General features: G+C 44.7%; 4 protein-coding genes and 2 pseudogenes across 4 annotated transcripts in view; 2 read left to right on the top strand and 4 right to left on the bottom strand.

The window, feature by feature from the left end:
• LOC115196591 (growth arrest-specific protein 2) overlaps window positions 1–40,617 on the top strand; it is a 74,393-nt gene extending 33,776 nt beyond the window's left edge. Inside the window, exons 3-8 of the mRNA XM_029757449.1 lie at window positions 8,470–8,609; window positions 27,499–27,640; window positions 32,019–32,082; window positions 33,252–33,471; window positions 33,676–33,783; window positions 39,758–40,617. Of these exons, the coding sequence (XP_029613309.1) occupies window positions 8,470–8,609; window positions 27,499–27,640; window positions 32,019–32,082; window positions 33,252–33,471; window positions 33,676–33,783; window positions 39,758–39,967 (884 nt within the window). The 3' untranslated portion in view covers window positions 39,968–40,617. The remainder of the gene's footprint in view (window positions 1–8,469; window positions 8,610–27,498; window positions 27,641–32,018; window positions 32,083–33,251; window positions 33,472–33,675; window positions 33,784–39,757) is intronic.
• An 11,643-nt stretch (window positions 40,618–52,260) lies between these two features.
• On the top strand, window positions 52,261–54,171 carry LOC115196649 (leucine-rich repeat extensin-like protein 5). The gene has a single exon (XM_029757493.1). The coding sequence runs from the start codon at window positions 52,261–52,263 to the stop codon at window positions 54,169–54,171; it is 1,911 nt and encodes a 636-aa protein (XP_029613353.1).
• A 7,273-nt stretch (window positions 54,172–61,444) lies between these two features.
• On the bottom strand, window positions 61,445–61,564 carry LOC115197816 (uncharacterized; annotated as a pseudogene).
• A 4,233-nt stretch (window positions 61,565–65,797) lies between these two features.
• LOC115197808 (uncharacterized) lies at window positions 65,798–65,977 on the bottom strand (annotated as a pseudogene).
• Window positions 65,978–67,103: 1,126 nt separating this feature from the next.
• Window positions 67,104–107,660, bottom strand: LOC115196647 (cingulin-like protein 1). The gene is made up of 20 exons (XM_029757492.1): window positions 107,187–107,660; window positions 102,570–104,545; window positions 100,403–100,518; window positions 95,862–95,964; window positions 95,562–95,657; window positions 95,021–95,169; window positions 94,627–94,771; window positions 84,725–84,937; window positions 84,504–84,611; window positions 81,325–81,423; window positions 81,050–81,154; window positions 80,727–80,879; window positions 79,179–79,349; window positions 78,462–78,614; window positions 74,342–74,431; window positions 72,454–72,537; window positions 72,200–72,324; window positions 71,085–71,193; window positions 68,659–68,822; window positions 67,104–68,537 (listed from the first exon to the last, which is right to left on the bottom strand). Exons 2-20 carry the CDS (start codon window positions 104,391–104,393, stop codon window positions 68,456–68,458), a joined length of 4,089 nt encoding a protein of 1,362 aa, XP_029613352.1. The 5' UTR covers window positions 104,394–104,545; window positions 107,187–107,660; the 3' UTR covers window positions 67,104–68,455.
• Window positions 107,661–108,990: 1,330 nt separating this feature from the next.
• On the bottom strand, window positions 108,991–136,636 carry LOC115196583 (transcription factor 12). Its single transcript, XM_029757427.1, has 9 exons — window positions 136,304–136,636; window positions 126,322–126,564; window positions 124,922–125,107; window positions 121,238–121,477; window positions 120,597–120,788; window positions 117,984–118,228; window positions 115,220–115,455; window positions 112,033–112,192; window positions 108,991–110,016 (listed from the first exon to the last, which is right to left on the bottom strand). Exons 1-8 carry the CDS (start codon window positions 136,376–136,378, stop codon window positions 112,044–112,046), a joined length of 1,566 nt encoding a protein of 521 aa, XP_029613287.1. The 5' UTR covers window positions 136,379–136,636; the 3' UTR covers window positions 108,991–110,016; window positions 112,033–112,043.
• Window positions 136,637–144,179: the final 7,543 nt, after the last annotated feature.

The following is a 144,179-nucleotide window of genomic DNA, read 5'->3' as shown; positions in this document are numbered from 1 at the left end:
ATCCAGGCTGGGTTACTGAGGAATGTTCTCTTTGGGATCCAGGCTGGGTTACTGAGGAATGTTCTCTTTGGGATCCAGGCTGGGTTACTGAGGCATGGTCTCTTTGGGATCCAGGCTGGGTTACTGAGGCATGGTCTCTTTGGGGTCCAGGCTGGGTTATTGAGGAATGTTCTCTTTGGGATCCAGGCTGGGTTACTGAGGCATGGCCTCTTTGGAATCCAGGCTGGGTTACTGAGGCATGGTCTCTTTGGGATCCAGGCTGGGTTACTGAGGAATGTTCTCTTTGGGATCCAGGCTGGGTTACTGAGGTATGGTCTCTTTGGGATCCAGGCTGGGTTACTGAGGCATATTCTCTTTGGGATCCAGGCTGGGTTACTGAGGAATGTTCTCTTTGGGATCCAGGCTGGGTTACTGAGACATGGCCTCTTTGGGATCCAGGCTGGGTTACTGAGGCATGGCCTCTTTGGGATCCAGGCTGGATTACTGAGGAATGTTCTCTTTGGGATTCAGGCTGGGTTACTGAGGAATGTTCTCTTTGGGATCCAGGCTGGGTTACTGAGGAATGTTCTCTTTGGGATCCAGGCTGGGTTACTGAGGCATGGCCTCTTTGGGATCCAGGCTGGGTTACTGAGGCATGTTCTCTTTGGGATCCAGGCTGGGTTACTGAGGAATGTTCTCTTTGGGATCCAGGCTGGGTTACTGAGGAATGTTCTCTTTGGGATCCAGGCTGGGTTACTAAGGCATGGCCTCTTTGGGATCCAGGCTGGGTTACTGAGACATGTTCTCTTTGGGATCCAGGCTGGGCTACTGAGGAATGTTCTCTTTGGGATCCAGGCTGGGTTACTAAGGCATGGCCTCTTTGGGATCCAGGCTGGGTTACTGAGACATGTTCTCTTTGGGATCCAGGCTGGGCTACTGAGGAATGTTCTCTTTGGGATCCAGGCTGGGCTACTGAGGAATGTTCTCTTTGGGATCCAGGCTGGGCTACTGAAGCATGATATCTAATAAGCGTGTGTGTTGTGTTGAGTAAAGGTAAACATGTTTGTAAAAATACAACAGCCAAACCAGTCTCTGCATGCTGTTTCAGTCATGGGGTTGTAACTTTGACTGATCATAGTTTAGGAAGCAATTTGATGTTGCTGTGTCTGATTTGCAAAGCTGTCCAAAGCATATCCTGTTCAACAAACAGTCATCTAACTGTGTTACACCACGTTGTGTACACCTTAAACACAGGTGATGGCCTGTTGTTTGCTGTTAGTCAGTTAGTGAGTGAGTGAGTGAGTGAGTTATTGTGCAGATACTTTTGTAGCCTAATCAGCTTCAGCCATTGTTCACTATTTCCTTTAATTTGAATGGATTCTCAATGGATTTGCATTATCCTGTTGATCTGAAGGTCATTAGACAATCAATCGTTAATGAGTCTGGAATGGAGATTGTGTCCAGGGGCTGACTGGGACCAGAAATCGGCCCTGGCATTTCTAACACATCAGCCCATTTTTTTTTATTCCCTTGAGGTCCTCATTATTAGCCAGATAATAATAATTAGACAGGCCCACTGGGCTTAAAATGGACCAGCCCATATGGCATTTCGGCCAGTACGCCCCTGAGTGTGTCACACACACATTGTAACCTTCTCCTAATTGAATAATGACTATTATTAGCATCTTTAATTGCCTACTGTACAATGTACGATAGAAAGAAGTTCAGCTGTAGACTACTGTATCATCCATCAGTAGCCTCTTGATTTTTCAACACTTCCTATTCCAGGAAGTGCTTCAAATCAGCATATAACGTTTGATCCTATCTGACCCTATATTGACACTGTCTTCCTATCTGTGTCAGTCCCTATCTGTTAGCATTAGGAAGTGTGTGTGCGTGTTGCTTTTTCAGTCGTCCCTATCTGTTAGCATTGGGTAGCCAGCTGAGCTGAGATATGAGGTATGGCCTCTGATGTGGTCTGGTTAGCCCCGGGGGGGAGGGTGAGAGGAGAGGAGACTACAGGAAACAGATACATCACAAGGTTTATCTGGCCTCGCGCTCCTTACCAGTTTGCAAATAATCAGCTACTGATGATGATATCTTCCTTGATGATCTTCCGGAATGTTCATCTCTGGTCTAGATTTGACAATTACATGAAAAATATTGTCCCCCCCCCCCCCCCACAATAGTATGACATTGGTTAAAGCATCATATCTATAGTCAATGTCAATGAAAATTCACAAATCAACCTGGTTGGAGATACACAATACACTCCCTGCCTAACGTCATGAGCCGTGCGGCCTTTACCGAAGAAAAACGTACCGGATTTTTAACAGGGTCGTTAGCAATTTAGGAGAGGGTGAAGAGTTTTATGTTCCTCGGCGTACACATCACAGACAAACTGAAATGGTCCACCCACACAGACAGCATGGTGAAGAAGGCGCAGCAGTGCCTCTTCAACCTCAGGAGGCTGAAGAAATTTGGCTTGTCACCAAAAACACTCACAAACTTTTACAGATGCACAATCGAGAGCATCCTGTCGGGCTGTATCACAGCCTGGTACTGCAACTGCTCCGCCCATAACCGGAAGGCTCTCCAGAGGGTAGTGAGGTCTGCACAACGCATCAGTTTGTAGGTGCAGCAGTTTTTATTTCATTTAAAAATTATCACTCTCAGGTGATAATTTCTGTCCATTATTAAGAACCAATGATGTGCTACCTTTTTGTAGCATTTCTGACCATGCTAACAACATCTTTTCAGCCGAATCTCAGCTGTTCTAAAACGCTGAGATATAAAGGTCTCTTACCGTATACATTGATTCAGTACGCTCCTTCCTCTTTCAATTACATTTTCTTCTTGCCATTATAATCCAAATTTGATTAACACAGTGTCCAGGTGCTTTCAATGTATTCCCGAAAACCTGAAGTCGCCATCCAGGTAAAAAGTTGTCAGGAAGTGCAGGTGTACCCAGGTTAACATCAACATCTTTGCTTGCTTGTGCGATCTTTTCACAGTCAAAAGAAAACGGCAATGCTTACAAACTTGGTTAGCTATGGGACTGTTTTCAACACATCAACTGTTTTAGACAATTACATTTTAACAAGCAAGATAAAAAAAACATTCTATTAGTAGAGTGAATGAAGAACAACAAAAGCTTACTGTCATCACCAGACTGTCCATTTAAACAGACTGTCAAGATAATGAGTTCATGATCCTCAACACGGGGACCCCTCAGGGGTGCGTGTTTAGTCCCCTCCTGTACTCCATGTTCACCCACGACTGTGTGGCCAAGCAGAACTCTGACGACACAACGGTGGTAGGCCTGATCACCGACAACGATGAGACTAAAGGGAGGAGGTCAGAGACCTGGCAGTGTGGTGCCAGAACAACAGCCTCTCCCTCGACGTGAGCAAGGCAAAAGTGATGATTGTGAAGTACAGGAAAAGGAGGGCCGAATAGGCACCCATTAACATCGACAGGGCTGTAGTGGAGCGGGTCAAGAGTGTCAAGTTCCTTGGTGTCCACATCACCAACGAACTATCATGGTCCAAACACAACAACAAAGTCGTGTAGAGGGCACGACAATGCCTTTTGCCCCTCAGGAGACTGAAAAGATTTGGCATAGGTCCCTAGATCCTCAAACATTTCTAAAAACCTGTTTTCGTTTTCTCATTATGGGGTATTGTGATGTCATTATGGGATATTGTGATGTCATTATGGGGTATTGTGATGTCATTATGGAGTATTGTGATGTCATTATGGAGTATTGTGTGTAGATTGATGAGGATTTGTATTTATTTAATCCATTTTAGAATAAGGCTTTAACGTAACAAAATGTGGAAAAAGACATAAATACCTTATTTTCGTAAGTATTCAGACCCTTTGCAATGAGCCTCGAAATTGAGCTCAGGTGCATCCAGTTTCCATTGATCATCCTTGAGATGTTTCTACAACTTCATCGGAGTCCACCTGTGGAAAAATTATTTAAATATTCTTATTTACAATGACTGCATACCCTGGCCAAACCCGGACGACGCCCTATGGGACTCCCTATCACGGATTCGAACCAGGGACTGTAGTGAAGCCTCTTGCACTGAGATGCAGTGCCTTAGACCGCACTTTAGTTTTCTTTCGAAAACCCCAAAGACACTTGTAAGTGCACTAGTCCAATGTCACTATGATTATACCTGCACATCATGGTTCATCAGCAACCCTAAACATCGAAACAATGAGCTACAGACTCGAGTTGAATATTTTCCTGGTATTTTACAAACGTTCCATCCCGCGAATAATCACTTTCCAGCCCAAACCAGAAGTATTGTTCTAAAGCATATTAATATGTCTGGATTTGATTAGAGCTTTTATCTCTATTGAAATTCAAGTCTGATACAGTACAAATCAAAAAAAATTTGTGGATCACTTCCTCTAAGAGTATGAATTCGGCTGTTTTGAGAAGGTTTGAATACTACAGATTGATTGAAATACAATAGAGCAACTTAGGTCAACGTAAGCTAAAGTTGTGTGCTGAAAAACCTTGGTAGAGCATGGGTGGTAGGCATTGTGGTGCTCATGTGAATTTCCTTTCTTTTTCGGCTTCAGACCAATGCCTACAGACCAATGCCTACTTCTCACTTTAAAAAAAAATGTTTTTTGTTCTTAATCCTGTACATATGTTTGAAAAGGCCTCAATAAACAAGACATATAATATATGTACTTTGGCTAGAGTGGTTAGAACGTTGGGCCAGTAAACCGAAAGGTTGCTGGATTGAATCCCAGAACTGACAAGGTAAAAATCTGTCGTTCTGCCCCCTGAACAAGGCAGTTAACCCACTGTTCCCCGGTAGGCCGTCATTGTAAATAAGAATTTGTTCTTATCTGACTCGCCTTGTTAAATAAAGGTTAAATTAAAAATGTAAATCTCAGATTTGCTTTGAAAGCAGCAGTTCTCTGATGAGGGCCCAGGGGATGGTAACACTTTAGATTAAGTATGCTTTATAAGCCAGGTCATTAGTAAATAATTAACTAAATATTAACAAATTATTTATAATTATTTATAAATGTTTGTAAAACTAGTACATTATTAGTAAATATATTGATTTGTGAATTTTTAACTAATATAGTTGCTAATAATGTACTAATCTTTTACAACATTTATAAATCATTTGTTAATAGTTTATTTATTTACTAATGATGTACGGTTTATAAATGATAGTTAATAGAAAGTGTTACTGCATGAGAATAAGGCAGGAATAAAGGGTATTTCCCAAGTTCTCTCTCTCTCATTCTCTCTCTCTGTCTCTCTCTGTCTCTCCCTGTCTCTCCCTGTCTCTCCCTGTCTCTCTCTGTCTCTCTCTGTCTCTCTCTGTCTCTCCCTGTCTCTCTCTGTCTCTCCCTGTCTCTCTCTGTCTCTCTCTGTCTCTCCCTGTCTCTCCCTCCATCCTCTTGGATCAATTACAACATTTGGAACTCATTAAAACCCCTGAACCCACCCCCCCTCCTTCTCCTCTAGCCCCCTCCTCCCTCTACCAAACCCTAACCCCTCCTTCTCCTCCAGCCCCCTCCTCTCTCTACCAAACCCTAACCCCCCCCCTCCTTCTCCTCTAGCCCCCCCTCCCTCTACCAAACCCTAACCCCTCCTTCTCCTCCAGCCCCCTCCTCTCTCTACCAAACCCTAACCCCCCCTTCTCCAGCCCCCTCCTCTCTCTACCAAACCCTAACCCCCCCTTCTCCTCTAGCCCCCTCCTCTCTCTACCAAACCCTAACCCCCCCTCCTTCTCCTCTAGCCCCCTCCTCCCTCTACCAAACCCTAACCCCTCCTTCTCCTCCAGCCCCCTCCTCTCTCTACCAAACCCTAACCCCCCCCCCTCCTTCTCCTCTAGCCCCCCCTCCCTCTACCAAACCCTAACCCCTCCTTCTCCTCCAGCCCCCTCCTCTCTCTACCAAACCCTAACCCCCCCTTCTCCAGCCCCCTCCTCTCTCTACCAAACCCTAACCCCCCCTTCTCCTCTAGCCCCCTCCTCCCTCTACCAAACCCTAACCCCCCTCCTTCCTCTCCAGCCCCCTCCTCTCCTCTACCAAACCCTAACCCCTCCTTCTCCTCCAGCCCCCTCCTCCCTCTACCAAACCCTAACCCCTCCTTCTCCTCTAGCCCCCTCCTCCCTCTACCAAACCCTAACCCCCCCTCCTTCACCTCCAGCCCCCTCCTCCCTCTACCAAACCCTAACCCCTCCTTCTCCCCCAGCCCCCTCCTCCCTCTACCAAACCCTAACCCCCCTCCTTCTCCTCCAGCCCCCTCCTCTCTCTACCAAACCCTAACCCCCCCTTCTCCAGCCCTCTCCTCTCTCTACCAAACCCTAACCCCCCCTTCTCCTCCAGCCCCCTCCTCTCTCTACCAAACCCTAACCCCCCCTCCTTCTCCTCCAGCCCCCTCCTCTCTCTACCAAACCCTAACCCCCCCTCCTTCTCCTCTAGCCCCCCCTCCCTCTACCAAACCCTAACCCCTCCTTCTCCTCCAGCCCCCTCCTCTCTCTACCAAACCCTAACCCCCCTCCTTCTCCTCTAGCCCCCCCTCCCTCTACCAAACCCTAACCCACCCCCTCCTCCTCCAGCCCCCTCCTCTCTCTACCAAACCCTAACCCCCCCTTCTCCAGCCCTCTCCTCTCTCTACCAAACCCTAACCCTCCTTCTTCTCCAGCCCCCTCCTCTCTCTACCAAACCCTAACCCTCCTTCTCCTCCAGCCCCCTCCTCTCTCTACCAAACCCTAACCCCCCCTTCTCCAGCCCTCTCCTCTCTCTACCAAACCCTAACCCTCCTTCTTCTCCAGCCCCCTCCTCTCTCTACCAAAAGAAAAATAGATGAAGACAGAAATCCCCCTGGTTTCTTTTCCACAGTGAGACGCCCCCCCCCCCCCCCCCCCCCTGCCACCTCCTATTGCAGTCAGAATGATCTAACTGAGAAGGAATGGTTGTCTGGATGCCAGTCAACTAGGAATAACACATGTTGATCTGTGTGTGTGTGTGTGTGAGTGAGTGTGAGTGAGTGTGAGTGTGTGAGTGTGTGAGTGTGTGTGAGTGTGTGATCTCTGGAGAGTGTATCATTACTGTGCAGAATCAGATGGCTCCTGGCCTGTATTAGTCTGACTGTGTCATGTTATGCAGCATGCGAGGTCTAAGAGCTGTTCACATGGCCTCACTATCAGTCAGACTGTGTCTTTGTTGCTCTCTCTTATGACATACAGTGTTTTCAGTCACACATGCTTTAGGAACTGTAGGCTACTGTCCAAAAAAAGAAGATGTATGAAATGAAATGTATGCATTCACTACTGTAAGTCGCTCTGGATAAGAGCGTCTGGTAAATGACTAAAATGTAAATGTAAATCTTACATTTCTTCACCATTATCTTATAGGCAGAACCTTTACCAACACGGCACACTTGGACTCTTAATTATCTTCGGCTTAAAGATCCAGTCTCGACGTCAACAGTGAAGAGGCGACTCCGGGAGGCTGGCCTTCTAGGCAGAGTTCTTCTGTCCTGCGTCTGTGTTCTTTTGCCCATCTTAATCTTTTTATTTGTATTGGCCAGTCTGAGATATGGCTTTTTCTTTGTAACTCTGCCTAGAAGGCCAGCATCTCGGAGTCGCCTCTTCACTGTTGACGTTGAGACTAGTGTTTTGCGGGTACTTTTTAATGAAGTTGCCAGTTGAGGACTTGTGAGGTGTCTGTTTCTCAAACTAGACACTCTAATGTACTTGTCCTCTTGCTCAGTTGTGCACCGGGGCCTCCCACTCCTCTTTCTATTCTGGTTAGAGCCAGTTTGCGCTGTTCTGTGAAGAGAGTAGTACACAACGTTGTACGAGATCTCGCATGGAATAGCCTCCATTTCTCAGAACAAGAATAGACTGACGAGTTTCAGAAGAAAGGTCTTTGTTTCTGGCCATTTTGAGCCTGTAATCGAACCCACAAATGCTGATGCTCCAGATACTCAACTAGTCTAAAGAAGGACAGTTTTATTGCTTCTTTAAGCAGAACAACAGTTTTCAGCTGTGCTAACATAATTGCAAAAGGGTTTTCTAATGATCAATTAGCCTTTTAAAATGATAAACTTGGATTAGCTAACACAACGTGCCATTGGAACACAGGAGTGATGGTTGCTGATAATGGTCCTCTGTACGCCTATGTAGATATTCCATTTTAAAAAATCACCCGTTTCCAGCTACAATAGTCATTTACAACATTAACAATGTCTACACTGTATTTCTGATCAATTTGATGTTATTTTAATGGACAACAAAATGTGCTTTTCTTTCAAAAGCAAGGACATTTTTAAGTAACCCCAAACTTTTGAATGGTAATATATATATATATATATATATATATATAGATAGATAGATAGATAGATAGATAGATAATATGCTCGTAATCAAAAAGCATCTCAGAGTATTAACATATATTTAATGGCTCTCCTTCCCTCCACATCCCTCTCCACCTCAGGTCTGGAGATTACAGCAGAGAGCTTCATGGAGCGTTTGGACAATGGCTTCCTGCTGTGCCAGCTGGCTGAGACGCTACAGGAGAAGTTCAGGCAGAACCAGACTCAGAACCATGGAGAACTGCCTCTTGGCAATGGAAAGGTACTGAGAAACCTATGCCCTTTTCACACTATCATGCTGACCTCGAATAGTAAATCAGAACCAATGGCGAGGTGGCTGGTCATTTGCCTGGTCCAGGAAACGGCAAAGCTTTGGGAAACCTATCTAGTCTGATCTAGGGCCTGTGTGTCAAAAAGTGTCTTAAAGTTAAAGTGCTGACATAGGATTATCAGTTTTACCTTTTAAATCATAATGAATAGCATTATATGGCCAGAGGGGGGGGAAATCTGATCCTAGATCAGCACTTAATCCTCTGAGATGCTTTTTGATTACGAGCCCTGATCTGTTTGTGCCTTATAGCCAAGTCCTGTGGTTTGTTTGTTTGGTTGCTTGGTTTGTTTGATATGCCAATGACCATGAAAGTGGCAAGACGGCACTAACAGATCTGGGACCAGGCTAAGAATCATAGTGGTGAAAACCAGACCGATTTAGTTGAGGCTAGGTTGTCCCATGCAGTGCTAATCTTTATAAAAAATAGTATAGATTGCCAGCCAATACCTTTGTTGTTGTTTTTTGTTGTCCTCGAATTGAATGTTACAATACTACTGCAATAACTCATGGACTAACCGCCACCTTGGAATATAATTCTTCAAAATAAAATACTTCTGACTCAGAGTATTAAGAATGCCAAAAGAATGCAACCTAGACCATGTCATTTCATTGTGGAATAACCTCAGAGATCTTCAGATTAAAAATCTGGATATTGTTTTGGACGTGAAGCTTCTAGAATACCCCAGGATAGTGTTGATATTTAGCCTAGCTATGATTACACAGGATAGTGTTCATATTTAGCCTAGCTATGATAACACAGGATAGTGTTGATATTTAGCCTAGCTATGATTACACAGGATAGTGTTCATATTTAGCCTATCTATGATAACACAGGATAGTGTTGATATTTAGCTTAGCTATGATTACACAGGATAGTGTTCATATTTAGCCTAGCTATGATAACACAGGATAGTGTTGATATTTAGCCTAGCTATGATTACACAGGATAGTGTTCATATTTAGCCTAGCTATGATAACACAGGATAGTGTTCATATTTAGCCTATCTATGATAACACAGGATAGTGTTGATATTTAGCTTAGCTATGATAACACAGGATAGTGTTGATATTTAGCCTAGCTATGATAACACAGGATAGTGTTCATATTTAGCCTATCTATCTGAAACCTAGACATAATATTAGTATGTGGTTAGAGAGGTTATTTTACAATTTTTTTAATACTTTTTTGTTAAACATGTAAAACAGTATCAGTATCCAACCCACTTCATTGATAGCTGAACTGCAATCAATTCTTATTCCAGCTGAACTGCAATCAGTTCTTATTCCAGTTGAACTGCAATCAGTTCTTATTCCAGCTGAACTGCAATCAGTTCTTATTCCAGCTGAACTGCAATCAGTTCTTATTCCAGCTGAACTGCAATCAGTTCTTATTCCAGCTGAACTGAAATCAGTTCTTATTCCAGCTGAACTGAAATCAGTTCTTATGCCAGCTGAACTGAAATCAGTTCTTATTCCAGCTGAACTGCAATCAGTTCTTATTCCAGATGAACTGCAATCAGTTCTTATTCCAGCTGAACTGCAATCAGTTCTTATTCCAGCTGAACTGCAATCAGTTCTTATGCCAGCTGAACTGCAATCAGTTCTTATGCCAGCTGAACTGCAATCAGTTCTTATTCCAGCTGAACTGCAATCAGTTCTTATTCCAGCTGAACTGCAATCAGTTCTTATGCCAGCTGAACTGCAATCTGTTCTTATGCCAGCTGAACTGCAATCTGTTCTTATGTCAGCTGAACTGCAATCAGTTCTTATGCCAGCTGAACTGAAATCAGTTCTTATTCCAGCTGAACTGAAATCAGTTCTTATTCCAGCTGAACTGAAATCAGTTCTTATTCCAGCTGAACTGAAATCAGTTCTTATGCCAGATTAACTGCAATCAGTTCTTATGCCAGCTGAACTGCAATCAGTTCTTGTTCCAGATGAACTGCAATCAGTTCTTATTCCAGATGAACTGCAATCAGTTCTTATTCCAGATGAACTGCAATCAGTTCTTATTCCAGCTGAACTGCAATCAGTTCTTATTCCAGCTGAACTGCAATCAGTTCTTATGCCAACTGAACTGCAATCAGTTCTTATTCCAGATTAACTGCAATATGTTCTTATTCCAGCTGAACTGAAATCAGTTCTTATGCCAGCTGAACTGAAATCAGTTCTTATGCCAGCTGAACTGCAATCTGTTCTTATTCCAGATTAACTGCAATCTGTTCTTATGTCAGCTGAACTGAAATCAGTTCTTATGCCAGATGAAAGCCAATAACCTTCACATAAGAGACTAGTAGTCCTGCAGCAACTGATATTTCATGACCCGATAGGCCAGTTTTATGGTTAGTGAGTCTTTGCAAAATGTCTCTTTTAAAGGTATTTAAGTAAGTCTGTTTCTGCAAGGTCTGTGGTATGTCATACCATGGCTGTATATAGCTATTGGTACAAGCTGTCCCCATTCTGGGGCCCCATATTTGAGTAGAGGCCACATGCTGGAAGTTAGAGTGAGAATAACTGTATGGGAAGGTAGTGTATAGCTTGTTAAACTGTATAGGAAGGTACTGTATAGCTTGTTAAACTGTATGGGAAGGTAGTGTATAGCTTGTTAAACTGTATAGGAAGGTAGTGTATAGCTTGTAAACTCTGACCATGCTGTTTCATACGACTAGTCTAATGACAGAAACGGGTTAACTTTGTTAGAATCCTTGATGGGAAATACACCAAGCATTAAGTTTACGTTGTACATTTTTAATAGTGCTCAAATAGTATTTGAAATAATTTGGAGTCATTTAGCTGGGCTTGATTGAGCTTGCCTGGTGTAATGGAACCAATAGAATCTAGAAATAGAATACAGGTTTTGAATCAATAGAATCTAGAAATAGAATACAGGTTTTGAATCAATAGAATCTGGAAATAGAATACTGGTTGGAACCAATAGAATCTAGAAATAGAATACAGGTTGGAACCAATAGAATCTGGAAATAGAATACAGGTTGGAACCAATATAATCTAGAAATAGAATACAGGTTGGAACCAATAGAATCTAGAAATAGAATACAGGTTGCAAAAGTGCAAACCCCGCCCATCTGGCGCTCCAGGCAGACTAAAGCAAACGCTTTAAAGTATTTGAATGATTTCAAATAGTATTTGAACAGAGGTCTGAGCCATTACAGGGCAGCTGGTTGTGGGTCTCCTGATGCTGGTGGTAGTCTGTTACAGAGCTACTGGTTGTGGGTCTCCTGATGCTGGTGGTAGTCTGTTACAGAGCTACTGGTGGTGGGTCTCCTGATGCTGGTGGTAGTCTGTTACAGAGCTGCTGGTGGTGGGTCTCCTGATGCTGGTGGTAGTCTGTTACAGAGCTGCTGGTGGTGGGTCTCCTGATGCTGGTGGTAGTCTGTTACAGGGCAGCTGGTTGTGGGTCTCCTGATGCTGGTGGTAGTCTGTTACAGAGCTACTGGTGGTGGGTCTCCTGATGCTGGTGGTAGTCTGTTACAGAGCTACTGGTGGTGGGTCTCCTGATGCTGGTGGTAGTCTGTTACAGAGCTGCTGGTGGTGGGTCTCCTGATGCTGGTGGTAGTCTGTTACAGAGCTGCTGGTGGTGGGTCTCCTGATGCTGGTGGTAGTCTGTTACAGAGCTACTGGTGGTGGGTCTCCTGATGCTGGTGTGAGTAGATCAGCTAGCAGCACAGATGTGTGGAAATACTTGAGGTCAATGGCCATAGGGAGGCCCCTTATGAATATAGAGCAGTCTATTGATCTAGGAGAGCGAGAGAAAGGGAGGGAGGGAGGGAGGGAGGGAGGGAGAGAGAGAGAGAGAGACAGGAACTCTGGTGAAAATGGTTTGGGATTATTTGGGCTTGTCTGACCTAGAAATTCTGTTCACTCCCCCTAAAAGAAAATAGGGGGGAAAATATTTGTATCTCTGAGGTCAATAGATCATGTTTGGATAGAGACTGGACTTGAAAGGTAGTCAGTCAGCCGGCCAGTCAGTCAGCCGGCCAGTCAGCCGGTCAGTCATCCAGTCAGCCAGCTAGCCAGTCAGCCAGCTAGCCAGTCAGCCAGTCATCCAGTAAGCTGGTCAGTCAGCCAGCTAGCCAGTCAGCCAGCTAGCCAGTCAGCCGGCCAGTCAGTCAGCCAGCTAGCCAGTCAGTCAGCCAATCAGCCAGCTAGCCAGTCAGTCAACCAGTCAGCCAGCCAGTCAGCTAGCCAGTCAGCCAGCTAGCCAGTCAGTCAGCCAGTCAGCTAGCCAGACAGCCAGTGATCCAGTAAGCTGGTCAGTCAGCCAGCTAGCCAGTCATCCAGTAAGCTGGTCAGTCAGCCAGCTAGCCAGTCAGCCAGCTAGCCAGTCAGCCGGCCAGTCAGCCAGCCAATCAGCCAGCTAGCCAGTCAGTCAGCCAATCAGCCAGCTAGCCAGTCAGTCAACCAGTCAGTCAGTCAGCCAGTCAGCTAGCCAGTCAGCCAGTCAGTCAGTCAGTCAGTTCAGGCTTATTACTTATACCTGAGTTACACAGGATACGTGGGGCCAATTTCTCTCCAAGACTTGTCAATTCATTATTTCACAGGGCTTTTTATTTTATTGCATTTAAACAATCTGAAGTTACACAGTGTCTCCTGCAGTTAGTTTTTAATTATTACTTTTAAAAGTCATCTCTGCTCAGATTCAGAACAGTTTGGTTTTAAAAGGCCCAGTCATCTCTGCTCAGATTCAGAACAGTTTGGTTTTAAAAGGCCCAGTCATCTCTGCTCAGACTCAGAACCGTTTGGTTTAAAAGGCCCAGTCATCTCTGCTCAGATTCAGAACCGTTTGGTTTAAAAGGCCCAGTCATCTCTGCTCAGATTCAGAACAGTTTGGTTTTAAAAGGCCCAGTCATCTCTGCTCAGATTCAGAACAGTTTGGTTTTAAAAGGCCCAGTAATCTCTGCTCAGACTCAGAACCGTTTGGTTTTAAAAGGCCAAGTCATCTCTGCTCAGACTCAGAACCGTTTGGTTTTAAAAGGCCCAGTCATCTCTGCTCAGATTCAGAACAGTTTGGTTTTAAAAGGCCCAGTCATCTCTGCTCAGATTCAGAACAGTTTGGTTTTAAAAGGCCCAGTAATCTCTGCTCAGACTCAGAACCGTTTGGTTTTAAAAGGCCCAGTCATCTCTGCTCAGACTCAGAACCGTTTGGTTTTAAAAGGCCCAGTAATCTCTGCTCAAATACAGAGAAGACTTCAAAGCTGTAGCTCCAAACCGCTTGGAGTAGTTTGGAGCAGTTTGGAGTTATAGCTTCGAGGTCCTCTCTGTATTTGGAACGATGTAATAAACTACTGGGATATAAAAGCTGTTGTTATAGAGCTGTTGATATAGAGCTGTTGATATAGAGCTGTTGTTATAGAGCTGTTGATATAGACCTGTTGATATAGAGCTGTAGATATAGAGCTGTTGATGTAGAGCTGTTGATGTAGAGCTGTTGATGTAGAGCTGTTGATATAGAGCTGTAGATATAGAGCTGTAGATATAGAGCTGTTGATGTAGAGCTGTTGATATAGAGCTGTTGATATAGAGCTGTAGATATAGAGCTGTTGATATAGAGCTGTTGTTATAGAGCTGTTGTTATAGAGCTGTTGATATAGAGCTGTAGATATAGAGCTGTTGATGTAGAGCTGTTGATGTAGAGCTGTCGATATAGAGCTGTTGATTTAGAGCTGTTGATATAGACCTGTTGTTATACAGCTGTTGATATGGAGCTGTTGACATAGAGCTGTTGTTATAGAGCTGTTGTTATAGAGCTGTTGTTATAGAGCTGTTGATGTAGAGCTGTTGATGTAGAGCTGTTGATATAAAGCTATTGATGTAGAGCTGTTGATATAGAGCTGTTGATATAGAGCTGTTGATATAAAGGTGTTGATATAGAGCTGTGGATATAAAGCTGTTGATATAGAGCTGTTGATATAGAGCTGTTGATATAGAGCTGTTGATATAAAGCTGTTGATATAGAGCTGTTGATATAGAGCTGTTGATATAAAGGAGTTGATATAGAGCTGTTGATCTAGAGCTGTTGATATAAAGCTGTTGATATAAAGCTGTCGATATAAAGCTGTTGATATAGAGCTGTTGATAAAGAGCTGTCGATGAAGAGCTGTTGATATAGAGCTGCCGATATAGAGCTGTCGATGTAGAGCTGTCGATGTAGAGCTGTTGATGTAGAGCTGTTGATGTAGAGCTGTTGTTATAGAGCTGTTGATATAGAGCTGTTGATATGAAGGTGTTGATATAGAGCTGTTGATGTAAAGCTGTTGTTATAGAACTGTTGATGTAGAGCTGTCAATATAGAGCTGTTGATGAAGAGCTGTTGATATAGAGCTGTTGATATAGAGCTGTTGATATAGAGCTGTTGATGTAGAGCTGTTGATATAGAGCTGTTGATGTAGAGCTGTTGATATAGAGCTGTCGATATAGAGCTGTCGATATAGAGCTGTCGATATAGAGCTGTTGATGTAAAGCTGTTGTTATAGAACTGTTGATGTAGAGCTGTCAATATAGAGCTGTTGATATAGAGCTGTTGATATAGAGCTGTTGATATAGAGCTGTTGATGTAGAGCTGTTGATGTAGAGCTGTTGATGTAGAGCTGTTGATATAGAGCTGTCGATATAGAGCTGTCGATATAGAGCTGTCTATATGAAGGGTTTGATGTAGAGCTGTCAATATGGAGCTGTTGATATAGAGCTGTTGATATAGAGCTGTTGATATAGAGCTGTCGATATAGAGCTGTTGATGTAGAGCTGTTGATATAGAGCTGTTGATATAGAGCTGTTGATATAGAGCTGTTGATGTAGAGCTGTTGCTGTAGAGCTGTCGATATAGAGCTGTCGATGTAGAGCTGTCGATATAGAGCTGTCGATGTAGAGCTGTCGATATGGAGCTGTCGATATAGAGCTGTTGATATGAAGGTTTTGATGTAGAGCTGTCAATATGGAGCTGTCAATATGGAGCTGTTGATATAGAGCTGTCGATATAGAGCTGTTGATATAGAGCTGTCGATATAGAGCTGTCGATATAGAGCTGTCGATATAGAGCTGTCGATATAGCGCTGTCGATATAGAGCTGTCGATATAGAGCTGTCGATATAGAGCTGTTGATATGAAGGTTTTGATGTAGAGCTGTCAATATGTAGAGCTTTTGATGTAGAGCTGTCGATATAGAGCTGTCGATATAGAGCTGTCGATATAGAGCTGTTGATGTAGAGCGGTTCAGAGTCTCTGCTCAGACTCAGAACCGTTTGGTTTTAAAAGGCCAGGTCATCTCTGCTCAGACTCAGAACCGTTTGGTTTTAAAAGGCCCAGTCATCTCTACTCAAACTCAGAACCGTTTGGTTTTAAAAGGCCCAGTAATCTCTGCTCAAATACAGAGAAGACTTCAAAGCTGTAGCTCCAAACCGCTTGGAGTAGTTTGGAGCAGTTTGGAGTTATAGCTTCGAGGTCCTCTCTGTATTTGGAACGATGTAATAAAACTACTGGGATATAAAAGCTGTTGTTATAGAGCTGTTGATATAGAGCTGTTGTTATAGAGCTGTTGTTATAGAGCTGTTGATATAGACCTGTTGATATAGAGCTGTAGATATAGAGCTGTAGATATAGAGCTGTTGATGTAGAGCTGTTGATGTAGAGCTGTTGATATAGAGCTGTAGATATAGAGCTGTAGATATAGAGCTGTTGATATAGAGCTGTTGTTATAGAGCTGTTGATATAGAGCTGTAGATATAGAGCTGTCGATATAGAGCTGTCGATATAGAGCTGTTGATATAGAGCTGTCGATATAGAGTTGTCGATATAGAGTTGTCGATGTAGAGCTGTCGATGTAGAGCTGTCGATGTAGAGCTGTTGATTTAGAGCTGTCGATATAGAGCTGTCGATATAGAGCTGTCGATATGAAGGTTTTGATGTAGAGCTGTCAATATGTAGAGCTTTTGATGTAGAGCTGTTGATATAGAGCTGTCGATATAGAGCTGTCGATATAAAGCTGTTGATGTAGAGCTGTTGATGTAGAGCTGTTGATATAGAGCTGTTGATGTAGAGCTGTTGATGTAGAGCTGTTGATGTAGAGCTGTTGATGTAGAGCTGTTGATGTAGAGCTGTTGATATAGAGCTGTCGATATAGAGCTGTCGATATAAAGCTGTTGATGTAGAGCTGTTGATATAGAGCTGTTGATGTAGAGCTGTTGATATAGAGCTGTTGATATAGAGCTGTCGATATAGAGATGTAGATTTAGAGCTGTAGATTTAGAGCTGTCGATATAGAGCTGTCGATATAAAGCTGTTGATATAGAGCTGTTGATATAAAGGTGTTGATATAGAGCTGTGGATATAAAGCTGTCGATATAGAGCTGTTGATATAAAGCTGTTGATATAGAGCTGTTGATATAGAGCTGTTGATATAAAGGTGTTGATATAGAGCTGTTGATATAAAGGAGTTGATATAGAGCTGTTGATCTAGAGCTGTTGATCTAGAGCTGTTGATATAAAGCTGTTGATATAGAGCTGTTGATAAAGAGCTGTCGATGAAGAGCTGTTGATATAGAGCTGCCGATATAGAGCTGTCGATATAGAGCTGTTGATGTAGAGCTGTTGATGTAGAGCTGTTGATATAGAGCTGTTGTTATAGAGCTGTTGATCTAGAGCTGTTGATATGAAGGTGTTGATATAGAGCTGTTGATGTAAAGCTGTTGTTATAGAACTGTTGATGTAGAGCTGTCAATATAGAGCTGTTGATGAAGAGCTGTTGATATAGAGCTGTTGATATAGAGCTGTTGATATAGAGCTGTTGATGTAGAGCTGTTGATATAGAGCTGTTGATGTAGAGCTGTTGATGTAGAGCTGTCGATATAGAGCTGTCGATATAGAGCTGTCGATATAGAGCTGTCTATATGAAGGGTTTGATGTAGAGCTGTCAATATGGAGCTGTTGATATAGAGCTGTTGATATAGAGCTGTTGATATAGAGCTGTTGATATAGAGCTGTCGATATAGAGCTGTTGATGTAGAGCTGTTGATGTAGAGCTGTTGCTGTAGAGCTGTCGATATAGAGCTGTTGATGTAGAGCTGTCGATATAGAGCTGTCGATGTAGAGCTGTCGATATAGAGCTGTCGATGTAGAGCTGTCGATATAGAGCTGTCGATATGGAGCTGTCGATATAGAGCTGTTGATATGAAGGTTTTGATGTAGAGCTGTCAATATGGAGCTGTCAATATGGAGCTGTTGATATAGAGCTGTCGATATAGAGCTGTCGATATAGAGCTGTCGATATAGAGCTGTTGATATAGAGTTGTCGATATAGAGCTGTCGATATAGAGCTGTCGATATAGAGCTGTCGATATAGAGCTGTTGATATGAAGGTTTTGATGTAGAGCTGTCAATATGTAGAGCTTTTGATGTAGAGCTGTCGATATAGAGCTGTTGATGTAGAGCGGTTCAGAGTCTCTGCTCAGACTCAGAACCGTTTGGTTTTAAAAGGCCAGGTCATCTCTGCTCAGACTCAGAACCGTTTGGTTTTAAAAGGCCCAGTAATCTCTGCTCAAATACAGAGAAGACTTCAAAGCTGTAGCTCCAAACCGCTTGGAGTAGTTTGGAGCAGTTTGGAGTTATAGCTTCGAGGTCCTCTCTGTATTTGGAACGATGTAATAAAACTACTGGGATATAAAAGCTGTTGTTATAGAGCTGTTGATATAGAGCTGTTGATATAGAGCTGTTGATATAGAGCTGTAGATATAGAGCTGTTGATGTAGAGCTGTTGATGTAGAGCTGTTGATATAGAGCTGTAGATATAGAGCTGTAGATATAGAGCTGTTGATATAGAGCTGTTGATATAGAGCTGTTGTTATAGAGCTGTTGTTATAGAGCTGTTGATATAGAGCTGTAGATATAGAGCTGTTGATATAGAGCTGTTGATGTAGAGCTGTCGAAATAGAGCTGTCGATATAGAGCTGTCGATATAGAGCTGTTGATTTAGAGCTGTCGATATAGAGTTGTCGATATAGAGCTGTCGATATAGAGCTGTCGATATAGAGCTGTCGATGTAGAGCTGTCGATGTAGAGCTGTTGATATAGAGCTGTCGATATGAAGGTTTTGATGTAGAGCTGTCAATATGTAGAGCTTTTGATGTAGAGCTGTTGATATAGAGCTGTCGATATAGAGCTGTCGATATAAAGCTGTTGATGTAGAGCTGTTGATATAGAGCTGTTGATATAGAGCTGTTGATATAGAGCTGTCGATATAGAGCTGTCGATATAAAGCTGTCGATGTAGAGCTGTTGATATAGAGCTGTCGATATGAAGGTTTTGATGTAGAGCTGTCAATATGGAGCTGTTGATATAAAGCTGTTGATATAGAGCTGTTGATATAGAGCTGTTGATATAGAGCTGTCGATATAGAGCTGTTGATGTAGAGCTGTTGATATAGAGCTGTCGATATAGAGCTGTTGATGTAGAGCTGTCGATATAGAGCTGTCGATATAGAGCTGTCGATATAGAGCTGTCTATATGAAGGGTTTGATGTAGAGCTGTCAATATGGAGCTGTTGATATAGAGCTGTTGATATAGAGCTGTTGATATAGAGCTGTTGATATAGAGCTGTCGATATAGAGCTGTTGATGTAGAGCTGTTGATGTAGAGCTGTTGCTGTAGAGCTGTCGATATAGAGCTGTCGATATAGAGCTGTTGATGTAGAGCTGTCGATATAGAGCTGTCGATGTAGAGCTGTCGATATAGAGCTGTCGATGTAGAGCTGTCGATATAGAGCTGTCGATATGGAGCTGTCGATATAGAGCTGTTGATATGAAGGTTTTGATGTAGAGCTGTCAATATGGAGCTGTCAATATGGAGCTGTTGATATAGAGCTGTCGATATAGAGCTGTCGATATAGAGCTGTCGATATAGAGCTGTTGATATAGAGTTGTCGATATAGAGCTGTCGATATAGAGCTGTCGATATAGAGCTGTCGATATAGAGCTGTTGATATGAAGGTTTTGATGTAGAGCTGTCAATATGTAGAGCTTTTGATGTAGAGCTGTCGATATAGAGCTGTTGATGTAGAGCGGTTCAGAGTCTCTGCTCAGACTCAGAACCGTTTGGTTTTAAAAGGCCAGGTCATCTCTGCTCAGACTCAGAACCGTTTGGTTTTAAAAGGCCCAGTAATCTCTGCTCAAATACAGAGAAGACTTCAAAGCTGTAGCTCCAAACCGCTTGGAGTAGTTTGGAGCAGTTTGGAGTTATAGCTTCGAGGTCCTCTCTGTATTTGGAACGATGTAATAAAACTACTGGGATATAAAAGCTGTTGTTATAGAGCTGTTGATATAGAGCTGTTGATATAGAGCTGTTGATATAGAGCTGTAGATATAGAGCTGTTGATGTAGAGCTGTTGATGTAGAGCTGTTGATATAGAGCTGTAGATATAGAGCTGTAGATATAGAGCTGTTGATATAGAGCTGTTGATATAGAGCTGTTGATATAGAGCTGTTGTTATAGAGCTGTTGTTATAGAGCTGTTGATATAGAGCTGTAGATATAGAGCTGTTGATATAGAGCTGTTGATGTAGAGCTGTCGAAATAGAGCTGTCGATATAGAGCTGTCGATATAGAGCTGTTGATTTAGAGCTGTCGATATAGAGTTGTCGATATAGAGCTGTCGATATAGAGCTGTCGATATAGAGCTGTCGATGTAGAGCTGTCGATGTAGAGCTGTTGATATAGAGCTGTCGATATGAAGGTTTTGATGTAGAGCTGTCAATATGTAGAGCTTTTGATGTAGAGCTGTTGATATAGAGCTGTCGATATAGAGCTGTCGATATAAAGCTGTTGATGTAGAGCTGTTGATATAGAGCTGTTGATATAGAGCTGTTGATATAGAGCTGTCGATATAGAGCTGTCGATATAAAGCTGTCGATGTAGAGCTGTTGATATAGAGCTGTCGATATGAAGGTTTTGATGTAGAGCTGTCAATATGGAGCTGTTGATATAAAGCTGTTGATATAGAGCTGTTGATATAGAGCTGTTGATATAGAGCTGTCGATATAGAGCTGTTGATGTAGAGCTGTTGATATAGAGCTGTCGATATAGAGCTGTTGATGTAGAGCTGTCGATATAGAGCTGTCGATATAGAGCTGTCGATGTAGAGCTGTCGATGTAGAGCTGTCGATATAGAGCTGTCGATATAGAGCTGTTGATATGAAGGTTTTGATGTAGAGCTGTCAATATGGAGCTGTTGATATAAAGCTGTTGATATAGAGCTGTTGATATAGAGCTGTCGATATAGAGCTGTCGATATAGAGCTGTTGATATAGAGTTGTCGATATAGAGCTGTCGATATAGCGCTGTCGATATAGAGCTGTCGATATAGAGCTGTCGATATAGAGCTGTTGATATGAAGGTTATGATGTAGAGCTGTCAATATGTAGAGCTTTTGATGTAGAGCTGTTGATATAGAGCTGTTGATATAGAGCTGTTGATGTAGAGCTGTTGATGTTGAGCTGTCGATATAGAGCTGTCGATATATAGCTGTTGATTTAGAGCTGTTGATTTAGAGCTGTCGATATAGAGCTGTCGATATAGAGCTGTCGATGTAGAGCTGTCGATATAGAGCTGTTGATATGAAGGTTTTGATGTAGAGCTGTCAATATGGAGCTGTTGATATAAAGCTGTCGATATAGAGCTGTTGATATAGAGCTGTTGATATAGAGCTGTCGATATAGAGCTGTCGATATAGAGCTGTTGATGTAGAGCTGTTGATGTCGAGCTGTCGATATAGAGCTGTCGATATAGAGCTGTCAATATAGAGCTGTTGATATGAAGGTTTTGATGTAGAACTGTCAATATGGAGCTGTTGATATAAAGCTGCCGATGAAGAGCTGTCGATATAGAGCTGTTGATGTAGAGCTGTTGATATAGAGCTGTTGATATAGAGCTGTCGATATAGAGCTGTCGATGTAGAGCTGTTGATATAGAGCTGTCGATATAGAGCTGTCGATGTAGAGCTGTCGATATAGAGCTGTCGATATAGAGCTGTTGATATGAAGGTTTTGATGTAGAGCTGTCAATATGGAGCTGTCGATATAAAGCTGTTGATATAGAGCTGTCGATATAGAGCTGTCGATATAGAGCTGTCGATATAGAGTTGCCGATATAGAGCTGTCGATATAGAGCTGTTGATATGAAGGTTTTGATGTAGAGCTGTCAATATGGAGCTGTTGATATAAAGCTGTCGATATAGAGCTGTCGATATAGAGCTGTCGATATAGAGCTGTCGATATAGAGCTGTCGATATAGAGCTGTTGATGTAGAGCTGTTGATGTAGAGCTGTTGATATAGAGCTGTCGATATAGAGCTGTCAATATAGAGCTGTTGATATGAAGGTTTTGATGTAGAACTGTCAATATGGAGCTGTTGATATAAAGCTGCCGATGAAGAGCTGTCGATATAGAGCTGTTGATATAGAGCTGTCGATGTAGAGCTGTTGATATAGAGCTGTCGATATAGAGCTGTCGATATAGAGCTGTCGATATAGAGCTGTCGATATAGAGCTGTCGATATAGAGCTGTCGATATAGAGCTGTCGATATAGAGCTGTCGATGTAGAGCTGTCAATATAGAGCTGTCGATATGAAGCTGTTGATGTAGAGCTGTTGATATAGAGCTGTCGATATAGAGCTGTAGATTTATAGCTGTAGATTTAGAGCTGTTGATATAGAGCTGTTGATATAGAGCTGTTGATATAGAGCTTTTGATATAGAGCTGTCGATATAAAGCTGTTGATATAAAGCTGTTTATATAGAGCTGTTGTTATACAGCTGTTGTTATAGAGCTGTTGATATAAAGCTTTTGATGTAGAGCTGATGTTATAGAGCTGTTGATATGAAGGCGTTGATGAAGAGCTGTTGATATAGAGCTGTTGATATAGAGCTGTTGATGTAGAGCTGTTGATGTAAAGCTGTTGATATAGAGCTGTTGATATAGAGCTGTTGATATGAAGGTGTTGATATAGAGCTGTTGATGTAGAGCTGTCTATCTTTTTCCAGCCCGAAAAACTTCAAGATGTTTGCTTTTTAGATTTGCAATAATTGGGTCCCATCTCCATCCATACTTAATATTAACTATACAGGTTCCCATCTCCATCCATACTTAATATTAACTATACAGGTTCCCATCTCCATCCATACTTAATATTAACTATACAGGTTCCCATCTCCATCCATACTTAATTTTAACTATACAGGTTCCCATCTCCATCCATACTATTAACTATACAGGTTCCCATCTCCATCCATACTTAATATTAACTATACAGGTTCCCATCTCCATCCATACTTAATATTAACTATACAGGTTCCCATCTCCATCCATACTATTAACTATACAGGTTCCCATCTCCATCCATACTATTAACTATACAGGTTCCCATCTCTATCCATACTATTAACTATACAGGTTCCCATCTCCATCCATACTATTAACTATACAGATTCCCATCTCCATCCATACTATTAACTATACAGGTTCCCATCTCCATCCATACTATTAACTATACAGGTTCCCATCTCCATCCATACTATTAACTATACAGGTTCCCATCTCCATCCATACTATTAACTATACAGGTTCCCATCTCCATCCATACTATTAACTATACAGATTCCCATCTCCATCCATACTATTAACTATACAGGTTCCCATCTCCATCCATACTATTAACTATACAGGTTCCCATCTCCATCCATACTTAATATTAACTATACAGGTTCCCATCTCCATCCATACTTAATATTAACTATACAGGTTCCCATCTCCATCCATACTATTAACTATACAGGTTCCCATCTCTATCCATACTATTAACTATACAGGTTCCCATCTCCATCCATACTATTAACTATACAGGTTCCCATCTCCATCCATACTATTAACTATACAGGTTCCCATCTCCATCCATCCATACTATTAACTATACAGGTTCCCATCTCCATCCATACTATTAACTATACAGGTTCCCATCTCCATCCATACTTAATATACAGGTTCCCATCTCCATCCATACTTAATATTAACTATACAGGCGAGGAGGGTCCTGCAGGTAGCTACAGTATCCATGGTAGTATGTAACCAGGCATCCTTTGGACATGACGTTAGTCTAACACAGGACCTTAACCCCATTCTATATCTTTTAACGCTGAGTGCCAAGCAGAGACTTGGTGGTTAAGTCTTCGACCCGTCCGGGAATTGATCTCCCAACCTTTACCAACTCAGGGCGGACGCTCTAACCACAACACCACTGAGTTGGTAGTATACATAGTAGCTCATACTAATACGGTGGTCCACTAAAACATTGATGCGGGTATAACCTTCAACCAAAGAATGTGAGCTAATATAGCAGAGAGGAGCCAGCTAAGAGAGCCTGGAATGAAAGGAGAAAGGCAGAGAGTCCCTCCCAGAGAGGAGCCAGCTAAGAGAGCCTGGAATGAAAGGAGAAAGGCAGAGAGTCCCTCCCAGAGAGGAGCCAGCTAAGAGAGCCTGGAATGAAAGGAGAAAGGCAGAGAGTCCCTCCCAGAGAGGAGCCAGCTAAGAGAGCCTGGAATGAAAGGAGAAAGGCAGAGAGTCCCTCCCAGAGAGGAGCCAGCTAAGAGAGCCTGGAATGAAAGGAGAAAGGCAGAGAGTCCCTCCCAGAGAGGAGCCAGCTAAGAGAGCCTGGAATGAAAGGAGAAAGGCAGAGAGTCCCTCCCAGAGAGGAGCCAACTAGAAAAGCCTGGAATGAAAGGAGAAAGGCAGAGAGTCCCTCCCAGAGAGGGGCCAGCTAAGAGAGCCTGGAATGAAAGGAGAAAGGCAGAGAGTCCCTCCCAGAGAGGAGCCAGCTAAGAGAGCCTGGAATGAAAGGAGAAAGGCAGAGAGTCCCTCCCAGAGAGGAGCCAGCTAAGAGAGCCTGGAATGAAAGGAGAAAGGCAGAGAGTCCCTCCCAGAGAGGAGCCAGCTAAGAGAGCCTGGAATGAAAGGAGAAAGGCAGAGAGTCCCTCCCAGAGAGGAGCCAGCTAAGAGAGCCTGGAATGAAAGGAGAAAGGCAGAGAGTCCCTCCCAGAGAGGAGCCAGCTAAGAGAGCCTGGAATGAAAGGAGAAAGGCAGAGTCCCTCCCAGAGAGGAGCCAGCTAAGAGAGCCTGGAATGAAAGGAGAAAGGCAGAGAGTCCCTCCCAGAGAGGAGCCAGCTAAGAGAGCCTGGAATGAAAGGAGAAAGGCAGAGAGTCCCTCCCAGAGAGGAGCCAACTAGAAAAGCCTGGAATGAAAGAAAACACTGCATTTTTCCACCATGACCTCATTGTACCTTTCTTTTGTTTTGCATTCCAAATGGCACCCTATTCCCTATATAGGTAACCACTTTTGACCAGAGCCAGTCAAAGGTAGTGCACTATATAGGGAATAGGGTGCCATTGGGGACGCAATCCTTTTCTCTCGGCTCGGAGACGCACACATCCTGTATTAAACCATAGCAAGGAGCATAAATCTACCTCATCGTAGCCCAGGGGGGGGGGGGGGTCAGACCTGAAACCTGGGTTATTTCAAATTGTTAAAATACTTAACGTATTTGCTTAAGCCTGCCTGGAGTCCCTATTGCGGTTTTGGAACTATTCAATTGGTTCCATCAAGCCAGGCAAACTCAATCTAGCACAAATACATCATTTGAATAGATTTTCAAATAGTATTTGAACCCAGGTTTGGTGGGGGGCTGCTGCCTGTGTGTAGCCTCAAGTGTCATTTGATCCTCAAGTCAGACCAGACCTGGTGGTAGTCCTCCACTCCTCCCCTCCTCCCCTCCACCCCTCCACCCCTCCATCCCTCCTCCCCTCCATCCTTCCTCCCCTCCACCCCTACATCCCTCCTCCCCTCCACCCCTCCACCCCTCCTCCCCTCCTCCCCTCCACCCCTCCATCCCTCCTCCCCTCCACCCCTCCTCCCCTCCACCCCTCCATCCCTCCTCCCCTCCATCCCTCCTCCCCTCCACCCCTCCATCCCTCCACCCCTCCACCCCTCCATCCCTCCACCCCTCCATCCCTCCACCCCTCCACCCTCCATCCCTCCTCCCCTCCATCCCTCCTCCCCTCCATCCCTCCACCCCTCCATCCCTCCTCCCCTCCACCCCTCCACCCCTCCACCCCTCCATCCCTCCACCCCTCCACCCCTCCACCCCTCCACCCCTCCACCCCTCCACCCCTCCATCCCTCCACCCCTCCATCCCTCCATCCCTCCTCCCCTCCACCCCTCCACCCCTCCACCCCTCCATCCCTCCTCCCCTCCACCCCTCCATCCCTCCTCCCCTCCATCCCTCCACCCCTCCATCCCTCCACCCCTCCACCCCTCCATCCCTCCACCCCTCCTCCCCTCCACCCCTCCATCCCTCCTCCCCTCCATCCCTCCACCCCTCCATCCCTCCTCCCCTCTCTCCCAGACCAGACCAGGCCTGGTGGTAGTCTAGCCCTCCATCCCTCCACCCCTCCTCCCCTCCTCTCCTCCTCCCCTCCATCCCTCCACCCCTCCTCCCCTCCTCTCCTCCTCCCCTCCATCCCTCCACCCCTCCTCCCCTCTCTCCCATACCAGACCAGGCCTGCTGCAGTAGTAGTCTAGCCCTCTTCCTCTCCATCTCTCACTCGCTCTCTCGGTCCCCGTCCCCCCCCAAGCCGTCATCTACAATATTGATCTGCGAAAGGAAAAGTTCCTCGATCCAGAGCTGAAACCAGAGCCCCCTCAACACATGGAGAAGAAATCTGAAAACGGTGCAGGCGGCATATATATACTAGGGATAGACATAAGTCTATGGGGGTAGATGGTTATAGTGTGTTACTGATGGGAACCCAGCTGACTGGGGGATGAGGAATGGGAAGCTCAGATTCTGGTCTGAAACTGAGAGTGAATTAACAAGGACTGTCTTTTCTCTGAAAAGAAACAATGAAGTCCGACCAACTTCTGTTGGGCCTGAAGGACTACAGTCGGTCATGTAGCTACAGTTTGTGGTCACTGTCTGAAAATCTCCCCCCCCCTTGTCTTTAGGGATAAATCATTACAGAATATCACTATCACAGCCTTGCTGTTCTGTTGAGAATACAATATATATTTTATTGTCCATTTGATGAAAACAGAAACAGCTTTTTTCCTTCCACCCTCAGACACACACACACACACACACATGTTGGTCAGTCATGGTACAGCATCCCTGGATGGAGGGCTGCTGGTCCACCTCGCAGGCCTCTAGGATACCCGCCGAGACAATTGTCTGTGACGTTGCTTTGTATTAATAAGTTGCTATTTACAAAAAGCACCAACTGATCTTGTGGTCATTGTTCAGGGGGTCTCGTTTTTTACATTTACATTTTTAGTCATTTAGCAGACACTCTTATCCAGAGTGACTTACAGTAGTGAATGCATACATTTCGTTTAATTTCATAATTATATATTTTTTTTTTCTGTGCTGGCCCCCCTTGGGAATCAAACCCACAACCCTGGCGTTGCAAACACCATGCTCTACCAACTGAGCTACAGGGAAGTCTTGTGTGGCTCAGTTGGCAGAGGATGGTGCTTGCAACGCCAGGGTTGTGGGTTTGATTCCCATGGGGGACCAGTACGGGGCAAAGTATGAAAATGTATGAACTCACTACGGTAAGTTTCTCTGGATAATGACAAAAATGTAAATGTTTTTCTCTTCCTAATGTGTCTCCACTGCCATTGTAACCTTGAGCAAGCTCTCCTTCCACCCAGTGGCACTTCCGTTTCTCACAATATAAAGGAATCTATTTTCTTCTAATGTCTCCCTCCACCAGGCCATCCCATGCCGGAGGATCCCGTGTCGTGCCAGTGCGCCCTCCGGGTCCTTCTTCGCCAGGGACAACACAGCTAACTTCCTGACCTGGTGTCGTCAGGTAGGGGTGGGAGAGACCTGCCTGTTTGAGTCTGAGGGATTGGGTGAGTACGGATTCATGTCAGTTTGCATTACTGCTCTGTTTTGATTCTTTTCAAGCTAGAACACAACAGAACAATTTGCAGAGATCTCAATGTGACCACTCATTAGTTTCTACAACAATGCCTCTGAAAGTTTCATGAATTCACTAAATTGAAATGGAATTAACCCCAAACCCTGGTGAGAACAGTACACCGCTCTGGTCACACATAGTCAGGGTTCAGTTTCCTTTAATAAATATGGCCAAATAATAATAACAACTATAATACGTCTGAAATAAGTTGAAAATTGGGAATGTGACTTCTGAAGCAAGTCACACTAAATATGGCCCTTGTCCGGATCTGCCTCAGGCTGTCAGCAGCACTTCCAGTGAGGAGGATAGACCCATTGACCCTGATAGACCCAGACCGCCATCTATGGGTGGGGGACTGACTGCTGGGATGCAGAGAGAGAGAGAGAGACACAAAGGCATCTTTTAGATCTCCTCTCCTCTCCTCTCCTCTGCTCTGCTCTGCTCTCCTCTCCTCTCCTCTCCTCTCCTCTCCTCTCCTCTCCCCTCCATTCCCCTACCCTCCCCTCCTCTCCTCTCCCCTCTTCTCCTCTCCTCTCCTCTCCTCTGCTCTGCTCTCCTCTCCTCTCCCCTCCTCTCCTCTCCCCTCTATTCCCCTACCCTACCCCCCCTCCTCTCCTCTCCTCTCCCCTCTTCTCCTCTCCCCTCCTCTCCCCTCTTCTCCTCTCCTCTCCCCTCCTCTCCCCTCCCCTCCCCTCCCCTCCCCTCCCCTCCTCTCCTCTCCTCTCCCCTCTTCTCCTCTCCCCTCCTCTCCTCTCCCCTCTTCTCCTCTCCCCTCCCCTCCCCTCCCCTCCCCTCCTCTCCTCTCCTCTCCCCTCCTCTCTCTGTACACAAGCTCCTCTTCTGTTGTTCACAGACTCCACCCACGATACCCTGACTTAACACAATACCCTGTATGGACAGCAGGCTATGTCCTGAGAACGCTGTGACTGTCTTGTCTTACCAGATGAATGATATGGTCAGTTATGTGCATTTTAAAACTGTTGTTCGTGGTACAGAACGTCCCAGGAAACAGAGTGAAAGTGAGAGAAGACAGACAGTGGGGCGTTAGCTGGCTGGAGAGAGAGAAAGTAGGGCAATGTTATGTATTGGTATTTATTACGGATCCCCATTAGTTCCTGTCAAGGCAGCAGCTACTCTTCCTGGGGTTTATTATGGATCCCCATTAGTTCCTGCCAAGGCAGCAGCTACTCTTCCTGGGGTTTATTATGGATCCCCATTAGTTCCTGCCAAGGCAGCAGCTACTCTTCCTGGGGTGTATTATGGATCCCCATTAGTTCCTGCCAAGGCAGCAGCTACTCTTCCTGGGGTTTATTATGGATCCCCATTAGTTCCTGCCAAGGCAGCAGCTACTCTTCCTGGGGTTTATTATGGATCCCCATTAGTTCCTGCCAAGGCAGCAGCTACTCTTCCTGGGGTTTATTATGGATCCCCATTAGTTCCTGTTGCCAAGGCAGCAGCTACTCTTCCTGGGGTTTATTATGGATCCCCATTAGTTCCTGCCAAGGCAGCAGCTACTCTTCCTGGGGTTTATTATGGATCCCCATTAGTTCCTGCCAAGGCAGCAGCTACTCTTCCTGGGGTTTATTATGGATCCCCATTAGTTCCTGTTGCCAAGGCAGCAGCTACTCTTCCTGGGGTTTATTATGGATCCCCATTAGTTCCTGCCAAGGCAGCAGCTACTCTTCCTGGGGTTTATTATGGATCCCCATTAGTTCCTGCCAAGACAGCAGCTACTCTTCCTGGGGTGTATTATGGATCCCTATTAGTTCCTGCCAAGACAGCAGCTACTCTTCCTGGGGTGTATTATGGATCCCTATTAGTTCCTGCCAAGGCAGCAGCTACTCTTCCTGGGGTTTATTATGGATCCCTATTAGTTCCTGCCAAGGCAGCAGCTACTCTTCCTGGGGTTTATTATGGATCCCCATTAGTTCCTGCCAAGGCAGCAGCTACTCTTCCTGGGGTTTATTATGGATCCCCATTAGTTCCTGCCAAAGCAGCAGCTACTCTTCCTGGAGTTTATTATGGATCCCCATTAGTTCCTGCCAAGGCAGCAGCTACTCTTCCTGGGGTTTATTATGGATCCCCGTTAGTTCCTGCCAAGGCAGCAGCTACTCTTCCTGGGGTTTATTATGGATCCCCATTAGTTCCTGCCAAGGCAGCTACTCTTTCTAGGGTACAGCAAAATTCAGGCAGTTTATACAATAAAAAAAATAAAAAAAATACAATACATTCACTGATTTCACAACACACTGTGTGCTCTCAGGCCCCCTACTCCACCACTAACACATATCTACAGTACTAAATCATGTGTATGTGTGTGTATAGTGCGTATGTTATCGTGTGTGTGTGTATGCATGTGTCTGTGCCTATGTTTGTGTTGCTTCACAGTCCCCGTTTGTCAAGGTGTGACAAAACTAGGGCCTGTAGGATCTGCCTTGTTGATAGTGCTGTTAAGAAGGTAGAAACTAGGGCCTGTAGGACCTGCCTTGTTGATAGTGCTGTTAAGAAGGTAGAGCAGCGCTTTATTATAGACAGACTTCTCCACATCTTAACTACTGTGGAATCAATCTGTTTTGACCGTGACACCTCAACTTGTTCAATTTCCACATTATTTATTACAAGATTTAGTTGATGTTTAGTGAATGATTTGTCCCAAATACAATGCTTTTAGTTTTAGAAATATTTAGGACTAATTTATTCCTTGCCACCCTCTCTGAACTAACTGCAGCTCTTTGTTAAGTGTTGCAGTCTTTTCAGTCGCTGTGGTAGCTGATGTGTATAGTGTTGAGTCATCCGCATTCATAGACACTCAGGCTTTACTCAGTCAGGGGCATGTCGTTAGTAAAGATTGAAAAAAGTAATGGGCCTAGACAGCTGCCCTGGGGAATTCCCGATTCTACCTGGATTATGTTGGAGAGGCTTCCATTAAAGCTGTTAGACAGGTAACTCTTTATCCACATTATAGCAGGGGGTGTAAAGCCATAACACATATGTTTTTCCAGCAGCAGACTATGATCGATAATGTCCAAAGCTGCTCTGAAGTCTAACAAAACAGCTCCCACAATCTTTTTTTCATCAATTTCTCTCATCCAATCATCAGTCATTTGTGTAAGGGCTGTGCTTGTTGAATGTCCTTCCCTATAATCATGCTGAAAGTTTGTTGTCAATTTGTTTACTGTAAAAAAAATAACATTGTATCTGGTCAAACATCGTTTTTCCCCAAAAAGTTTACTATGGGTTGGTAACAGGCTGATTGGTCGGCTATTTGAGCCAGTAAAAGGGGGCTTTACTATTCTTAGGTAGTATTTGCTTCAATCCAAGCCTGGGGGCACACACTTTCTAGTAAATGTTTCACTCAGTATGCAGTGATACAGTGGGGGGAGTTTTGTGTTGTTCTCTTTTACACTGTTGTAGCCTACGTCAGGCTGTTATAGTCTGACGTAGTACGAAGAGGATCTCGGATGCATTAGAATACCTCAGCGGGTATGTACCTATTAAACCAGAGTGATAAGGCCGTGTCAGCGGTAAGAGGTACAGACGATTCTCGTGTTTTTCTCTCCTTGTCCGTTTTCCGGCTGACGATTGATTTATTCTTGTCTACTTTCAACCCCAACCAGCTGGCCCCCTTTTAGACATTTTACTTCGGTGAAATGATAGATAATTTACTAATTAGACTAGAATTTATTAGAACGTAATTGAATAGAATGGAACTCGATTGTCCATCCATGGCACGTTAGTGTGATCACACAAGCACAGTGTGTTACAACAGGGTAGCTAGCTAACTATCCTGTTCCCTCTCTTTCCCCTTCTTCTCCTTCTTCTGTGATGGATTGAAAAGTGCATCGTCATGGTGTAGCGTACGACAACAGGTTTGGAGAACTATTGCTGTCACGGTGCATGGTGTGCTGTGTCACGGTCACATGCCCATCAATCATCTTACTGCCTGGCTCTGTGTTTGTGGAACATTCTATTTCATGTAGTTTAGTCTTTTTGTGTGAAATTGCTGCTTGTTGATCTTCAAAAAAATATAAATATATATTTTCTGTAGCTGTTTTGAGCTCACACATATGTTCACCTCACGCCTAACACACCAATATCAATAACTCAATCACCACTTATCACAAAGAAACACTTCTCATTTTCTCTATACCCACTGGCATGTGCGTAAGAGTTTTTAAACCACTTTCCCGACATCACTTTAACGCAGTGTCAATGTGACAGGGATAATATTACCACCCTGTAATGGAGGCGTGTTGCAAGGGACACAGTGAAGATCATGTGCTCTTTTCCATTGTATTTCTCCCCTTTAGTTCTTCACAAACAGCCACGGGAAGTATGCCTCTGTCTCCTACAACTGGGAAGGATAGCGTCTCGGTAAGGCATTTTCCCTCTTCCCCGTAAGGCATTTTCCCTATTTCCCGTAAGGCATTTTCCCTATTTCCCGTAAGGCATTTTCCCTATTCCCCGTAAGGCATTTTCCCTCTTTCCCGTAAGGCATTTTCCCTCTTTCCCGTGGGATTTTCCCTCTTTTCCATTGATTTAAAATATTCACTTATAAAGCCTTCATTTTTAATTGAATGTTTGTATGTGCGTTATATATTGCAAGTAGAAGTTTGGTTATCCTTTGATTATATCCTCTCAGAAACGATTTTATAAAGAAAACATTCAAAAGGAGTGGGGCAGTCCCTCTCCTAACATATTTGTAGCTTATTGTATAGAAGAAGGCACAAGGATACAGAAACGTTGGATGATTTACCCAGTACATTACTGGGAGTTTATATATATATAGAGAGAGAGTGTGCGACTCTCTTTATTTTCATAGCTTATAGTTTATTCTCCGTTAGTCAGCACATCTAAATAAATAAAACATTTCTCTGGGTGTGCACCAGCTCATATTTTTTATTAGTTTATTGTATAGAACAGAGATAGAGGAGAGACTGTGCTGAAATAGCAGTGGGCCAGATTCAACCCCACGCTGCAGAGGTACATATGATTAGTGTGCTGAAATTCAACCCCATGATGCACAGATACATATGATTTGACCCCAGACCACTCTAGGCCACTGTAATATATTTGACCCCAGGCCATTATAATGTATTTGACCCCAGGCCACTGTAAAGTATTTGAACCCAGGCCACTATAATGTATTTGACCCCAGATCACCCTAGGCCACTATAATGTATTTGACCCCAAACCACCCTAGGCCACTTTAATGTATTTGACCCCAGACCACCCTAGGCTACTATAATGTATTTGACCCCAGACCACTATAATGTATTTGACCCCAGGCCATTATAAAGTATTTGACCCCAGGCCACTGTAATGTATTTGACCCCAGACCACTATAATGTATTTGACCCCAGGCCACTATAATGTATTTGACCCCAGGCCACTATAATGTATTTGACCCCAGGCCACTGTAATGTATTTGACCCCAGGCCACTATAATGTATTTGACCCCAGGCCACTATAATGTATTTGACCCCAGGCCACTATAATGTATACCTTAATGTAAACTGTTATCCTATTATCTTCTTCTTTAGGTACAACGTGGAGCCTCCGGGACTTATCAAGCTGGAGAAGGAGATAGAACAGGAGGAGAAAGCACCTCTACCTCCACCCTTACCTGTCTCTCCCTCCCCATCCCTCTCTCCATCCCCTTCTCCAAACCCCCCAACCCCCTCTCTAACCTCTCCATCCCCCTCTCCAACCAAGTGCTTGTCATCTAGCAAGAAGAGCACAGGGAAGCTGCTGGATGAGGCTGTGAGTAGGGTACACAAGGTCAACACAATTACATGAAATTACGTTGAACTTTTCAATTTATGAAGATTACCAGGAATTTATGAAGATTACCAGGCATTTTGGGAGGGTTGTTGGATTGACCTCCCTACTAATCTAATTATTGTTTGTTTGTGCATGTGTGTGTGTGTGTGTGTGTGTGTGTGTGTGTGTGTGCGTGCGTCTCAGGTGAAGCATATCTTTGAGGACCCTCCCTGCAAGTGTCCCAATAAGTTCTGTGTGGAGAGACAGGCTCAGGGCCGCTACCGCGTCGGAGAGAAGATGCTCTTCATCCGGGTGTGTGCAAAACTCCTCATCTTCATTACGCACTTTCCTCTGGCACAAAACGCCTTGTTTTTTTTGGGGGGGAAATGATTTTCTAGTTTGCGCACGGCTCAGCCACATAGTTAACAGCAGCTGGATTTTAAATTGGACTTGGATTGTGCCTGCCAAAATATCTTTGTGACCAAATGTTTTGGGTTCGGTGGGGTCAAATCTAAAATGTTGAAATCTGGTGTAAATATTTGTGCACATGGCTGGCTTGTACTGTAAGTGATTTACACTTGGGGTTGTGGTGTTTCATATTGTTGTGAATATTATATTTGATACGGTAGATATAGAATACGGCCCTCTACAGAAATACTTTCTTACTTATTTAGGTCCATTGCTCCTCACTGTCCTCAGGGACCATAGACCATTGATGACTATTGAATGATACCCAATTCTGTCCTCATAGCAAATATACTCTTTCCTCCTTGTTCTGAGATTTGATGAGTCTGAATTTTATGAGTCTGGATTTTGGCTGACCCACTTTTTCCAGGAATTTGTTGTTTATTGACCTTTCACTTTTGGCAGGATTTTTTTTTTTTAAATCCAGGTTGGAGTTATATGAGGGTTTTCAGTTCAACAACAATATTGTTTCTCATCTCAATGTGAACTGAGTCACACACACACACACACACACGATATTTGGACTGCGTGGATGACAGACATCCATTGTCTCTGCTGGTAGCAACTCCTCTGAAGCTTCATTTACTGGTAATGGTATTCCAAATATGTCTGTGTCTGTCTCCTGGCCCATAGAGATAGGAAGAGAACTCCTCCTTGTATTATCCATGCTTTATATCCATCTAGAGTCCTCTTTCTACCAGCCAGAGTTGATGGGGTCCTCAGGATCAACAGGCTTACATTTTACATTTTAGTAATTTAGCAGACGCTCTTATCCAGAGCAACTTACTTAATGCATCCATTTCATTTCATACTGGCCCCCCGTGGGAATCAAACCCACAACCCTGGCATTGCACACACCATGCTCTACCAACTGAGCCACAGGGAAGGATTGATGAATAATACATAGGATTGGAATAGCCCTTTTCTAAAACACAAAGAAACATTTACAATAATGCATATGCAGTTATTGTTGCCAATGATCTATTGCCATAATTTGTATTTATTCTTAATTGTTTCCTCGTTTACATAAAATATAAATGTTCTTATGTAAATACATACTGTAACTTTCTATTTATTTATTTTATTTAACTAGGCAAGTCAGTTAAGAACAAATTCTTATTTACAATAACAGCCTAGGAACAGTGGGTTAACTGCCTTGTTCAGGGGGCAGAACGACAGATCTTTACCTTGTCAGCTCGGGGATTCGATCCAGCAAACTTTTGGTTACTGGCCCAACCCAACCACTAAGCTACCTGCTGCCCCAAACTCAAACCTTGCAACAACAAAAAAATAGCCTTGCAAGAATGAAGTCTATTGACAAGTACAGATTGGTGAAGTATCATTAGTGCTCTTGGGATCTTGGATTCACAACCAGGATTCACATGTCTAAAAATTCTGTTGAAGGAGGATCTGGACTGTAGGTCAACAAGGGCTGACAATACGCTCTATGGCCTTCCCCGTGGCTCAGTTGTTAGAGCATGGTGTGTGCAACACCAGGGTTGTGGGTTTGATTCCCACGGGGGGCCAGTACAAAAAAAACAAAAAAAATGCATGAAATGAAAATGAAATGTATGTATTCACTACTGTAAGTCACTCTGGATAAGAGTGTCGGCTAAATGACTAAAATGTAAATGTAAAACTGTCCATTTGTTCTCTATAGGCAGTGATGCGGTGCTAGAAGGACCCCTGCTGGTAGCACAAAGTATTACAGTTTCTGGATGGATAGCTCTCAGAGGATCACAAATACAGTATAAGAGAAAGGTTGTATGTTAGCCTGGTTTTAACTGATATGGACCGATGTTCAGGGTCTGAAAATAAATATTTTGTTCCGATAGTGCCCTCTGCTGTCAAGTAGATATCCTTAAGAAAAGCGTATCTACCAAACAGAGGGGGAACCCAGAATTATTTTGTACAGATAGACGTTTCTTTCAACCATCCATGAGGGTTGCTGAGCAACCAAGGACAAGTCACAACTAAGACGAGTCTTGATTCTGTTCAATTCCAAGAATGAGCTTCTTAGACTCTAGAGTGTTGGATGAAATGAAACGTCTACTGCTGTGTGCTCTCTGTACGGGCCGCCTGGTAAAGTCACAGAAGGTGTGAACCTCCATCTCACTCTGGTTCTCCGCTAGCAATGATGGTGGTAAAAGTACCCAACTGTCATACTTGAGTAAAAGTAAAGATACCTTGATAGAAAATGACTCAAGTCAAGGTGTCACCAGGTAAAATACTACTTGAGTAAAAGTCTATAAAGTATTCGGTTTTAAATATAAATGAAAGCTATAATATTACTTATATTATTAAGTATCAAAAGTAAATGTAATTGCTAAAATATATTTAAAGCTACAATATGTAACTTTTTTTGGGCGACCCACCAAATTCAAATAGAAATGTGAGTTATTGATCTGTCATTCACAATTGAAAGGAAGTCTAAGAAGCGGTAGATATGTTCTATGTGTGCTATTTCTATGCTTCTCATTCTTAAGTTTCGTTTCTGTGTATTTTACTTTCGGTTTTGTACTTCAAACAGTTGAAAATACAATATTAATATTTTTTGTTTATGGAAAAAAAATATTTCAAAGCGATTTAGATGGTACAATGATTCTCTCCACTAGACTTGCTTGTTTTGTCACATAAATTGAAATTAGGCGAACTATTAGACTTTTAGCAACCAGGAAATGGTGGAGCAGTTTCTGCATAGTGCCTCTTTAATTAATTACAAAGCCTACTGTATACAACTCCAACGTTGAATAAACAACCCATATTAGAAACAGTTTCTGCATAGTACACCTTTAAGTATCAAAAGTAAAAGTATAAATAATTTCAAATTACTTATATTAAGCAATCCGGACAGCACAATTATTATATAAAAAATAATAATAATGGATTGCCAGGGGCACACTCCAACACTCAGACATCATTTACATACGAATCATTTTTCTTTAGTGAGTCTGCCAGATCGAGGCAGAATAGATGATCAGGGATGTTCTCTTGATAAATGTGTGAATTAAAAAAAATATTCTGCCCTGCTAACACATTTAAAATGTAATGACTACTATTGGTTGTCAGGGGAAATGTATGGAGTAAAAAAGTACAGTGCCTTCGGAAAGTATTCAGACCCCTTGACTTTTTCCACATTTTGGTACGTTACAGCCTTATTCTAAAACGTATTACATCGTTTTTTCCCCTCATCAATCTACACAAAATACATTTACATTTACATTTAATACCCCATAATGACATCACAATACCCCATAATGACATCACAATACCCCATAATGACATCACAATACCCCATAATGACATCACAATACCCCATAATGACATCACAATACCCCATAATGACATCACAATACCCCATAATGACAACGCAAAAGCAGGTTTAGACATTTTTGCTAATTTATCCCCACGAAAACAACTGAAATATCACATTTACATAAGTATTCAGACCCTTTACTCAGTACTTTGTTGAAGCACCTTTGGCAGCGACTACAGCCTCTAGTCTTCTTGGGTATGACGCTACAAGCTTAGCACACCTGTATTTGGGGAGTTTCTCCCATTCTCTGCAGATCCTCTCAAGCTCTGTCAGGTTGCATGGGGAGTGTTGCTGCACAGTTATTTTCAGGTCTCTCCAGAGAACCTTGTTTCTCATGGTCTGAGAGTCTTTAGGTGCCTTTTGGCAAACTCCAAGCGGGCTGTCATGCCTTTTACTGAGGAGTGGCTTCCGTCTGGCCACTCTACCATAAGAGCCTGATTGGTGGAGTGCTGCAGAGACTGTTGTCCTTCTGGAAGGTTCTCCCATTTCCACAGAGGAACTAGAGCTCTGTCAGAGTGACCATCGGGTTTTTGGTCACCTCCCTGACCAAGGCCCTTCTCCCCTGATTGTTCAGTTTGGCCGGGTGGCCAGCTCTAGGAAGAGTCTTGGTGGTTCCAAACTTCTTCCATTTAAGAATGAGGGAGGCCACTGTGTCCTTGGGGACCTTCAATGCTGCAGACATTTTTGGGTACCCTTCCCTAGATCTGTGCCTTCGACACAATCCTGCCTTTGACTTCGCGGCCTCATGGTTTTTGCTGTGACATACACTGTTAGCTGTGGGACCTTATATAGACAGGTGTGTGCCTTTCCAAATCATGTCCAATTGACCACAGGTGGACTCCAATCAAGATGTAGAGAAACATCTCAAGGATGATCAATGGAAACAGGATGTACCTGAGCTTAATTTCGAGTCTCATAGCAAAGGGTCTGAATACTAATGTAAATAACGTATTTCAGTTTTTTTTTTTTTTTTATACATTTGCGAAAATTTCAAACAACTTCTTTTTGCTTTGTCATTATGGGGTATTGTGACGTCATTATGGGGTATTGTGACGTCATTATGGGGTATTGTGACGTCATTATGGGGTATTGTGATGTCATTGTGGGGTATTGTGACATCATTATGGGGTATTGTGACGTCATTATGGGGTATTGTGTGTAGATTGCTGAGGACATTTTTTGTATTTAATCCATTTTAGAATAAGGCTGTAACGTAACAACATTTGGGAAAAGTCAATGGGTCTGAATACTTTCCCAAGGCACTATACATTATTATATTTAGGAATGTAGTTAAGTTAAAGTAAAAGTTGTCAAAAATATAAATAGTAAAGTAAAATACAGATACCCTAAAAAACAGATCTCTACCTTTTTCCACTGTCTCTCTTCTCCAATAAAATGCTTTGCTAACAGGCCACCAGGACACCTGTTTACCCCCAGGCTCCTCGCTCTCTCCTGGATACAGGCCTAGCCGGGGGCCCCCTGTCTCCCAGCACCATAGAGACATGATTGAAAAGGCCTCTGTGCCAAAAGCCCATTATATCCCTAGTCACAATTCTACAGGCACTCATTACTGCTTGGATTGAAAGCTTGTACTCTAAAGACCTTCTACTGTAAATGTTATCTCCTCGTTTATCGTGCAATTAGTAGGATTCATAATGGCAGGATAGCTACGTAGTTTAATGGAATCACAACGTATTGTGGATATGGCAATAGCGCCTTTTTATTTCTCTGTCCCGCTATTTATTTGTGTGGTGTAGATGTTGCCATGGTAACCAACCCAGGAAATGTACAGGAGTACCATGTTACAGACAGTAGCAGGTAGCAGCAGGAGTAGTGTTTACAGTAGTACCATGTTAGATGGTAGCAGGCAGCAGCAGGAGTTGTGTTTACAGTAGTACCATGTTACAGAAGGTAGCAGGTAGCAGCAGGAGTAGTGTTTACAGTAGTACCATGTTACAGAAGGTAGCAGGTAGCAGCAGGAGTAGTGTTTACAGTAGTACCATGTTACAGAAGGTAGCAGCAGGAGTAGTGTTGTTAGTTAAAAGGTGTGAATGAAATTAACAGAATTATTGATCTATAAAATGCAACCCACATCATTACAATTCCTTGGTTAAACCACAGCACATTCATTTTTTAGTTTTGGAGTCATTTATTAGTGAAAAGGAATCAAACAAAGCCATTTTACTAACTGTGAATTACTAGAGATGTCCGTCTACTACACGAGGCAAATTTAAATCTGGACATCGAAGACATTTCCATTGTGATTTTCAAATCTTCCCCCTTCTAATCAAGGTGTGACTTAGTCCTGGGACATCAGGTCAGTGCTATGAATTAACAGGAACATGAGCAGTACTCTGGACCTCCAGGCTGGGATTTAAACACCCCTGTACTATACCATGAAATAATATCGTTGTCAGCTAAAGATTTTCCCAGAGTTTTTTGTTGTTGTTGAACATTTGTGAACACTGACTGGACAATAAAGTGATCTTCTTCTTCTTCTCCTAGATGTTACATAACAAGCATGTGATGGTACGTGTGGGAGGAGGCTGGGAGACCTTTGAAAGCTACCTGTTGAAACACGATCCATGTCGGATGCTCCAGATCTCCAGAGTGGAGGGGAAGACCTTTCCCATGTCCCCCAAGTCCCCCAACACCAAGGACCTCACCCCAGACAGCTACTTGGTGGTGGCCGCACACTACCGCAGCAAGAAGTAAAGATGGCCGTACACTACCGCAGCAAGAAGTCAACTGGCGCTTCAACCAAGGGGATCAGTTTGAGCAAGGCGAGGATGGTGGTGGTGGCCTACTACCACAACAAGAAGTAAAGATGGCTGCCTACTACCGCAACAAGAAGTAAAGATGGCCGCCTACTACCACAACTAGAAGTAAAGATGGCCGCCTACTACCACAACAAGAAGTAAAGATGGCCGCCTACTACCACAACAAGAAGTAAAGATGGCTGCCTACTACCGCAACAAGAAGTAAAGATGGCTGCCTACTGCCGCAACAAGAAGTAAAGATGGCCGCCTACTACCGCAACAAGAAGTAAAGATGGCCGACTACTACCGCAACAAGAAGTAAAGATGGCCGCCTACTACCACAACAAGAAGTAAAGATGGCTGCCTACTACCGCAACAAGAAGTAAAGATGGCCGCCTACTACCACAACAAGAAGTAAAGATGGCTGCCTACTACCGCAACAAGAAGTAAAGATGGCTGCCTACTGCCGCAACAAGAAGTAAAGATGGCCGCCTACTACCGCAACAAGAAGTAAAGATGGCCGACTACTACCGCAACAAGAAGTAAAGATGGCCGCCTACTACCACAACAAGAAGTAAAGATGGCCGCCTACTACCGCAACAAGAAGTAAAGATGGCCACCTACGCCGACCTACTACCGCAACAAGAAGTAAAGACATTCACGAGGACCTGAGGAAAAGACCTCTTGCCTTTCCCAACTAGCAAAACTGATTGAAATGACAGTGACACAGAGGGCAAAGCCAACTGACACTGTCATTCCAACCAGTTGCTTGTACAGTATGTCTTCTAGTTGATGATGTAAGCCACAGCCGGCCCACCTGAGCTACAGAACAGACAGTGGCCAGCAGGAATATATCTCCTGTCCTAGCGGTCACGGCAAACTAGCATCACGGTGACAGTTTGATTTGGATTTCCAGCCTTTGAGAATAATCTATGCAATCTTTTTGGCAATAATTTTTATCCGTGGATTAAGGCTGGTATATTTGATTCTAAAAGCATGTTTTTGTGTGTATTTTGTTTTACTTTTGTCATTCATTCATTTAATAGTGTGAAAGTATAGTATGACTTCTGTAATAATGGATATATTCGGGAATAATGATTGGATACTGGTAAAGCTGAATCTGGACATGTTCCACCAATCATGTTCCTCCTACGGTTCCACCAATCATGTTCCTCCTACGGTTCCACCAATCATGGGGTTTCTCCTTTCCTTGTTTTCTAAATATGCAGCTACAAGGGAAGATAATCATGGCTAAAACAATATGTTTTAAATGTATTCATGTACAGGCTTACTAGTTACCAAGCCCATGTACAGGCTTACTAGTTACCAAGCCCATGTACAGGCTTACTAGTTACCAAGCCCATGTACAGGCTTACTAGTTACCAAGCCCAGGGACAGGCTTACTAGTTACCAAGCCCATGTACAGGCTTACTAGTTACCAAGCCCATGTACAGGCTTACTAGTTACCAAGCCCAGGGACAGGCTTACTAGTTACCAAGCCCATGTACAGGCTTACTAGTTACCAAGCCCATGTACAGGCTTACTAGTTACCAAGCCCAGGGACAGGCTTACTAGTTACCAAGCCCATGTACAGGCTTACTAGTTACCAAGCCCATGTACAGGCTTACTAGTTACCAAGCCCATGTACAGGCTTACTAGTTACCAAGCCCATGTACAGGCTTACTAGTTACCAAGCCCAGGGACAGGCTTACTAGTTACCAAGCCCATGTACAGGCTTACTAGTTACCAAGCCCATGTACAGGCTTACTAGTTACCAAGCCCAGGGACAGGCTTACTAGTTACCAAGCCCATGTACAGGCTTACTAGTTACCAAGCCCATGTACAGGCTTACTAGTTACCAAGCCCATGTACAGGCTTACTAGTTACCAAGCCCATGTACAGGCTTACTAGTTACCAAGCCCAGGGACAGGCTTACTAGTTACCAAGCCCAGGGACAGGCTTACTAGTTACCAAGCCCATGTACAGGCTTACTAGTTACCAAGCCCATGTACAGGCTTACTAGTTACCAAGCCCATGTACAGGCTTACTAGTTACCAAGCCCATGTACAGGCTTACTAGTTACCAAGCCCATGTACAGGCTTACTAGTTACCAAGCCCATGTACAGGCTTACTAGTTACCAAGCCCATGTACAGGCTTACTAGTTACCAAGCCCAGGGACAGGCTTACTAGTTACCAAGCCCATGTACAGGCTTACTAGTTACCAAGCCCATGTACAGGCTTACTAGTTACCAAGCCCAGGGACAGGCTTACTAGTTACCAAGCCCATGTACAGGCTTACTAGTTACCAAGCCCATGTACAGGCTTACTAGTTACCAAGCCCATGTACAGGCTTACTAGTTACCAAGCCCATGTACAGGCTTACTAGTTACCAAGCCCATGTACAGGCTTACTAGTTACCAAGCCCATGTACAGGCTTACTAGTTACCAAGCCCAGGGACAGGCTTACTAGTTACCAAGCCCATGTACAGGCTTACTAGTTACCAAGCCCATGTACAGGCTTACTAGTTACCAAGCCCAGGGACAGGCTTACTAGTTACCAAGCCCAGGGACAGGCTTACTAGTTACCAAGCCCATGTACAGGCTTACTAGTTACCAAGCCCATGTACAGGCTTACTAGTTACCAAGCCCATGTACAGGCTTACTAGTTACCAAGCCCATGTACAGGCTTACTAGTTACCAAGCCCATGTACAGGCTTACTAGTTACCAAGCCCAGGGACAGGCTTACTAGTTACCAAGCCCATGTACAGGCTTACTAGTTACCAAGCCCATGTACAGGCTTACTAGTTACCAAGCCCATGTACAGGCTTACTAGTTACCAAGCCCATGTACAGGCTTACTAGTTACCAAGCCCATGTACAGGCTTACTAGTTACCAAGCCCATGTACAGGCTTACTAGTTACCAAGCCCAGGGACAGGCTTACTAGTTACCAAGCCCATGTACAGGCTTACTAGTTACCAAGCCCAGGGACTTGTCTCTGGCTAGAGCTTTTGCTTTAAAGACCAAAGGGTTTCACCATTCATTCTAATGGAAGTCAACATTTAAAATATGTTTAAAATAGTGCTACTTTATTATGTTAAAAGTCCTGACTAATATGAATAGCTATACAGTAGGATGTGTTTATTATGATTTGCCGATTATGGGTTTGTCTGTAATGTCTATTCATTTCTGCAATGTGCTATTATGAGTGATTCTCTTTTGACGAGCTAGTTCGGCTCTCTTGTTTTGAAGTTAAAAGCTTTTGATCATTTGTTAAGGAATACTATTAACATCATTATTGTGAGAAGATTATTTCTGATGATTAAAGAGACAATCAAATGTAGAATATTTACTTTAATTCTTGTGAATGGCAATAGGACTGATCCAGATAACATGTATTGTATGGTCTGTCTACGATAAACTTAGATTTTGTGTCCGTTCAATTCCATCCCCCCTGGCAAATTGCTAGAGAGCTGGCTGGTGGACAAGACTAGTGTTTATTGCTACTTTACTGACACCTACTGGTATGTTACTGTACTGAAAATGGCCATCCACAACTACGAGGAGATGACTGGCACTGACTGGCCTGTTCCAAGAAGCCAGACTAACAGACCTTTATTCAACCACCCGTCAGAGCAACCTCCAATCCTAGTCTAATCCTCTTTTATTCAAATGTAACCTGTTTTACAACCGCATAGAAATTGGAGTCATTGTCCTTCATCAATGTTATTCAGTCACAGAACAAATAAGTCTATTTTACACACTCTAGCCTATAGTGCTGTGCACTACTTTTTGACTAGGACCCATAGAGTTGTGTTCCAAAGTGTGTACATGATGACAGGGAAATAAATAGGCTGTAATTTAGTAGAGGCTGTAGCACCGACAGAACACTGCTGGGTTACATTACAGATAGGAACTATGAACCAACCAGGAACTACTACAACATCACTTTATTCACACAAACTACTCACCAAGACAACACATCCATTTTTATAATACAATTTATTAACTTTTTTTTTTTTTTTTAAATAGGACGGAACATTAGAACGGTGCGTTAGATTAGAATCGTTCAAACGGAATAGGGAGCCGGTTTCCCAAAAGCATGTTAAGGCTAAATTAATCGTTTGAACTTTCGTAAGAGCATCATACAATTTACCGAGCGGTTTCTTAACGTTGCACCTGAAAACGCTCGTAATCTAATAACCTCAGATCACTCGGAGAACAGCTAAATGCGTCGTTACAAACAGATCTCCGGTAAACATTAACCCAGAATCACACGGGTTATCCCGTCTGTGACCGCCGATACATTCACAACAAAGTTAACTACAAATACAAAGTTGACAATGCCTTTGCAATTTATACAAACAGGCGATGAATACAAATACGCTTCAAATGCAAAACGATGACTGTATTAAAATATAAACAGTAGACTATAGGCCCATTTTAATCATATTGAAATACATTTCATGTTCAATCAATTGAATTATATTTTGTTACTTGAAGGCTAACTGGTCTGTAATTTGTCTCAATATATTTAATGATAGGTAGCCTAACGTGCGCAACGTGTCAAATCTGTGATTCAGTACATTTTGTTGGGTATGCACAAGTATTAGAATAAACCGCCTCTATTTGCAGCCGTAGGTGGTAATCTCTACGAGCTGATCCGTCATCGGTATTGTGAAATAATGATGTTAAAGTAAAACTTGAATGGAGAAAGATTATCATAGAGCAGCGCTCCCTTTTCTTTCGATCCTAATCAGTAGACGCGTCGTGAATGTTCTCTCTGCGTGGTGCTTTGGGGAAACGCATGTTACATGTTAAGCCGTTGTAGGAAAGATGCGTCATTTAAACACTCATCATGAAAACACTCAGTTCCATCGCTTATCGGGAAACCGGGCCAAGAACAGAACATTAATAAACTATACTGAACAAACATATAAACGCAACACCCAACAACTGTACCGAGTTACAGTTTATATAAGGAAATCAGGTCATGGAAATAAATGCATTAGGCCCTAATCTATGGATTTCACGACTGGGTGGAGGCGCAGTCATGGGGGTGGTGGAGGCGCAGCCAGGGTGTGGTGGAGGCGCAGTCATGGGGGTGGTGGAGGCGCAGTCATGGGGGTGGTGGAGGCGCAGTCATGGGGGTGGTGGAGGCGCAGTCAGGGTGTGGTGGAGGCGCAGTCAGGGTGTGGTGGAGGCGCAGTCAGGGTGTGGTGGAGGCGCAGTCATGGGGGTGGTGGAGGCGCAGTCAGGGTGTGGTGGAGGCGCAGTCATGGGGGTGGTGGAGGCGCAGTCATGGGTGTGGTGGAGGTGCAGTCAGGGTGTGGTGGAGGCGCAGTCAGGGTGTGGTGGAGGCGCAGTCATGGGTGTGGTGGAGGTGCAGTCAGGGTGTGGTGGAGGCGCAGTCATGGGTGTGGTGGAGGCGCAGTCAGGGTGTGGTGGAGGTGCAGTCATGGTGTGGTGGAGGTGCAGTCGTGGGTGTGGTGGAGGTGCAGTCATGGTGTGGTGGAGGTGCAGTCATGGTGTGGTGGAGGTGCAGCCATGGGTGTGGTGGAGGCGCAGTCATGGGGGTGGTGGAGGCGCAGTCATGGGGGTGGTGGAGGCACAGTCATGGGGGTGGTGGAGGCACAGTCATGGGGGTGGTGGAGGCGCAGTCATGGTGTGGTGGAGGCGCAGTCATGGGGGTGGTGGAGGCACAGTCATGGGGGTGGTGGAGGCGCAGTCATGGTGTGGTGGAGGCGCAGTCATGGTGTGGTGGAGGTGCAGTCAGGGTGTGGTGGAGGCGCAGTCATGGGTGTGGTGGAGGTGCAGTCAGGGTGTGGTGGGGGCGCAGTCAGGGTGTGGTGGAGGCGCAGTCATGGGTGTGGTGGAGGCGCAGTCAGGGTGTGGTGGAGGCGCAGTCAGGGTGTGGTGGAGGCGCAGTCATGGGTGTGGTGGAGGTGCAGTCAGGGTGTGGTGGAGGCGCAGTCATGGGTGTGGTGGAGGCGCAGTCAGGGTGTGGTGGAGGTGCAGTCATGGTGTGGTGGAGGTGCAGTCGTGGGTGTGGTGGAGGTGCAGTCATGGTGTGGTGGAGGTGCAGTCATGGTGTGGTGGAGGTGCAGCCATGGGTGTGGTGGAGGCGCAGTCATGGGGGTGGTGGAGGCGCAGTCATGGGGGTGGTGGAGGCACAGTCATGGGGGTGGTGGAGGCGCAGTCATGGTGTGGTGGAGGCGCAGTCATGGGGGTGGTGGAGGCACAGTCATGGGGGTGGTGGAGGCGCAGTCATGGTGTGGTGGAGGTGCAGTCATGGTGTGGTGGAGGCGCAGTCAGGGTGTGGTGGAGGCGCAGTCATGGGTGTGGTGGAGGTGCAGTCAGGGTGTGGTGGGGGCGCAGTCAGGGTGTGGTGGAGGCGCAGTCAGGGTGTGGTGGAGGCGCAGTCAGGGGGGTGGTGGAAGCACAGTCATGGGGGTGGTGGAGGCGCCGTCATGGTGTAGTGGAGGCGCAGTCATGGGGGTGGTGGAGGCGCAGTCATGGGTGTGGTGGAGGCGCAGTCATGGTGTGGTGGAGGCGCAGTCAGGGTGTGGTGGAGGCGCAGTCATGGGTGTGGTGGAGGCGCAGTCAGGGTGTGGTGGAGGCGCAGTCATGGTGTGGTGGAGGCGCAGTCATGGTGTGGTGGAGGCGCAGTCATGGTGTGGTGGAGGTGCAGTCAGGGTGTGGTGGAGGTGCAGTCGTGGGTGTGGTGGAGGAGCAGTCTTGGGTGTGGTGGAGGCGCAGTCGTGGGTGTGGTGGAGGCGCAGTCGTGGGTGTGGTGGAGGCGCAGTCGTGGGTGTGGTGGAGGCGCAGTCGTGGGTGTGGTGGAGGCGCAGTCATGGGTGTGGTGGAGGCGCAGTCAGGGTGTGGTGGAGGCGCAGTCATGGTGTGGTGGAGGCGCAGTCATGGTGTGGTGGAGGCAGTGGTGGTTCAAGCTTGTATTGCTCCCTGGGCGATTTCCCCTTCAGCGCCCCCCCAACAAAAGAAAGCACCATTCTGCACTAACTGTCATTTTTATTCAGACATTAGGAACAACACAAATAAATAATCATAACACTTAAAACTATATAAATATAAAAATCTATATACAAAATAAGACTCATAAATATCAAAAAGAAGTAACAAAGACAAATAGAAACAAATTGTTGTTGATTTGTCACTGGAGCATCAATACATTACCCATCCCCCCAACACTGTCAACCAAGAGTCAAGACTACATTACCCATCCCCCCCAACACTGTCAACCAAGAGTCAAGACTACATTACCCATCCCCCCCAACACTGTCAACCAAGAGTCAAGACTACATTACCCATCCCCCAACACTGTCAACCAAGAGTCAAGACTACATTACCCATCCCTCAACACTGTCAACCAAGAGTCAAGACTACATTACCCATCCCCCAACACTGTCAACCAAGAGTCAAGACTACATTACCCATCCCCCAACACTGTCAACCAAGAGTCAAGACTACATTACCCATCCCCCAAACACTGTCAACCAAGAGTCAAGACTACATTACCCATCCCCCCAACACTGTCAACCAAGAGTCAAGACTACATTACCCATCCCCCAACACTGTCAACCAAGAGTCAAGACTACATTACCCATCCTCAACACCGTCAACAAAGAGTCAAGGCTACATTACCCATCCCCCAACACTGTCAACCAAGAGTCAAGACTACATTACCCATCCCCCAACACTGTCAACCAAGAGTCAAGACTACATTACCCATCCCCCCCAACACTGTCAACCAAGAGTCAAGACTACATTACCCATCCCCCCCAACACTGTCAACCAAGAGTCAAGACTACATTACCCATCCCCCCCAACACTGTCAACCAAGAGTCAAGACTACATTACCCATCCCCCCCAACACTGTCAACCAAGAGTCAAGACTACATTACCCATCCCCCCAACACTGTCAACCAAGAGTCAAGACTACATTACCCATCCCCCCCAACACTGTCAACCAAGAGTCAAGACTACATTACCCATCCCCCCCAACACTGTCAACCAAGAGTCAAGACTACATTACCCATCCCCCCCAACACTGTCAACCAAGAGTCAAGACTACATTACCCATCCCCCCCAACACTGTCAACCAAGAGTCAAGACTACATTACCCATCCCCCCCAACACTGTCAACCAAGAGTCAAGACTACATTACCCATCCCCCCCAACACTGTCAACCAAGAGTCAAGACTACATTACCCATCCCCCCCAACACTGTCAACCAAGAGTCAAGACTACATTACCCATCCCCCCAACACTGTCAACCAAGAGTCAAGACTACATTACCCATCCCCCAACACTGTCAACCAAGAGTCAAGACTACATTACCCATCCCCCAACACTGTCAACCAAGAGTCAAGACTACATTACCCATCCCCCAACACTGTCAACCAAGAGTCAAGACTACATTACCCATCCCCCAACACTGTCAACCAAGAGTCAAGACTACATTACCCATCCCCCAACACTGTCAACCAAGAGTCAAGACTACATTACCCATCCCCCCCAACACTGTCAACCAAGAGTCAAGACTACATTACCCATCCTCCAACACTGTCAACAAAGAGTCAAGACTACATTACCCATCCCCCAACACCGTCAACCAAGAGTCAAGACTACATTACCCATCCCCCAATACCGTCAACCAAGAGTCAAGACTACATTACCCATCCCCCAACACCGTCAACAAAGAGTCAAGACTACATTACCCATCCCCCAACACTGTCAACCAAGAGTCAAGACTGAATCAATTCACCTTGGTGGTGTGTAGACTGGTTTTATATTATTCTGAACGATTTCGTACAAACCAGAAGAAAAAATGCAACAACATGTCTGTGAAACTATATATTCAGTGTTATGAATGAATTGTGGTTTATTTGGTAGCATTTCGTAGTGTGACTGATTTTACTAATTGCATTAGTACTGTACAAAGCTAGAGGTGATAGATTCCCCCTCCTCCCCCCACCTCGGGCTTCCAGTGGGGAGACCTGAGGTCAACCTACCCCCTCCCTCCTACCTCGGGCTTCCAGTGGGGAGACCTGAGGTCAACCTACCCCCTACCCCTACCTCGGGCTTCCAGCGGGGAGACCTGAGGTCAACCTACCCCCCACCCCTACCTCGGGCTTCCAGCAGGGAGACCTGAGGTCAGCCTACCCCCTACCCCTACCTCGGGCTTCCAGCGGGGAGACCTGAGGTCAACCTACCCCCTCCCTCCCTACCTCGGGCTTCCAGCAGGGAGACCTGAGGTCAACCTACCCCCTCCCTCCTACCTCGGGCTTCCAGCGGGGAGACCTGAGGTCAACTTACCCCCTAACCCTACCTCGGGCTTCCAGCGGGGAGACCTGAGGTCAACCTACCCCTGCCCCCCTCCCTATCTTGTACTTCTGAGTGGGAGACCTTCCCAGGCAGTAGCCTGCCTAGCTCACAAACTAGAATCAGGGCGTCCACTCCGACAAGGTTAATTGACCCACAGTCCCACACAGTGTCATGATATCATTGACGTGACGTGCAAATGAGCGATAGAAAACCGATCGCGCAAATGTCACCATTCCGATTTTTTTTTGTGTGGGTGCCCCGTGCCACCCTCGGCAAGATGCCGCCCTGGGCGGTTGCCCGTGTCGCCAACACCTAAATCCACCACTAGGCATAGGCCTACCCACTGGGAAGCCAGGCCCAGCCAATCAGAATTTGTTTTTCCCCTACAATAGGGCTTTATTACAGACAGAAATACTCCTCAGTTTCATCAGCTGTCCGGATGGCTGGTCTCACGATGATCTTGCAGGTGAAGAAGCTGGATGTGGAGGTCCTGGCCAAATACCCTCTGCCACGTCCTGACCAGCCTACACTAACAAAATAACCCTCATACTGGTCAGAACGTGACATACACATGAAAACTTTACCATATTACAAAATGAATGTCCGAACACATTAAAGAACAACACTAATAATAACAGTAACAAAAAACATTAAAATGTTCCCAATCTGTCAATCAAATGGTGGTTACATTTTGTGTGTTCTCATGCACATGTTGGACAATACGTGGGGGTTGTTGCATGTGCCTTGCAAATATATGCACAGCATTTGATGCTTGTTTTGACACCTCTTGGTGCCCACAGATCGCCCCTCTTCCATTTGTCTCTTCTGTCTCTGGCGGCCATAGATCTTGCTTCTGGCCCTTGTATATCTCTCACCAATCCAGTAGAGGATGGTGTTCTAGGAAGGTGTTGGCGCCTTTGAATGACACCGTACCCAAACCGGCTGCGAGCGTGCGCCATCGTGCATACATTTATTTTGTCCCCCCTACACCAAACAGGATCACGACACGCAGGTTAAAATATGAAAACAAACTCTGAACCAATTACATTAATTTGGGGACAGATCGAAAAGCATTAAACATTTATGGCAATTTAGCTAGCTAGCTTGCAGTTGCTAGATAATTTGTCCTATTTAGCTAGCTTGCTGTTGCTAGCTAATTTGTCCTGGGATATAAACATTGAGTTGTTATTTTACCTGAAATGCACAAAGTCCTCTACTCTGACAATTAATCCACACATAAAACGGTCAACCGAATCGTTTCTAGTCGTCTCTCCTCCTTCCAGGCTTTTTCTTCTCTTGACTTTATATTGCAATTGGCAACTTTCATAAATTAGGTGCATTACCGCCACTGACCTCGTTCGTCTTTCAGTCACCCACGTGGGTATAACCAATGAGGAGATGGCATGTGGGTACCTGCTTCTATAAACCAATGAGGAGATGGGAGAGGCATTTATTTTGCAACGCTCGTGCACGCGACGTTAGCGGTGTAGTCAGCCTGTATTTTAGCGCCTGGCAACGCAGACGCTCGTTGGCGCGCACGAGCATTGTGGGTGCAATAATTGAATAACGTATGCTAAAATTTATTTTGCGATGCGAGCGGTGTTGTCAGCATGTGAGGGGTATCACCATGGCTTACCCCAACTCTTCTAGGAATAGTCTCCTCTTGAAGAATTTCCCCTGCTTCCAGCCTGGATTCACCTCCATCTACACCACAAACGTGTTGTAGGCCGACACATCTAGGATGTTGAAGAACACCACCTGTGGGAGAAAACGTGGGAGAAAGGTAGGCTTGTTGAGGGGAAGAAATAGAAACACAGACTAGCGAAAAAGGAGACTGGCAGCAGGCTCTGCGTGGAGGTGACAGGTGGTTATGTTGCCCTAAGCAGAAAACATGCAAAGGCTAGGTAAGCTGACCATGACTAAGTATGACCATGACTAAATATATGCCAAGCGTAAGCATGCAATGCAAGCATTATTTCATATCCATATGAGGAGGCTAGCCCCTACTATGTTAGAGCTAAAATCAGATACGGGCGTTATCCATTGGATGGAAAGGAAAAGGGGCAGAACGCATAGGGGGTTTTACTTCATTTACATAAAGGATGGACCTATGTATTGTATGTGCATAAAAGCAGAGCAGGGGCCTAAAGAAGGGAGTTGTTTTCCGCGGACCGGCTCGGCTTTACTACTCTGTATTAAAGTCTATATTGAATTTACAAGTTCTTGTAAGAAGTGTTATTCTTAAGACAATTTTCCACGACACACCCAGGGCCAATGTGCCATCATCCTCTTACAAGAGCATGTGCCAGTAACCTGCAAAAGTGCAACAATCAGTTAATAAAATAATGAGCACATAGAAGTGATACTTCATGTCTTGCATAGTAACCTGAAAAATTGCATCAAAGCGTTGATTTAATTTATCACATCTAAAACATATTTACATATTCAAATGAATAGAATTGACTCCATATTTTTCACAAATTCAATGAGCATTTCACCAAACAATATGTTTTATTTTAATGGTGCAGATAAAACAATCTGGTAATAGGAAAACAAGTACATGAGACTTGAAAGATAAAAAGTAACATACCTTATCAAGGTAGTCAACTCCCTCTTTGTTCCTGTTGTAATCCAGGACAGTGTTGGGCTTCTTGTCCTCCCTGGATCTCACAGCGGTGGTATCACTGTGCAGAGTTGTCATCAGGAGCACATTCTTCTTTTTCTTCGGGCAGTAGGACACAAGAGTGTGTGTATCGGTGAAGGAAAATTTTGAGGAAAAACGATCCCTGTCCTTGGTAATAAGGCAGGAGGCAACTCAGATTTGTTCCTTCTGGCCGTCCCCACCATGGTCATTTTCTTTTGGAGCAGCTCCAGACCAAGAGCATCTGAGGTGAAGAAATAGTTATGTTGTGTCCCTGGAGACCTGCAGTCATTACCAGGACCACCCATCTTCCCTGGTTCCTACCAGGACCACCCATCTTCCCTGGTTCCTACCAGGACCACCCATCTTCCCTGGTTCCTACCAGGACCACCCATCTTCCCTGGTTCCTACCAGGACCACCCATCTTCCCTGGTTCCTACCAGGACCACCCATCTTCCCCAGGACCACCCATCTTCCCTGGTTCCTACCAGGACCACCCATCTTCCCTGGTTCCTACCAGGACCACCCATCTTCCCTGGTTCCTACCAGGACCACCCATCTTCCCTGGTTCCTACCAGGACCACCCATCTTCCCTGGTTCCTACCAGGACCACCCATCTTCCCTGGTTCCTACCAGGACCACCCATCTTCCCTGGTTCCTACCAGGACCACCCATCTTCCCTGGTTCCTACCAGGACCACCCATCTTCCCTGGTTCCTTCCAGGACCACCCATCTTCCCTGGTTCCTACCAGGACCACCCATCTTCCCTGGTTCCTACCAGGACCACCCATCTTCCCTGGTTCCTACCAGGACCACCCATCTTCCCTGGTTCCTACCAGGACCACCCATCTTCCCTGGTTCCTACCAGGACCACCCATCTTACCCTGGTTCCTACCAGGACCACCCATCTTCCCTGGTTCCTACCAGGAACACCCATCTTACCCTGGTTCCTTCCAGGACCACCCATCTTCCCTGGTTCCTACCAGGACCACCCATCTTCCCTGGTTCCTACCAGGACCACCCATCTTCCCTGGTTCCTACCAGGACCACCCATCTTCCCTGGTTCCTACCAGGACCACCCATCTTCCCTGGTTCCTACCAGGAACACCCATCTTACCCTGGTTCCTTCCAGGACCACCCATCTTCCCTGGTTCCTACCAGGACCACCCATCTTCCCTGGTTCCTACCAGGACCACCCATCTTCCCTGGTTCCTACCAGGACCACCCATCTTCCCTGGTTCCTACCAGGACCACCCATCTCCCTGGTTCCTACCAGGACCACCCATCTTCCCTGGTTCCTACCAGGACCACCCATCTTACCCTGGTTCCTTCCAGGAACACCCATCTTCCCCTGGTTCCTTCCAGGACCACCCATCTTCCCCTGGTTCCTTCCAGGACCACCCATCTTCCCCAAGACCACCCATCTTCCCCAGGACCACCCATCTTCCCCAGGACCACCCCATCTTCCCCAGGACCACCCATCTTCCCCTGGTTCCTTCCAGGACCACCCATCTTCCCCTGGACCACCCATCTTCCCCTGGTTCCTTCCAGGACCACCCATCTTCCCCAGGACCACCCATCTTCCCCAGGACCACCCATCTTCCCCTGGTTCCTTCCAGGACCACCCATCTTCCCCTGGTTCCTTCCAGGACCACCCATCTTCCCCTGGACCACCCATCTTCCCCTGGTTCCTTCCAGGACCACCCATCTTCCCCAGGACCACCCATCTTCCCCAGGACCACCCATCTTCCCCTGGACCACCCATCTTCCCCTGGTTCCTTCCAGGACCACCCATCTTCCCCAGGACCACCCATCTTCCCCAGGACCACCCATCTTCCCCTGGTTCCTTCCAGGACCACCCATCTTCCCCTGGTTCCTTCCAGGACCACCCATCTTCCCCAGGACCACCCATCTTCCCCAGGACCACCCATCTTCCCCTGGTTCCTTTCAGGACCACCCATCTTCCCCTGGACCACCCATCTTCCCCAGGACCACCCATCTTCCCCAGGACCACCCATCTTCCCCAGGACCACCCATCTTCCCCAGGACCACCCATCTTCCCCTGGTTCCTTTCAGGAACACCATCAGCAGGTTTCCTGGTTCCTCTTCGGAACACCGTCAGCAGGTTTCCCTGGTTCCTTTCGGGAACACCGTCAGCAGGTTTCCTGGTGTAAACCCTATTTTTTTATTTCACCTTTATTTAACCAGGTAGGCTAGTTGAGAACAAGTTCTCATTTACAACTGAGACCTGGCCAAGATAAAGCAAAGCAGTGCGACTGAAACAACACAGAGTTACATGGAATAAACAAGCGTACAGTCAACACAGTAGAAAAAAAATAAAGTCTATATACAGTGTGTGCAAATGGCATGAGGAAGAAAGGCAATAAATAGGCCATAGTAGCAAAGTAATTACAATTTAGCAGATTAACACTGGAGTGATAGATGAGCAGATGATGATGAGCAGATGATGGTGTGTAAGTAGTGATACTGGTGTGCAAAAGAGCAGCAAAGTAAATTAAAACAATATGGGGATGAGGTAGGTAGATTGGGTGGGCTATTTACAGATGGACTTTGTACAGCTGCAGCGATCGGTTAGCTGCTCAGATAGTTGATGTTTAAAGTTAGTGAGGGAAATGTAAGTCTCCAGCTTCAGCGATTTTTGCAATTCGTTCCAGTCACTGGCAGCAAAGAACTGGAAGGAAAGGCGGCCAAAGGAGGTGCTGGCTTTGGGGATGACCAGTGAGATATACCTGCTGGAGCGCGTGCTACGGGTGGGTGTTGTTATTGTGACCAGTGAGCTACGATAAGGCGGAGCTTTACCTAGCATAGACTTGTAGATGACCTGGAGCCAGTGGGTTTGGTGACGGATATGTAGCGAGGGCCAGCCGACTAGAGCATACAGGTCACAGTGGTGGGTGGTATATGGGGCTTTGGTGACAAAACGGATGGCACTGTGATAGACTGCATCCAATTTGCTGAGTAGAGTATTGGAAGCTATTTTGTAGATGACATCGCCGAAGTCGAGGATCGGTAGGATGGTCAGTTTTACGAGGGTAAGTTTGGCGGCGTGAGTGAAGGAGGCTTTGTTGCGAAATAGAAAAAGCCGATTCTAGATTTAAATTTTGGATTGGAGATGTTTAATATGAGTCTGGAAGGAGAGTTTACAGTCTTGCCAGACACCTAGGTATTTGTAGTTGTCCACATATTCTAGGTCAGAACCGTCCAGAGTAGTGATGTTGGACGGGCGGCCGGGTGCGGGCAGCGAACGGTTGAAAAGCATGACATTTGGTTTTACTAGCGTTTAAGAGCAGTTGGAGGCCACGGAAGGAGAGTTGTATGGCATTGAAGCTCGTTTGGAAGTTAGTTAACACAGTGTCCAAAGAAGGGCCAGATGTATACAGAATGGTGTGGTCTGCGTAGAGGTGGATCAGAGAATCATAAACTTGCATGTTCCACTTTCACTACATAGTCTCGATTGACTCTGTCAGGAACAGTTAGAAGCAGGATTTGATGTCATCAACCCGGGATATGGCGCATCTCGTTGGCCCTGGGGTCATCCTGATTACAGCCAACAGCCGACCTCTCCTCTCAGGTGGGGATGAAGACCAGGACAAATTCCCATTCTTTGACCCGGAATGTAACAACAACCTCAGCAGGGCCTTCTTCCTCATCACTGGATTGTTCCACATCGGTTGTCTCTTGGTCTGGGTCATATTCTGTGTTGTCTTCAACTTCTGACACTTCCTCCTCTAATGCATCTTCACTGTCAGTTTCCTGGCCTCTCTCTCCCTCCTCACCAGTGTCACGATCAAATATATGATCAAGAGCCTCACATACAGTATATCGTTTGATCATTGTGCTGCCACAGAATGAATTGTGAGCAAGGCCTCAAAAAAGCTTTACATTTACATTTACATTTAAGTCATTTAGCAGACGCTCTTATCCAGAGCGACTTACAAATTGGTGCATTCACCTATAATATCCAGTAGAACAACCACTTTACAATAGTGCATCTAAATCTTTTAAAGGGGGGGGGGTTAGAAGGATTACTTTATCCTATCCCAGGTATTCCTTAAAGAGGTGGGGTTTCAGGTGTCTCCGGAAGGTGGTGATTGACTCCGCTGTCCTGGCATCGTGAGGGAGCTTGTTCCACCATTGGGGTGCCAGAGCGGCGAACCGTTTTGACTGGGCTGAGCGGGAACTGTGCTTCCTCAGAGGTAGGGAGGCGAGCAGGCCAGAGGTGGATGAACGCAGTGCCCTTGTTTGGGTGTAGGGCCTGATCAGAGCCTGAAGGTACGGAGGTGCCGTTCCCCTCACAGCTCTGTAGGCAAGCACCATGGTCTTGTAGCGGATGCGAGCTTCAACTGGAAGCCAGTGGAGAGAGCGGAGGAGCGGGGTGACGTGAGAGAACTTGGGAAGGTTGAACACCAGACGGGCTGCGGCGTTCTGGATGAGTTGTAGGGGTTTGATGGCACAGGCAGGGAGCCCAGCCAACAGCGAGTTGCAGTAATCCAGACGGGAGATGACAAGTGCCTGGATTAGGACCTGCGCCGCTTCCTGTGTGAGGCAGGGTCGTACTCTGCGAATGTTGTAGAGCATGAACCTACAGGATCGGGTCACCGCCTTGATGTTAGTGGAGAACGACAGGGTGTTGTCCAGGATCACGCCAAGGTTCTTAGCACTCTGGGAGGAGAACACAAGGGAGTTGTCAACCGTGATGGCGAGATCATGGAACGGGCAGTCCTTCCCCGGGAGGAAGAGCAGCTCCGTCTTGCCGAGGTTCAGCTTGAGGTGGTGATCCGTCATCCACACTGATATGTCTGCCAGACATGCAGAGATGCGATTCGCCACCTGGTTGTCAGAAGGGGGAAAGGAGAAGATTAATTGTGTGTCGTCTGCATAGCAATGATAGGAGAGACCGTGTGAGGATATGACAGAGCCAAGTGACTTGGTGTATAGCGAGAATAGGAGAGGGCCTAGAACAGAGCCCTGGGGGACACCAGTGGTGAGAGCACGTGGTGCGGAGACAGATTCTCGCCACGCCACCTGGTAGGAGCGACCTGTCAGGTAGGACGCAATCCAAGTGTGGGCCGCGCCGGAGATGCCCAGCTCGGAGAGGGTGGAGAGGAGGATCTGATGGTTCACAGTATCAAAGGCAGCAGATAGGTCTAGAAGGATGAGAGCAGAGGAGAGAGAGTTAGCTTTAGCAGTGCGGAGAGCCTCCGTGACACAGAGAAGAGCAGTCTCAGTTGAATGCCCAGTCTTGAAACCTGACTGATTAGGATCAAGAAGGTCGTTCTGAGAGAGATAGCAGGAGAGCTGGCCAAGGACGGCACGTTCAAGAGTTTTGGAGAGAAAAGAAAGAAGGGATACTGGTCTGTAGTTGTTGACATCGGAGGGATCGAGTGTAGGTTTTTTCAGAAGGGGTGCAACTCTCGCTCTCTTGAAGACGGAAGGGACGTAGCCAGCGGTCAAGGAAGAGTTGATGAGCGAGGTGAGGTAGGGGAGAAGGTCTCCGGAAATGGTCTGGAGAAGAGAGGAGGGGATAGGGTCAAGTGGGCAGGTTGTTGGGCGGCCGGCTGCGAGAAAAGTTCTATATATTATTGAAACAATGTTGGGATTGTTTGTGAGAATGTCAACAGGTGTGTTTCCCGTGGGGGGAAGATTGTATTGGGGAAAGGTCCCCGTGGGGGTTGCCATGGAAGCCAAGAAGGGAAGTGAGGTGTGCGCGTGCGTGCGTGCGTGTGCATGTGTGTGCGTGCGTGCGTGCGTGCGCGTGCGTGCGTGCGTGTGTGTGCTCAAACACACATGCATGTGTGGGTCTGGGAGAGGAAGTGTGTCCATCTGATGAATGGGCATGTGCCTGAACTCAATTTTATACACTAGTCGGAGTCTCACCCATTCATTTCTAATGACCACAGGTGTACACAAGTTCAATAAAACACCCAAAATGTAATGAAAATCATCCAAATGTATGTTGTGTGTTCAGATGCCCTTTGTGGACAAAGTCATGTGACCTGATGACAATCAGATTAAATTAACTACATTTTTTCATTTTTTCAGAGAGAAAACTTGTAAATCGGTCCGATTGGACCGGAACACAGCAGGAGGGTTAAAGGGGCAAGCTGTAGTTGTTAAATCGATTTTTGGACATACACACACACACATATATACATACATATATATATATATATATATATATATATATATACACACATACACACACACACACACACACATACATATATATAGACACACACACACACATATATATATCTCCATTGATTCTTGAAGAATATAACTTATAAATGCCTCATAAGCTTAGTTCAACTGTCACACTCCATGACAACGCAAAATAAATGTAAACAAACACTGTATAGTCTCATAACATGGTTAAAACAATAATGTTGATATAATGGCTGGTCAGTCCTTGCATCCATATATCTCTGTCTATTAATCTGAGAGTGGTTACATTTCTCCAGGTCCATCCCTGTCACGAATCCCACCGAAGGCACCTCGACACCTGCCTAGAGGGAAATTACACCCCCTCCCCGTTCCACAGCGGCCGTGGTCACACTTGTCAGTGGACTTCCTCACTGACCTTCCCGTATCTCAGGGGAACACCACTATCCTGGTCGTTGTGGATCGGTTCTCGAAGTCCTGTCGTCTCATCCCGTTGCCCGGTCTCCCTACGGCTCTGCAGACTGCGGAGGCCCTGTTTACCCATGTCTTCCGGCACTACGGGGTGCCCGAGGACATCGTTTCTGATCGGGGTCCCCAGTTCACATCCAGAGTTTGGAGGGCGTTCATGGAACGTTTGGGGGTCTCGCTCAGCCTGACCTTGGGTTTCCACCCCGAGAGTAATGGGCAGGTGGAGAGAGTGAACCAAGAGGTGGGTAGGTTTCTAAGGACGTATTGCCAGGACCGGCCCAGGGAATGGGCGAGATACGTGCCATGGGCAGAAATAGCCCAAAATTCTCTACGTCACTCATCAACCAACATGTCACCGTTCCAGTGCGTGTTGGGCTACCAGCCGGTCCTGGCTCTATGGCACCAGAGCCAGACCGAGGCTCCTGCGGTGGAGGATTGGGTGCAGCGCTCGAAGGACACCTGGAGAGCCGTCCAAGACGCACTCAAAGGCGAGTGGACGGCAGAAGAAGAGTGCTGACCAGCACCGCAGTGAGACCCCTGTGTTTGCACCAGGGGATCGAGTCTGGCTCTCGGCTAGAAACCTGCCCCTCCTCTTGCCCTGCCGGAAGCTGGGCCCGCAGTGTGTAGGGCCGTTTAAAGTCCTGAGGAGGATAAACGAGGTGTGTTACCGGTTACAACTTCCATCTTACTACCGTATTAACCCCTCGTTTCATGTGTCTCTCCTCAGGCCGGTGGTGGCTGGTCCCATGCAGGAAGGTGAGGTGCCGGAGGTTCCTCCACCCCCGCTGGACATTGGGGGGTCCCCGGCGTATAAGATACGCGCCATTCTGGACTCCAGACTTCGGGGGGGGGGGGGGCTACAGTACTTCGTCGACTGGGAGGGGTACGGCGCGGAGGAGAGGTGCTGGGTACCCAGGAAGGACATTTTGGACCCCCAACTACTGAGGGAGTTCCACCGCCTTCATGGGGATCGCCCTGCGCCTCGTCCTCCGGGTCGCCCTCGAGGTCGGTGGCGGCGCGCTGCGGGAGCCGCGCGTCAGGAGGGGGGTACTGTCACGAATCCCACCGAAGGTGGCTCCCCTGCCTGCTCGGGCGGCGCTCGGCGTCACCGGCCTACTAGCCGCCGCTGATCCCTTTTCCCTTTTCGTTTGGTATGTCTTATTGTTTGCACCTGTTCCTCATTTGGTTCTTTTGATTTTTGGTTATTTAAGCCTGGTTAGCCCGCCCAGGTTTGTGCGGGATTATTTAGCGTCAGGTTGTGTTTTGTATTTGGATGTGCTGGCGATCTACTATTGTTATATTTTTATGCATGCTGTGCACCTGTTGTTCTGGGCACTTTGCATTTTTCACGCCGGTTGTGTTGGCGTCGATCGTGCTGTGTTTGATTTAATAAACACACAGTTCCTTACCTCTGCTCTCTGTGCCTGACTCCTACCACCACTCCTAGCAACTATTGACAATCCCTCAGCTTTTTACCAAAACAGAGGCGGTGCGGCCATTTTGTTATTGTTTCATCTGTGGATTTTCCCTTTAAACAGCTGCATATTATCAAGGTATCAAAGTGTCAGCAACAAAAAGGTAAACAACAGGGCTATAGCAAATGCAGCATATGGCATTCATTTTGCACATGTAAATAGCACTTTTCAGTACTGCTCAAAGCAGGCCGTTCCATGAGCGCAGCATTTATTTTTCAACTTGAATCAATGAGCCCAACCAGTCCTCCATGACAACACAATCATAAACAACAGAGTAGGACTGGCTGATAAGTCCTTCGTTTTGGGGGTTATGCTCAGGTAAAACAATTTGGCTAATCTATACTTCCATATTTCCAAGTCCTATTCTTGAAGATCAAGGGGTATAACATTTATTGGAATGATTGGAATTCTGATAGACTTTTTAATGTAAAGCTATAATTGAATCGTATTATTATTATAATGTAGTAGAAAGCGATGGGTTAGAAGAAGCCTACATAACCAACCCATAAAGTATAATGGTACATCCATATATGGCCAGCTATGTAAACTTTAACATTGATTTATCCTGCAATAGATGTCGTTCAATTGGTAACATACATTTCTGTCTTCTTCTAATGCCTCTTAAAGGGAAAGGAATCTAAAAGTAACTGAATGTAATCAGATTACGTTACTGAGTTTGGCTAATCCAAAAGTTACATTTCTGATTACAATTCTGGACAGGTAATTAGTAATGGATTACATTTAGAAAGTAACCTATCCAACACTGAAATCAGCTTCTTGAAATGCCCCAGCTGTCAGGTGGATGACTACCTTGGCAAAGGAAAAATGCTCACTAACAGGGATGTAAACAAATTTGTGCACAACATTTTAGAGAAATAAGCTTTTTTTGCGCATATGGAACATTTCTGGGATCTTTTATTTCAACTCATGAAACATGGGGACCAACACTTTACATGTTGCGTTTATATTTATGTTCAGTGTAGAAGACACCAGGTCGTTCACACAGGAGATTAACCATTCTGCTGCGGATACCAGCTGTATGGTGAGTGTCAGGTTCGTTGTAAAAAGTGGACCAAAACGCAGCGGGTATATGAATACTCATCTTCTTTTATTAGAAGGAAACCAAAACAAAACACTTATACAAACGCAATGACGAAAAACAGTCCTGTAAGGTGCTCTGACTATACAAGGAACAACTATCCACAAAACCCATGGAAAAACACCCCTACTTTCTCCCACCCGTATTTGATAGATTATTATTCCAATTTATCTGTAAATCTGGTTTTAACGCCAATAAGGATTTGTCTCGTTTCCGATTGGAGGAGGCTGGATGACCACGTGATTTCGGATCCTACCAATGTGTTACTTTGTAACAGTGAAAAGTGTCTACTGATAAGAACAGATACTACACTTGATCTTAGCCAAAAGGCCGAGAAGCGATACCGCAATGCTTTCGGGAGGAAGGTGCCGTTCTCGGACACGCTGCAGTCTGTGCAACTCAGAGGACCACCTGTTCCGTCACTGCCCGAAGGCAGCCCCCTCTTACGCCAGAGCGGTGAGCGGGAAAAGAGCGGAGAGCGGGAAAGAAGAGGGAGAAGGCATGGAACTACGCGCCATTGAGGAGGTGGTAGACGAGCTCGTGACGGAGAGAGAACGGCGGGAGTCTGAGGAGAGCGGGAGAAAGGCGCCATCATCTCGCGAGGAGAGCGGAGAGGCGGACGGGAGTTGGAACAAGCAGGTGGAGGAGGCTCAGGGAGAGACCGCCGAGAGCTGGACAACGGTGGGAGAGAGGAGGAAGTGCTCGGTCAAAAGGAAGCAGATGAGCCCCGTTTCCCCACTCATTCGCGTGGAGGCGACGGAGAAGTCTGCCATGGGGGGAAATCGCTTCAGTTGTTTTTCGAGCGGGAAGTCTGAGGAGAGAGGCGAGGGAGACCCGGGCAGCGCAGAGGAGACCCTGCTTCCCCCGCCAGGCAGCTCCATCGGCAGCAGCGGTTTGGCTCCCAGCGGTGTCCCAGCACCCACACAGACGGAGGGGGAGCAGTCTGAGGAGGACAGGGGTTTTCCGACCCCTGTCTTTGTGGACAGTCCTCCTGCCGGGGACCATCGGTTCCCGGACAGGCCTCCTAACGAGGAATTGTACTTGAAGTGAGTTTTTGAATATGTCATATTTAGATAGTTGTCCGTTTCCCTCCTTATCCCATGTCGACTATGTTTAACCTAGCTAGCATTAATGTTAGAGGGCTTAGGAACCCAGTTAAAAGGGCGACTGTTTTTTCCCATTTGTCCTCCATTTGCTTCTCTGTGTGTTTTCTACAAGAAGTACATTTAAAAGATCAAAATGATGTGGAGAGGTTTACGAGGGAATGGGTTCAGGGAGAGTCGAGGTGGAGTGTCGGCGGGGTGCACTCTACAGGGGTCGGGGTGCTATGTGGGAACAGGGAGTTAAAAATACTAGGAAGTTTTTCGGCAGTACATGGGAGGGTTTTAGTTGTAGATATAGATTGGAGGGGTAAAAGTTTTCGGTTTATTAATGTATATGCACCACCGACACCCAAGGAAAGGAAGGAAATGCTAAACGAACTAGACGCTATTTTTATGACAAACAGACAGGTGTTCATGGGGGGAGATTTTAATGTGTCATATGACAGAGGTAATCTAGGAGGACATCTCGTCAAAAGTCTAATAGATAAATATAATTTGGTGGATACTTATAGAGTGGCGCATGCGGATGATCCCGGTTTCACCTGGGGAAACAGCAGGGGCGCGAGGAGCCGCATAGATTATGTGTTTGTTCCGCGCGGACTCGGTGTGTCCTCTGCGCGCGTCACTCCGGTATTTTATTCAGACCACAGTTGCTTGTCTGTGACTGTAGATTTAAAAACGATTGAATTTGGAAAAGGGTATTGGAAAATTAATAATGACATTTTACATGACAAAACTTTTGACACAAGATTTAGGTTTTTTTTCAAGGGATGTGTAACGATGAAATCCTTTTATTCCTCTGTCATAGAGTGGTGGGAGAGCACAAAATTAAGAATCAAGATTTTTATTCAGAATTTTTGCAAAGATAAAGTACGTAATAACCACAAAGAATTTTATAAGTTACAGAAGGAAATAGAAAATCTGCACATCCAAAGTAATTTGAATAATGGTGGTTTGGATAAAGACACATTGGGTATCCTGAAAAAAAAGCAGCATGCCTTTTTTGAAAAGAAAGCTAAAGATTTCATTTTTAAAAGTCAGCAAGATAAATGGGAAAATGATGAGAAGTGCTCTGCATATTTTTTTAAACAAATTAAATCACAGGGAAAGAGGAGGACTATTTCTGCTTTATTGGACCAAGATGGGGAGATGGTTGAGGATGGAGATGGCATGCTTGGTGTTGCTACACACCACTTTTCTCAGCTATTTCAAAAACAAACAATTAATTATGAGAAGGGGACTACTTTTTTAAAATGCTTAGATGTGCAGATACCTTTTGATATTAGAGACCAATTAGAAGGGGAATTACAATTAGATGAAATTTATATGGCACTGAAGAGCATGAAAGATAACAAAGTACCAGGTGTGGATGGGCTCTCTAAAGAGTTTTACATCGTTTTTTGGGATTTAATTGGATGTCATCTGTTGGAAGTGTTTAGAGTTATATTTGGTTTGGAGCATATGGGAGGTTCGATGTGTGAGGGGGTAATCTCTCTACTTTACAAAAAGGGAGACCCCAAGACACTAGCAAATTGGAGACCTTTAACAATGTTGTGTGTTGACTATAAATTATTAAGCAAAGCAATAACTAATCGCCTATCTTCTGCCATGGCATATGTTGTTGGTTTAGACCAAACATGTGGTGTGGTGGGGAGAAAAATAACCTGGAACTTGCAATTGCACAGAGACGTTCAAGCATATTTAGAGGAAAGGCACTTGCAAGCTATTACTGTGAATTTGGACCAGGAAAAAGCTTTTGACATGGTAAACCATGAGTTTTTATTTAGAGTTCTGGAAAAATTTGGTTTTGGAAATAATTTTGTGAAATGGGTAAAAATTCTTTATAGTAATGTGGGTAGCAGGGTAAATATTAATGGGAATATTGGAAATGTTATCAAGCAATTACGAGGTGTCAGACAGGGGGACCCTCTATCTGCTCTATTGTATGTTTTATATATTGAACCGTTCGCATGCGCAATTAGGACAAATTACAACATCAAAGGCATAAAATTACCTGGAGGGGATATTCTAAAAATATCGCAATATGCGGATGACACAATTTTATATTTACAAGACGACCTGAGCTTGAAAGAGGCTATCAAAGTCATTGATGATTTCTCTGTTGCCTCTGGGTCGAAGATAAATAAGAATAAAACAGAGATAAAATATATGGGACAGTGGAAATGGAGAACTGATCGGTTATGTGGTTTGACTGTGTGCACAGGACCAATGGTAGTGCTCGGGATATCTTTCGGAAATGAAATTAAAGATGACATGTTTAATTGGAAAGAAAAACTATTATCGATTAATAAAAGATTGGGGCTGTGGAAAGTGAGGCGACTATCATTTAGTGGAAAGGTGTTAGTGCTGAAGGCGGACATTCTGCCTTCATTACTTCACCTTGCATATGTGTTTCCCATGCCGGTGTCTCTAAGAAAAACTTTCATACGGGTACTGTTTAATTTCTTTTGGGGGGGATATGAGTACATCCGTAGGGATCGGATGTACCAGCCTATAGAGGCTGGTGGAAGGGATTTCCCTCATTTTCCTCTCAAGCTAGATGCTTTATTCTACTCAAACGTTTGTTGTATTTTGTCGTCTTGTGTACACAAATGTCAAATTTTAATGAAATTCTGGCTGTCTGTACCGTTAAGGTTCATGGTGGAGTGGGATAATAGTAAGCCAAAAGCTGAAATTATCCCATTACATTTTAAGAAAATTGTAGAATGGGCAAGGAAAACCCCCATCTGCAAGGTAAAAGAAAATGTAGTCAATCACAGATTGCTATACGCGAAATTGATAGAGAATTGTCGTCCTAGAGACCGATTACCAATATCGCCTTCCACCTGGCTACGGGCACAGTTAAAAGGTTTAGATAACAGACTGAAAGATTTTAATTGGCTGGTTTTACACAGACGTCTTCCGGTCCGTTCAACATTACACGATCATAATTTGACCCTAAATAAATTTTGTCCCAGGGACAATTGTTTTGCAATTGAAACAATTCCCCATGTGTTATGGGAATGTTCTTTTGCCCAATTAGTTTGGAAAAAGATCAAACAATTTTTTGAGATTTAAAAAAAACATTGATTATGAAGGGGTAGCCAAATTTGAACTAAAAAATGTGGAAAAGGTGCATTTATTAGAATTAGTGACTCTGGTGTCCCTTATCAAGACAAAACTTTGGGAGGCCAGGTGTGGTGCGCTCAATGACACCCTCAAGTGGTCACCGACGGGATTGGTTCAATTTATTAAACAAGACATTTGGAAAAGAATACAATTTGAAATAGATAAGTGGGGAATAATACCAGTCAAACAGAGATGGAAAGGGATATACCCTTCATTGTAAACAGTTTTATGATGAGCCGTTTTCGAAAGAAATGCAACAAAACATTCTCTCTTGCTCTCAAAGTGCAGAGTCACCATGAATAAACGATGCTGTCAACTTGATCTGGTTTATATTCACAACGGCAGGGGGTGCACCGTTCCTGGAGGTACTGCAATACCAGGTCGATGCGTGGAGTGGACGGAGCAAGCCCCTATTCCATCTCCCTGTTCCAAAAATCAATTTAATATATGGTCCCCAGATAGGGGACGTATCAGATATTAAACTGATAAGAACAGATTTTTTCTTTTCTTTTGGAAAAGTTTTATTGATGCATTTTCCTTTAAAACAGCTCACATTTTTAATTCATTTTTACACATAAAAACGGCATAAAGTGCATAAAAACCAGCATTACATTACTACACTTGATCTTAGCCAAAAGGCCGAGAAGCGATACCGCAATGCTTTCGGGAGGAAGGTGCCGTTCTCGGACACGTCAAATCCGGTAACGGTTAGACCAAAATCAGCTCTGTAAACTTTACACCAGATATCAAAGATGATGCTGGTAAAACATGCTGCATAGATTGGGATTTGATCAACGTCGGGAAAAGACACTTTTCACTGTTACAAAGTAACACATTGGTAGGATCCGAAATCACGTGGTCATCCAGCGTCCTCCAATCGGAAACGAGACAAATCCTTATTGAGTTAAAACCAGATTTACAGATAAATTGGAATAATAATCTATCAAATACGGGTGGGAGAAATAATTTGCAGATAATAAAACTAACGTAACATTTTATATTTTATAAAATATCGCTGGAAGCACCGCTGCTGCCAGAAGGGAACTAAAATAATTGTCCACTTGGTGGCGCCAGACTTCCACCGACCGTCGTTCCACGTTAAACATGTTTTGTAAATGTTTATCAGCACAGCATTATGACAGCATTTTCTAAAGTGCAGAGGGAGGGAGATCTTGCTATTGTTTTGTAGGTTTCCTATACCATTATCTTCTGTAGAATGCATTTATTAAACCCCTCCTGTCCAAGCTGCACTATGTGGTCAATAAAACGCGTTTGAATGTTGAACCGCTTGGCTTCAATAGATACATCATCAACGCAAAAATAGCCCTTGTATCTTTAAATCTGTCTATAGAGCCATGTATTTTTAAATCTGTCTATAGAGCCATGTATTTTTAAATCTGTCTATAGAGCCTTGTATGCGTGATAAGGCCATTGTGAGGAGGCCTTTATAAAGTTGTCCTCCTAAATTACTAGAGTAGAGGATGAGATGCTTCTAAGGGGGGATTGCATAAGGTGTGAATTGGGGAAGGCTTTGTGTGTGTGTGTGTGGGGGGGGGGACGACGACGACGACACACTGTATAAGAAATCCTGAGATCCCTTAGAACCTTACAGATATACAGCCTGCTTTTCATCATTTATTTCACACAAGTTAGTTATGAATAAACCTTTATTAATTCATAGGTTAAATACATTATGCAAGTAAAAGTGATGCAGCACACAATATAGTTAGTTATTGAGTGTTTTATGATGGTGAAAAGTGAAAACACATTGCTTATTGTTTTCTCCTGTAACTGCAGTTCTACAATGACCACTGGAGGGCAGTCTAATACAACGGGTTATGAAACCCACAGATAGAACCAGGACCAAACCCACATTTGAGTTGTACATGGAAATATTGTTAATGACAAACTTCTGTAACGCGTTTCATTCCCAAGTCCTCACAGTGATTTACCGGCCTCTTTGTGAGAATCACAAAATCTGTTTTTGACTTGACTGCTTGTATTCTTCTCCCCAGGCTGTCAGAACATCACATGTCACCAAGGATAGGAAAAAAAGTGGAAAGAGCTCTTTGCAACCTTGTATCCCAGTGGGAATGAAGAACTCCTTGTATCCCAGTGGGAATGAAGAACTCCTCGTATCCCAGTGGGAATGAAGAGCTCCTCGTATCCCAGTGGGAATGAAGAGCTCCTCGTATCCCAGTGGGAATGAAGAACTCCTCGTATCCCAGTGGGAATGAAGAGCTCCTCGTATCCCAGTGGGAATGAAGAGCTCCTCGTATCCCAGTGGGAATGAAGAGCTCCTCGTATCCCAGTGGGAATGAAGAGCTCCTCGTATCCCAGTGGGAATGAAGAGCTCCTCGTATCCCAGTGGGAATGAAGAGCTCCTGGTATCCCAGTGGGAATGAAGAGCTCCTCGTATCCCAGTGGGAATGAAGAGCTCCTCGTATCCCAGTGGGAATGAAGAGCTCCTCGTATCCCAGTGGGAATGAAGAACTCCTCGTATCCCAGTGGGAATGAAGAACTCCTCGTATCCCAGTGGGAATGAAGAGCTCCTCGTATCCCAGTGGGAATGAAGAGCTCCTCGTATCCCAGTGGGAATGAAGAGCTCCTCGTATCCCAGTGGGAATGAAGAGCTCCTCGTATCCCAGTGGGAATGAAGAGCTCCTCGTATCCCAGTGGGAATGAAGAGCTCCTCGTATCCCAGTGGGAATGAAGAGCTCCTCGTATCCCAGTGGGAATGAAGAGCTCCTCGTATCCCAGTGGGAATGAAGAGCTCCTCGTATCCCAGTGGGAATGAAGAGCTCCTCGTATCCCAGTGGGAATGAAGAACTCCTTGTATCCCAGTGGGAATGAAGAGCTCCTCGTATCCCAGTGGGAATGAAGAGCTCCTCGTATCCCAGTGGGAATGAAGAGCTCCTTGTATCCCAGTGGGAATGAAGAGCTCCTCGTATCCCAGTGGGAATGCGCTGGAGTACTATAAGTAAGTAAGTTAGTGCATCTTTCAGTCAGAGTTGACGTCATCTTCACAGACAGTATCATCCTTCTCGATTATCAGGAGGGGGGATGACTTCTGTTGCTTACGCCTGGGGGGGACAACACATTTCCGTAGAAGCATTATATATAACGACAATAATAAAAAGGGTACAAAAACGAGTTATATAAATGAAAGATACAACACACAACACACTGCTGTATTTAACTCACCTCATCTCTGAGCGCAGGGCGTTGAGCTGGCTGAGAATCTGATCGTTGGTCTCTATCTGTTCATCCAGATCTCTTTGTAACTTCCTCTTAGAGTTTTCCAGACGTTCTATCTCCTCTTCGGCCCCGTCCATCTGTCTCTTCGCTGTCTTCAGCCTCTGGTTCAGCTACGAGAGGGGAGGGGAGGAGAGGAGCATAGAGGAGAAGACAGGAGAGGATATGAGAGGGGAGGGGAGGAGAGGAGCATAGAGGAGAAGACAGGAGAGGATATGAGAGGGGAGGGGAGAGGAGAGGAGAGGAGAGGAGAGGAGAGGAGAGGAGGGGAGGGGAGAGGAGAGGAGGGGAGGGGAGAGAGGGGTTATACAGCACATAGTTTTAACAATGTATTGATGTGTTTAACAGCGTTCCCCTGTAACGCCCTGGCCATAGAGAGGGTTTTTTGTTCTCTATTTTTGGTTAGGCCAGGGTGTGACATGGGTGGGCATTCTAGGTTTCTTTTTCTATGTTGGTGGTTTTCTTTGTTTCGGCCTGTATGGCTCTCAATCAGGAACAGGTGTAGATCGTTGTTGCTGATTGAGAGTCATACATAGGCAGCCTGTTTTTCCTTTGGGGTTTGTGGGTGAATGTTTTCTGTTTAGTTTGTTCCTGACAGAACTGTTGCTGGTCGTTTTTTGGTTCTTTTTGTATAGTGTTCATTCGGTTATTAAAATCTTGTAAGATGAACACATCCTCCGCTGCACCTTGGTCTCATTTGAACGACGGCCGTTACATCCCCTCAACTTGGCCTTCGAACCAGAGACCTCTCTGAACACACCGACAACTGTCACCCATGAAGCGTCATTACCCACCGCTCCACTAAATCCGCGGTCCTTCCTGGCCGAGCGAGGGAAACAACTACTTCAAGGTCTCAAACTGATTGAACGCTATTAGCGCGCACCGCTAACTAGCTAGCGATTTAGTACTTGTCTGTCTTCAGCTTCTGGGTCAGCTATAAGTGGTGCACATTAGGTGGGATCTCCGTGAATTGGCCAATGAAAAGTCCTCAATGGATACGAAGTACTTTGATTCGCCTGTGTCTTCCTGTAACTATGGCAACACTCTATCTGATATTGCCACTTGACGTTCAGAGATGTCCATGACATCTTGAAGCATTTTGTAATGTCACGTTTATGGACACTGTTATAACGTACACTTCAAATAAAGTGTTAAAGTAACTAATTTTAATGAACTGTAGATTGTTATGCTTCACCTGGTGTTACAGGCTTTGGTTTTTCCATTTAGGAGGTTGGACACTGGCACGTTAGTGCGTTGGGCGCACCGAATGGTGCCACCTCATTAGTCAGAAGGTGTGCTGGCCCAGGTGCTAAATAAGACTGGCTGGCCCAGGTGCTAAATAAGACTGGCTGGCCCAGGTGCTAAATAAGAATGGCTGGCCCAGGTGCTAAATAAGAGTGGCTGGCCTAGGTGCTAAACAAGAGTGGCTGGCCCAGGTGCTAAACAAGAATGGCTGGCCCAGGTGCTAAACAAGAATGGCTGGCCCAGGTGCTAAACAAGAATGGCTGGCCCAGGTGCTAAACAAGAATGGCTGGCCCAGGTGCTAAATAAGAGTGGCTGGCCCAGGTGCTAAATAAGAGTGGCTGGCCTAGGTGCTAAACAAGAGTGGCTGGCCCAGGTGCTAAACAAGAATGGCTGGCCCAGGTGCTAAACAAGAATGGCTGGCCCAGGTGCTAAACAAGAATGGCTGGCCCAGGTGCTAAACAAGAGTGGCTGGCCCAGGTGCTAAACAAGAGCGGCTGGCCCAGGTGCTAAACAAGAATGGCTGGCCCAGGTGCTAAACAAGAGTGGCTGGCCCAGGTGCTAAATAAGAATGGCTGGCCCAGGTGCTAAACAAGAATGGCTGGCCCAGGTGCTAAACAAGAATGGCTGGCCCAGGTGCTAAATAAGAGCGTCTGGCCCAGGTGCTAAATAAGAGCGGCTGGCCCATGGCCCAGGTGCTAAATAAGAGCGGCTGGCCAAGTGTTCCAGTTGTTTTGAGATGTGAGGGGTCAACACCTTTTAGTTGTCTCGCCCTATTTGAGTTCTAGAAAAACATTCCTGTGTGTTTAGCTCAACCTTTTGGTTTACTTCCTGTCTTTAAGTTTGGTGTGGGTTTTTCATTTTGTTTGCCTCTTCAAGGGCTAATTTAGTGGGGTCTCATTGTGGGTGTCATTTAGGTTACAGTTGTTGTTGCTAGTCAACTTTCAGTGGACACCCCCCCATGAGTGTCTTTCAGAGCCCCTCCTAAAACCCCACCTGTTTAGTTTTGGTTGTTGGTCAGTGACTCTGTAAGTTCCTCCTTCTGTTTGAGCGACATGTTTAGTTCTCTTGCTCGGGAACGTAACACTTGTGTTTCTGGTTCTGCATAGATATGTGCTCATTGTCCACTTTACCTGGTCTTTCTGGTTCTGCATAGACATGTGCTCATCGTCCACTTGAATCGTCATCTCCTTCACTTTTCTCTCTAGTTTCCTGTTGGCTTGTTGCAGGTTGATGTTGTCTCTGAGAAGAAAATATAAAACCCTTTCAGACACATGATGATAGCCCTCAGCTCTCCCCTCCACCTCTCCTCAGCTCTCCCCTTCACCTCTCCTCAGCTCTCCCCTCCACCTCCTAGCTCTCCCCTCACCTCTCCTCAGCTCTCCCCTTCACCTCTCCTCAGCTCTCCCCTCCACCTCTCCTCAGCTCTCCCCTCCACCTCTCCTCAGCTCTCCCCTCCACCTCTCCTCAGCTCTCCCCTCCACCTCTCCTCAGCTCTCCCCTCCACCTCTCCTCAGCTCTCCCCTCCACCTCTCCTCAGCTCTCCCCTCCACCTCTCCTCAGCTCTCCCCTCCACCTCTCCTCAGCTCTCCCCTCCACCTCTCCTCAGCTCTCCCCTTCACCTCTCCTCAGCTCACCTCTCCTCAGCTCTCCCCTCCACCTCTCCTCAGCTCTCCCCTTCACCTCTCCTCAGCTCTCCCCTCCACCTCTCCTCAGCTCTCCCCTTCACCTCTCCTCAGCTCTCCCCTCCACCTCTCCTCAGCTCTCCCCTTCACCTCTCCTCAGCTCTCCCCTCCACCTCTCCTCAGCTCTCCCCTCAGCTCTCCCCTCCACCTCTCCTCAGCTCTCCCCTCCACCTCTCCTCAGCTCTCCTCAGCTCTCCCCTCCACCTCTCCTCTCCCTGCAGCCTCAGCTCTCCCCCTACCTCTCATCTTCTTTCTCCTCCATCTCTCCTCTACACCCCACATCTCATCGCCTCTCCCCTCCACCTCACCTCTCATGCCCTCTCCCATCACCTCTCCACCTCTCCTCTCCCTCCAGCCTCCCTTCCACCTCACCTCTCCTGCCCTCTCCCCTCCACCTCTCATGCCCTCTCCCCTCTCCCCTCCATCTCACCTCTCCTCTCCACCTCACCTCTCATGCCCTCTCCCCCCCACCTCTCATCACCTCTCCCCTCCACCTCTCATCACCTCTCCATCTCTCCTCTCCCCCCCACATCTCGTCTCCTCTCCCCTCCCCTCCATCTCACCTCTCCTCTCCCTCCAGCCTCCCCTCCAGCTCCTGGATTCTTCCCTCCAGTCTGGAGACCACAACATCCTGGTTGGACCTCTGGGAGCCCTCTAGATGAGACACCCTGCTCTTCAGGTCCTTATTCTGGAAGAGAACAATACAGGGTGAGCAGGACATGTTGTATAAGAGGGTCAGGAAGCATTGGATCATCTATCGCAGGTTCAACCATCGACTGTAGAGAGATTGGTGATGTCACAGGGGTTAGAAGTATACCTGTCTCTCCAGAGTGATTTTGTCACACTCCAGGTCCTGTCTGACTGCTCTCTCCTGCAGCAGCTCACCTCTTATCTGCTCCATCTGTCAGCAGAGAGAAAGAGACATGAATAGGCCTTTACTACACACCGCAGAATACATTATGAAACTATTATGGAAATGATGTCTGCTCTGTCTGTTTCGCATTTCATCCTAGATCTGACAGCACGTGAGCAGGATCCCAAAGACTATTCTCTACTGACAGTTAGCCAGAGGCCCCGGCCGAGAGGAGGACTCTACTGACAGTTAGTCAGAGGCCCCGGCTGAGAGGAGGACTCTACTGACAGTTAGCCAGAGGCCCCGGCTGAGAGGACTCTCCTGACAGTTAGTCAGAGGCCCCGGCTGAGAGGAGGACTCTACTGACAGTTAGCCAGAGGCCCCGGCCGAGAGGAGGACTCTACTGACAGTTAGCCAGAGGCCCCGGCCGAGAGGAGGACTCTACTGACAGTTAGTCAGAGGCCCCGGCCGAGATGAGGACTCTACTGACAGTTAGTCAGAGGCCCCGACCGAGAGGAGGACTCTACTGACAGTTAGCCAGAGGCCCCGGCCGAGAGGACTCTCCTGACAGTTAGTCAGAGGCCCCGGCTGGGAGGGAGACAGTAAAGGGACAGTAAAGGGACAGTAAAGGGACAGTAAAGGGACAGTAAAGGGAGTGTAAAGGGACAGTAAAGGGACAGTAAAGGGAGTGTAAAGGGACAGTAAAGGGACAGTAAAGGGAGTGTAAAGGGACAGTAAAGGGACAGTAAAGGGAGTGTAAAGGGACAGTAAAGGGACAGTAAAGGGAGTGGTGGTAATGGGTAATTTTGTCTTTTTATATTTTCAGGGAAACCAAAACAGATTCATTTAGTGTTTTAATTAGTCTGGCCTACTTTACCAGCATACACACCCATATACACACACACACACACACACACACACAGCATTTATAGCTGCATCGGCGTTTCTCAAACATAAACAAGTGTGTTGGGAGGCAGTTGCTGTCAGAAGGATTGTATACTGGAAACAAAGGATCTCAGTCTAACCTTTCCCTTACTTCAGCAACTTTTCAATGTTGGAAGAGGAAGAAATCTGAGAACTCCGACCTAAATAAAAACAATAATGTGTTCATGTCTGCCGTTAGCCTGTCTGTCTGTCTGTCTGTCTGTCTGTCTGTCTGTCTGTCTGTCTGTCTGTCTGTCTGTCTGTAGGGATGTCTGTCTGTCTGTCTGTCTGTCTGTCTGTCTCTCTGTCTGTCTGTCTGTAGGGATGTCTGTCTGTCTGTCTGTCTGTAGGGATGTCTGTCTGTCTGTCTGTCTGTCTGTCTGTCTGTCTGTCTGTCTGAGTGTCTGTCTGTCTGTCTGTCTGTCTGTCTGTCTGTCTGTCTGTCTGTGTGTGTTTCTGACTGTCTGTCTGTCTGTGTTTCTGTGTGTCTGTCTGTCTGTCTGTCTGTCTGTCTGTCTGTCTGTCTGTCTGTCTGTCTGTCTGTGTTTCTGACTGTCTGTCTGTCTGTCTGTGTTTCTGAGTGTCTGTCTGTCTGTCTGTGTTTCTGAGTGTCTGTCTGTCTGTCTGAGTGTCTGTCTGAGTGTCTGTCTGTCTGAGTGTCTGTCTGAGTGTCTGTCTGTCTGAGTGTCTGTCTGAGTGTCTGTCTGTCTGTCTGAGTGTCTGTCTGTCTGTCTGAGTGTCTGTCTGAGTGTCTGTCTGAGTGTCTGTCTGTCTGTCTGTCTGTCTGTCTGTCTGTCTGTCTGTCTGTCTGTCTGTCTGTCTGTCTGTGTGTGTTTCTGAGTGTCTGTGTGTGTGTGTGTGTGTGTGTGTGTGTGTGTGTGTGTGTGTGTGTGTGTGTGTGTGTGTGTGTGTGTTTCTGAGTACTGGCCTGTTGTTTCCCTTGATCCACTCTGTTCATAAGGAGATCTGTACTGTTCCTCTCATCCTGCAGATCCAGCTCCAGCTGGCCCATCTGACCCTGAAATAGGAAACACAGGACATATAACCTGGGGTTATGTGAAATATGAGGAGCAGGGTAGCCTAGTGGTTAGAGTGGAGGGGCGGCAGGTAGCCTAGTGGTTAGAGTGGAGGGGAGGCAGGTAGCCTAGTGGTTAGAGTGGAGGGGCGGCAGGTAGCCTAGTGGTTAGAGTGGAGGGGTGGCAGACAGCCTAGTGGTTAGAGTGGAGGGGCGGCAGGTAGCCTAGTGGTTAGAGTGGAGGGGCGGCAGACAGCCTAGTGGTTAGAGTGGAGGGCGGCAGGTAGCCTAGTGGTTAAAGTGGAGGGTGGCAGGTAGCCTAGTGGTTAGAGTGGAGGGGCGGCAGGTAGCCTAGTGGTTAGAGTGGAGGGATGGCAGGTAGCCTAGTGGTTAGAGTGGAGGGGCGGCAGGTAGCCTAGTGGTTAGAGTGGAAGGGAGGCAGGTAGCCTAGTGGTTAGAGTGGAGGGGCGGCAGGTAGCCTAGTGGTTAGAGTGGAGGGGCGGCAGGTAGCCTAGTGGTTAGAGAGGAGGGGTGGCAGGGTAGCCTAGTGGTTAGAGTGGAGGGGCGGCAGGTAGCCTAGTGGTTAGAGTGGAGGGGCGGCAGGTAGCCTAGTGGTTAGAGTGGAGGGGCGGCAGGTAGCCTAGTGGTTAGAGTGGAGGGGCGGCAGGTAGCCTAGTGGTTAGAGTGGAGGGGCGGCAGGTAGCCTAGTGGTTAAAGTGGAGGGGTGGCAGACAGCCTAGTGGTTAGAGTGGAGGGGCGGCAGGTAGCCTAGTGGTTAGAGTGGAAGGGAGGCAGGTAGCCTAGTGGTTAGAGTGGAGGGGCGGCAGGTAGCCTAGTGGTTAGAGTGGAGGGGCGGCAGGTAGCCTAGTGGTTAGAGAGGAGGGGCGGCAGGGTAGCCTAGTGGTTAGAGTGGAGGGGCGGCAGGTAGCCTAGTGGTTAGAGTGGAGGGGCGGCAGGTAGCCTAGTGGTTAGAGTGGAGGGGCGGCAGGTAGCCTAGTGGTTAGAGTGGAGGGGCGGCAGGTAGCCTAGTGGTTAGAGTGGAGGGGCGGCAGGTAGCCTAGTGGTTAAAGTGGAGGGGTGGCAGACAGCCTAGTGGTTAGAGTGGAGGGGCGGCAGACAGCCTAGTGGTTAGAGTGGAGGGCGGCAGGTAGCCTAGTGGTTAAAGTGGAGGGTGGCAGGTAGCCTAGTGGTTAGAGTGGAGGGGCGGCAGGTAGCCTAGAGGTTAGAGTGGAGGGGAGGCAGGTAGCCTAGTGGTTAAAGTGGAGGGGCGGCAGGTAGCCTAGTGGTTAGAGTGGAGGGGCGGCAGACAGGCTAGTGGTTAGAGTGGAGGGGCGGCAGACAGCCTAGTGGTTAGAGTGGAGGGGCGGCAGACAGCCTAGTGGTTAGAGTGGAGGGGCGGCAGGTAGCCTAGTGGTTAAAGTGGAGGGGCGGCAGGTAGCCTAGTGGTTAGAGTGGAGGGGCGGCAGGTAGCCTAGTGGTTAGAGTGGAGGGGCGGCAGGTAGCCTAGTGGTTAGAGTGGAGGGGCGGCAGGTAGCCTAGTGGTTAGAGTGGAGGGGCGGCAGGTAGCCTAGTGGTTAGAGTGGAGGGGCGGCAGGTAGCCTAGTGGTTAGAGTGGAGGGGCTGTAGGTAGCCTAGTGGTTAGAGTGGAGGGGCGGCAGGTAGCCTCGTGGTTAGAGTGGAGGGCAAAACAACATGTTTTGCCATCAGCGACACAAACAGCAGTTATCGGTAAGTCTCCGTGGTAATCAGCAACTGCCGCGCTTTTCCACTCCCCTCTCATCTCTACAAGGACATGCAGGTGGAAATAGAGGGACTTTCCACTCCCCTCTCATCTCTACAAGGACATGGAGGTGGAAATAGAGGGATTTGAAGAGGTAAACATGTCAACGAGTCAGAGAGTGGGAAACATCCAAACCAACAGTGTATTTTGTCTTGCAGTACGGGGGGGAGAATGCCCTCAGGATGGCTTTTAAAAACCAGATGGCTGGTTGTGGTACAACACAGTAAAAAACCTCACACTGTCGTGATAGTTTCTTTTCACACGATCCTTCCCAGCCCGGTTCCCGCTACTATGATGGATGTGTAAAAGGTCTGCACAGGTCAGCTTGTCTCGGCTCAGTAGTGTGAATAGGACATATGGCCCACAGTAATAGTACCTCCAAGGACTTTGACCTGTCAGACTGTGTGCCACTCCTCCACACCAGAGCTAAACAATTAACCTTTTAAGGTATAGGGGGCAGTATTTTTACTTTTGGATGAAAAGCGTGCCCAGAGTAAATGGCCTAATACTCGGGCCCTGAGTCAAATATTTGCAAATGATTAGTAGATTTGGATAGAAAACACTCTAAAGTTTCCAAAACTCTTTGAATGATGTCTGTGAGTATAACAGAACTCATACTCATATGGCAGGCAAAAAACTGAGAGAAATCCAACCAGGAAATGAAATTCTGGTTCCTGAAGTTTTCTCAAGTCCTTGCCTTTCTGACACACAGTGAGTTAGGACTCAAATAGCACTTCCTAAGGCTTCCACTAGATGTCAACAGTCTTAGAAAGTTGTTTGAGCCTTTTGCGGTAAACACAGACCGAAGGAGAACGCTGGTAAGCAGGTGACCAGAAAAGCACTTCAGTTCATAGGGCGTGTTCACGTTAGAAGGGACCTGCGTTCCAAAACGTTTTTCAAGACAATGCATGGGTCCGGTTGGAATATTATTGAAGTTTGAACTTAAAATGGCCCTAAAGATTGATGCTATACAACGTTTGACATGTTTGAACGAACGTAAATAGTACTTTTTTTAAACTTTTCGTCGTGAAGGTTTCCTCGCGCGCCCTACATTTTGAGTAGTCTACTGAACGCGCAGTTATTTGGACATAAATTATGAACTTTATCAAACAAAACAACATTTATTGTGGACCTGGAAGTGCCTTCTGATGAAGATTATTAAAGGTAAGTGAATATTTCTTATGATATTTATGCGTTTAGATGACTCCAAGATGGCCGGTGTCTATAATTGCCTGCTGTTTTTTCTGAGCACAGTACTCAGATTATAGCAAAGTGTGATTTCCCAGTAAAGTTATTTTGAAATCTGTCAACGCGATTGCATTCAGGAGAAGTTAATCTATAATTCTTTGAATAACAGTTTAATATTTTATCAACGTTTATAATGAGTAATTTTGTAATTTGTTGTGCTGATTCACCGGCAGTTTCGGAGGAAAAATATTTTCTGAACATCACGCGCCAATGTAAAATGCTGTTTTTGGATATAAATATGAACTTGATAGAACAAAAAATGCATGTATTGTCTAACATAATGTCCTAGGAGTGTCATCTGATGAAGATTGTCAAAGGTTAGTGCATAATTTTAGCTGGTTTTCTGCTTTTGGTGACGCTTGTCCTTGCATTGAAAATGGCTGTGTGTAATGTTTTGTCTATGTACTGTCCTAACATAATCTAACTTTATGCTTTCGCCGTAAAGCCTTTTTGAAATTGGACGACGTGGTTGGATTCAGGAGATGTTTATCTATAAAATGGTGTAAAATAGTTGTATGTTTGAGAAATTAGAATTATTACATTTTGTTGTTTTTCGAATTTGGCGCTCTGATTTTTCACTGGCTGTTGAATAGTGTGAACCGTGGGTGGGACGCTAGCGTCCCACGTGGCCCATAGAAGTTAAAGTGGTTTCATATCAAAAATCGCAATATTGACATGTGCAAGATCCATATCGCAAGAGATCCATATCGCAAGAGATCCATATCGCAAGAGATCCATATCGCAAGAGATCCATATCGCAAGAGATCCATATCATAAAAGATCCATATCGCAAGAGATCCATATCGCAAGAGATCCATATCGCAAGAGATCCATATCGTAAAAGATCCATATCGCAAGAGATCCATATCGTAAAATATACATATCGCAAGAGATCCATATCGCAAGAGATCCATATCGCAAGAGATCCATATCGCATTCAACATTTTGAAATGCATCTCAGATGCGTGTAATGTACGTTTTTATAGTTTGTCAGGTTGTGTGTACCTCAATGAGTTTGACCTGTCGGGCGTGGTCCTCCTGGGCATGTGCGTTCCTCTCCTCCAGCTCCTCCACCTTCCTCTCCAGCTGCCTGCCTCTCTGCTGGGCCTCCTCCCACTCTCTACGACCCCGCTCCAGACTCTGCTCCAGGGGAAGCAGCTGAACACACACACACACACACAACGGAGTTAAGAACTCCACGGCTAGCTTGAAAGGTCGCCAACGAAGCTATCAAATAAGACTCATTTTCTGTAGCTCAATCGGCTCGTACATTTGCAAGCGGGCGGTCGAGTGTGTTGGCGAGGTAGAGGAGCCTGGTTCACGCCCAGACAGAGCCAAGTTCAGGTAGGGAATGCTATATGCTAAGCTAATGCACACGTAACATATTAAACATGATATAACTGGTTGTGGATCTCAATAGCCTTTATCTCAATGTATTTACAGCTGCATTTTACATTACTATCTCCTCTCCTGATAAACCTATCAACTCTAGATTCACTGCTTAGCTCCTTCTCTCTGAAGCACGAGAGAGAGAGAGATATAATGAGCGAGAGAGAGATATAACGAAAGAGAGAGAGAGAGAGAGAGAGAGAGAGGAGAGAGAGGGGCAGAGAAAGAAAGAAAGAAAGAAAGAGAGAGGGGCAGAGAAAGAAAGAGAGAATGAAAGAAAGAAACAGAGAGAGTATCATCAGACAGACTATGATCCCTCCACTGGTAACTCACCTCTTCCTGCAGTTTTCTGGTATTCTGTTGTGATTTCTCCAGGTCCAGTCCCTTTTCCTGCAGCTGTTGTTGGAGCTCAGTCAGCTCTGTGTGGCTCTTCTTTCTGACTTCATCAACCTGCAGCTGGAGCTTCTCAGTGGACGCCTCACACTCCTCCACCTTAGCACTTATCTGGAGGGGGAGAGGGGAGAGAGAGGAGGGGGGGGAGACGAGGGGGAGAGAGAGGAGGGGGGGGGAGAGAGGAGGGGGAAGGAGGAGAGAGGTGGGGGAGGGGGAGAGAGGTGGGGGAGGGGGGGAGTGGTGGGGGGAGAGAGGAGAGGGAAGGAGGAGAGAGGTGGGGGAAGGAGGAGAGAGGTGGGGGGAGAGAGGAGAGAGGTGGGGGGGAGACGAGGGGGAGAGAGAGGAGGGCGCAGAGAGAGAGGAGGGGGGGAGAGAGAGGAGGGGAAGGAGGAGAGAGGTGGGGGGAGAGAGGAGAGAGGTGGGGGGAGAGAGAGGAGGGGGGAGGGGGAGAGAGAGGAGGGGGAGAGAGAGAGGAGGGGGGAGGGGGAGAGAGAGGAGGGGGGAGGGGGAGAGAGAGGAGGGGGGAGGGGGAGAGAGAGGAGGGGGGAGAGAGAGGAGGGGGGGAGAGAGAGGAGGGGGAGGGGGAGAGAGAGGAGGGAGGAGGGGGAGAGAGAGGAGGGAGGAGGGGGAGAGAGAGGAGGGAGGAGGGGGAGGGGGAGAGAGAGGAGGGAGGAGGGGAGGGGGAGAGAGAGGAGGGAGGAGGGGAGGGGGAGAGAGAGGAGGGGGAGAGGGGAGGGGGGGAGAGAGGAGGGAGAGGGGAGAGGAGGGGGGAGAGTGGTGGGGAGAGAGGAGGGGGAGAGAGAGAGAGGGGGAGAGAGAGAGGGGGAGAGAGAGAGGGGAAGGAGTCAGACAGACTGAATGGTGTTCATTGAACATTCCCCTCCACATGATAGATGATGTTTTTCATGCAACGCCTATCATTTGCACTGATGAGAACTCTAGTGTAATTCATGAGTATCATAACTTCTAAACCCAGCAAGCAGCAGACAAGAAAATAAATATTCAAATGATACTGGTCTTCTTCATAGAAACACAATGTTCTTCTCAGTGGCATATGACCTACAGTTCACCTCACTCCCTTTCCCCTCCCCCCATCCACTCCTCCTCTCACCTCCTGTAGTTTCTCCACAGTGCTGTTCTGCAGCCTCCTCTCCTCCTCCAGATCACCTCCCTCCTCTACCCATCTCTCTCCCCCCTCCTCTCGCCTCCCTCCTCTACCCATCCCTCCCTCTCTCTCTCTCTCTCCCCTCCTCTCACCTCCCTCTGCAGTTTCTCCAGTGCTGTTCTGCAGTCTCCTCTCCTCCTCACCTCCCTCCTCTACCCATCCCTCCCTCTCTCTCTCTCCCCTCCTCTCACCTCCCTCTGCAGTTTCTCCAGTGCTGTTCTGCAGTCTCCTCTCCTCCTCACCTCCCTCCTCTACCCATCCCTCCCTCTCCCTCTCTCTCTCTCTCCCCTCCTCTCCTCTACCCATCCCTCCCCCTCTCTCACCTCCCTCTGCAGTTTCTCCACAGTGCTGTTCTGCAGTCTCCTCTCCTCCTCCAGATCGCTCTTCATCCTCCTCAGCTCTTCTGTTCTTCTCCTCTCCTCCTTCAGCCTCTCCTTCACCTCCCTGTGATGGTGGTTCAGTTGGGTCAACTCGCTCTGTGAGAGGGAAGCACCACAGACAAAAAGGACTGTGTTAGTGTGTGGCGAAACTGCGGAGAAGAATTACAACTCCTACAACTACAGGTTGTCCAAGTTGGAAATATATGTTTTGAAGAGTTGTTTACCTACATTACAACAAACCTATTTGAAGCATCATTTTTGCTGACCTGTACATTCTCCAGCTTTATTAGTTGGTCTTTGTTTGCCTGGCTGATCTCCTCTTCCTTCTCCCTGACCTCCGCTAGCGTTTCCTCCACCTGCTGCTTATCTCGCTGTGGAAACACATTTATCATTCATTTATTACTGTAGGAGATACATTCCATTTAAAAACTCAGTTTATGATGCATTTTGAAGTTCTACTTCACTTAGAGTCTATATTTCCCTCCAGGTGCTCCCTTCCTTCCTTCCTTCCTTCCTTCCTCCCTCCCTCCCTCTACCTCACCTTGAGTTGCTCTACGCATTTCACCAGCTGTCTCTGTAGAGTTTTGGACTCCTTGATGACGAGGTTGAGCTGGTCCACCTTGCTCTCCAGCTCCTCTACCTGGGTTAGTGTAGAGATGGGACACAATTATGTTAGCTTCAGGACAACCTGGTCTCAGAGCAAAACGTATTATATTTACTGAAGTCGGGGCCCCACCATTTAGTATGACATGTTACTTTACGTTAAGCTACCAGTGTAATAGCGGTTGCACAATATAGAACGTTTAGTATCCTATGTCTTGGTCGTTTAGTATGATATATTACATTTTACTGCTTTAGTATTATATGCTACGTTAGGTTACACAGTAAAAAAATATATATATATTTAGTAACTGGTTCCACGGCCATTTTTTTGTTTACTCAACTTTTCAGTCAAAGTGTTACCTGAACTTAACATTTTTACTTCACTCAACTTTTAGTGGGCCCAAGCTTGAGGAAATCAAGGTTAGGGGGACACACAGTGCTGTTAACATACAATGTTTTCAACTTACATATTTCACACACAACAACATTGTGGATGTTTGATGACGCAGTCCTCATCTGGGATTTGAACTAACAACCTCTTGGTTCACAGTATTCTGATCTTCCTCCAATGCCACCAAGTCTTTGTCAATTATCAAGTAATCTGACTATTCTCTCGTCATTGGTTTGATTTACTTATTGACTTATTTCAGGGTTTTCTGTTTTAATGTTACTCCTTAATCACTTTAATAAATATATTTTTTTTTTTTGGAGTGTCCTTTGACAAGTCTGAGATTTACTTTGAAGTGTAAAGTGTAGGAATACAGGTGAAATCAGTCATTGACTCAGGCATGGTGGCGTTGCACTAAGATAGTAATACTATCAACCAAGAGGTTGTGAGTTCAAATCCCAGGTGAGGACACGTTGAATAATAATTACTATGAACATGCACAATGTCAATGTGAGTTGAAAACTTTGTATTAAAATCTCTATTTGAAAGTGTGGGTGGCCCTAGCCTAAGTTCTCAAGTTTGGGCCAACTAAAAACTTTAAGTTCTGGAAACACTTTGACCAAAACATTGAGTAAACTAAAAAAAAGGCTGTGAAACTAGTTACTTAAAATAACAATTAGTTGAATTATATATATATTTTTTACAGTGTAGAGTTTAAGGTTAGGGTTAGGAGTTGTTAAAGGGTTAAGTTAGGTTATAGGGTTAAGGTTATGGTTGGTGTTTGCTAACATGCTAAGTTATAGGGTTACGGTTATGGTTGGTGTTAGCTAACATGCTACGTTATAGGGTTACAGTTATGGTTGGTGTTAGCTAACATGCTAAGTTATAGGGTTACGGTTATGGTTGGTGTTAGCTAACATGCTAAGTTATAGGGTTACAGTTATGGTTGGTGTTAGCTAACATGCTAAGTTACAGGGTTAAGGTTATGGTTGGTGTTAACCCTGTAACTTAGCATGTTAGCTAAAACCAACCATAACCTTAACCCTATAACTTAGCATGTTAGCTAAGGTTATGGTTGGTGTTAGCTAACATGCTAAGTTATAGGGTTACGGTTATGGTTGGTGTTAGCTAACATGCTAAGTTATAGGGTTACGGTTATGGTTGGTGTTAGCTAACATGCTAAGTTATAGGGTTAAGGTTATGGTTGGTGTTAGCTAACATGCTAAGTAGTAAGTCGTTCAAAGTTGTCCGTGATGAGATTCAAACATGCAACCTTTGGATTGCTAGACATTCGTGTTATACGCCAACACATCCATCCCGAACAACCACCGTCTTTACGTTTTTGCCTTAAGTAACCTACTGTTATGCCAAAGGTAACAAAGATATCATCGTAATTTTAGTGTCCCGGATTTACGTAGGCCAATGTAATGTAACCTAACAAAGTAACATATCATACTAAAAGGGAGTGGCATGGATTTTAGTCAAATATAATATGTTTTCTACGATATTATATTCTACAAATATAATATGTTTTCTGAGACCAAGTTTATTTATTTATTTTAATTAACCTTTATTTAACTAGGCAAGTCAGTTAAGAACAAATTCTTATTGACAATGACGGCCTACCAAAAGGCAAAAGGCAAAAGGCCTCCTGCGGGGGCGGGGGACTGGGATTAACAATAAATAAATACAATATAAATATAGGACAAAACACACATCACAACAAGAGAGACAACACAACACTACATAAAGAGAGACCTAAGACAGCAACATAGCAAGGCAGCAACACATAACAACACAGCATGGTAGCAACACAACATGCACAAAACATGGTACAAATGTTATTTGGCACAGACAATAGCACAAAGGGCAAGAAGGTAGAGACAACAATACATCATGTGAAGCAGCCACAACTGTCAGTAAGTGTGTCCATGATTGAGTCTTTGAATGAAGAGATGGAGATAAAACTGTCCAGTTTGAGTGTTTGTTGCAGCTCGTTCCAGTCACTGGCTGCAGCAAACTGAAAAGAGGAGCGACCCAGAGATGTGTGTGGTGTGGGGACCTTTAACAGAATGTGACTGGCAGAACGGGTGTTGTATGTGGAGGATGAGGGCTGCAGTAGATATCTCAGATAGGGGTGAGTGAGGCCTAAGAGGGTTTTGTAAATAAGCATCAACCAGTGGGTCTTGCGACGGGTATACAGAGATGACCAGTTTACAGAGGAGTATAGAGTGCAGTGATGTGTCCTATAAGGAGCATTGGGTGGCAAGTCTGATGGCCGAATGGTAAAGAACATCTAGCCACTCAAGAGCACCCTTACCTGCTGATCTACAAATGATGTCTCCATAATCTAGCATGGGTAGGATGGTCATCTGAATCAGGGTTAGTGACTTAGTAGGACTGCTGATTTTAGGATCCGTTTTTCCATTTATATCCTAATGAATGAGATTAAATGGGACCTGATCCTACATCAGCACTCATACTCAGAGATATTTTATGAATACGGACCCTGATATGTTACCTGGACACGTTGTACAGAGCATTATGGGTACTGTAGTATAGCATTATGGGTACTGTAGTATAGCATTATGGGTACTGTAGTATAGCATTATGGGGACTGTAGTATAGCATTATGGGGACTGTAGTAGAGCATTATGGGGACTGTAGTATAGCATTATGGGTACTGTAGTACATCATTATGGGGACTGTAGTACATAATTCCCCAGTACCTGTCCCCTAAGCTCCTCCATCTCCTGGATCCGCTCCTTCACCTGGCCCCGGGCCTCCCCTCTCTCCTCCTCCACCTCACTCTTCTCCTGGCCCAGCACAGTGTTACTCTGACAGGGAGACAGAGGGACTTAGAACACACACAAGAGATGCAATATGTTGAGTGGAACATTAAGTTATGCTCTTAAGCTACTGGGATATTCAAATTCAACTCATCAATTACCTTTTTCACCTCCTCCACCTCCTCTCGTAGCTTCTGCACCTCCTTGTCATACACCTCCTTCATAATGCCCAGCTCCTTGTCATGACTCTCCACCTCCTCCTTCAGCGCTCCCTTCAGGGCGGTCAGCTCCCTCTCCCTCCAGTGTAGCACCTCCTCCTGCTCCTCCTGGACCTGAATGAGCTCCTGGAAGTCCAACCGCAGCTGAGCCAGATCCTAAAAACAGACACATCCACTCAGTTAACTTCTAGAATCCAGTAGTTCAGACTCGAACTCTGTGCTTCAGCGCCATCCTAATATTCATTACCGTTTCCCTGTGACAATGGACAATAAAGTGACCTTCTTCCTCTCTTCTAGAGTAGAAAACACATCTAATATGTGGATGAATATATGCAGTATACACTCTATATGGACTATACAAATCAAATCAAACTTTATTTGTCACATGAGACGAATACAACAAGTGTAGACTTTACCGTGAAATGCTTACTTACAAGCACTTAACCAACAGTGCAGTTCAAGAAGAGTTAAGAAATATTTACCAAGTAGACTAAAATAAAAAGTAATAATAAAAAGTAACACAATAAGAATAACGAGGCTCCATACAGGGGGTACCGGTACAGAGTCAATGTGGAGGCTATATACAGGGGGTATCGGTACAGAGTCAATGTGGAGGCTATATACAGGGGGTACCGGTACAGAGTCAATGTGGAGGCTATATACAGGGGGTACCGGTCCAGAGTCAATGTGGAGGCTATATACAGGGGGTACCGGTACAGAGTCAATGTGGAGGCTATATACAGGGGGTACCGGTCCAGAGTCAATGTGGAGGCTATATACAGGGGGTACCGGTACAGAGTCAATGTGGAGGCTATATACAGGGGGTACCGGTACAGAGTCAATGTGGAGGCTATATACAGGGGTATCGGTACAGAGTCAATGTGGAGGCTATATACAGGGGGTACCGGTACAGAGTCAATGTGGAGGCTATATACAGGGGGTACCGGTCCAGAGTCAATGTGGAGGCTATATACAGGGGGTACCGGTCCAGAGTCAATGTGGAGGCTATATACAGGGGGTACCGGTCCAGAGTCAATGTGGAGGCTATATACAGGGGGTACCGGTACAGAGTCAATGTGGAGGCTATATACAGGGGGTACCGGTACAGAGTCAATGTGGAGGCTATATACAGAGGGTACCGGTACAGAGTCAATGTGGAGGCTATATACAGGGGGTACCGTTACAGAGTCAATGTGGAGGCTATATACAGGGGGTACCGGTACAGAGTCAATGTGGAGGCTATATACAGGGGGTACCGGTATAGAGTCAATGTGGAGGCTATATACAGGGGGTACCGGTACAGAGTCAATGTGGAGGCTATATACAGGGGGTACCGGTACAGAGTCAATGTGGAGGCTATATACAGGGTGTACCGGTCCAGAGTCAATGTGGAGGCTATATACAGGGTGTACCGGTCCAGAGTCAATGTGGAGGCTATATACAGGGTGTTACGGTACAGAGTCAATGTGGAGGCTATATACAGGGTGTTACCGGTACAGAGTCAATGTGGAGGCTATATACAGGGTGTTACGGTACAGAGTCAATGTGGAGGCTATATACAGGGGGTACCGGTACAGAGTCAATGTGGAGGCTATATACAGGGGGTACCGGTACAGAGTCAATGTGGAGGCTATATACAGGGGGTACCGGTACAGAGTCAATGTGGAGGCTATATACAGGGGGTACCGGTCCAGAGTCAATGTGGAGGCTATATACAGGGTGTACCGGTCCAGAGTCAATGTGGAGGCTATATACAGGGTGTACCGGTCCAGAGTCAATGTGGAGGCTATATACAGGGTGTTACGGTACAGAGTCAATGTGGAGGCTATATACAGGGGGTACCGGTACAGAGTCAATGTGGAGGCTATATACAGGGTGTTACGGTACAGAGTCAATGTGGAGGCTATATACAGGGGGTACCGGTACAGAGTCAATGTGGAGGCTATATACAGGGGGTACCGGTACAGAGTCAATGTGGAGGCTATATACAGGGGGTACCGGTCCAGAGTCAATGTGGAGGCTATATACAGGGGGGTACCGGTCCAGAGTCAATGTGGAGGCTATATACAGGGGGTACCGGTCCAGAGTCAATGTGGAGGCTATATACAGGGGGTACCGGTCCAGAGTCAATGTGGAGGCTATATACAGGGGGTACCGGTCCAGAGTCAATGTGGAGGCTATATACAGGGGGTACCGGTCCAGAGTCAATGTGGAGTCTATATACAGGGGGTACCGGTACAGAGTCAATGTGGAGGCTATATACAGGGGGTACCGGTACAGAGTCAATGTGGAGGCTATATACAGAGGGTACCGGTACAGAGTCAATGTGGAGGCTATATACAGGGGGTACCGTTACAGAGTCAATGTGGAGGCTATATACAGGGGGTACCGGTACAGAGTCAATGTGGAGGCTATATACAGGGGGTACCGGTATAGAGTCAATGTGGAGGCTATATACAGGGGGTACCGGTACAGAGTCAATGTGGAGGCTATATACAGGGGGTACCGGTACAGAGTCAATGTGGAGGCTATATACAGGGTGTACCGGTCCAGAGTCAATGTGGAGGCTATATACAGGGTGTTACGGTACAGAGTCAATGTGGAGGCTATATACAGGGGGTACCGGTACAGAGTCAATGTGGAGGCTATATACAGGGTGTTACGGTACAGAGTCAATGTGGAGGCTATATACAGGGGGTACCGGTACAGAGTCAATGTGGAGGCTATATACAGGGCGTACCGGTACAGAGTCAATGTGGAGGCTATATACAGGGGGTACCGGTACAGAGTCAATGTGGAGGCTATATACAGGGTGTACCGGTCCAGAGTCAATGTGGAGGCTATATACAGGGTGTACCGGTCCAGAATCAATGTGGAGGCTATATACAGGGTGTTACGGTACAGAGTCAATGTGGAGGCTATATACAGGGGGTACCGGTACAGAGTCAATGTGGAGGCTATATACAGGGTGTTACGGTACAGAGTCAATGTGGAGGCTATATACAGGGGGTACCGGTACAGAGTCAATGTGGAGGCTATATACAGGGTGTTACGGTACAGAGTCAATGTGGAGGCTATATACAGGGTGTACCGGTCCAGAGTCAATGTGGAGGCTATATACAGGGTGTTACGGTACAGAGTCAATGTGGAGGCTATATACAGGGGGTACCGGTACAGAGTCAATGTGGAGGCTATATACAGGGGGTACCGGTCCAGAGTCAATGTGGAGGCTATATACAGGGTGTACCGGTCCAGAGTCAATGTGGAGGCTATATACAGGGTGTTACGGTACAGAGTCAATGTGGAGGCTATATACAGGGGGTATCGGTACAGAGTCAATGTGGAGGCTACATACAGGGGGTACCGGTACAGAGTCAATGTGGAGGCTATATACAGGGTGTTACGGTACAGAGTCAATGTGGAGGCTATATACAGGGGGTACCGGTACAGAGTCAATGTGGAGGCTACATACAGGGTGTTACGGTACAGAGTCAATGTGGAGGCTACATACAGGGTGTTACGGTACAGAGTCAATGTGGAGGCTATATACAGGGTGTTACGGTACAGAGTCAATGTGGAGGCTATATACAGGGGGGTACCGGTCCAGAGTCAATGTGGAGGCTATATACAGGGTGTTACGGTACAGAGTCAATGTGGAGGCTATATACAGGGGGTATCGGTACAGAGTCAATGTGGAGGCTACATACAGGGGGTACCGGTACAGAGTCAATGTGGAGGCTATATACAGGGTGTTACGGTACAGAGTCAATGTGGAGGCTATATACAGGGGGTATCGGTACAGAGTCAATGTGGAGGCTACATACAGGGGGTACCGGTCCAGAGTCAATGTGGAGGCTATATACAGGGTGTTACGGTACAGAGTCAATGTGGAGGCTATATACAGGGGGTACCGGTCCAGAGTCAATGTGGAGGCTATATACAGGGGGTACCGGTACAGAGTCAATGTGGAGGCTATATACAGGGGGTACCGGTACAGAGTCAATGTGGAGGCTATATACAGGGGGTACCGGTACAGAGTCAATGTGGAGGCTATATACAGGGGGTACCGGTCCAGAGTCAATGTGGAGGCTATATACAGGGGGTACCGGTACAGAGTCAATGTGGAGGCTATATACAGGGGGTACCGGTACAGAGTCAATGTGGTGGCTATATACAGGGGGTACCGGTACAGAGTCAATGTGGAGGCTATATACAGGGGGTACCGGTACAGAGTCAATGTGGAGGCTATATACAGGGGGTACCGGTACAGAGTCAATGTGGAGGCTATATACAGGGGGTACCGGTACAGAGTCAATGTGGAGGCTATATACAGGGGGTACCGGTACAGAGTCAATGTGGAGGCTATATACTGGGTATTACGGTACAGAGTCAATGTGGAGGCTATATACAGGGGGTACCGGTACAGAGTCAATGTGGAGGCTATATACAGGGGGTACCGGTACAGAGTCAATGTGGAGGCTATATACAGGGGGTACCGGTACAGAGTCAATGTGGAGGCTATATACAGGGGGTACCGGTACAGAGTCAATGTGGAGGCTATATACAGGGGGTACCGGTACAGAGTCAATGTGGAGGCTATATACAGGGGGTACCGGTATAGAGTCAATGTGGAGGCTATATACAGGGGGTACCGGTACAGAGTCAATGTGGAGGCTATATACAGGGTGTTACGGTACAGAGTCAATGTGGAGACTATATACAGGGGGTACCGGTCCAGAGTCAATGTGGAGGCTATATACAGGGTGTTACGGTACAGAGTCAATGTGGAGGCTATATACAGGGGGTACCGGTCCAGAGTCAATGTGGAGACTATATACAGGGGGTACCGGTCCAGAGTCAATGTGGAGGCTATATACAGGGTGTTACGGTACAGAGTCAATGTGGAGGCTATATACAGGGGGTACCGGTCCAGAGTCAATGTGGAGGCTATATACAGGGGGTACCGGTACAGAGTCAATGTGGAGGCTATATACAGGGGGTACCGGTACAGAGTCAATGTGGAGGCTATATACAGGGGGTACCGGTACAGAGTCAATGTGGTGGCTATATACAGGGGGTACCGGTCCAGAGTCAATGTGGAGGCTATATACAGGGGGTACCGGTCCAGAGTCAATGTGGAGGCTATATACAGGGGGTACCGGTCCAGAGTCAATGTGGAGGCTATATACAGGGGGGTACCGGTCCAGAGTCAATGTGGAGACTATATACAGGGGCACCGGTACAGAGTCAATGTGGAGGCTATATACAGGGGGTACCGGTCCAGAGTCAATGTGGAGGCTATATACAGGGGGTACCGGTCCAGAGTCAATGTGGAGGCTATATACAGGGGGTACCGGTCCAGAGTCAATGTGGAGGCTATATACAGGGGGTACCGGTCCAGAGTCAATGTGGAGGCTATATACAGGGGGTACCGGTCCAGAGTCAATGTGGAGGCTATATACAGGGGGTACCGGTCCAGAGTCAATGTGGAGGCTATATACAGGGGGTACCGGTCCAGAGTCAATGTGGAGGCTATATACAGGGGGTACCGGTCCAGAGTCAATGTGGAGGCTATATACAGGGGGTACCGGTCCAGAGTCAATGTGGAGGCGATATACAGGGGGTACCGGTCCAGAGTCAATGTGGAGGCTATATACAGGGGGTATCGGTACAGAGTCAATGTGGAGGCTATATACAGGGTGTACCGGTCCAGAGTCAATGTGGAGGCTATATACAGGGTGTTACGGTACAGAGTCAATGTGGAGGCTATATACAGGGGGTACCGGTACAGAGTCAATGTGGAGGCTATATACAGGGGGTACCGGTCCAGAGTCAATGTGGAGGCTATATACAGGGTGTACCGGTCCAGAGTCAATGTGGAGGCTATATACAGGGTGTTACGGTACAGAGTCAATGTGGAGGCTATATACAGGGGGTATCGGTACAGAGTCAATGTGGAGGCTACATACAGGGGGTACCGGTACAGAGTCAATGTGGAGGCTATATACAGGGTGTTACGGTACAGAGTCAATGTGGAGGCTATATACAGGGGGTACCGGTACAGAGTCAATGTGGAGGCTATATACAGGGTGTTACGGTACAGAGTCAATGTGGAGGCTATATACAGGGTGTTACGGTACAGAGTCAATGTGGAGACTATATACAGGGGGTACCGGTCCAGAGTCAATGTGGAGGCTATATACAGGGTGTTACGGTACAGAGTCAATGTGGAGGCTATATACAGGGGGTATCGGTACAGAGTCAATGTGGAGGCTACATACAGGGGGTACCGGTCCAGAGTCAATGTGGAGGCTATATACAGGGTGTTACGGTACAGAGTCAATGTGGAGGCTATATACAGGGGGTATCGGTACAGAGTCAATGTGGAGGCTACATACAGGGGGTACCGGTCCAGAGTCAATGTGGAGGCTATATACAGGGTGTTACGGTACAGAGTCAATGTGGAGGCTATATACAGGGGGTACCGGTCCAGAGTCAATGTGGAGGCTATATACAGGGGGTACCGGTCCAGAGTCAATGTGGAGGCTATATACAGGGGGTACCGGTACAGAGTCAATGTGGAGGCTATATACAGGGGGTACCGGTACAGAGTCAATGTGGAGGCTATATACAGGGGGTACCGGTCCAGAGTCAATGTGGAGGCTATATACAGGGGGTACCGGTACAGAGTCAATGTGGAGGCTATATACAGGGGGTACCGGTACAGAGTCAATGTGGTGGCTATATACAGGGGGTACCGGTACAGAGTGAATGTGGAGGCTATATACAGGGGGTACCGGTACAGAGTCAATGTGGAGGCTATATACAGGGGGTACCGGTACAGAGTCAATGTGGAGGCTATATACAGGGTGTTACGGTACAGAGTCAATGTGGAGGCTATATACAGGGGGTACCGGTACAAAGTCAATGTGGAGGCTATATACAGGGGGTAACGGTACAGAGTCAATGTGGAGGCTATATACAGGGGGTACCGGTACAGAGTCAATGTGGAGGCTATATACAGGGGGTACCGGTACAGAGTCAATGTGGAGGCTATATACAGGGGGTACCGGTACAGAGTCAATGTGGAGGCTATATACAGGGGGTAACGGTACAGAGTCAATGTGGAGGCTATATACAGGGGGTACCGGTACAGAGTCAATGTGGAGGCTATATACAGGGGGTACCGGTACAGAGTCAATGTGGAGGCTATATACAGGGTGTACCGGTCCAGAGTCAATGTGGAGGCTATATACAGGGTGTTACGGTACAGAGTCAATGTGGAGGCTATATACAGGGGGTACCGGTACAGAGTCAATGTGGAGGCTATATACAGGGGGTACCGGTCCAGAGTCAATGTGGAGGCTATATACAGGGTGTACCGGTCCAGAGTCAATGTGGAGGCTATATACAGGGTGTTACGGTACAGAGTCAATGTGGAGGCTATATACAGGGGGTATCGGTACAGAGTCAATGTGGAGGCTACATACAGGGGGTACCGGTACAGAGTCAATGTGGAGGCTATATACAGGGGGTACCGGTCCAGAGTCAATGTGGAGGCTATATACAGGGGGTACCGGTCCAGAGTCAATGTGGAGGCTATATACAGGGGGTACCGGTCCAGAGTCAATGTGGAGGCTATATACAGGGGGTACCGGTCCAGAGTCAATGTGGAGGCGATATACAGGGGGTACCGGTCCAGAGTCAATGTGGAGGCTATATACAGGAGGTATCGGTACAGAGTCAATGTGGAGGCTATATACAGGGTGTACCGGTCCAGAGTCAATGTGGAGGCTATATACAGGGTGTTACGGTACAGAGTCAATGTGGAGGCTATATACAGGGGGTACCGGTACAGAGTCAATGTGGAGGCTATATACAGGGGGTACCGGTCCAGAGTCAATGTGGAGGCTATATACAGGGTGTACCGGTCCAGAGTCAATGTGGAGGCTATATACAGGGTGTTACGGTACAGAGTCAATGTGGAGGCTATATACAGGGGGTATCGGTACAGAGTCAATGTGGAGGCTACATACAGGGGGTACCGGTACAGAGTCAATGTGGAGGCTATATACAGGGTGTTACGGTACAGAGTCAATGTGGAGGCTATATACAGGGGGTACCGGTACAGAGTCAATGTGGAGGCTATATACAGGGTGTTACGGTACAGAGTCAATGTGGAGGCTATATACAGGGTGTTACGGTACAGAGTCAATGTGGAGACTATATACAGGGGGTACCGGTCCAGAGTCAATGTGGAGGCTATATACAGGGTGTTACGGTACAGAGTCAATGTGGAGGCTATATACAGGGGGTATCGGTACAGAGTCAATGTGGAGGCTACATACAGGGGGTACCGGTCCAGAGTCAATGTGGAGGCTATATACAGGGTGTTACGGTACAGAGTCAATGTGGAGGCTATATACAGGGGGTATCGGTACAGAGTCAATGTGGAGGCTACATACAGGGGGTACCGGTCCAGAGTCAATGTGGAGGCTATATACAGGGTGTTACGGTACAGAGTCAATGTGGAGGCTATATACAGGGGGTACCGGTCCAGAGTCAATGTGGAGGCTATATACAGGGGGTACCGGTACAGAGTCAATGTGGAGGCTATATACAGGGGGTACCGGTACAGAGTCAATGTGGAGGCTATATACAGGGGGTACCGGTACAGAGTCAATGTGGAGGCTATATACAGGGGGTACCGGTCCAGAGTCAATGTGGAGGCTATATACAGGGGGTACCGGTACAGAGTCAATGTGGAGGCTATATACAGGGGGTACCGGTACAGAGTCAATGTGGTGGCTATATACAGGGGGTACCGGTACAGAGTGAATGTGGAGGCTATATACAGGGGGTACCGGTACAGAGTCAATGTGGAGGCTATATACAGGGGGTACCGGTACAGAGTCAATGTGGAGGCTATATACAGGGTGTTACGGTACAGAGTCAATGTGGAGGCTATATACAGGGGGGTACCGGTACAGAGTCAATGTGGAGGCTATATACAGGGGGTACCGGTACAGAGTCAATGTGGAGACTATATACAGGGGGTACCGGTACAGAGTCAATGTGGAGGTTATATACAGGGTGTTACGGTACAGAGTCAATGTGGAGGCTATATACAGGGGGTACCGGTACAAAGTCAATGTGGAGGCTATATACAGGGGGTAACGGTACAGAGTCAATGTGGAGGCTATATACAGGGGGTACCGGTACAGAGTCAATGTGGAGGCTATATACAGGGGGTACCGGTACAGAGTCAATGTGGAGGCTATATACAGGGGGTACCGGTACAGAGTCAATGTGGAGGCTATATACAGGGGGTAACGGTACAGAGTCAATGTGGAGGCTATATACAGGGGGTACCGGTACAGAGTCAATGTGGAGGCTATATACAGGGGGTACCGGTACAGAGTCAATGTGGAGGCTATATACAGGGGGTACCGGTACAGAGTCAACGTGGAGACTATATACAGGGGGTACCGGTACAGAGTCAACGTGGAGGCTATATACAGGGGGTACCGGTACAGAGTCAACGTGGAGGCTATATACAGGGGGTACCGGTACAGAGTCAACGTGGAGGCTATATACAGGGGGTACCGGTACAGAGTCAATGTGGAGGCTATATACAGGGGGTACCGGTACCGAGTCAGTGTGCGGGGGTACAGGTTAGTTGAGGTAATCTGTACATGTAGGGTGGGGGTGAAGTTACTATGCCTAGATAATAAACAGCGAGTAGCAGAAGTGTACAAAAAGGGAGGAATCATGGGAATATTCTGAATTCAAAATATTGTGGAAGAATGAGAATGAGCCAAGTTCTCTCACAGCCTGTTCCTTACCTTCAGAAGGAGCTGTTTCTCTGTGCTTTCTGCCCGTGATGTGTTCTTAGCCTGGTCCAGCTCATCATGCATCTCTGACAGCTGCAGCTGAAGGTCCTTCATCTCTGTACGGCCATGATCTCTCTCTGCCTTCACCTGGACTAGCCTGAGGAACATACACCTTTTGTCTTGAGAAAAAAGGTCACTAGGCTGAATCATGGACTCAAATATACAGACCACCTCACATTCTGACCTGCACTAGTAACATAAGCCAGAGAAACCAGAGAGAATCAGACCAGAGAAATCAGAAATTGTTCTTCAAGTGGTAATTTCACAATTCACAACGACAGGTTCAGAGATCCTCTCAAATCTCCACATAAGGTCTTGCCGGGGTCCATTTAGGATCGGGCCTTACTCGTCTATGACAACTTCAAGCTCCGCCTCCATCCCAGCCAGCCTATCCCGTAGCGTGGAGAGTTCCTCCTGTCTCCTGTCCAGTTCCTCCTGAACAGTCTTCATGTCCGTCTGGGCCCTCTCACATGCCTCCGCTATGGTTCTACCATTCTACAGGACACACAGAGTCCCCAGTGTTATCATTTAGCCATGAAGGATTTACACAGTATGATGCCAATTACAAGTTTTATGTCCTGGGTCCCTGTGTAGCTCAGTTGGTAGAGCATGGTGTTTGCAACGCCAGGGCTGTGGGTTCGATTCCCACGGGGGACCAGTACGGGAAACAAAATGTATGAAATGTATGCATTCACTACTGTAAGTTGCTCTGGATAAGAGCGTCTGCTAAATGACTAAAATGTAAAAATGTTATGTCGGTTATGTTCATTAGCCACCAAAATGGAAGAAAATAGTTTGAAACACTCACTCATATAACCAAAATGAGTCGATTCTTATATTGTCCGTTGAGTGCCCTAATGAAAACCACCACAGTGGAACTACTTTACCTTGGTCTTATGCTCCAACTGTGTCTTCAGCTTTGACACCTCTCTCTCCAGTTCTGCTCCTTTCTGCTGTAGCTCCATGGCCTCTGCAGCATAATCCTGCAGGGTTGGGACACAGACACACACACAGACACACAGACAGACACACACACACACACACACACACACACCCACCCACCCACCCACCCAATAACATTCACTCATTAGAAACCCTTCAGTTTTACATGGGCTACTTTAACAACGTGTGTTTCGGGGTGGATAGACCTGACCAGCCGAGCCATGTCATCCCGAAACGAGCCTCACCGTGATCTCCTCCACGTTCTCTGCAGTCTTCCACTTCAGTTCGTTGATTCTGTCAAACACCAGGTTCACCTTCTTCTGAGTGGTGGAGGATAAATCAGTGGTCCTGAGGGAATAACGACAACCAATCACACTGAGTTCACCAGCATATAACTACCGTACAGAACAACATACCAGTCATATAGATACCATACAACATACCAGTCATATAGATACCATACAACATACCAGTCATATAGATACCATACAGAACAACATACCAGTCATATAGATACCATACAACATACCAGTCATATAGATACCATACAGAACAACAGACCAGTCATATAGATACCATACAACATACCAGTCATATAGATACCATACAACATACCAGTCATATAGATACCATACAACAGACCAGTCATATAGATACCATACAACACAACAGACCAGTCATATAGATACCATACAACACAACAGACCAGTCATATAGATACCATACAACACAACAGACCAGTCATATAGATACCGTACAACACAACAGACCAGTCATATAGATACCGTACAACACAACAGACCAGTCATATAGATACCGTACAGAACAACATACCAGTCATATAGATACCGTACAGAACAACATACCAGTCATATAGATACCATACAACATACCAGTCATAGATACCATACAACATACCAGTCATATAGATACAGAACAACATACCAGTCATATAGATACAGAACAACAGACCAGTCATATAGATACCATACAACACAACAGACCAGTCATATAGATACCATACAACACAACAGACCAGTCATATAGATACCATACAACACAACAGACCAGTCATATAGATACCATACAACACAACAGACCAGTCATATAGATACCATACAACACAACAGACCAGTCATATAGATACCATACAACACAACAGACCAGTCATATAGATACCATACAACATACCAGTCATATAGATACCATACAGAACAACAGACCAGTCATATAGATACCATACAACATACCAGTCATATAGATACCATACAACATACCAGTCATATAGATACCATACAACAGACCAGTCATATAGATACCATACAACACAACAGACCAGTCATATAGATACCATACAACACAACAGACCAGTCATATAGATACCATACAACACAACAGACCAGTCATATAGATACCGTACAACACAACAGACCAGTCATATAGATACCGTACAACACAACAGACCAGTCATATAGATACCGTACAGAACAACATACCAGTCATATAGATACCGTACAGAACAACATACCAGTCATATAGATACCATACAACATACCAGTCATAGATACCATACAACATACCAGTCATATAGATACAGAACAACATACCAGTCATATAGATACAGAACAACAGACCAGTCATATAGATACCATACAACACAACAGACCAGTCATATAGATACCATACAACACAACAGACCAGTCATATAGATACCATACAACACAACAGACCAGTCATATAGATACCATACAACACAACAGACCAGTCATATAGATACCATACAACACAACAGACCAGTCATATAGATACCATACAACACAACAGACCAGTCATATAGATACCATACAACACAACAGACCAGTCATATAGATACCGCACAGATCAACATACCAGTCATATAGATACCGTACAGAACAACATACCAGTCATATAGATACCGTACAGAACAACATACCAGTCATATAGATACCGTACAGAACAACATACCAGTCATATAGATACCGTACAGAACAACATACCAGTCATATAGATACCATACAACATACCAGTCATATAGATACCGTACAGAACAACATACCAGTCATATAGATACCGTACAGAACAACATACCAGTCATATAGATACCGTACAGAACAACATACCAGTCATATAGATACCGTACAGAACAACATACCAGTCATATAGATACCGTACAGAACAACATACCAGTCATATAGATACCGTACAGAACAACATACCAGTCATATAGATACCGTACAGAACAACATACCAGTCATATAGATACCGTACAGAACAACATACCAGTCATATAGATACCGTACAGAACAACATACCAGTCATATAGATTACCGTACAGAACAACATACCAGTCATATAGATACCGTACAGAACAACATACCAGTCATATAGATACCGTACAGAACAACATACCAGTCATATAGATACCGTACAGAACAACATACCAGTCATATAGATACCGTACAGAACAACATACCAGTCATATAGATACCGTACAGAACAACATACCAGTCATATAGATACCATACAACATACCAGTCATATAGATACCATACAGAACAACATACCAGTCATATAGATACCATACAGAACAACATACCAGTCATATAGATACCATACAGAACAACATACCAGTCATATAGATACAGAACAACATACCAGTCATATAGATACAGAACAACATACCAGTCATATAGATACCATACAACATACCAGTCATATAGATACCATACAACATACCAGTCATATAGATACCGTACAGAACAACATACCAGTCATATAGATACCGTACAGAACAACATACCAGTCATATAGATACCGTACAGAACAACATACCAGTCATATAGATACCGTACAGAACAACATACCAGTCATATAGATACCGTACAGAACAACATACCAGTCATATAGATACCGTACAGAACAACATACCAGTCATATAGATACCGTACAGAACAACATACCAGTCATATAGATACCGTACAGAACAACATACCAGTCATATAGATACCATACAACATACCAGTCATATAGATACCATACAACATACCAGTCATATAGATACCATACAACATACCAGTCATATAGATACCATACAACATACCAGTCATATAGATACCATACAACATACCAGTCATATAGATACCATACAACATACCAGTCATATAGATACCATACAACATACCAGTCATATAGATACCATACAACAGACCAGTCATATAGATACCATACAACAGACCAGTCATATAGATACCATACAACACAACAGACCAGTCATATAGATACCATACAACACAACAGACCAGTCATATAGATACCATACAACACAACAGACCAGTCATATAGATACCATACAACACAACAGACCAGTCATATAGATACCATACAACACAACAGACCAGTCATATAGATACCATACAACACAACAGACCAGTCATATAGATACCATACAACACAACAGACCAGTCATATAGATACCATACAACACAACAGACCAGTCATATAGATACCATACAACACAACAGACCAGTCATATAGATACCATACAACACAACAGACCAGTCATATAGATACCATACAACACAACAGACCAGTCATATAGATACCATACAACACAACAGACCAGTCATATAGATACCATACAACACAACAGACCAGTCATATAGATACCATACAACACAACAGACCAGTCATATAGATACCATACAACACAACAGACCAGTCATATAGATACCATACAACATACCAGTCATATAGATACCATACAACATACCAGTCATATAACTACCATACAACATACCAGTCATATAACTACCATACAACATACCAGTCATATAACTACCATACAACATACCAGTCATATAGATACCATACAACATACCAGTCATATAGATACCATACAACATACCAGTCATATAGATACCATACAACATACCAGTCATATAGATACCATACAACATACCAGTCATATAGATAGTGTACAACATACCAGTCATATAGATAGTGTACAACATACCAGTCATATAGATACCGTACAACATACCAGTCATATAGATACCGTACAACATACCAGTCATATAGATACCGTACAACATACCAGTCATATAGATACCATACAACATATCAGTCATATAGATACTGTGTGGAAGATAATGAAGGCTATAATTGATTTTGCTTGTGCTACACAACCCAGTGCCTAACAGAGCCTCAATTTCCTGGCTTCCTCATATTCTTTCAAGACTAGATCTGTCTGATGTTTTATCTGCTAACGTTTCAGCGTGTTATATCAAATCGTTTTTATGGGGGGGGGTTGTGTCTTCAAAGTATTCAACATTTCTGCCAGTTTGTATTACTATTACTGGTGAGGAGATAAAAGCGATATTCTGCTTTTAGCACTGTGTTCATCATACTCTGCATTGCTGGAGTGTGTGTGTGAGTGAGTGAGTGAGTGAGTGAGTGAGTGAGTGAGTGAGTGAGTGAGTGAGTGAGTGAGTGAGTGAGTGAGAGAGAGAGATCTCGTTCACATTCTCTCCGTCATTAAAGGTAAAATCCGAGAAATGTGTTATAGTCACTTGGGATCAGAATAGAAGTCATTCAAATGTGAACTGAAAATTCTAATTTTTCCTAATCGGAATGGGATCAGAATCGATGCCGACCCTCAAGTCTCGCTGGCATCTTGCCAAGAGGTCGTGTCAACAACTCAAAAAGGCTAAACGAGTAGAGAACCATGGAAACTAATCGTGGATGAGCTATTCCAAGTGTAATTTACCCATCGTTGAGGTAAGTGAACAGTATCTGTTTAGTGGTGTCTTCATTTGGTCGTTGTGGTTCAGTTGAGACCTGCTGCAGACCCCTCTGACCTTTCAAAAGATCTGGAGTGATGACCTGGTAACACAACACAATATCAAGGTGTATCCACACAGACGGGCAGCGTTTCATGTTACAGCTATTTAAAAAAAATGCCTATTCCAGTTACAATGTATTTCTCTGGCCTGAACTACAGTACAATATATTCTGTAACAAACAAAATACTAACGAGAACTGAAATTAGTATTTTCAAAACACTTTTCTATAAAAAAATAAAATAAATGTATAGCAGGTCACAGTTTTGTGGCCTCCTATCACCCCAAATCTGCTGCATTGGTAGCAGATGTCTGTTGGCACTATGGTGTATTAAGAACCTCTGCTAAATTACCAAAATGTAAAAATGAACACTTGCAAAGCACACTGGTCATTATTCCAATGAACTCTGCCTCCGAAACAAGACCAAATTGGATTACAATACAAAATTGTTTAGGGGCGGAGCTCATTCGAATAATACCTAGTGTGGTTTTGCGAGGGTTAATTTTTACATTTACATTTTGGTTGAGGGTTTAATTAAAAGGAACAAAAATACATAAACCTGCAGACACTAGGCCCTCCATGGAATGAGTTTGACACCCCTCTTGTAAAACCACACATTTCACTGCACCTATCCGGTGTACGTGACAATACAACATATATATTTTCTACTATAATATACACCTACTACTTTAATAATACTATAATATACACCTACTACTGCAGTAGTACTATAATATACACCTACTACTGCAGTAGTACTATAATATACACCTACTACTGCAGTAGTACTATAATATACACCTACTACTGCAGTAGTACTATAATATACACCTACTACTGCAGTAGTACTATAATACACCTACTACTGCAGTAGTACTATAATATACACCTACTACTTTAATAATACTATAATATACACCTACTACTGTAGTAGTACTATAATATACACCTACTACTGTAGTACTATAATATACAACTACTACTGTAGTACTATATTATAAAATGTGCAACTTCACTTTTATGCTGATGATTCTGTTATTTATTGTTGTACCTCGTCTCTCACAAAAGCTTTCCAAAACTTGCAAACTGCGTTTTATACTGTTAAACATACCTTGTGTCAATTGAAGCTTAACCTCAATACTGACAAAACTAAACTAATGGTGTTTTCTAAAGCAAGAAATAGACCTCTGAACCTTTCACCTATTACTACCTGTCAGGGCAATGAGATTGAGGTTGTAACCTCATAAATATCTTGGAATTTTAATTGATGACAGCCCCTCTTTTAAATTGCATATTCAACAACTTACAAAAAAATGTAAGCTGAAGTTGGGATTTTATTTTAGGAATAAGGCCTGTTTTTCTTTTGAAGCCAGGAGGCTAGTATCAGCTACATTTATGCCTTTACTAGACTATGGGGATATTTTATATATGAATGCTTCCGCTCAGTGTTTGAGATCAATTGACACCCTTCACCATGGCACTCTGAGATTTATTTTAAACTGCAAAACCCTTACGCACCACTGCACTTTGTATACCAGGGTTGGCTGGCCTTCTCTAGTCACTCGTAGGCTCAGTCACTGGTATACTTTTATTTACAAAGACATTTTGGGTTTACTACCATTTTATTTGGGCATTTTTATTGTTCAGAAATGTGGTGGGTACTCTCTTCGTTCGCTGGACTTTATCCTGCTAACTGTTCCAAATGTCCGAACTGAATTTGGTAAAAGGGCTTTTATGTACTCTGCGCCATCGGCTTGGAACGCCTTACAAAATACTTTTAAACTGGAAGAACTTGTCCTGATTGGTGTTTTTTAAATCACTGATGAAGGATTTTGAGGCCGATTCCCTGACCTGTCAATGTTTTTAATTTGCTGTTTTATGATTTTGTTATACTCTTGTGAATTCTATGGTTTTTACTAGATTACTTGTAGTTTTTCCATGTTGTCTGTCTGTAATTTTTGTAATGACTTGGCGCTGCCTATCTTGGCCAGGACGCTCTTGAAAAAGAGATTTCAAATCTCAAAATGAGCCCTTTCTGGTTATATAAAGGTTAAATAAAAATAAATAAAATAAAACTATTAAAACCTTTTTACCCGAGTTTCTCGCTTTGCCTCCTCCTCTGTGTGGTTGAGAGATGTGGATCTGCTCAGGGAGGTCTTCTCCACCCTGTACCGTACCTTCACCGCTTTAGGTGAAACAACGCCAGGCCCCTCCTCTTTCTCACACTGGAGCTTATTAAACATCAGAGTGGAGGGTCCGTTGGCCCCTCTCCCCTGGTCCCTCTGACGGCCGAGGCAGCGCTGGAGGGGTCCGTTGGCCCCTCTCCCCTTAGGTGATCCGGGAGCACTGCTGGCTCCCCCTGGAGTTTCTCCCCTGGTCCCTCTGACGGCCGAGGCAGGGCTGGAGGGGTCCGATGGGTCCGAGTTTCGCTGTCGCCTGCTGTCAACGCTGCGTGACCTCCTCCGGTCATCAGGGGCTATCCTCCCTCTCCTAGGTCCAACTCGGCCCATCTGCTGGGAGCTGTCGAACTGGTTGATAAGGCTACCTATGGAAGAGATGGGTTCTGTGTCTACTGAGTTTGGGGACCTCCTGGGGACGTTGGTAACCTCGCTTGGGGGACTTAGTAAGGTGGTAAAAGAATGGTGGTGGGGACCTGGGGCTGGGACAGGGCCTGGGGTCTGGGTGGGAGCTGGGACAGGGCCTGGGGTCTGGGCGGGAGCTGGGACAGGGCCTGGGGTCTGGGTGGGGGGTGGGACAGGGCCTGGGGTCTGGGTGGGGGGTGGGACAGGGGCAGGGCCTGGGGTCTGGACGGGAGCTGGGACAGGGCCTGGGGTCTGGGTGGGGGCTGGGACAGGGCCTGGGGTCTGGGCGGGGGCTGGGACAGGGCCTGGGGTCTGGGCGGGGGCTGGGACAGGGCCTGGGGTCTGGGTGGGAGCTCTCTCTATACCCTCAGCAGGCAGAGGGATCCTGGCTGGTCCTGGTCTAGACCCTGCTCCCTGGGTCAGGGCGGCCCCTGCCCCACTCTGGAGACCTCTGGTGAGATGTCCCGGCCTAGGTACAGAGGTTGTCTGAGTGGGGGGAACAGAGAGTCTTCGGGTGGGGGAGAGGCGGGGGCTGAGTGGGCTAAGGCTGTTCCAGTCTGGGTTGTAGGGTTTCAGCAGCTCTGGGTGTCTCTGGAAGTTCAACACCGCATTAGATGCCGGCATGGTCCTCTGTAACTGCTGTAACTGTGACTCCTGGAAGTCGAACATGGACACGGTGGACGCCAGCGTCCTCTGTGACTCCCTACCTTCAGTCAGAGAACCTCCACGAGCATAGTCCCCCTGGTGGTTGGGAATACTTCGCTCCATATAGGGACTTCCTAGTGGAGATCGTTCCACATAGGGACTTCCTAGTGGAGATCGTTCCACATAGGGACTTCCTAGTGGAGATCGTTCCACATAGGGACTTCCTAGTGGAGATCGTTCCACATAGGGACTTCCTAGTGGAGATCGTTCCATATAGGGACTTCCTAGTGGAGATCGTTCCATATAGGGACTTCCTAGTGGAGATCGTTCCACATAGGGACTTCCTAGTGGAGATCGTTCCACATAGGGACTTCCTAGTGGAGATCGTTCCACATAGGGACTTCCTAGTGGAGATCGTTCCACATAGGGACTTCCTAGTGGAGATCGCCTATCATTCACCATGGAGGTGTAATCAGACTGGCTGTGGGCATTGACAGACTCTTCCTGGTGGTCCCAGTTCCTACTGTAGCTCTCCAGGCCACCAGATGGCAGAGCTGCTCTACTATCCCCGTTGTTCAATACAACGTAAGGATGACCCTCAATCCCCTGGACTTGTATCCTCACTCCAAACCTGCTGCTGCTGCTGTCGCCCTGAGGGCCGCCTCTGGGACCAGGTCCAGGCTGCTGCATGTTGTAGCCCTGTTGTATTCTACTGAAGTCTGGAGAAGAGCCACTCACTCTGTTTCTGTGGAGACAACGTTAAGACAACGTTGTGTGTTTGCTGGGTCCACACTAGTCCTGAATGAACAGAGGACTTCCCTCTGAACTGAAGAGATTCACGGCTGTAAAGAAGCAAATACAAAACACGTTGGAGGCTGATTATTGGTTGACTAAACATTACCCCGGCTCCTCTTAACCTATAGGCTCCAATAACAACAGTTTACCCCATGGAAAAATACATCACTTTCTATGTAATCAGGCGACTGTTTACAAAACAGAGAAGAAGTCATGTGGCCCAACTAAAAACAATGACATCCCAAGAGCCTCTGGTGTCACTCCCAACAGCTGCACCAACCAGCAAGCCACAGACAGAGAGAGAGAGAGACACCACCATCAACAGCACAATGAAATAGAAAACAGTTTATTCAGTGTGCTAACAGTGTAACTATTGTTTACAGGACACGACTGCTGCATGATGACTACCACTGGCCGTGGTCGCTCCAACCAGGTTGTCGTCATATACACACACACTTTTCATCTACAGTTGATGATGTGATGAGATGGCACTTGAGGGAAAATCAGTTGTGGACAGAAACAAAGACACACACACACACACACACACACACACACAAACACGTTTGTTTTAGAACAATGTATATTGTTGTTGAAATAATCAACATGTAAAAGCTCAGTATTGAAATATACAGCAGGTAACTGTTACCGTATTCCAGTAGTTCCATCTCTTTTACCTGCTGTAAAACACTACCAAACTGTTACCGTATTCCAGTAGTTCCATCTCTTTGGTAGTGTTTTACAGCAGGTAAAACTGTTACCGTATTCCAGTAGTTCCATCTCTTTGGTAGTGTTTTACAGCAGGTAAAACTGTTACCGTATTCCAGTAGTTCCATCTCTTTTACCTGCTGTAAAACACTACCAAAGAGATGAAACTACTGGAATACGGTAACAAAGTTACTTGCTGTAAAACACTTCCAAAGAGATGGAACTACTGGAATACGGTAACAAAGTTACCTGCTGTAAAACACTACCAAAGAGATGGAACTACTGGAATACGGTAACAGTTTTACCTGCTGTAAAACACTACCAAAGAGATGAAACTACTGGAATACGGTAACAAAGTTACTTGCTGTAAAACACTACCAAAGAGATGGAACTACTGGAATACGGTAACAGTTTTACCTGCTGTAAAACACTACCAAACTGTTATCGTATTCCAGTAGTTCCATCTCTTTGGTAGTGTTTTACAGCAGGTAACTTTGTTACCGTATTCCAGTAGTTCCATCTCTTTGGAAGTGTTTTACAGCAAGTAACTTTGTTACCGTATTCCAGTAGTTTCATCTCTTTGGTAATGTTTTCACATACTGTATGCGGTCCATTTTCTAAACTCCAAACTGTTAAGACGTGTAAACACAGCCAGTCTTACATTGAAAAACCTTTCATTGAGCATTCATTTTGTTTGTAGAAATCTTTCACCACACAATCATTGCCTTAAAAATAAAAAAATAGTTTACTGTGAAATATAATGAGTACATTGGTTTAAAAATCACAAAAAACAAAATGATATCCTCTCTTTAGTTATTTTAACTATCAGCAAAAACTTTAAGATACATGTTTTAAAAATTGCCCTTTGAATGTAGTATGCTGTAGTACTGTAAATTACAGTATATTACACAATACACTTGCACTGCCCATTAAAATTGCCTGAACATAAAATGTTCAAAAGGTATGATCATTGAAGACATATTTTACAATGTATTTAAATTAAAGAAACAATGTTTAGCGGGCACTAGTTTGGCTCAAGCCAGTCTGGAGCATTTGGCCACAGGCTCTTATCAACATCGCAGTAAATATCCTCATTGTTCATGCAGCTGAGGAAAACCCTATTTTTTTAGCATAGCGAATCCAAGCCTGATATAGGTCTCAATTGAAATCAATGCATGTCTTATCCATGGCCTGAAGTACTGTGGTACATTCATGGGGATGGCAATCTTTGACCTGTATTATATTACAGTATTGTAGTGGTCTTGTGTGGCTCAGTTCCTAAGAGCATGGCACAAGCTGTTGTGTGTTCGATTCTCACTGGGGTCACACACATTTTGATGTGTGAACTGTTGTCACGGTAGATAAAATTGTCTGCTACGTAAAATTGCGGTATTACAGACTCTTCCCCACGAGTAGGTTTACCAAACGTTTAAGTGATCATCAATTAAGAGCAGTCGGATTATTAAGTAATAGTAAAAATGTCTCTTAACAAAAGAGAAGAGAATCACATCAAAAGTAACGTGAGCTTTGCATTGTGAAAGGCGAGTACTTTATATGTATGAAAGGCGAGTACTTTATATGTATGAAAGGCGAGTACTTTATATGTATGAAAGGCGAGTACTTTATATGTATGAAAGGCGAGTATATATGTATGAAAGGCGAGTACTTTATATGAACATGTATTGCATTGTGAAGCATGTACAGTATTTCTAGATAAAACACTGATTACATTTGATGAAAAAGTGCTTCGTTTTTAAAACAACTTCCTTTGTGATCATCGATTTTGAGTTTTGCACAAAAGAGCTGTGAAAATGTACTACATGCTTGTGAAAATGGCACCAAAGCATAAAAAAAACTCTACTTGTAACAGTATAAAAAAATAGGACAAAACGTTTTTAACTTAACCAATACCAAAAGACTCTCTCCTTCACAAGCACTTTATCAGACTCTGTACGATTGTAATTAAAGACAAAGGATACATACGTGAGTAAATTTCACCAGCTGATAAGGAAACACCACCTTTACTAGCGGATCAATCGATGTTCTTGAACGATAAAATAGTTTACGAGGCCAAAAACTAGACTCACATCATAAAGCACGTAACTGTTCAATTGGTTCAAGTAAGAGCTAGCTAGACAGTTTAGAAAAGTGTTCCTGTGCGTAAATCCGTGTAAAGGACTTACCTAAATTCGCGTCGTTGTGTTAGTAGCGCAACATGCGCTGTCTGAAGTGACAGCGTGTTGTGGGAGTCGCTGTTAAGGGAACCTCGGGATTCTCCCTCCTTATTCCACATACTGTCTCTGTTCAGAAGTATGTCTCCGTGTTCCCTCTAGCGGATCTGTCTTTAGCTATTCAGCAAATTGCAGCTTGTACAATTTAATGGTTTTTGATATCATAATTTATTTCAGAAATTCTGACATAGATAAAAGATATAGTATATTTAATTCACCTGCTTATAATACTAGGTACTTTTCATATCCCACAAATGCAAATGGTCTAATTCAAAACCGAACTTTTTTCCACTTTATAAATGAATTTAAACAATATGGTACTACTTTAACTAAAATGGAAAAACAAAAAAGGCAATTCAAACTTGTTGTATTATTAATGAATATGATTGGTTTGTTTAGGATTCCTGGCAATGTAAATAGTTTGTATGTATGCTTGTTTGCATGTTTGTTGATATTTGTTAATAAAATATATATTTTTTAAATAAAATAAAATATTCAGCAAATTGCGCAGGTGTTCATCTTCATCACCATCATCATCATCATCATTAACACCTCGAATAATACATACTATAGGGGCTGAGTCACTGGCTTACTGGTGTTCTTCCATGCCGTCCCTGGGAGGGGTGCGTCACTTGAGTGGGTTGAGTCACTGACGTGGTCTTCCTGTCCGGGGTTTTCATCGGATGGGGCCACAGTGTCTCCTGACCCCTCCTGTCTCAGCCTCCAGTATTTATGCTGCAGTAGTTTATGTGTCGGGGGGCTAGGGTCAGTCTGTCACTTCTGGAGTATTTCTCTTGTCTTTTCTGGTGTCCTGTGTGAATTTAAATATGCTCTCTCTAATTCTCTCTTTCTCTCTTTCTTTCTTTCTTTCTCCCTCTCGGAGGACCTGAGCCCTAGGACCATGCCTCAGGACTACCTGGCATGATGATTCCTTGCTGTCCCCAGTTCACCTGGCCGTGCTGCTGCTCCAGTTCCAACTGTTCTGCCTGCTGCTATGGAACCCTGACCTGTTCACTGGACGTGCTACCTGTCCCAGACCTGCTGTCCCAGACCTGCTGGAACCCTGACCTGTTCACCGGACGTGCTACCTGTCCCAGACCTGCTGTTTTCAACTCTCTAGAGACAGTAGGAGCGGTAGAGATACTCCCAAAGATCGGCTATGAAAAAGCCAACTGACACTTACTCTTGTGTTACTGACTTGTTGCACCCTTGACAACTACTATGATTATTATTATTTGACCATGCTGGTCATTTATCAACATTTGAACATCTAGGCCATGTTCTGTTATAATCTCCACCCGGCACAGCCAGAAGAGGACTGGCCACCCCTCATAGCCTGGTTCCTCTCTAGGTTTCTTCCTAGGTTTTGGCCTTTCTAGGGAGTTTTTCCTAGCCACCGTGCTTCTACACCTGCATTGCTTGCTGTTTGGGGTTTTAGGCTGGGTTTCTGTACAGCACTTTGAGATATCAGCTGATGTAAGAAGGGCTATATAAATCAATTTGATTTGATTTGATCTTGTCTGATACCTTTTTAAGGGAGAAATAAGAAATACTTCTGATATCTTAAAAACATTTATTTCATTATATGAGCAGAACTTCTGTACACATTACTGTACATTTTATGGTTAACATTTACTGAAGATGACATAGGTGACAACATAACTGTAAATAACTTGAAGGTATAGGTTTTACAAAGACGTCCCCCATTCTGGAACTCTTCAATATACAGAAAATTATGGATTGCTCAGGGAATTAAAGATAAATATTTACAATGTCTAGTAAAATATGTGACAAAAAAAAACACTTCTGAAGAAACATACTTAGTTTAAAATTAAAGATCTGTAATTCAGATATTTACTTATTAGTAATTGTAGAAAAGATAAACAATTAAAAGCTAGTAAAAAGTCATTCATATTTTCAATAAAAACTCTGAACAATTAAGTATTAGTCCATTTGTAGCCTAACCAAAAAGAACACTTAGATCCCAAAAAATCTGACTGGGCCAAGCGCACACATGAGCATAGAGCTAAGCTTGTACCACCCTAAGAGGTCAATACTGACATAGGAGAATATAATAAAAAGATGAATTAAACATTGAATTATTACAAAAAAAAGTGTTACTTTTTTTTCCTTCCACTGTACAACGAATATAAAACATACAAAACATCTGCTGGTTAAAATGCATTTGTCAGTAACAAGTTATACGTTTAGGCACAGGTCAAATTCCAACAGGAGAATCAGGAAATGTCCCTATCGTGACTATTGAGCTGCTGCAACACTTTTTCTGTCTCTTCCCTACTTGGTCTCATAGTTTACTTTACAGAGAAACAATTAAATGTCCTTGGATGGCCTTGGATGGTCTTGGATGGCCTTGGATGGTCTTGGATGGCCTTGGATGGTCTTGGATGGTCTTGAATGGTCTTGAATGGCCTTGGATGGTCTTGGATGGTCTTGGATGGCCTTGGATGGCCTTGGATGGTCTTGGATGGTCTTGGATGGTCTTGGATGGCCTTGGATGGCCTTGGATGGCCTTGGATGGTCTTGGATGGTCTTTAACTGTCTCAGGATGATCCTCCTCCACACTTCAATATGTAGAAAGAAAGAATAGATTATTTAACTTGGATCAACAGCAGATCAACACATGCTACCGAAAAAGAAGAAGAAGTCCTGAGAGATGTTAGCACCATAGATGCCTGAGCCATGGAGAAAACAAAGCATGTGTACCCTCACTATTAAAACTAAGAGGTGGAAAACTTGTGTTTTTGCATCTCCTTTTTTTTGTGTACCAGAAAAGTATTATAATCCATTAGGTAATTTGTAAATTTTCGCAATTTTTTTGGTTGTTGTGTTGTTGCAAAGTCTGTATTAAAAATGAGATATATCAGACTACTTTATAAATTATATAATAATTACCATCTGAGCATGCTTGTCCATTACAATGTAGAAAACCGCATGTCTCTAGCCAAAACCATTCAAAAGATAGACAAAGACCCATATTACCAGAGCTTGATCATATTCTGTCTATCAGGTTTCACAGCAAATCAAATCAAATTGTATTGGTCACATGCAAATATTTAGCAGATGTTATTGCGGGTGTAGAGAAATGCTTGTAGAGGTACAGTACCAGTCAAAAGTTTTTTTTTAACACTTTTTTGGTTACTACAGGATTCCATATGTGTTATTTCATAGTTTTGATGTCTTCACTATTATTCTACAATGTAGAAAATAGTTTAAAAAAAAGAAAAAAAAACCTTTGAATGAGTAGATATGTCCAAACTTTTGACTTGTACTGATGCCAATTAGAACAAATATATGGAGGTATATAAATGCCAAAACTTAAAATGCAAAGCTGATAACGGCAAATAAATAATACCTTTGCAATTTATTTGACAATTTATGTACGCATAATCTGTGACCAAATTAAACTGCAAAACTCCAGTGTGTACTTTCAAGTTCAAGTATGCATACTGTCTGCCAAATTGAAAATGCAAAAGCAAAGTACATTTGAGAGTTATTTTTCAATGCCCTACAAAGATTAACACTGCCATATTGAAAACGAAAAATTAAATGGATAATAAATATATCAATGTTGACATTTGCATTGCGTTACATTGCTGTAATCTTCTTCTTTGTGACAAAAAGTAAATTAAAACATAACATGCAAGTTGACAATGTTTTCTTCACCTTCCAAAGCAAATCCTTATTGGCTAAAGCATTATTTAATTTAATTTGGCAACTAAAACAAGAGTTTCTATTTGACAAATGCAGGTAGGTCCCTCCTAGTTTCATTCTGTTTGCTTCCGATTGGTTCTCTGTGGTTCCTGGTGATTACATCAATTAAAACAATCCCATTTGAATGTCCATTTTCACTCTTAAACCAGTGCTTGACTTGGGCAGGAACTTTACTCCAACTGAGTACTGGCACCTATTTTAGTTCCTTCACCTCTGATAGAATATTAGCATAAAAATATTGTGGAGTTCCCCGCACCTAAATATAGACAGTACCTGTGCCTGTCAATCAATCACTGTGGGTGGGATTGTCAGGGGAAGGGGGAGGAATGTTTGTGAGTCATAGAGTTGGTAGGGTTTCAGACATGTCAATCAATCACTGTGGGTGGGATTGTCAGGGGAAGGGGGAGGAATGTTTGTGAGTCACAGAGTTGGTAGGGTTTCAGACCTGTCAATTAATCACTTTGGGTGGGATTGTCAGGGGAGGGGGGAGGAATGTTTGTGAGTCACAGAGTTGGTAGGGTTTCAGACCTGTCAATTAATCACTTTGGGTGGGATTGTCAGGGGAGGGGGGAGGAATGTTTGTGAGTCATAGAGTTGGTAGGGTTTCAGACCTGTCAATCAATCACTGTGGGTGGGACTTTTAGGGTAGATTAGTAATCTAGTTTGAAAACCATCTTTCAATGCTATTTATTGTAGCAAAAACCTGAGAAAAAAATGTTGTGTTCTGTCAAGTAAACATGGATTCTCCTTGTTGAGAAACAATATAGAATTGCTGGAAAATGGTAAAAAAATAAAAATCTAAAATCTAAAATGGCGCAGATTGTGCACCCCCACTTTTATACAAAGTCAGGTGCCCATTCCCATACCTGTCAAATGTTTATAGATGTCCCATGGGGTTAGCTGCATCTAGTCCAGGATGTAGTGATGCCTGGTGTTGCTGCAGGCCCTGGGCATCTGTTAACCCAGCTGACATCTTCTCCTGCTCCCTCCTCCTCAGACAGGCTGCCTTAGGGTTCAGGTTACGTTCTAGAGGTAGCAGATCACACAGACATCAACTTTAGGACTGTCCCATAGACCAGACAGGGAACCAGGACATCAACATTAGGACTGTCCCCATAGAGACCAGACAGGGAACCAGGACATCAACATTAGGACTGTCCCATAGACCAGACAGGGAACCAGGACATCAACATTAGGACTGTCCCCATAGAGACCAGACAGGGAACCAGGACATCAACATTAGGACTGTCCCCATAGAGACCAGACAGGGAACCAGGACATCAACATTAGGACTGTCCCCATAGACCAGACAGGGAACCAGGACATCAACATTAGGACTGTCCCCATAGAGACCAGACAGGTAACCAGGACATCAACATTAGGACTGTCCCCATAGAGACCAGACAGGGAACCAGGACATCAACATTAGGACTGTCCCCATAGAGACCAGACAGGGAACCAGGACATCAACATTAGGACTGTCCCCATAGAGACCAGACAGGGAAACAGGACATCAACATTAGGACTGTCCCCATAGACCAGACAGGGAACCAGGACATCAACATTAGGACTATCCCATAGAGACCAGACAGGGAACCAGGACATCAACATTAGGACTGTTCCATAGAGACCAGACAGGGAACCAGGACATCAACATTAGGACTGTCCCCATAGAGACCAGACAGGGAACCAGGACATCAACATTAGGACTGTCCCCATAGAGACCAAACAGGGCACCAGGATCAGACATGGTATGACTCTAACAGCTTATGTATCTCTCTCTGGTGTTTATTTTAGTACTTGTGGATTCTGTCACATTCACGTATTAACACTCGTTCTCTCTATCTTTCTCTCCTTTAATCTCTCGTTCTCTCTCTCTCTCTCTCTCGCTGGCATTCCTCCTTGTCTTTGCCTCTCTAACTTTCTCTGTCTCTTTCATGCTTTCTCCCCAACTCTCTCTATCTCTCTCGCACACCTACCTCTGTCTCTGTCTGTCTCACACACCACCATCTCTCTCTCTTTTCTCTTTCTCCATCTCTCTCTTTCCCCATCTCTCTCTTTCTCCATCTCTATCTTTCTCCATCTCTCTCTTTCTCCATCATAGCTTCATGTTCCACTGTAGTGATGTACTTATTCATTCAGCCTTTATATACGGGGCATTCAGAAAATATTCAGACCCCTTTCCATGTTTTTCACATTGTTACGTTACTGCTTTATTCTAAAATGGATTAAATACAAAAATGTCCTCATCAAGCTACACACAATACCCCATAGTGACAAAGTGAAAACAGGTTTGTGGTAATTTTTGCAAATTTATTAAAAAAAAATACAAAACAGAAATACCTTATTTACGTAAGTATTCAGACCCTTTGCTGTGAGACATGAAATTGAGCTCAGGTGCATCCTGTTTCCATTGATGATCCTAGAGATGTTTCTACATCTTGACTGGAGTCCACCTGTGTTAAATTCAATTGATTGGACATGATTTGGAAAGGCACACACCTGTCTATATAAAGGTCACACAATTGACAGTGCATATCCGAGCAAAAACCAAACCATGAGGTCGAAGGAATTGTCTATAGAGCTCCGAGACAGGATTGTGGCGAGGCACAGATCTGGCGAAGGGTACCAAAACATTTATGCAGCGTTGAAGGTCCCCAAGAACACAGTGGCCTCCATCATTCTTAAATGGAAGAAGTTTGGAACCACCAAGACTCTTCCTAGAGCTGGCCGCCCAGCCAAACTGAGCAATCAGAGGAGAAGGGCTTTGGTCAGGGAGGTGACCAAGAACCGGATGGTCACTCTGACAAAGCTCCAGAGTTCCTCTGCGGAGATAGGAGAACCTTCCAGAAGGACAGCCATCTCTGCAGCACTCCACCAATCAGACCTTTATGGTAGGGTGACCAAACGAAGCCACTTCTCAGCAAAATGCACATCACAGCCCTCTTGGAGTTTGCCAAAAGGCACCTAAAGGGTTCTCAGTCCATGAGAAACAAGATTCTCTGGTCTGATGAAACCAATATTCAACTCTTTCGCCTGAATGCCAAGTGTCACGTCTGGAGGAAACCTGGCACCATCCCTACGGTGAAGCATGGTGGTGGCAGCATCATGCTGTGGGGATGTTTTTCAGTGGCAGGGACTGGGAGACTAGTCAGGATCGAGAGAAAGATGAACGGAGCAAAGTACAGAGAGATCCTTGATGAAAACCTGCTCCTGAGTGCTCAGGACTTCAGACTGGGATGAAGGTTCACCTTCCAATAGGAAATTACCCTAAACACACAGCCAAGACAACGCAGGAGTGGCTTCGGGACAAGTCTATGAATTTCCTTGAGTGGCCCAGCCAGAGCCCGGACTTGAACCCGATCGAACATCTCTGGAGAGACCTGAAAATAGCTGTGCAGCATCGCTCCTCATCCAACCTGACAGAGCTTGAGAGGATCTGCAGAGAAGAATGGGAGAAATTCCACAAATACACGTGTGCTAAGCTTGTAGCGTCATACCCAAGAAGACTCTAGGCTGTAATCGCTGCCAAAGGTGCTTCAACAAAGTACAGAGTAAAGGGTCTGAATACTTATATAAATGTGATATTTCTGTTTTTAATTTTTTATAAATGTGCAAAAAAATCTAAAAACATGTTTTTTCTTTGCTATTATGGGGTATTGTGTGTAGATTCATGAGGGGGGGAAACTATTTAATCAATTTTAACGTAACAAAATGTGGAAAAAGTCAAGGTGCACTTTATATATATTTTTTTAACTACAATGACGGCCTACCGGGGAATACAGTTAGAGTATTGGCCCAACACTCTAACCACTAGGCTACCTGCTTCCCATATATATACAGTATATATAGGTTAGTCATTGAGATAACAGATATATGTATCTTTCTGTGTTTTCCTAATCTCTGACGTCATTCCTCAGACCTTCTCCCCCAATGTGTTTTTGAAAAGGAGCCGAGGAGAGAGGATGTGAGGAATCGAGGAAAGATGAATTGAGAAATAGCCATAATCTCTTTTGCAAATAGAGATCTGTTCGGGATGTCTGGAGTACTAACCTCTGACTTGTTGTTCTAGACTAAGTATTACAGCCACGGCTTGGTGAAGAACCAGCAGTTTGGTCTGGGGCTTCTCGCTCTTTAGGTGCAGCTGTGTCATGTGACCCAACTCCTTGAACGCTTCGTTGATGTCACGGACCCTCAGGCGCTCGCGGGCGTTGTTTGCCATCCGCCGTTCTCGTTCCCGCTCAGCCTTCTGCTCCGGACTCAGGTTGTCCTCATCCTCATGGATGCTGCTGTAAAACGGGAGAGAGAAAGCAGGAGGTTTCAGGTACATGGCGCCCTCTGGTTGGCATTTTTTATGTTTAAAAAAAAAAAAAAAAAAGTAGACTCTCTCAATCTGATGTCCAGATAAAAATCTAGTTGAATCTTTGAGCCATTACCAGATTTGTATCAACTCAACAGACAGATGTACCCAGCCAGCGGGCTTAAATGGCTGAAATGACATCATTACCAACTGGTTTCCCCCTGCTGTGTGGAGAGAGACGACTCTGCTCTAGAGCCTCGTTTCCCAGAGCCTTCGTAGCATTAAGGTCGTCGTTAGACCCATCTTACGATGTATCTTAAGTAGCCGAGCTGTTTCCCAAAACCATCGTTACTAAAGTTGCACTTGAAATCATTTGTTATTTACCGACTGCATCAGAACACTCGTAGAGTGCGTTGTTAAGATTTTTTTATATTTTTTTTGCCCTTCCACATCACTTTATACACAGAAGGTCTCTGCTAAACACAGAATCAAGAGTTTTATCTGTCCCTCTGACCACTGATAACTCCAGAATTAAGTTCTCTAATAATAACAATAATAATAATAATAATAATAATAACAATAATAATAATAACAATAATAATAATAATAATAATAATAATAATAACAATAATAATAATAATAATTGTCTAATGACTAATAGCCTACAAAATGTATTTTCAATTGTTACAACAACAACAACAAAGAAAAGTATAAAATGATGCTTCAAATGAAAACCGAGATGACTGCAAAAGATGAATAGATTATAGGCTACGTTTTGCCTACATATATATTACATATATATTACATATATATTACATATATATTACAATCCTATTTTATTTTATGTTCTTTCAATTGAATTCGATTTGAATAATTATAGACAAATGTTTAGTTTTCACATACCCCGGCTAGGTGCGGTGATGTGTTGTTTTACAGCGTCAGCCATAGCAGTAGAACACCCCTGGAGCAAATTAGGGTTAAGTGCCTTACTCAACGGCACATACCAAATCTTGATTTAGTGCATTAGCCTATTATAGGATAAGCATTTAGAATAAAGCCAACATCAATATTTGCAGCCGTAAGTGGTAATATCTCGCCTGGGAGCTGATCCGTCGTCAGTATTATGAAATAATTCTAATTCTATAGGAAATATTTGAATGGAGAAAGCTAATCCGAGAGCATCGCTGCGTTTCTTTTCGATCCTATCAGTATCGACATGTAGTTATGACACACTTCACGAATGTTCTCTCTACCTGCTTGTTTGGGAAACATTCTTAAAAGTTGGCTCGTAAAATAAAGATGCATCTGATATGATCGTTGTAATGCACAAAGATGCGTTATGCAGAAATCGCCATTTCCTGGTTGCTAAAATTCGAATAATTTGTCTAATTTCAGTTTCTGTGACAAAACAATTGCACAAATTAACCTTTAACAAGACACACCCTGTTAATTGAAATGTATTCCAGGTGACTACCTCATGAAGCTGGTTAAGAGAATGCCTAGATTGTGCAAAGCTGTCATCAAGGCAAAGGGTGGCTACTTTGAAGAATCTAAAATCTAAAATATATTTTGATTTGTTTAACACTTTTTTTGGTTACTACATGATTCCATATGTGTTATTTCATAGTTTTGATGTCTTCACTATTATTCTACAATGTAGAAAATAGTTTTAAAAAATAAAGAAAAACCCTTGAATAAGTAGGTGTGTCCAAACTTTTGACTGGTAACGTATGTGTTAAAAAAAACCCAGCACAAACAGATCTGGAGAGAAAGCACATAGCTGATCTGGGACCAGTCTAGAGAGAGAGAGCATATAGCTGATCTGGGACCAGGCTAGAGCATATAGCTGATCTGGGACCAGTCTAGAGAGAGAGAGCATATAGCTGATCTGGGACCAGGCTAGAGTATATAGCTGATCTGGAACCAGGCTAGAGTATATAGCTGATCTGGGACCAGGCTAGAGTGAGCATATAGCTGATCTGGGACCAGGCTAGAGTATATAGCTGATCTGGGACCAGGCTAGAGTTAGAGAGAGCATATAACTGATCTGGGACCAGGCTACATTTACATTTTAGTAGATGCTCTTATCCAGAGCAACTTACAGTAGTGAATGCATACATTTCATACATTTTTTTCCGTACTGGTCCCCCGTGGGAATCAAACCCACAACCCTAGTGTTGCAAACACCATGCTCTACCAACTGAGCCACACGGGACCACAGAGTTAGAAAGAGCATATAACTGATCTGGGACCAGTCTAGAGGGAGAGGGAGAGGGAGAGGGAGAGGGAGAGGGAGAGAGAGAGAGAGAGAGAGAGAGAGAGAGAGAGAGAGAGAGAGAGAGAGAGAGAGAGAGAGAGAGAGAGAGAGAGAGAGAGAGAGAGAGAGAGAGAGAGAGAGAGAGAGAGAGAGAGAGAGAGAGAGAGAGAGAGAGAGAGAGAAAGAGCAAGAGCAAGAGCATATAGCTGATCTGGGACCAGTCTAGAGAGAGACCATATAGCTGATGTTGCTGTCTTCACCTGGTCATGCTGTCTCCTTGTGTCTTGTGGGACTCGTTCTCCTCGTCGGAGCGCTGGCTGTGGCTGTCAGAGATGTGACCCTGGTTGTGATGGCTGTGATGTAGCTCACACTGCTCATCTCTCTCCAGACCCTCCAACTTCAGCTCCAAGCCACCTAGTCCCGTCGGGAAGGAGTGGCCATTTTGATTCTGTGAACGTCTCTGCAGTGCAGGGTGGGAGTTGTTGTTCAGATTGACATCGTCTACCTGCAATACACACACGTTAAGAGGTTACATAAAGATGATGTACAAGTTCAGTATTTCATTTACAAAATCATATATTAACTATTAATAAATAAATTACACATTTACCACATTTTTTGATGCGGCATAATGACAAATAGGTCACCAAATTCTGTATCCCTGAACAGATCCCTGAATTTAATCACAGAGGATGCTAATCCCCATAGCCCCTAATTCTGTTCAGGAATCATTCATTTTAACGGACACACATATCCCTGGAAAACTACATGAATGTAATACCGCTACTAAGGATTAGACAGTTCTATATCCTCTAAAATATAATGTAGACCTGACCTGTCCTCTAAATGTAATGTAGACCTGTCCTCTAAATATAATGTAGACCTACTTCCATCACTCTGTCCTCTGAATATAATGTAGACCTACTTCCATCACTCTGTCCTCTGAATGTAATGTAGACCTACTTCCATCACTCTGTCCTCTAAATGTAATGTAGACCTACTTCCATCACTCTGTCCTCTGAATGTAATGTAGACCTACTTCCATCACTCTGTCCTCTGAATGTAATGTAGACCTACTTCCATCACTCTGTCCTCTGAATGTAATGTAGACCTACTTCCATCACTCTGTCCTCTGAATGTAATGTAGACCTACTTCCATCACTCTGTCCTCTGAATATAATGTAGACCTACTTCCATCACTCTGTTCTCTGAATGTAATGTAGACCTACTTCCATCACTCTGTCCTCTGAATGTAATGTAGACCTACTTCCATCACTCTGTCCTCTAAATATAATGTAGACCTACTTCCATCACTCTGTCCTCTAAATTTAATGTAGACCTACTTCCATCACTCTGTCCTCTAAATGTAATGTAGACCTATTCCATTACTTTGTACCCTGTCTGGACTTTCACCACTACAGCTGGGCTCAATCCTCAGGAAGGAAAGAGGAGCACACTGATATGTATGTGGTCATGGTGTAGGATTTGTAGCCTGGTTCCAGATCTGTTTGTGCTGTCTTGCTTACTCCATTGCTGTGCCATGACAGTGAGAGCAATGGAGTGGCAAGACAGCACTAACCGTTCTGGGACCAGGCTATGTATTCCCTGTCCATATTGTTACCTGGTCCTTGACAGAACAGTATCCCCACATAGAGAGACTTTCCAGACCCGCAGCAAATTAAATTAAACACGGTGTTCCTCTCTGTTCTCTATTTCCAGAACAACACTCCTCCCGTTATGGAAAATATGTTGAAATGACATATTTAAAATATGTTGAAATTACCTATGTAAAATATGTTGAAATGACATGTAAAATATGTTGAAATGACACATGTAAAATATGTTGAAATGACACGTGTATAATATGTTGAAATGACATATGTAAAATATGTTGAAATGACACATGGAAAATATGTTGAAATGACAAATGTAAAATATGTTGAAATGGCATATGTAAAATATGTTGAAATGACATATGTAAAATATGTTGAAATGACATATTTAAAATATGTTGAAATTACCTATGTAAAATATGTTGAAATGACATGTAAAATATGTTGAAATGACACATGTAAAATATGTTGAAATGACACATGTAAAATATGTTGAAATGACACGTGTATAATATGTTGAAATGACATATGTAAAATATGTTGAAATGACACGTGGAAAATATGTTGAAATGACGTGTAAAATATGTTGAAATGACACGTGTACAATATGTTGAAATGACATGTGGAAAATATGTTGAAATTACGTGTATAATATGTTGAAATGACACGTGTATAATATGTTGAAATGACATATGTAAAATATGTTGAAATGACATATGTAATGTTGAAATGACGTGTAAAATATGTTGAAATGACGTGTAAAATATGTTGAAATGACACGTGTACAATATGTTGAAATGACATGTGGAAAATATGTTGAAATTACGTGTATAATATGTTGAAATGACACGTGTATAATATGTTGAAATGACATATGTAAAATATGTTGAAATGACACGTGTATAATATGTTGAAATGACATGTGTAAAATATGTTGAAATGACGTGTAAAATATGTTGAAATGACACGTGTATAATATGTTGAAATGACATATGTAAAATATGTTGAAATGACATGTGGAAAATATGTTGAAATGACACGTGTATAATATGTTGAAATAACATATGTAAAATATGTTGAAATGACATGTGGAAAATATGCATACCATATCTAGAGCGTGTCTGGTGTGACTGGTGACTGGTAGAGCAGTGGGTGGCACACACACACACACACAGTGGCCAATAGCCTTTCGAGACACATTATCATACACAAAACAGACCCAACCTGAAACACTTTCACAGAGTAATGAATGGGTCTCACCATGGCTGTGTCATGTGCCGTGGTGGGTCTGTGTCTATGGTGTGTCCCTGGTAGAGTGTTGTTGTGGATGTGTCCATGGTTGGCCTGGTTCAACAGGCTGTGGATGTCAGAGGGCAGGCTGGGAATGGGTCCCACTGCATGGTTATGCAGAACATAGATCACATCATCCAGTCTATCTAGACGATCCCCCAACTGAGACGAGAGAGAGAGAGAGAGAGAAAGAGAGAGAGAGAGAGAGAGAGAGAGAGAGAGAGAGAGAGAGAGAGAGGTGGAGAGAGAGAGAAGAGAGGTGGAGAGAGAGAAGAGAGAAGAGAGAGAGAGGTGGAGAGAGAGAGAGAGAGAGAGAGGTGGGGAGAGAGAGAGAGGTGGAGAGAGAGAGAGAGAAGTGGAGAGAGGTGGAGAGAGAGAGAGGTGGAGAGAGATGGTGTGTTATTGTCATGAGAGAATTTAAAAGATTGCATTATTGGTTATACATTTTTAAATTGTTTTAATTTAACCTTTATTTAACTAGGCAACTATAACCCAGAAAATAATTGTTTAGTTATAGTTATGGTTATATCAATTCAAATTAAATCTCGAGCTACCGTATGTGTAGATTGTCTTATGTGTCAAGTGAGTGTCACAAAGCTCCATGTCCTTACCAGAGATATAGGAGAACACTGGTAACTGGGGGAGAGAGAGGCCTGAGCAGACGTGTGCCACGGGTTAGCTGGGGGGCCAGAGCCTGTGTGCCATGGGTTAGCTGGGGGGCCAGTTGCAGAGCCTGTGTGCCATGAGTTAGCTGGGGGGCCAGTTGCAGAGCCTGTGTGCGGAGATGGAGATGGAGACCTGTCTGGTGTGGAGGAGTTTTCACTGCTACTGGTGTGGTCAGGAGAATAAATCTGAAGACAGACAGACAGAGGAGGAGGAGAAGAGAGGGTAAAGAAGGAAGAGAAAGTGAGGGGCAGAGGATGAGTATGAGGGGGAGGTAGAGGGTAAGATAAAGAAGAGGGGTACAGGAGGAGGGGTAGAGGAGGAGGGAGAAAGAGGAGGAGGGGTAGAGGAGGAAGGGTAGAGGGTAAGATAAAGAGAAGAGGGGTAGAGGAAGAGGGGTAGAGGAGGAAGGGTAGAGGAAGAGGGGTAGAGGAAGAGGGGTAGAGGAGGAGGGGTAGAGGAGGAAGGGTAGAGGAAGAGGGGTAGAGGAGGAGGGGTAGAGGAGGAGGGGTAGAGGAAGAGGGGTAGAGGAGGAGGGGTAGAGGAGGAGGGGTAGAGGAGAAGATAAAGAAGAGGGGTACAGGAGGAGGGAGAACGAGGAGGAGGGGTAGAGGAAGAGGGGTAGAGGGTAAGATAAAGAGAAGAGGGGTAGAGGAGGAGGGGTAGAGGAGGAGGGAGAACGAGGAGGGGGTAGAGGAGGAAGGGTAGAGGAGGAGGGAGAAAGAGGAGGAGGGGTAGAGGAAGAGGGAGAACGAGGAGGAGGGGTAGAGGAAGAGGGGTAGAGGAGGAGGGAGAAAGAGGAGGAGGGGTAGAGGAGGAGGGGTAGAGGAAGAGGGGTAGAGGAGGAGGGAGAAGAGGAGGAGGGGTAGAGGAAGAGGGGTAGAGGAGGAGGGGTAGAGGAGGAGGGGTAGAGAAGAGGGGTGTAGAGGAGAGGGGTAGTGGAGGAAGGGTTGGTCAGTGGAAGAGGGTGGTTCGAGGAGGAGGGGTTTGGTAGAGGAGGAGGGGGTAGGTGGAGGAGGGGTAGAGGAGGAGGGGAGAAAGAGCAGGAGGGGTAGAGGAGGAGGGGTAGAGGAGGAGGGGTAGAGGAAGAGGGGTAGAGGAGGAGGGGTAGAGGAAGAGGGGTAGAGGAGGAGGGGTAGAGGAGGAGGGGTAGAGGAAGAGGGGTAGTGGAGGAGGGAGAAAGAGGAGGAGGGGTAGAGGAAGAGGGGTAGAGGAGGAGGGGTAGAGGAGGAGGGGTAGAGGAGGAGGGGTAGAGGAAGAGGGGTAGAGGAGGAGGGGTAGAGGAAGAGGGGTAGAGGAGGAGGGGAGAAAGAGGAGGAGGGGTAGAGGAGGAGGGGTAGTGGAGGAGGGGTAGAGGAGGAGGGGTAGTGGAGGAGGGTAGAGGAGGAGGAGGGTTAGAGGAGGAGTGGTTAGAGGAGGAGGGGTAGAGGAGGAGGGTCGTGGAGGAGCGGGTAGAGGAGGAGGGGTAGTAGAGGAGGAGGGGTAGAGGAAGAGGGGGTGGGTTTAGAGGAGGAGGGTGTAAGAGGATAGATGGGCATAGAGGCGGAGGGGTAGAGGAGGAGGGGTTAGGTAGGAGGAGTGGATAGAGGAGGATGGGAGAAAGGAAAGAGGAGGCGGAGGTAGCGGAGGAGGGGTAGAGAGGATGGGTGGAAAGAGGAGAGGAGGAGGTAGCGGAAGCGGGGTTTGAGGAAAGAGGGGTAAGAGGAGCGAGGGGTAGAGGAGGAGGGGTAGAGGAGGAGGGAGAAAGAGGAGGAGGGGTAGAGGAAGATGGGTAGAGGAGGAGGGGTAGAGGAGGAGGGGTAGAGGAGGAAAGAGGAGGAGGGGTAGAGGAGAAGGGGTAGAGGAAGAGGGGTAGAGGAGGAGGGAGAAAGAGGAGGAGGGGTAGAGGAGGAGGGGTAGAGGAAGAGGGGTAGAGGAGGAGGGGTAGTGGAGGAGGGGTAGAGGAAGAGGGGTAGAGGAGGGGGGTAGAGGAGGGGAGGGGTAGAGGAGGAGGGGTAGAGGAGAGGGGTAGAGGAGGAGGGGTAGAGGAGGAGGGGTAGAGGAGGAGGGGTAGTGGAGGAGGGGTAGAGGAGGAGGGGTAGAGGAGGAGGGGAGAAAGAGGGGAGGGGTAGAGGAGGAGGGGTAGAGGAGGAGGGGTAGAGAAGGAGGGGTAGAGGAGGGAGGGGTAGAGGAGGAGGGGTAGAGGAAGAGGGGTAGAGGAGGAGGGGTAGAGGAGGAGGGGTAGTGGAGGAGGGGTAGAGGAGGAGGGGTAGAGGAGGAGGGGTAGAGGAGGAGGAGTAGTGGAGGAGGGGTAGAGGAGGAGGGGTAGAGGAGGAGGAGTAGTGGAGGAGGGGTAGAGGAGGAGGGGTAGAGGAGGAGGGGTAGAGGAGGAGGGAGAAAGAGGAGGAGGGGTAGTGGAGGAGGGGTAGTGGAGGAGGGGTAGAGGAGGAGGGGTAGTGGAGGAGGGGTAGAGGAGGAGGGAGAAAGAGGAGGAGGGGTAGAGGAGGAGGGGTAGAGGAGGAGGGGTAGAGGAGGAGGGGTAGAGGAAGAGGGGTAGAGGAGGAGGGGTAGAGGAAGAGGGGTAGAGGAGGAGGGGTAGAGGAGGAGGGGTAGAGGAGGAGGGGTAGAGGAGAAGATAAAGAAGAGGGGTAGAGGAGGAGGGAGAAAGAGGAGGAGGGGTAGAGGAGGAGGGGTAGAGGAGGAGGGGTAGAGGAGGAGGGGTAGAGAAGGAGGGAGGGTAGAGGAGGAGGGGTAGAGGAGGAGGGTAGAGGAAGAGGGAGAACGAGGCGGGGTAGAGGTGGGGCGAAGAGGTGGGGTGAAGAGGTGGGGTGAAGAGGTGGGGTGAAGAGGTGGGGTAAAGAGGTGGGGTGAAGAGGTGGGGTAAAGAGGTGGGGTGAAGAGGTGGGGTGAAGAGGTGGGGTGAAGAGGTGGGGCGAAGAGGTGGGGCGAAGAGGTGGGGCGAAGAGGTGGGGCGAAGAGGTGGGGCGAAGAGGTGGGGTGAAGAGGTGGGGCGAAGAGACGGTTAGAGGACAGTGAAGAGCAACTCTATGCATCATTTTAAAAGCACAACCTGTAATTTCTCTATGTGGTTTTACAACCTCCGCCTCGGGCTTTGTAGCGGGGCTCGTAAACCGAGCTGACTCATCAATCCTGGTTATTTTACTGGTCAGACTGCATCCAATAAACACCTCAGCAGCACAAGCACGGCCCAGGGCTAGGTTAATAATAAAATACAGTCACCTGTTATACTAGGAACCAAATACTATGGGTCATTTCACTAGTAGTCATCGTGGCTAGAGGATACTGCTCTCTGGTTTTGTAATCTGTCTGGCTAGCAGGATTGGGGTCAATTCCATTTCAATTTAGTCCATTCAGGAAGTAAATTGACATTCCAAATCCAATCCAAATTCTCAGGAAAAGGCATAGAATATTAGAGGAACAGAGTACGATAGGACGTTTACATTTTAGCAGACACTCTTATCCAGAGTGACTTACAGTAGTGAATGCCTACATTTCATACTTTATTTTTAATATTTTTATTTTTTTGTAATGGCCCCCTGTGGGAATCGAACCCGCAACCCTGGTCGTTGCGAACACCATGCTCTACCAACTGAGCCACAGGGGACCTGTAGACAGGTAGTTCCAGTACTTACAGAAGCTAGTGCTTTCCCCAGGGCTGCTCCAGTCTGTGATCTTCCTGTAGAGGGGTTTCCTATGGTGTTCTCTGAGCTGTTGGCTGACAGGGTGTGAGATGCAGCAGGATTGTTACGGTGGAAGGTAGCCATAGGAGGAAGACCCCTGTTCACCTCTACAGGTGAGACTGAATGGGGAGAATAGTCCTGCGAAACAATGAACAACACACAGATGAGTTGGCAGCGGACCAGAGTGCATCAGTATGTATAGTACCAGTCAAAAGTTTGGACACTCCCTACTCATTCAAGGGTTTTTCTTTATTTTTGCTATTTTCTACATTGTAGAATAATAGTGAAGACATCAACACTATGAAATAACACATATGGAATCATGTAGTAACCAAAAAAGTGTTAAACAAATCAAAATATATTTTATATTTGAGATTCTTCAAAGTAGCCACCCTTTGCCTTGATGACAGCTTTGCACACTCCTGGCATTCTCTCAACCAGCTTCATGAGATAGTAACCTGGAAAGCATTTCAATTAACAGGTGTGCCTTGTTAAAAGTTCATTTGTGGAATTTCTTTCCTTCTTAATGCGTTTGAGACAATCAGTTGTGTTGTAACAAGGTAGGGGTGGTATACAGAAGATAGACCTATTTGGTAAAAGACCAAGTCCATATTATGGCAAAAACAGCTCAAATAAGCAAAGAGAAATGACAGTCCATCATTACTTTAAGATATGAAAGTCAGTCAATGTGTAAAATTTCAAGTGTAGTCGCAAAAACCGTCAAGCACTATGCTGAAACTGGCTCTTATGAGGACCGCCACAGGAAAGGAAGACCCAGAGTTACCTCTGCTGCAGAAGATAAGTTCATTAGAGATAACAGCACCTCAGAAATTGCAGCCCAAATAAATGCTTCACAGAGTTCAAGTAACAGACACATCTCAACATCAACTGTTCAGAGGAGACTGCGGGAATCAGGCCTTCATGGATGAATTGCTGCAAAGAAACCACTCCTAAAGGACACCAATAATAAGAAGAGACTTGCTTGGACCAAGAAACACGAGCAATGGACATTAGACCGGTGGAAATATGTCCTTTGGTCTGATGAGTCCAAATTTGAGATTTTTGGTTCCAACTGCCGTGTCTTTGTGAGACACAGAGTAGGTGAACGGATGATCTCCGCATGTGTGGTTCCCACCATGAAGCATGGAGGAGGAGGATATTATAGTAAAAAATAAAGAAAAACCCTTGAATGAGTAGCTGTGTCCAAACCTTTTGACTGGTACTGTACATGTGCTGAGTTAGTATCTACATCTGTGTGAACCCATCAAAATCAAAACTATAAATAGAACATTATTCCTTTAAAACTATCTCTTTGTGTGAGTAAAGTCAAGTAAACTCAGTCAGTTCTTTACCAGGTGATTATGTGCTGCTTGCATGTTGCTGTAGCTTCCTGATTGGTGAGCTGAGGCCCCTCCCACCATGCCTCCGTAGCCAGGCTGGTTCATTACGTTGGAGTTCCACATGTCAGGTGAACTGTTGTTCCCCTGTCGCTCGCTGAAAAAGGTTCCTGTGAACACGTTGCCGGGAGCTTTGGAGGAGGGGTGTGAGGATGAGTCAGGGTTGAGTTCGTCGTGATTTGGAGATTGAGTATAGACCTGAGAAGAACGGGGGGGGGGGGGGGGGGGCGGACAGCTAAATTAAAGGTTATGAAGAACTAAACGTCTATAACACTGAAACAATGACTTCATAAAGTTACTCTTCCTAGTCACTGGAAGAGATGTCAGTGGCATAGTAGAAACCAGAGACCAAAAGTATGTATATAAAGACATATTTATTTAACTAGGCAAGTCAGTTATGAACAAATTCTTATTTACAATGACAGCCTAGGAACAGTGGGTTAACTGCCTCGTTCGGGGGAAGAACAATAGATTTTTACCTTGTCACCTCGGGGATTCAATCTTGCAACCTTTCAGTTACTAATCCAACACTCTAACCACTAGGCTACCTGCCACCCATAAACAGTATGTGAATATATACTGTATAGTCTATATGAATACTTGTGAATATATACAGAATAGCCTATATGAATACATATGTGAATGTATACAGCACAGCCTATATGTGAATACAGTATATACAGTATAGCCTATATGTGAATATATACAGTACATGTGAATACAGTATATACAGTATACCCTATATGTGAATATATACAGTATAGCCTATATGAATATGTCTATGGATCAACGCAATACCAGAACTGTGAACTGAAGCTACAGTATACAACAGTACACTACAGTATACTACAGTATACTCATTATAATACAGGATACTATGGTATACAACAGTATACGACAGCAAAATACAGTACACTAGAGCACACTACAGTACACTACAGTACACAACCGTACATTACAGTATACAACAGAACACTACAGTACACTACAGTATAATACAGTATAATACAGTGTAATACAGTATAATACAGTATACTACTGTATAATACAGTATAATACAGTACACTACAGTACACTACAGTATAACACAGTACACTACAGTACACTACAGTACACTACAGTATAATACAGTATACTACTGTATAATACAGTATAATACAGTATAATACAGTACACTACAGTATAATACAGTATAATACAGTACACTACAGTACACTACAGTACACTACAGTATACTACAGTATAGTACAGTACACTACAGCATACTACAGTATAGTACAGTACACTACAGCATACTACAGTACTCCACAATATAATACAGTATAATACAGTATAATACAGTACACTACAGTATAATACAGTATAATACAGTACACTACAGTATAATACAGTATAATACAGTATAATACAGTACACTACAGTACACTACAGTATAATACAGTATAATACAGTACACTACAGTACACTACAGTATAATACAGTACACTACAGTATAGTACAGTACACTACAGCATACTACAGTACTCCACAATATAATACAGTATACTACTGTATAATACAGTACACTACAGTACACTACTGTATAATACAGTACACTACAGTACACTACAGCATACTACAGTACTCCACAATATAATACAGTATACTACTGTATAATACAGTACACTACAGTATAGTACAGTACACTACAGCATACTACAGTACTCCACAATATAATACAGTATACTACTGTATAATACAGTACACTACAGTATAGTACAGTACACTACAGCATACTACAGTACTCCACAATATAATACAGTACACTACAGTACACTACAGTACACTACAGTATACTACAGTACACTACAGTACACTACAGTATACTACAGTACACTACAGTATACTATAGTACACTACAGTACACTACAGTATAACACAGTACACTACAGTATACTACAGTATACTACAGTACACTACAGTATAACACAGTACACTACAGTATAACACAGTATAATACAGTACACTACAGTATAACACAGTACACTACAGTACACTACAGTATACTACAGTATAACACAGTACACTACAGTACACTACAGTATACTACAGTACACTACAGTATAACACATTACACTACAGTACACTACAGTACACTACAGTATACTACAGTATAACACAGTACACTACAGTATACTACAGTACACTACAGTATACTACAGTATAACACAGTACACTACAGTACACTACAGTATACTACAGTATAATACAGAAGTCTAAATAAAAACCAAGCGTTGTGCTGAAAGGAGCAGACTCAGAGCTATTGTGTTAATCCCTAAACTGGGTGATCCATGCACCTCCTCATCCGGATTAAGGGAACAGCATTCCCTCCCCATCACCGCCTGCCCGGGAGAGAGGGAGGGAGGGAGGGAGGGAGGGAGGGAGGGAGAGAGAGAGAGAGCGAGAGAGAGAGAGAGAGAGAGAGAGAGAGAGAGAATTCCCTGCTGCCCCAATCATAATCAGGTTTAGGGCTAGTTTGGAAGATTGGGATAGAAAGAATTTCATTTGGAAAAAGCTGCAGAATAACATTGGATAAATCCTCTTCAGACAGCAGGACCACACCATAAGACCACACCACAGGATCACACCACAAGACCACACCACAGGATCACACCACAAGATCACACCACAGGATCACACCACCGGATCACACCACAAGACCACACCACCGGATCACACCACAGAACCACACCAAAGGACCACACCACAGGACCACACCACAGGATCACACCACAGGACAACACCACAGGATCACACCACAGGACAACACCACAGGATCACACCACAGGACCACACCACAGGATCACACCACAGGATTGGACCACAGGATCACACCAAAGGATCACACCAAAGGATCACACCACAGGACCACACCACAAGACCACACCACAAGACCACACCACGGAATCACACCACAAGACCACACCACAGGACCACAGTTGTAATAGGGTATGAGACTTTTGTCTCACCTAGAAAATAACTAAATGTTGAAACAGGGACAATTTTCTATTTTATTACAATAAAAAATGAGAATGAACTATTGCATCATCGAATGAGGTTTTACAAATGAAACACCAACCCACACTGAGAGGTCTGTGCTGAACCTGCACCCCCCCATCTCTTTGATCTGATTCAGGAAATGAAAATCAACCCCCCTGAGGAACATCAATGGGGTGTCAGTTACCCCGACAACAGGCACTGTTACCCCGGTGACAAACGCCTGTAAAGCAGACCAGCTCTCTATTTAAAGACCCTCTTGAGCATGCTCACACACACACACACACACACACACACACACACACACACACACACACACACACACACACACACACACACACACACACACACACACACACACAAACCCCCCCCACACAGCTCTAGCCGTGTCTGGCACAAGTTCCATGGTGATAGTGGGACCAGGCCAACCACAGGAGCCCCTGCTGTCACTCACCCTGTCTGAGTCTCCGTGGGTAGCATATGGTGCAGGATAATGCCAATTGTCCTCCTTACCATGGGACGGAGCAGGCGACCCGTTAATAACACACACACACACGCACACACGCACACACACACACACACACACACACACACCACACACACACACACACACACACACACACACACACACACACACCACACACACACACACTATGGGACTTAGCAGGCGACCCGTTAATAATGGGCACACCCCCCCCCCCAGCACACCCCCACTGGCCCCCAATAACAACCCCCGAACACACAACCTGGCACACACACACACACACACACACACACACACACACACACACACACACACGAACCGTCGACATGACATTCTCTTTTAGTAGCGCGTTGATTTATAAACCATCAGTCACGGCATCACAAATGATGGGAGACTTTTCACCATGTGTGAAGAACTCAACTACAGGAAGATAGAGGTGTAATATACACTTTAACATTTTCCACATGTCGTCACAGTTGTGATACAATAACATCTCTGATAGCAACAAAAATTTGACTGATAGCACCTCCGATAGGAACAAAAATTTGACTGATAGCATCTCTGATAGAAACAACAATTTGACTGATAGCATCTCTGATAGCAACAAAAAACGTGACTGATAGCATCTCTGATAGCAACAAAAACTTTAATGATAGCATCGCTGGTAGCAACAATAATTTGAATGATAGCATCTCTGATAGCAACAAAAACTTGACTGATAGCATCTCTGATAGCAACAAAAACTTAAATGAAGACATGAAAGAAGACAAGACCCCATTTTGCACTCAAAATGTATACTTTCAATCATTTAGAGGAAGATTTAAATGATTGCAATATTGACCAACTATTCTAAGGCCTCTACCCTACAATAACACCCCTTCCAACTTTAGCCACATGCAACCGATTGGCCCCTCAGTGTCTGGTACTAACGTCTGGTTCTAGTTAGTTACTCTCTAAGGTCCGGTTCTAGTTAGTTACTCACTAAGGTCTGGTTCTAGTTAGTTACTCTCTAAGGTCCGGTTCTAGATAGTTACTCTCTAAGGTCTGGTTCTAGTTAGTTACTCTCTAAGGTCTGGTTCTAGTTAGTTACTCTCTAAGGTCTGGTTCTAGTTAGTTACTCTCTAAGGTCTGGTTCTAGTTAGTTACTCTCTAACGTCTGGTTCTAGTTAGTTACTCTCTAAGGTCTGGTTCTAGTTAAATCAAATCAAATAACATTTTATTAGTCACATGTGCCGAATACAACAGGTGTAGACCTTACAGTGAAATGCTTACTTACGAGCCCCTAACCAACAATGCTTTTTAAAAAAATCTGCGTGACAATAAGGGGAAAAAGTAACAAGTAATTAAAGAGCAGCAGCAACAGCGAGACTATATACAGGGGGGTACAGAGTCAATGTGGAGGCTATATACAGGGGGGTACAGAGTCAATGTGGAGGCTATATACAGGGGGGTACAGAGTCAATGTGGAGGCTATATACAGGGGGCACCGGTACAGAGTCAATGTGGAGGCTATATACAGGGGGGTACCGGTACAGAGTCAATGTGGAGGCTATATACAGGGGGGGTACCGGTACAGAGTCAATGTGGAGGCTATATACAGGGGGGTACAGAGTCAATGTGGAGGCTATATACAGGGGGGTACAGAGTCAATGTGGAGGCTATATACAGGGGGCACCGGTACAGAGTCAATGTGGAGGCTATATACAGGGGGGTACTGGTACAGAGTCAATGTGGAGGCTATATACAGGGGGGTACAGAGTCAATGTGGAGGCTATATACAGGGGGCACCGGTACAGAGTCAATGTGGAGGCTATATACAGGGGGTACTGGTACAGAGTCAATGTGGAGGCTATATACAGGGGGGTACAGAGTCAATGTGGAGGCTATATACAGGGGGGGTACAGAGTCAATGTGGAGGCTATATACAGGGGGCACCGGTACAGAGTCAATGTGGAGGCTATATACAGGGGGTACTGGTACAGAGTCAATGTGGAGGCTATATACAGGGGGGTACAGAGTCAATGTGGAGGCTATATACAGGGGGGTACAGAGCCAATGTGGAGGCTATATACAGGGGGCACCGGTACAGAGTCAATGTGGAGGCTATATACAGGGGGGTACAGAGTCAATGTGGAGACTATATACAGGGGGGTACAGAGTCAATGTGGAGACTATATACAGGGGGGTACAGAGTCAATGTGGAGGCTATATACAGGGGGGTACAGAGTCAATGTGGAGACTATATACAGGGGGGTACAGAGTCAATGTGCGGGGGCACAGGTTAGTTGAGGTAGTATGTACATGTAGGTAGAGTTATTAAAGTGACAATGCATAGATGATAACAACAGAGAGTAGCAGCGGTGTAAATGGGGGGGGGGGGGTAATGCAAATAGTCTGGGGAGTCATTTGATTAGGTGTTCAGGAGGCTTATGGCTTGGGAGTAGAAACTGTTTAGAGACCTATGGACCTAGACTTGGCACTCCGGTACAGCTTGCCATGCGGTAGCAGAGAGAACAGTCTATGACTAGGGTGGCTGGAGTCTTTGACAATTTTTAGGGCCTTCCTCTGACACTGCCTGGTGTAGAGGTCCTGGATGGCAGGTAGCTTGGCCCCAGTGATGTACTGGGCCGTTCGCACCACCCTCTGTAGTGCCTTGTGGTCGGAGGCCGAGCAGTTGCCATACCAGGCAGTGATGCAACCAGTCAGGATGCTCTCGATGGTGCAGCTGTAGAACCTTTTGAAGGTCTGAGGACCCGTGCCAAATCTTTTCAGTCTCCTGAGGGGGAATAGGTTTTGTCGTGCCTTCTTCACGACTGTCTGGTTCTAGTTAGTTACTCTCTAACATCTGGTTCTAGTTAGTTACTCTCCCAGAGATTAAAGCAGTCTTTGATGGTGGTAATGGACAGTATAGGGACCAGTGCTTAAACAGACCACGGCTAAATCAAATAGAGATCACAGCAATCTGCTTCACATCAGAGAAATGGTAGGCGGTAAATATAGACTGATACATTATATGTTGTGTTCTGAAAGCTGAAAGAGGGACATTTGTACATTGACAATTGTTGATATGTTGCAAAACTCACTGATCATATAAATGGTCAATTACATTTCCAGAAGTTTTAAAGAACTGCATAATACAATTATACAATAAAAAAAAATGTAAGTATGTGCTGCAAATGTCATAATCTTCTATCACAATGAAACCACATTGATTCTGAACTTTTAATAAGTTTACACCAGCATCACTGACTGAATGGAACACTCAGTCCCAATTCCAGTGCCATTGAACATTCACACATATATTTATCACTTCCAGATACAGCCATAGCTGCATATACCTAACCCCCATGACACGTGTTCACTGCAATGACCTTTGGTGAGAGGTATATGAAAGGGTCTGTTCTTGTAATGGTATAGAATGTTAGACTCCCTGTTGTGGATGGTAGAGAATGTTAGACTTCCTGTTGTGGATGGTATAGAATGTTAGACTTCTTGTTGTGAGGAATGATATAGAATGTTAGACTTCCTGTTGTGATGAATGACATAGAATGTTAGACTTCCTGTAGTGATGAATGATATAGAATGTTAGACTTCCTGTAGTGATGAATGATATAGAATGTTGGACTTCCTGAAGTGATGAATGATATAGAATGTTAGACTTCCTGAAGTGATGAATTATATAGAATGTTCTACTTCCTGTAGTGATGAATGATATAGAATGTTATACTTCCTGTAGTGATGAAGGATATAGAATGTTAGACTTCCTGTTGTGATGAATGACATAGAATGTTAGACTTCCTGTAGTGATGAAGGATATAGAATGTTATACTTCCTGTTGTGATGAATGACATAGAATGTTAGACTTCCTGTAGTGATGAATGATATAGAATGTTAGACTTCCTGTAGTGATGAATGATATAGAATGTTAAGACTTCCTGTAGTGATGAATGATATAGAATGTTAAGACTTCCTGTAGTGATGAATGATATAGAATGTTAAGACTTCCTGTAGTGATGAATGATATAGAATGTTAAGACTTCCTGTAGTGATGAATGATATAGAATGTTAAGACTTCCTGTAGTGATGAATGATATAGAATGTTAAGACTTCCTGTAGTGATGAATGATATAGAATGTTAAGACTTCCTGTAGTGATGAATGATATAGAATGTTAGACTTCCTGTAGTGATGAATGATATAGAATGTTAGACTTCCTGTAGTGATGAATGATATAGAATGTTAAGACTTCCTGTAGTGATGAATGATATAGAATGTTAGACTTCCTGTAGTGATGAATGATATAGAATGTTAGACTTCCTGAAGTGATGAATGATATAGAATGTTAGACTTCCTGTAGTGATGAAGGATATAGAATGTTAGACTTCCTGTAGTGATGAATGATATAGAATGTTAGACTTCCTGTAGTGATGAATGATATAGAATGTTAGACTTCCTGAAGTGATGAATTATATAGAATGTTCTACTTCCTGTAGTGATGAATGATATAGAATGTTATACTTCCTGTAGTGATGAAGGATATAGAATGTTAGACTTCCTGTTGTGATGAATGACATAGAATGTTAGACTTCCTGTAGTGATGAAGGATATAGAATGTTATACTTCCTGTTGTGATGAATGACATAGAATGTTAGACTTCCTGTAGTGATGAATGATATAGAATGTTAGACTTCCTGTAGTGATGAATGATATAGAATGTTAAGACTTCCTGTAGTGATGAATGATATAGAATGTTAAGACTTCCTGTAGTGATGAATGATATAGAATGTTAGACTTCCTGTAGTGATGAATGATATAGAATGTTAAGACTTCCTGTAGTGATGAATGATATAGAATGTTAGACTTCCTGTAGTGATGAATGATATAGAATGTTAGACTTCCTGAAGTGATGAATGATATAGAATGTTAGACTTCCTGTAGTGATGAAGGATATAGAATGTTAGACTTCCTGTAGTGATGAATGATATAGAATGTTAAGACTTCCTGTAGTGATGAATGATATAGAATGTTAGACTTCCTGTAGTGATGAATGATATAGAATGTTAAGACTTCCTGTAGTGATGAATGATATAGAATGTTAGACTTCCTGTAGTGATGAATGATATAGAATGTTAGACTTCCTGAAGTGATGAATGATGTAGAATGTTAGACTTCCTGTAGTGATGAAGGATATAGAATGTTAGACTTCCTGTAGTGATGAATGATATAGAATGTTATACTTCCTGAAGTGATGAATGATATAGAATGTTAGACTTCCTGTAGTGATGAATGATATAGAATGTTAAGACTTCCTGTAGTGATGAATGATATAGAATGTTAGACTTCCTGTAGTGATGAATGATATAGAATGTTAGACTTCCTGTAGTGATGAATGATATAGAATGTTGGACTTCCTGTAGTGATGAATGGCAGTTAAATTGAAACGGATGAGGCACCTGCAACACTAGTGAATAGAGTCAATTCTCTACTATACTAGAACGTAGTATTACACCGATAGTGATATTGTCTCACATTATTATCCCTGCCTTATTAGTATATGAGGATAATGTTAATAACAAGTGATAGACACAAATGTTAGACAAACTGAGAAAATAGAGGATGAAATGTTATAGTGTTTTATATCCTTGATAATGTGTTACTTCAGCAATAGTAGAATATAACAGACATACACGCTATACACCCTTTCTGAATAGGTAATAAACGCCCTTTCAGGGGCGGCAGGTAGCCTAGTGGTTAGAGGCAGGTAGCCTACTGGTTTAGAGGCAGGTAGCCTAGTGGTTAGAGGCAGGTAGCCTAGTGGTTAGAGGCAGGTAGCCTAGTGGTTAGAGGCAGGTAGCCTAGTGGTTAGAGCAGGTAGCCTAGTGGTTAGAGAGGCAGGTAGCCTAGTGGTTAGAGGCAGGTAGCCTAGTGGTTAGAGGCAGGTTGCCTAGTGGTTAGAGGCAGGTAGCCTAGTGGTTAGAGAGGCAGGTAGCCTAGTGGTTAGAGGCAGATAGCTTAGTGGTTAGAGGCAGGTAGCCTAGTGGTTAGAGCAGGTAGCCTAGTGGTTAGAGGCAGGTAGCCTAGTGGTTAGAGGAGGCAGGTAGCCTAGTGGTTAGAGGAGGCAGGTAGCCTAGTGGTTAGAGGCAGGTAGCCTAGTGGTTAGAGGCAGGTAGCCTAGTGGTTAGAGGCAGGTAGCCTAGTGGTTAGAGTGTTGGGTCAGTAACCGAAAGGTTGCTAGATCGAATCCCCGAGCTGACAAGGTACAAATCTGTCGTTCTGCCCCCTGAACAAGGCAGTGACCCACTGTTCCTAGACCGTCACTGTAAATAACAATTTGTTCTTATTAACTGACTTGCCTAGTTAAATAAAGGTTAATTTAAAAAAGTAAAATCAAATCTAAATAGATAATAAACACACTCACCGATCTGACATTGTAGCAATACATCAGGTTATTGCCGTTGGTCCCTGTAGAGACGGGATAGGAAGCACAGTACATAACGCTGTTCCGTTTCAGTTTCAGTTTCAGGTCAACAGCCCGGTACTTTCAGCAGTTGTGTCCGTAGTCCTGTAGTATAGACTCCAGTAGTCAGTATTGTCTCAGTATAGCCCGGTCAGTCCACAGTTCCTGTCTGTCTCTTTTCCATATGCTCTATAGTCCTCACACACTGCCTCTCTTTACCCTAACCCTGCAGCTCACACGGCTTACTCTGTCACAGACAATTTATGCAAAAGAGGGCTGGTCCATTCAAGGGATTGGTGAGGGGGTGGTTTAAGGAGAGATAGAGGAGGTTCTCATTTAAACTACCTATATATCTAGAATGATGTTGGTTTCCTACTAGGAACGTTTTAACTGAAATCTAATACAGTGTTGTTTTGGCTGTAATCTAATACAGTGTTGTTTTGGCTGTAATCTAATACAGTGTTGTTTTGACTGTAATCTAATACAGTGTTGTTTTGGCTGTAATCTAATACAGTGTTGTTTGGGCTGTAATCTAATACAGTGTTGTTTTGGCTGTAATCTAATACAGTGTTGTTTGGGCTGTAATCTAATACAGTGTTGTTTTGGCTGTAGTCTAATACAGTGTTGTTTGGGCTGTAATCTAATACAGTGTTGTTTTGGCTGTAAACTAATATAGTGTTGTTTTGATTATAATCTAATACAGTGTTGTTTTGTCTGTAATCTAATACAGTGTTGTTTTGGCTGTAATCTAATACAGTGTTGTTTTGGCTGTAGTCTAATACAGTGTTGTTTTGGCTGTAATCTAATACAGTGTTGTTTTGGCTGTAATCTAATACAGTGTTGTTTTGGCTGTAATCTAATACAGTGTTGTTTTGGCTGTAATCTAATACAGTGTTGTTTTGGCTGTAATCTAATACAGTGTTGTTTTGGCTGTAATCTAATACAGTGTTGTTTTGGCTGTAATCTAATACAGTGTTGTTTGGGCTGTAATCTAATACAGTGTTGTTTTGGCTGTAATCTAATACAGTGTTGTTTTGATTATAATCTAATACAGTGTTGTTTTGGCTGTAAACTAATACAGTGTTGTTTTGGCTGTAATCTAATACAGTGTTGTTTTGGCTGTAATCTAATACAGTGTTGTTTGGGCTGTAATCTAATACAGTGTTGTTTGGGCTGTAATCTAATACAGTGTTGTTTTGGCTGTAATCTAATACAGTGTTGTTTTGACTGTAATCTAATACAGTGTTGTTTTGGCTGTAATCTAATACAGTGTTGTTTTGGCTGTAATCTAATACAGTGTTGTTTTGGCTGTAATCTAATACAGTGTTGTTTTGGCTGTAATCTAATACAGTGTTGTTTTGGCTGTAATCTAATACAGTGTTGTTTTGGCTGTAATCTAATACAGTGTTGTTTTGACTGTAATCTAATACAGTGTTGTTTTGACTGTAATCTAATACAGTGTTGTTTTGGCTGTAATCTAGTACAGTGTTGTTTTGGCTGTAAACTAATACAGTGTTGTTTTGGCTGTAATCTAATACAGTGTTGTTTGGGCTGTAATCTAATACAGTGTTGTTTTGACTGTAATCTAATACAGTGTTGTTTTGACTGTAATCTAATACAGTGTTGTTTTGGCTGTAATCTAATACAATGTTGTTTTGGCTGTAATCTAATACAGTGTTGTTTTGGCTGTAATCTAATACAGTGTTGTTTTGGCTGTAATCTAATACAGTGTTGTTTTGGCTGTAATCTAATACAGTGTTGTTTTGGCTGTAATCTAATACAGTGTTGTTTTGGCTGTAATCTAATACAGTGTTGTTTTGACTGTAATCTAATACAGTGTTGTTTTGACTGTAATCTAATACAGTGTTGTTTTGGCTGTAATCTAATACAGTGTTGTTTTGACTGTAATCTAATACAGTGTTGTTTTGGCTGTAATCTAATACAGTGTTGTTTTGACTGTAGTCTAATACAGTGTTGTTTTGGCTGTAATCTAATACAGTGTTGTTTTGATTATAATCTAATACAGTGTTGTTTTTTGCAGACTATTATATAATAGGATTTCTTTCAAACTGTTTCTTTCAAACAAATCAGGAGATGGAGTTTTTAAAAACATATTTTAAGAAACAGAAGAGGGAATTTTGGTAAGAATTTACTGAAATCATCCACGTATAATGCTTATATCTCTCACACATCCCCCCCCCCCCCAAAACACACCCAGATCCAAGGCAATTGACAACAAAAAAATCCACCTACATGAATATAGTCTACAACCACGGCACAACCATCGCATCCCAATCAATATTACCGCAGTAAACGAATCACATTCAAATACTTGAAAACAACAACTGAATATACAGAAATAAAAAAACAAATACAACAGAACAAAACAGAATAGAATAAACAGAGGATAATTTCAATCACTTCCTGGTGTCGGACCTTTCTGAAATCAAGGTTAACCTCCAGCTACTGAGGTAATAGTTCCGAGTAAACATTAGAGTCTAACTGTCTGACCCATATTCCCAAAGCAGACCTGCCTGACCTGGGCCTCTTAACTTCTAGGCACGTGTGACTGGGTAAATTCCACCTGGGAGAAGCTGGGGGCTGCCTGGAGTAAGGTCATTTGTAAAGTCGCTGTCTGGGTCAGGTGCTAAAGCACTGAGTAAACGCCACCCAACCAAGTGGTTTTCCTGTGATCTCTAATCCATTTCGGCTCTTACCCACTTACCACAGACTGTCAGCTCAACGTCTAGTTTTAATTTACATTTCATTGAGTTGTGAATTCATTGTGAAATCAGCAATAATGTCAACATTGTAATTTATGTTCAAAGTTGGATGAAAAAAAAGACAACAATTCCTGAAATGTCTTTATGTTGACGACTTTTTATGTTAATGACTTTTTGTAAATCCAATCAATTTTTCACATTGAATGTCATCACATCAACAACAATTTTTTTTGGAAATGACGTGGAAACTATGTCTATTCATCCAATTTGTGCCCAGTGGGTACTGTCTGCATGTTAGCCTGGGCTGGCAGGCAGGTCGACTTACTGAAGAGGAGGAGGAGGAGGAAGAGGAGAGGGAGGGGAAGGAGGAGGAGGGGGAATAGGAGGAGGAGGAGGAGGAGGAGGAAGAGGAGAGGGAGGGGGAGGAGGAAGAGGGGGAATAGGAGGAGGAGAAGGAGGAGGAGGAAGAGGAGAGGGAGGGGGAGGAGGAAGAGGGGGAATAGGAGGAGGAGGAGGAGGAGAGGGAGGGGGAGGAGGAAGAGGGGGAATAGGAGGAGGAGGAGGAGGAGGAGGAAGAGGAGAGGGAGGGGGAGGAGGAAGAGGGGGGAATAGGAGGAGGAGAAGGAGGAGGAGGAAGAGGAGAGGAGGGGGAGGAGGAAGAGGGGGAATAGGAGGAGGAGAAGGAGGAGGAGGAAGAGGAGAGGGAGGGGGAGGAGGAAGAGGGGGAATAGGAGGAGGAGAAGGAGGAGGAGGAAGAGGAGAGGGAGGGGGAGGAGGAAGAGGGGGAATAGGAGGAGGAGGAGGAGGAGGAGGAAGAGGAGAGGGAGCGGGAGGAGGAAGAGGGAGAATAGAAGGAGGAGGAGGAGGAGGAGGAGGAGGAGCGTGTCTCCTCTGTAACACTGACCTACTGGAAAAGCCTAAGAGGAGGGAGAGGAAGACGAGGAGGAGGAAGGAGCCTAAGAGGTGGTGAATGATGCCAGCTCTCCGACCTGTCCCGACCTGTCCTGTCCTGACCTGTCCTGCACGCTAAACACCAAAGCTTGGTTGGGCTCCCACTCAGCTCCTCCTATTCCTGCGCAAGCACAGCCCGTAGCCACATAGCAGGCTATTATTACTGTAATGCCCATTTAACATGTAGTTTAGAAGTAAATACCTGGGAATATTTGTACTGTCATATATAAAGACAACATAACTTGTGATATAAAGTGTTAACAACTACATACTACCAAATACATACTACCAACTACCAACTACATACTACCAAATACATACTACCAACTACCAACTACATACTACCAAATACATACTACCAACTACCAACTACATACTACCAACTAACAACTACATACTACTAACTACATACTACCAACTACACCAACTACATACTAATAATTACATACTAATAACTACATACTACCAACTACATACTAATAACTACATACTAATAACTACATACTAATAACTACATACTAATATCTACATACTAATAACTACATACTAATAACTACATACTAATAACTACATGCTAATAACTACATGCTAATAACTACATACTAATAACTACATACTAATAACTACATGCTAATAACTACATACTACCAACTACATACTAATAACTACATACTAATAACTACATACTAATAACTACATACTAATAACTACATGCTAATAACTACATGCTAATAACTACATACTAATAACTACATACTAATAACTACATACTACCAACTACATACTAATAACTACATACTAATAACTACATACTAATAACTACATACTAATATCTACATACTAATAACTACATACTAATAACTACATACTAATAACTACATGCTAATAACTACATACTAATAACTACATACTAATAACTACATACGACCAACTACATACTAATAACTACATACTAATAACTACATGCTAATAACTACATACTAATAACTACATACTAATAACTACATACTAATAACTACATACTAATATCTACATACTAATAACTACATACTACCAACTACATACTACCAACTACATACTAATAACTACATGCTAATAACTACATGCTAATAACTACATACTAATAACTACATACTAATAACTACATGCTAATAACTATGTACTACCAACTACACCAACTACATGCTAATAACTATGTACTAATAACTACATACTACCAACTACATACTAATAACTACATACTAATAACTACATGCTAATATCTACATGCTAATAACTATGTACTACCAACTACATACTACCATATGTATTTTACCAAGTATGTTATACATTAGAGAGGGACACTGTTTAAGTTGTCAGGACAAATTGTACCGACATAAACAGTACCAGTCAAAGGGTTGGACACACCTACTCATTCCACGGTTTTTCTTTATTTTTACTATTTTCTACATTGTAGATTAATAGTGAAGACATCAAAAATATGAAATAACACACATGGAATCACGTAGTAACCACAAAAGTGTTAAACAAATTAAAACATATTTTATATTTGAGATTCTTCAAAGTAGCCACCCTTTGCCTTGATGACAGCTATGCACACTCTTGGCATTCTCTCAACCAGCTTCACCTGGAATGCTTTTCCTACAGTCTTGAAGGAGTTCCCACATATGTTGAGCATTTGTTGGATGCTTTTCCTTCACTCTGCGGACCAACAATTCCCAAACCGTCTCAATTGTGTTGAGGTCGGGTAATTGTGGAGGCCAGGTCATCTGATGCAGCACACCATCACACCTCCTCCTCCATGCTTCATGGTGGGAACCACAAATGCGGAGATCATCCATTCACCAAAAATCTCAAATTTGGACTCATCAGACCAAAGGACAGATTTCCACCTGTCTAATGTAATTGTGGAGGCCAGGTCATCTGATGCAGCACATCATCACACCTCCTCCTCCATGCTTCACGGTGGGAACCACAAATGCGGAGATCATCCATTCACCAAAAATCTCAAATTTGGACTCATCAGACCAAAGGACAGATTTCCACCAGTCTAATGTACATTGCCTGTGTTTCTTGGCCCAAGCAAGTCTCTTCTTATTAATGGTGTCCTTTAGTAGTGGTTTCTTTGCAGCAATTCAACCATGAAAGCCAGATTCACGCAGTCTCCTCTGAACAGTTGATGTTGAGATGATTCTGTTACTTGAACTCTGTGAAGCATTTATTTGGGCTGCAATTTCTGAGGCGGGTAACTTTAATGAACTTATCCTCTGCAGCAGAGGTAACTCTGGGTCTTCCTTTCCTGTGGCGGTCCTCATGAGAGCCAGTTTCATCATAGTGCTTGACGGTTTTTGCGACTGCACTTGAAGAAAGTTCTTGACATTTTCTGTATTGACTGACCTCCATGTCTTAAAGAAATGATGGACTGTAATTTATCTTTGCTTATTTGAGCTGTTCTTGCCATAATATGGACTTGGTCTTTTACCAAATAGGGCTATCTTCTGTATACCACCCCTACCTTGTTACAATACAACTGATTGGCTCAAACGCGTTAAGAAGGAAAGAAATTCCACAAATGAACTTTTAACAAGGCACACCTGTTAATTGAAATGCTTTCCAGGTGACTACCTCATGAAGCTGGTTGAGAGAATGCCTAGATTGTGCAAAGCTGTCATCAAGGCAAAGGGTGGCTACTTTGAAGAATCTCAAACATAAAATATATTTTGATTTGTTTAACACTTTTTTGGTTACTAAATGATTCCATATGTGTTACGTCATAGTTTTGATGTCTTCACTATTATTCTACAATGTAGAATGTTGACAGTGTCTTTGTTTTTGGGGAGTGTTGACAGTGTCTGTCTTATTGGGAAGTGTTGACAGTGACTGTCTTATTGGGAAGTGTTGACAGGGACTGTCTTATTGGGAAGTGTTGACAGTTTGTTACATAGGTGATCAATTTCTACAATCTACAACGTGATTATTTTTGCTAATCTATTTCATAGAATGTTGTAGTTGCTCATTCCCACAAGATGGTGAGATATGAGATGAGATGTTATTGTCTGTGTGCCTTGTGTAGAAATTGGCTTTGTCACACAGGTATAACAAATAGTTGACCATTATAGATGGTAGTGTGAGGAAACCTAGACAACCTGTCATTACCTAGAAAATTATAAATGATAAAATATGACCCCAGGACCTGTAGACTGTAATATGGGGTTGGACCCTCATGTAATTTCCTTTAAACACTGTTCCATTCAAGTTAAGCCACAAACCAGCCAATAGCCTAATGTCCTATACTGGTTTGTAGTTCCTCACAACACTTTCCATTCAAGGTGCAATAAGCCTGTTTATAGCTTCTACTGGTTCCACGCACCTTTGATGTCTTAGTCTGAGTCCCAAATGGCACCCTATTCCATATATAGAGCCCTATGGGCCCTGGCCAAAAGTAGTGCACTATATAGGGTGTCATTTCAGATGCACACCTGATGTCTTAATCTGACTCCTGAGTCCCCTGAGTCCCCTGAGTCTCCTGAGTCTTCTGTCTCCTGTCTGCTGTCTCCTGAGTCTCCTGTCTCCTCAGTCTCCTGTCTCCCGAGTCTCCGGAGTGTCTTGTCTCCTGAGTCTCCTGTCTCCTGAGTGTCTTGTCTCCTGAGTCTCCTGTCTCCTGAGACTCCTGTCTCCTAGGTCTCCTGTCTTCTGAGTCTCCTGTCTCCTGAGTCTCCTGTCTCCTGAGTCTCCTGTCTCCTTAGTCTCCTGTCTCCTGAGTCTCCTGTCTCTTGAGTCTCCTGTCTCCAGAGTCTCCTGTCTCCTGGGTCTCCTGTCTCCTGGGTCTCCTGTCTCCTGAGTCTCCTGTCTCCAGAGTCTCCTGTCTCCTGGTTCTCCTGAATCTCCTGTCTCTTGAGTCTCCTGAATCTCCTGTCTCTTGAGTCTCCTGTCTCTTGAGTCTCCTGTCTCCTGGGTCTCCTGTCTCCTGAGTCTCTTGACTCCTGAGTCTCTTGTCTCCTGAGTCTCTATGCAACATGTGTACTCTGCTGCTTTAAACTGGGTCACCGGGTCAGTGCATGTCTCTGACTGTCAACATTATCTTTAACTAACTGGAAATTAAAGGAGAGGGATTGACTGTGAATAGGGATATTCTGGTGTCATTGGCCATTGATTCAGGGTGG

Source organism: Salmo trutta, chromosome 7, assembly GCF_901001165.1.
Source record: "Salmo trutta chromosome 7, fSalTru1.1, whole genome shotgun sequence".
NCBI classification, from domain to species: Eukaryota; Metazoa; Chordata; class Actinopteri; order Salmoniformes; family Salmonidae; genus Salmo; species Salmo trutta.
The sequence above is the reverse complement of the archived record's forward strand: the minus strand, read 5'-3'. Positions and strand labels throughout refer to the sequence as shown.

What these genes read in the sequence shown, in the direction of transcription:
- LOC115196649 (XM_029757493.1), top strand. Translation starts at nt 52,261, where the DNA reads ATGTTGTGTCCCTGGAGACCTGCAGTCATTACCAGGACCACCCATCTT.
- LOC115196583 (XM_029757427.1), bottom strand. Translation starts at nt 136,378, where the DNA reads ATGTACTGTGCTTCCTATCCCGTCTCTACAGGGACCAACGGCAATAAC. An exon ending in ATTGCTACAATGTCAGATCG is followed by an intron (nt 126,565 to 136,303) that starts GTGAGTGTGTTT and finishes CGTTCTTCTCAG; the next exon opens with GTCTATACTCAATCTCCAAA. An exon ending in TGGGGAAAGCACTAGCTTCT is followed by an intron (nt 121,478 to 124,921) that starts GTAAGTACTGGA and finishes GTCTGTCTTCAG; the next exon opens with ATTTATTCTCCTGACCACAC.
- LOC115196647 (XM_029757492.1), bottom strand. Translation starts at nt 104,393, where the DNA reads ATGCAGCAGCCTGGACCTGGTCCCAGAGGCGGCCCTCAGGGCGACAGC. An exon ending in AATGCGTAGAGCAACTCAAG is followed by an intron (nt 81,155 to 81,324) that starts GTGAGGTAGAGG and finishes GTGTTTCCACAG; the next exon opens with CGAGATAAGCAGCAGGTGGA. An exon ending in TGGATCAAGGGAAACAACAG is followed by an intron (nt 72,538 to 74,341) that starts GCCAGTACTCAG and finishes CTCTGCTGACAG; the next exon opens with ATGGAGCAGATAAGAGGTGA.